Genomic DNA, 144,179 nt, shown 5'->3' with positions numbered 1-144,179 from the left:
TCTGTGGGTTGATCAGAGCTAGGACACCTGCAGGTGTCAAATTCTAGAGCCCTCAGCTTCCCATACTTTGTGGGAGCCTTTGGTAAGCAGGTATGCCTAAGGAAAAAGAGAGGCTCTAGGGTTAGCAATTTGAAAGGACTTAATTATAGCATTAAAAAAAAATCAGGGAGAGTGGAATGTTGAAAGCAGAAATGTCAAACTGTAAGTTGATTATTTATATTGCCCAGGCCTGGGACTTCCTTTGTCTCTGCCATGGTGGAAACTTCCAAAAGTGACTCCGTTTCATCTTATGTATGTTTTAGTGAAAGTGATAGATTTCCAGTTTCTCAAATTCTACTTTCCCCCTAAAGTACACAAGAATTAATGGGTAACTAATGAACACAGATTCTATGGTGTATCAAGCACAAATAGTCCTCAGTGATGAGAAGAAAATTAAATTCCATAAGAATTATGGTTTTCTAAAGTTTAAAGGGGATGTAATATGGAATGAGGAAAAAAGCTTTGGAAAAGCAATAATGTCCCTCTATAAAGGGCGTTGAAGCGAAAAAGGAAATGGCAGTGGGAAAGGAAGGACGGGGGTGGGAGCTGATGATTCAGCCTGAGGGGGCTGGGGTGAGTGCTGTGGGCAGGACTGCCTAAGTGTGAAGTGGGCGGGTGGTTATGACTAGCATTGAATGGGAGATAATTAAGAGCAAGTCGGTACCAGTAACTGCCAGGGAAAGGAAGGGAATATGTCCAGAAAAAGCAACTCTTTATTTCCATGCTGAATTAAAACACCTACCCATTTGGGGCTTGAGAATTTCACTCTGAAATGAAAAAATATTTGCTGTAAACAGAATGCAGATGATTGTGAAATTTTCCATGCTTTCTTCTAATGGTGTGGGGAAAAACAGATTTAAAATGGAAAACTGTGCAGGACGTGCTTTCTTAGAAAGAAATACACATTTTAAAATATCAGTTATTCTATAAAGGAAAAATTATTGCTGTTAAAAGTCATGCGCAAGTTATCAAGTTTCAATTTGGGATCAGCTACAGGTACAAATATCTGGATCATTTGTGAGAGAAAGAACTGAAAATGCACAGCTTCCATCGTCCTTTAAATAGCTTTCTGGATTGAAGAGCATTATAATTAAACTGCATCAAGTGTCACTGCAGAGAAGCATGTAAATTATGGGTCTGAGTGTGGGCAAGAAATGTTATTTGATTGCTTGACAATTAAAACCAGAAGATGTTCACATATGCATAACCCAGATTTGTTGTAATTATATCAGATGCAGAAGAAGTGGGAGGAATAGGTGTAGCTTTGAATTTAATAATCACTTGTTTATCTCTCTTTCAAATAAAAAAACTGTTTAAAAATACTGTAGGAATGCATATTCACAGAGTGGTTTTGTGTAAGAAAAGATATATTAGCAAGCAATCAGTCCTTTCAGTGTATGTCCCAGAAATAGGTTCTGAAAAAAAATGGCCATGAATATCCTACAAAGACTCTCAAAATGTAGAAACTAGTTCATTTAACTGTCTGTCAAGTACTTTGCTTCAAACATCATGTCAGAAACGATGTTCACAAGGGCTCTGAAATCTACTTGTTTCAGTATTTTGCAATTCATTTTACCCAGGTCTCAGCTCTCCTGAAACTCCCCTTTCTCTCAAGATGAGAAAGGAGTAGGTAGGAGATGCTCTCGGAATACTGCTCAGACAATTGAGAACTTTTCTTGCCTCTTAAAGAGGCCCAGAGGATGCCTCTTGGAAAGAAGCTGAGAATGTAATACCATATCAGCACCTCTACAAAGCATTTGATACCCTCTTAGATAGTACATACAAGAACAAACATAAACACTTGACTAGGAAACACACAAGCCTAAAAACTGTCAGGTTGAAAATGAAGACAGCACATTTTTTTACAATCCTTCCCCATGTGAAAACTAGGATCATAAATTACATGCAATGATACGTGTATTATCTATGTAAATAAAATGATCCCATCTTCTGCAGCCCTCTTGGTTGACCTTTCCCTTACCATTTAACTAAAAACTAATAGTAGTAGTAATCTACTTAATAGATTTACTTAGAATAATACATCTTGCTTAATGAGAAAAGTCCAGCATTTTCCTCCAATCCCCAGATTTCTGGAGGTTTTCCTTCCCTTGGGCATGTTTCATTCTAGATTCCTACTCCTGGCTTTGTGTAGCAGTTAACTTTCTTTTTTTTTTCCATGGATCAGTGTGTAAAATATAGAATATATTTCAGAAAACTTAAGTGGTTTAAGAATGGGTTTGAGTGACTTTTCTAAAGAGGGAGATTTCTAGACAAATTTACACAAAGTACATCATCCCATAAAGAGGACCTCTAGATGCCAGTTGTAGAAAGACACTTTTCATCGCAGCTAAGGGGAAGATATTTCTATGGGTCAGAAATATCTAAGGGTGTTGGGATGCAATAAATCTCTCATTTCTGGGGGTGTTCTTAGCCACATGAATTTGAGATCTCCCAGAAGCAGCCCCTGAGATGAAGATTCACATACAAGTAGATTATCTGGCAGCTGATTTCAGGAAAGGCTGCAGGAAATGGGGGAAGCGAGATAAGGAAAGGATCCCAGAAGTACAGGATACATAGTCAAAAGAGAGTCCACTGTGGTAACAGGGACCCTAATCCCACTTGAGGATTCTGGGGGCCGGTGTAAAATACAGTCCTCTCCCTGTGGGTGGAGGGAGCTGGAATATTTATACACAAATTTCCATCAGTTGAGGAAAACTGCTCTAGGAGGGCCATTTTAATCCCCTGACACTTCCTGCCTCCCCAGTGAGAGTGCACTAAAGCAGGAGCTGAGTGTTCAAGAAATCCTACAGCAAAGAAACGCTATGCTGCTGGCAGTTAGAAGCCAGTTTGGTACCCATTGAACTGGTGAGAGTGGAAAGACATGGGCCAGGGTCTCAGGAGCACCTGTTATACTAGTGTAGCTGAGCCTTTATTATAAAGATCCTAAGATGTTTGTTTTACTTATTTCCTATCCCCCTTTTCCTTTTCTTCCTCCATGAATGCTTGCTTGTACACAGTCACTTTGGTAGAGGGTAGTCACTAGTAATTGATTAACTTCCTACGCTAACCCCAGGGCTGCCCATGAGATTGATGAGTTTGTTTTTCTTTGGTTTTTTTGAGACGGCTTTTCTCTGTTGCCCAGGCTGGAGTGCAGTGGAGCAATCACAGCTCACTGCAGACTCAACCTCCCAGGCCCAAGTGATCCTCCAACCTCAGCCTTCTGAGTAGCTGGGACCACAGACATGCACCACCATGTCTGGCTAATTTTTGTATTTTTCGTAGAGATGGGGGGGTCTCATCATGTTGCCCAGGCTGGTCTTGAACTCCCAGACTCAAGTGATTCTCCTGCGTTGGCCTCCTATAGTGCTGGGACTACAGGTGTGAGCCACTGCGCCCAGCCTGTTTTTCTTTTAAAGAAAAATGATTCTTAGGTTATGCAGACCTCCTTGATGGTGTCCTTGGCCCAATCAAATGCAGACAACTTTGATCATCAGAGATCCCACCTCCCACATACCAACCTTATTCATAAAATACCTCAGTTATGTTCAAGGCAGGTCAGATTTGAGAGACTGCCTCTCCTGCCCTCTCACTTTGGCTAAATCGAGTAAACCTTTCTCTCCGCTCCTAAATGCTGATGTGTCAATGTTAGGCTTACTGTACATCAGGTACACAAACCTAGATTCTAGGGTTCACTAACACTAGCTCAAAACCTGGGAGGACTAACATAGAGATTTTGGTATGATGACTCAAGGATTGAATCAACCCCAAATATATTTGTTTATTGATTTTTCACAGCATTTGTCTTTCAGTTGAGTTTGAATGACCATAGGCACTGTCACACTGTCTCCAGTTTGCCCCTGGTCCCATCACTTTCCACTGGCCAGCTTTTCGCATTTATCTAGTGTGTCTGCACTGGAGTTTGCCACCACCAGGGAAATTCAAATCTAAGATGTTGAGCAGGTCTGGATAGTCTTGAAGGCCATTGTCAACTGTGAAATTCTATGACGTGATAACTAAATCATCACTAAAACCCCTTTCAGCAATAAAATACTACGATTTAATTATATACTGTCTTTGTAATATGTTTGCAAGTTCCTTAAGGACAACAGTATAGGCCTATAAATACGCTTGATTGATTAAAATGAAATTATGTATTTCTAAATGTTAATAAGTAGAACAATATTAATTTACACATTTACTGCAACTTCTATTATCATTTGTACTGTACAAGTGTAGCTTGAGCCAACACATCAGAATAGATTACAAAGAGAAACTGCTTGGCATTTCACAGGTTTGATTTAGGGTCTATAGTCATACTTCAGTGAATTTGTTAAGACAAGCATCAACATTGGTGCTCACCCATTTTGCCTTTGATTTGAAGGGAAGATGACCTTGGCAGAGAACATTTATACTGAAGCTTTTAAAAACTGGCCTTGCATTATGCAAAGTGCAAGAAGCCAGACACAAAAGGCAATCTACCATATGATTCCACTTATGTGACATTCTGGAAAAGGCGGTACTGGAGAGACAGAAATCCTGTCAGTGGTTTACAGATGGTGGGGAGAGGAGTTGACTACAAAAGGGCACAAGGCAGCTTTCTGGGGTGGTGGGAATATTCTATGCCTTCCTTGTGGTGGTGGTTACGTGACTGTATGCATATGTCAAATCTTATCAAACTGTAGACTGAAAAGGGGTAAATTTGCTGTGTGTATGTGTGTGTGTATATATGTGTATACATATGTGTGTATATATATATGTGTATATATATATGTATATATAAAACCTCAGTAAATCTGACTTTTTTTTTAAGTTTTTTTTAAGACGAAGTCTCTCTCCATCTCCCAGCCTGGAGTGCAGTGGTGCAATCTCAGCTCACTGCAAACTCCACCTCCCAGGTTCAAGCGATTCTCCTGCCTCAGCCTCCCAAGTAGCTGAGATTACAGGCATGCATCACCACGCCCAGCTAATTTTTGTATTTTTAGTAGAGACGGGGTTTCACCATGTTGGCCAGGCTGGCCTCAAACTCTTGACCTCAGGTGATCCACCTGCCTCAGCCTCCCAAAGTGCTGGGATTACAGGTGTGAGCCACTGTCCCTGGCCTATGACATTAAAAAAAAAATGAAAACAAAACAAAGCAAAATAAAAATGCTCAGCCCTTGGGCAAGCTTCTTAACTGCTGCCACAGGGAAGTTTCCCCCGGCATCCTGGGAAAATCAGGTGAGGTTTAGACGCCCTCTGAGATAAGAATGACATCTGGTTCTTCCTGCCTCTCAGTTCCTTCTTTTTAGCCATTATAAACCCTCCCTGCTCCTCAAATATGATTAAACAAGTCAATTGGGTAAAATATGATTCATTTTGTTGTTGCTCTCACCTTCCTTCAATAATATCTGCCTTAGTCTTTTTACCTCCAGTATTTTTCCCTAGGCCCTATTTCAGAATTCACATTTTATTATTTCAACATATTTGTTCCTTTACTTGTTCAAAGAAGATTTACAGTGGCTTTCTATAATTTCCAAGCAAATTCCTAGGCTGTAAGAACGATAATCTGATAAGAGAGATGGCATAGTTTCACCAAGCCTGCAGGCTTCCAAGATTCTACTTCAAAACCTGCAGGGCTTGTCTTCCCTGTCAAATCCATTTCTCTTTTCTTGAATTGCCTGTGCACAGCACATTCCTGAAGGACCTTGACCTAGATTCTCCCACCGTAGTTGGTAAGCCACTTTCTGGAAGCAGTCACATCTGAGGCAGCTGCCAAGGGCATGATCTGGGGGAGCAAGGCAGCACGACAGGGTGGCATGTGCCTTTTGCAATGTCCTTAGTTGACAAGAGAGAGCGCTAAGGCTGCTCCATTCCCCCAGGGTGGGGAGGAGGGGCGGGGGGGGGGGGAGCTGGGGTGGAGGAGGGGAAGCATCGCTGCAGCATGATTATAAAAACCTGGGGCAGGGACGAAGTTCTTTACGTCTCCGTCTCCCTGTAGCATCTGGCAGGTACTCCTACCTCACACCAGGTGCTTGATGGTTGTTCGTTGATTATTCATTGGCCTCTACTCTTCTCTGTGCCTAGAAACCCCTTCCTCTGCTTCTTCCAAATAACTCATACTCCTCCCTCATAATTCTGCTCCATACCCTAAACCTCCCAATTCAGCCCTTCCCTCCCTACCACCCCGAATGTCTGTGCTAGGTATCTGTGCTTTGAGCTTCCCTAAGACCTTCTGTTTATAACTGGCATAGCCTAACCACTCTATATTTTAGTTGTATCTTGATTTCTCTGCCTTTTCCCTCTCCCATGCTCCGTGCTACAGGAGGCTATGAGCCTATAGAAAGCAGTAATTTTTTTTCTTTTTGGGAGATTTTTCCCCCTATCTGGAACATCATGTATTCTTTACAAATGTTTGCCAATGAATAAATAAGAATTTTCTCATGCTGCTTTTGGAAGTCTGCTTTATCCGTTGGAAATTATTTTAACTGCAAGTAAAAGAAACGTTTGCTAACTTCATATTGGCTCATACAGGCAGACATTTCTTTTCCTGGCCTAAAAAAAAAAAAAGGTTTTGTCAAACTCTACTGTTCACCTAGGCCAATGACTTCACAGATGAGAATCAGGGAGGTTGCATGATGACTTGCACCTTAGTTTTAAAGGTGCAAGAGGTCAGGGCAGTGGCTTTATGATTCACTTGGCCTTTACTTTATGTTTATAAGATAGTTTTTTAAGCACCTGACTTTTGAGATTAGGTAGAAAGGAGTTGTATTAGTTGCATTGGTTCTCTATTGCTGCGTAGCAGACTGCCATAAAATATAGCAGTGTAAAACAACATGAATTTACTATCTCACAGTTCTATGAGTCAGGAGTCTGGTCACTGCTTGCCTGAGTTCTCTGCTTAAGAAATCACCAGGCTGCAATCATGGTGTCAGCAGAAGCTGCATGTCATGTGAGGCTCAGGGTCCTCTTTCTTTTTCTTTTTCTTTTCTTATTTTTTTTTTTTTTTTTTTGAGATGGAATCTTGCTCTGTCACCCAGGCTGGAGTGCAGTGGCACGATCTTGGCTCACTGAAAGCTCTGCCTCCTGGGTTCATGCCATTCTCCTGCCTCAGCCTCCCAAGTAGCAGGGACTACAGGCGCCCACCACCATGCCCGGCTAATTTTTTGTATTTTTACTAGAGATGGGGTTTCACTGTGTTAGCCAGATGGTCTTGATCTCCTGACCTCATGATCCGCCCACCTCGGCCTCCCAAAGTGCTGGGATTACAGGCCTGAGCCACCGCACCCAGCCTTCAGGGTATTCTTTCAAGCTCACTGATGGTTGGTAGAATTCAGTTCCTAGGGCTAAGACCCTGAGCTCCTAGAGGCTGCTTCAAGGCAATTGGAAAGATAGCCGCTTGCTTTCTTCCTGGAGGCCAATAGAAAATCATCTCTCTTTTGAAAGGCTCACCAGATTCTGTTAGGCCCACCCAGGATAATTTCCTTTTTGATTGACTCAAAGTCAACTGATTAGTAACCTAAGGATGGCGGTGATATCCCATGGTTCTGCCATGCTCAAGGGAAGGGGACTATACAGGACACACATATCCGGGGCCCATCTTAGAATTCTGCCAATACAGGAGTGATGACAGCTTCCCAGAAATCTCCTTTATAGAGTTCTGCTTATATCTCATTGGCCACAATGAGATACATGAGATTACATGGTCGCCACTAGCTGCAAAGAAGGATAGTAAAGTAAATATTCAGCTTTCCCAACTTTTGTAGTGAAGCTGAGGACAGGAGAGGAGCTGGGAATGGGTGTTAAATTAGTCTATCAACAGAGTTTGCCACACCGTCAAATCCTTGAGACACCTTAATTATAGAATGGTAGATCTGAAAGAGGATGTGAAGTTCATTTAATACAACTTTTCTATTTTCTAGATAACGAAGCTGAAAAGAGCTCATGTGAAGTTCTTGAAATCACATTATTGGCGCTAAGCAAAATCTAGTAACACTAGAATATTCAGCTTCTCTGGTAGTTTAGTTTATCAAACCTCCAAGAGAAAAGGTATAAAAAGGTGTAACACAAATAGTAAGCTAATGAACAAATAATTTCCCTTGAAGTTGATCATGGATCTGTTCTTTTTTTAATCATATAAAATTGGTTTTTGCATTCTAATCCTAATTAATGGGGCCATGAGCTTGAACAAGAGGGACAACTGGTAAAGCATAGGTGCAGAAGACAAGTCTGCATGAGTTCTGAGAAAGAAGTCACAACTCCCAGCTCAGGAAACCAGGCAAAATATCAAAGCAGGCCCGGAATTTGAGATAGGCATTAAAGGACAGATCAGATGTGACACAGGAAGATCAGTGGAGGATATTCCAAGTAGATGGAAAAATAGAAACAGAAGTAGATGTATTAAACTACAAAATGCATAAGAGCAGAGATCAACTCCATTCAACCAGGCTGGTTCCAGAGAAATCTCTTAAGGGGCTGCTTTATCAGTCTAGGACAGAGGTAATGCTGGCTTGCTCTAGGAGGGTGACCGTGGAAATGAAAATGATGACAGTGAAGGTGGAAAGAAAGTTGTATGTGTTGATTGGACAGGACTTTCCACTGAGTCTGTAAGTACTAGTCTTACTCATCTCATACTCCCAGGCCCATGTCCAGTGCCCACACATATTAGATACTCAGTAAATGCTTTGAGTAGAATTTATGGGTGATTTGGTACAGAACACAAAAGAATAGATCAAGGACTCTGAGTTGGAGGTCAAGAGTGAGGACAGAACTGAATAGAGGGTGTGGAGTTCAGTTTTAGACATGTTGAGCTCCAGGTAGCCTCCTGGATTCCAGGGATGATGTCTAGAAGACAATAAGGGAAAGACACCCAAGAAACAGATAAGTATGGAAATGTATATTTGCAGTCTGCAGCTGTGCAGGCAGAAAGAAAAGGCAGTGGAGAGCTTTAGGGAATGCATACATTTAAGAGGGAGGAAGAAAATGAGTAGATGTGGAATTGACTGCAGAAAATGGGCTGTGCGTCCAAGAAAACAAGGGATAGGAGTGTCTAGAAACTGGTGACCAGCAGTTTCTGAGCACGTGGGCTCAGGAGAGAATGGGGGAAAACAGATTGCAAGAATTTTAGGAGTGAGTTGAGAGGGAGAGCCGACAGTTGCTATCAAGTTCTTTTAAAAGTTTAAGGATGGCTGGGCGCGGTGGCTCACGCCTGTAATTCCAGCAATTTGGAAGGCTGAGGCGGGTGGATCACAAGGTCAGGAGATCAAGACCATCCTGGCTAACAGGGTGAAATCCTGTCTCTAGCAAAAATACAAAAAATTAGCCAGGCGTGGTGGCGGGCACCTGTAGTCCCAGCTACTCGGGAGGCTGAGGCAGGAGAATGGCGTGAACCTGGGAGGCGGAGCTTGCAGTGAGAGGAGAAAGCGCCATTGCACTCCAGCCTGGGTGACAGAGCGAGACTCCATCTCAAAAAAAAAAAAAAAGAAAAAGAAAAAGAAAAAAAAAGTTTAAGGATAAGAGAAAAATCAGCAGTGACAGAATCAAGGGAAGGTGGTTTGGAGTATTTGCTTTACAGGATGAGGGTGACTTAGAGAGTATCTGTCCGGAAGAATTGGTCGGAAGAAAAGGGGAGAGTGAATATAAAAAAGGGAATCCTGCTGAGGGGTGAGGTGACAGGGTCTGAGGGTGCTGGAGGGTGGAGGAGGCACTCATTGTCCTCTGAAGTAAGAGGAGGAAAAGGGGAGAGAGAAGGAGAGGGAGGCTTTCTGCCTTGTGCTTTCTGTCACTAACTGGCTCTGGGGAACCTTGGGTCATCATGTAACCTTCCTGAATCTCATCTGTAAAGTCATTGGCTTAAGTGAACACTAGAGTTGGACAAACTATTATCTTGCCTCAGACATTTTACTCGAGACTCCCCTCGCTTGCTGTCCTCGTCCAATCAGTTACCTGTAATGGTGATTATAGCAATAATAGCAGAACCATTTATTGCATGTCTCAAAATATCCAATTGGGATGAACCCCCAAAAGCTACATGGTGAAGAAATTGTTCAAATGTACCTTGAAGGATAGTGTGCATGCATGGTGTGTGTGTGCATGTGTATGTGTAAAATGTCTTAGTTCAGTTGATCTAAAATCTTATAGGAATGCTTATAATGGTTTTTCTATTCTTTCTTCTATTTCTTTCCTGAGTTCAATCAACTTTTATTTTATTTCTTCTTCTTTTTTTTAATGTCTATTTCTGTACCTTGTTTCTGAATGTGTGATTTGAAGTGTTTTTCCATGTTCCCAAGTGCTTGTTTGAGGACGTTGAATTCAGTTCAGTGTTGTATTAAGAGTCTTCTTCCACTTCGCCATTATTTGGGGGAGAAATTTTTCTCAGTTGAATTGCTTGGGTTCTTTTTATTCTGGTGATTTTGCTTAGATGAAGACTTTGATCCGCCTTTCTGTGGACAGGGCTGGCAGGGTTGGGGTGGTTGCAAAATTCCTAGGTCAAGAGCGCCCTCTTCTGTCAGTGTGGCAAAGTATAATTTCTTTTTCTTTTTAAAAATTGAACTTATAATTATTTATTATTATTATTATTTGGAAGGGGAATGATGGGAGAAGGGGTTTATATTTTTGGTATAAAATATAAAGATATAAGATATTTTTATAGTGTAATTTTGATATAAAATATATAATATACCTAATGCTAAATGACGAGTTAATGGGTGCAGGAAATCAACATGGCATATGGATACATATGTAACAAACCTGCACATTGTGCACATGTACCCTAAAACCCTAAAGTATAATAAAAAAAAAAGAGAAAAAAAAAAACAACTGTATGTATTAAAAAAAAAATAAATCATTTAAAAAAAAAAAAAAAAAACATTGCTGAAAGAAATTAAAGAAGACCTAAATGAATGGAAAAGCATCCCACATTCCTGGGTAGGCCAATTTAACACTGTTAAGACGCCAATAATACCAAAGCAATCTGGAAAAGCTGATACATATGGAATTACGAGGAATCCTAGATAGGCAAAACAATCTTGAAAATAAATAACAAAGTCAGGGGCTCACACTTCCTGATTTCAAAAGTTACTATAAAGCTACAGTAATCAAAACAGTGTGGTACTGGTATAAAGATGGACACACATAGACCAATGGAGTAGAATTTAGGGTCCAAGTGTAAACCTATATTTCTATGGCCAAATGATTTTTGACTAGGGTGCCAAGTCCAGTCAATGGAAAAAGAGCAGTCTTTTCAGCAAATGGTGTTGGGACAGCTGAATTTTCACATGCAAAAGAATGAAGTTTGACCCCAACCTTACGTCGTATAAAAACATTAACTCAAAATGGATCAATGATCTACATATAAGAGCTGAAACCATGAAAGTCTTAGAAGACAACATAGGGGTAAATCTTCATTACTTTGGATTTGGATATAACCCTGAAAGTATGAGCAACAAAAGAAAAAATAGATAAGTTGGACATTATCAAAACTAAAATGTTTCTTGCATTAAAGGATGATATCAAGAAAGTAAAAAGACAACTTACAGAATTAGAGAAAATATTTATAAATAAAAATATCTGACAATGGATAAATATCCAGCATATATAAAGAACTTAATAACAAAAAGACAAGCCACCCAATTTTAAAATGGGCAAAGGATTTGAATAGACATTTCTCCAAAGAAAATATAAAAATAGCCAATAAGCACATAAAAACGTTCTACAACAATAATCCTTAGGGAAATGTGAATCCAAATCACAATGAGATACCTACTTGCACTTACTAGAGTGGCTATAATAAAATAAAAAAAAAATGAAAGAAGTATTGTGAGAATGTGGAGAAATTGGAATCCTCATACATTACTAATGGCAATGTAAAATGGTGCAACCACTGTTGAAACAGTCTTGTGGTTCCTTAAAAAGCTAAGCCTAGAATTACTCCCTCTCCCAGCAATTCCATTCTTAGGTATATACCCGAAAGAATTAAAAACAGGGATTGAACAGATACTTGAATGCCAATGTTCATAACAGCATTATTTACAACAGCCAAAAGATGAAAACAACCCAACTGTCTATGACCAGATGAATGAAAAAATCGAATGTGATATATATACAGTGGAATGTTATTCAGCCAAAGAAATGAAGTTATGTACATGCTACAACGTGAATGAACCTTGGAAATATTATGCTAAATGAAATAAACCAGAAACAAAAGAATAAATATTGCATTATTCCACTTATATGATATATCCAGAATGGGTGAATTCATACAGATAGAGAGTAGATTAGAGGTTATCAGGGACTTGGGGGAGAGAAGGAGAGGGAGTTATTGCTTAATGGTTTCAGAATTTCTGTTTGGATGTTGAAAAATGTGGGGAATGGTGATTGTTTGCCCAACACTGTGAATGTAATTAATGCTATTAAGTTGTACCCTTAAAATTTGTTAAAATAGCCATGCATGGTGGTTCATGCCTGTACTCCCAGCACTTGGGAAGCTGAGGCAGGAGGATCATTTTAGCCCAGGAGTTCAAGACCAGCCTGGGCAACATAGTAATACCTTGTCTCTAAAAAAAAAAAAAAAAAAAAAAAAAAAAAAAAAAAAAAATTAAAGAAAAGAAAAAATTGGTTAAAAGAACAAACTTCATGTTACACATATTTTGCCACAATAAAATTATTCAGAAAGAAAAAAAGAGTAATATTAATAAGTGGAGCGATTTGGAAGCATACAGTCAAACTTTGTAGGAAGCAATCAGCAGGGCCTTGAGACACACATCCAGGTGTACTCATATGCAGACTCACACACAAACACCGCCCAGGTCCCTAAAGCAGATACCCAGATCAACACACCTCTTGGCATGTTCATGCCTACACACATGCAATCTGCAGTGTGTATATACAGTGATGGAGTTAAAGCACCGTCAGGATTCAACTGTCCATACAGTAGAGGTGAACACACCTACATGTTCCATAATGTAACAGTATAGCCACACAGGTTAACTGAAGAATCTGCTCACCTATAGAAAAGCCTGTTCCAGATGCAGCAATGCCTGCATGCTCGAGGGACATCCCATAGATAGGCATCATGCACATCATGCTTCATGCTTATCTGTGGGATAACAGTGAAGAGTTCAAAAGCATGGAAATGGGTTCGCTGATTGGCAGGTGGGAGAATCAGGGTAGTGAGCCAAAAGATATGTGCTGGAGGCAGAATTGTATGAAAGGGCGGGATTGGAAGATGGCTGAGGGTTAGTGGGAACATGAGTGGGTGTATAAGAAAACATCAGACAGCTTCTTTTTCAAATAGATTCAAAACAAAATAAGTTTGAGTTGCTAAGTTTTACTCTTTTCTCTTGCCCACTACTGTTTGATCTCTGGTTATCAGAGAGCAAATTGTACACTCAGGTACCTCTATACTTGTGTTAGCCCCTCCCACTGGTCCCTACACGGTTGTAGGGTCGTTTTCAGGTGAGATCAGCAAGCTGCTTTCTCTCTCTGCTTTCTGCTGGTTGCAGCAAACCTGCCCCACACATCTGTTTTCAGCCATGGAAAAGCACCATGTCCTCTGGGCAGCCAGCCCCAGGCAGTGGTTGAGGATGAAAGTCCCAGAATAACCAAGGTCTTTTATCAGTGGTTGATGATGGAAGTGAGGAAGTGAGATGCTGGAAATGGTGAGTCGGGAGCAGAGGATGAACATTTAGAGCTGGCACTCAAGGGTAGTAGCCAAAGATGAGGAGACATAAAGTCCCACAGAGGAGAAGTAACATTGAGGACTGAGCTCAAGGCTATCCCCAGAAGACACCTTTAGTTGATCCCGGCATCCTTCACGGTAGCAAAGGCATCTTAGCAAGACAGTAGCTTATAGAAACATACAGCCAGAGACTACCAGGGAAATGAAGGAGGCAACGGGTCCACCAATAGTCTCTTTCCTAGACCTTTCGCCCCAACACTAGCACTTTATTTCCCCTCCCCTCAGGGACTAATTCTCTCTTATCCCCTGTTAAAATTCTGAGCGAGTCAGGTGTAGTCGCCAGCACCTATAGTCCCAGCTACTTGGGAGGCCGAGTTGGGAGGATTCCTTGAGTCCAGGGGTTTGAGGCCATCCTGGAAAACATAGAGGGCTCATCTTAAATAAATAAATAAATAAATAAATAAATAAATAAATCCTAAGTGATTATGAGAGTTAACATCTTATCTTCCTCTGTTGGAAAAGAAAATTCTCAACTTACTGCTAATCAATAAAATCAACAAGAGTTGCATATAATTATCAGCATTTCCTCTTTTTCATCCTGTTTGAAAAACCAAAAGGCAACCTAGGCAAGTATAGGGTGTTGAAATGTAGCAAACAAAATGACATTTTGGTATGTTGTGTTTTGTCTTAGTTTTATAACAATTTTCTGACGAGTATACTGATTTTACACAAGTTGATTTTTTAATAGAGAACCAAGATTGGCATTGGTTTTTTACTGTAGATAATGTCTTTCAAAAAGTACATATCTTTTGCCAGGAATGGTGGCATGCACACTTTAGTCCCAGCTACTCAAGGGGCTGAGGTAGGAGGATCACTTGAACCCAAGAGGTCGAGGCTGCAGTGAGCCATGATCGCCCTGCTGCCCTCCAGCCTGGGTGGCAGAGCAAGATCTTGTCTCTAAATAAATAGTACACTTCTTTGAATTAATTTGTGAATGAATGTAATTTTAACAGATGTGAACTTTGTAGCTGGGCGTGGTGGCACATGCCTGTAATCCCAGCACTCAGCACTTTGGGAGGCCGAGGTGGGCAGATCACAGGGTCAGGAGATCGAGACCATCCTGGCTAACACGGTGAAACCCGTCTCTACTAAAAATACAAAAAATTAGCCAGGTGTGGGGGCAGGCGCCTGTAGTCCCAGCTACTTGGGAGGCTGAGGCAGGAGAATGGCGTGAACCCAGGAGGCGGAGCTTTCAGTGAGCCAAGATCGTGCCATTGCACTCCAGCCTGGGTGACAGAGCGAGACTCTATCTCAAAAAAAAAAAAAGTATGTGTAGGTGACAGAGATGTGTGATTTTGCTGAGTGAAGTCTACAGTTCATAAAATCACTATTCTTAATACTGAAAGTGATTAAAATTTTGTGCCATCTTTCAGCTATTATAAATCCGTATCGTAAGTAATTTGAACTATAAAGAATGTCTATTCTTAGAGGAAATTATCATGTTCTAGCTCTTCACTTACTCTGAGTTTAACTGTGGTGGAAAAATTATTCTGTCTTTGAAAATAATTTAATTTTTGTAAGCATGCATGCATGGATAACTCCACAAAGAATAGTGAACTTAAAAGCTGAAACCTCTTCTTACAGTAATTTGACTTATTCTGGGAGAAATTAAGAGAAATATCATAAGTACATGCCCGTTTTTAGGTATAATACTACAGGCTCAAGACAAATATTCTTGACTTGGACCATCTGAGAAAGGATTCTGAGTGACTCTGCATGTGATTTGCATGTAACTCACATGCCTACACAAAATATCACAAGCCAGCTGCCTCTGCAGGTTTCCTACTCAGAGAAAAGAAAGCAGACCATTGTCAGAGTGAGGGAGGTGAGGAATGAACAGCAACTATGCATGGACCCGACAATCTGCTTAAGCCCGGTGCAGAGACAAGGGCCCAGTCAAGAATATGGCATGTAACCCACCCCCACACACCCCACACCCCACACCCCAATCTAGATTCCTCCAGGTGTTCAGGCAAGGTCCATCTGGAAGAGACGTTTGTTGCCCTTTACTCAAGCCAGTGTGGGTAAGCAGGTGGTATTTTGTTTTGTTTTTCCTTTGAGATGCCTATGAGTTAAAACTGTGTTTTTGTTTTAAATATTAAGGGTTTGGGTGTTTTGCTTTAAAATAAGAAAGATTTCTTTTTTAGACAACATCACCTGTTTATATGGAAAACACAAGTGAGCAAACAAGGAAAAAAAGGAAACTCACCCTGATTCAGAATGCCCAGAGAAAAATAATTCGGTAAAAAATCATGCACACACACACACACACACACGCACCACACACACACACACATATATATATGTATGTGTGTGTAAAATCATCCTTTGAAAAACCAGAATGGGAATATTCCAGACATAGAGATTGTGAACTTGTATTTTCTCTTAATATATAAGGAATATCATCCAATTTCACTAAATAGACATCTATGGAATCATTCATGGCCACATGATATTTATTAAAAGTAGCATTATTATTTTACTTCCAATTGTTGGACATTTATATCATGGAAGTGTTTCACCACTATAAGCAATGCTATGATAAATCCATACATCTGTTTCTATTACCTGCTTATTTCCCCAGGATAAAATTCTGGAAGTACAATTGGTGACTATAGTCCTTTAAAGGTTTTTGATTCATATACACAAATTTCCCTTCAGTAAGATTATGTCAGTTTATATGCCAACCAGCTAAATGTTATTATGTTCATCTTTGTATACTCTCGACAAAGCTGGATATTAACATTTTTAAAAGCTGGTTTTAAAAGAAAATGAAATAAACATGTGAGAAACAACAAGTATAAATGAAGGAAATAAGAACAATGTAATAGAAATAATGTTCTTTTCCTCAGACATATCTAACTGCAGTCAGATTCCTTAGTTCCTTTTCTGAGACTGTCACCAAACCTCTTCCTTTTCCTCCTGTGCACACAGACGACTACAGCTCCCAGGCTCCCTTGAGGTTAAGTGTGATCATGAATTCTGGCCAACAGAATTGTGGGTGGAAATGATATATGCTGCTTCCAAACCTGGCCCCTGATATTGTGTCTGTCTGCCTGATATAGAGGAACCAGCAGAGGACTCTAAAGGCCTGGGGGATGGCAGAGGAAGGAGGAGCCCGTGTCCCTGAATCGCCTCATGCAAGGCAGCTCACTGAATAGCCACACCGAACTATTACACGTGCAATTAATAAGTTCTATTGTCTTTTTTTGGTTTTTGATACAGTGCCTCACTCTGTCACCCAGGCTGGAGTGCAAGGGCGTGAACACAGTTTACTGCAACCTCTGTCTCCCAGGCTCAAGTGATACTCTTACCTCAGCCACTGCGCCCAGCTAATTTTTGTACTTTTTGTAGGGACGGGGTTTCACTATGTTGCCCAGGCTGGTCTCGAATTCCTGAGCTCTCCCAAAGAGCTGGTATTACAGGTGTGAGTCACCACACCTGGCTTAAATTCTATTGTCTTAAACCCCTGAGATTATAGACAAACTATAACATTCAGATAAACAAAAGAAAAATTACCCAGAATTCTAAAAACCAGAAACAACTAATTGTTACAGAAATTGGCCTGACAAATCCAGGCATGTTGCTATTTTCAGCCAACTCAAATTGGAATTAATGGTTAAAAAAAAAAAAAAAAAAAAGGAGGGCCTGGTAATAGGGAGCAGGTGCAGCTGCATGATGGCAGAACCTCCGTCATCCTGAGTCCTAGAGCGAGGGCCCCCCCATCCATGATGAATATGTAGCATGAGCAAGAAACAAACCTTTCTTGTGTTAAGCCGTTGTGGATTCAGATTAATTGGGTAACTGCAACATAAGTCTATCCTGCTCTGATGAGCACAAGGCTCTCACATTCTCTGTATCTTATTCATCCTCCATATTAAGAGCCCCAAACCTAGTGAAGGTTCACCGCTACCATTACTCATCCACACACTGGTTAAGTGGGATTTGACTTTCTGTGACAGGGAAGGAGAGATAAAGAATCAGGACTTTAGAATAGAGGAGAGAACTTCCTTCTTATGAGTGCAGGAGTGATCTTACTAACGCACAAGAAGCAGATGCAATTGTTTTGGATTTTTCCAAGTCTTAAGTAGCTCGTAAAATAAATTTATATTGCACTTACATTATGTGAAAACTAATAATAGTGCATGACTATAAAGGGTAGTAGCAACAAAGAGTGAGCCAGGTCTCTGGCCCACTAGGCAAGTACATTGCATCACCTTTTCTTCTCCAGTTAATAATGAAAAGTGATGTATGGCAAGGAGTGGAGAAGTTCACTTTCAAAGGAGGAATATGTAAGGAAGCCCTGACTCTCTTCTCCTTTTAGTGTCTAATGGCTTTAAGTGAATTTTCCTTACATGAGCAAATGATACTTTTCTATCATATCTGAATTTTTATACTGAGCATGCATTATTTTTATAATTAGAAAAAATAGTTCTGCTTTGGAAAAAATATCACTGTTGGTAGGTGAAGAATTAATAATTGCATCTTCCATTGACATCTGTGTAATAGCACTTAGCACAAACAGTGTCTATCAGCTTCTTTAACTGTTAATTCAAGGGTTGAGTTTTCTAAGGACAGATGCAGGGCCGGAATTCTAGAAACAAACACGGGGAGGAGGCACACCAGAGGGGCTCAAAACAGCATATTGAATGATCCCATCTGTGCATATTGATCCATCACCTCTTTCTTTCTGGGGTTATTTGCTTCAGTTTCAGGTGATATTTTGTGTAGCTTTTTAAACTCTCAACTTGCACATAAATTCAAACTTGCCATCATGGAATTGTCAAAAAAAACAATGAGGATCTGGGAATTTCTTGTTAAATGGAGTTTCTATGCATAGACTCCATGTCATCCACATTATTCTCCCAGGTAAAACCAGGCAAGTAGTTGCATAGGAAATTCCCGCTTTTTACATTTTTGTGTTGTCCAATTACTAGATGCTGGTAAGTGTATCAGAAATCATCTTGCTATCACTGTAGATAAAATTCTGCTTCTCCTATTACCCATTTTAGCTCTTTTTTCTTTGGCAAGTTATTTGCTGTCATTTCTTGGCTTATGAACAGCTGAAGGTCATTTTCTAGATGAGAAATACAGCCAATTTATCTCAATTTTCTCATTTAAAAAAATTCTGACTGCTAGGAATGTAAGATAGGGTTTCATTTGTGATAATTACCAAATTTCAAATAAGTGGTAAATGAAAATTGCCTGGTATTGTATACGGAGGGGTAATTTAAATTCTTTGCAGGAAGCAATTGGTATTTCAGATAAGTCTGTAGACATTGTTTATCTAAAACTATTTTAAAGGGCTCCATAAAGCTCTATGCCTTTAAATTAATTTTACTATTATAGTCATTTTACTAGCTAGGAACTGCAGCCATCTATCTCTGGCTGTCTCTTTCTGACACCCACAGATGTATACACCCACGCTGTCACCCATGCAAACCTACACTCTGACTCACGTTCAGAAGGATTGTCAAAAAATCCCCACTCCCTGTCTAACTAAAGTGTTCCTTTCAAACACATGCTACGTATTTGATCTATTTCCATATATCTGTGAATCAGCTGGTCTTGTCTGATCTACCTAGTAGACTAGAGCCTACATGTATGTTTTTTTCATACGGATTTGGTAAACCTGATACATATTCAAGAGTACTGAGAGTATAAAAGCCAGGGAGCATTTACTATAAATGAATCATTGGTTATCCAAATGCTGGCAATTACTTCTGATTTAAATATTATTCTAGAACTGGCAGCACATCCAGGTCTATCATCTCAATTAGCCTGGGGAGTGAGAAAAACTCCAATTCAACATCACATGCATCTACCTGGACCGCCATTGAATACTTTCACAAAGCGGGGAAGAAATGTTGGAAGTATTTTATTAAACGACAGCAGAACATCACTTCCTTTATCTATAACTCTTTTATCCAGTGACATATAATATCTAAAACATAGCTGAGATCCAGATAGAAAGAATAAGACAGAGACCTTCAAATAAATATGTGAAAGCTATATTCTTGGTACATTGCTCACAAGAGTGACCCTTTGGTATTCATCATACGCCCATTTAATTTTATTTTATGTTCACTTCTAACAAGTTAGTTTATGTGACTTACCAACCACTTAGCTAATTAGGAGCATTAAATTAAAACAAAAAAATTCTTGCCAGGCACTGAGGCTCATGCATACAGTCCCAGCTACTTGAGAAGCTGAGGTAGGAGGATTACTCAAACCCAGGAGTTTGAAGCTGCAGTGAGCTGTGCTCATATCACTGAACTACATACAGCCTGGGTGACAGAGCCAGACCCTGTCTCTAAAACAAAGTTTTTCTTAAGGGAGCCTGCTAAACACAGGCCAAATTCTGTCCATGTGGAATGACAGCTGACCATCTCATAGCAAAGCAAAGAGCAGAAAATTTATGAGAAACAAATAAAAAATTTGAGGAGAGTTAGTGTAGGAATAAACCATTCCATATACTCCAGGACTGTTTGAGGGTGCCATTGCTTTATGGCTTAGGGAGGAATTGACTTTTATAATGATGATGGTGAATCATCAAAATAAATCTCATTGTGGCTCTGTTTAGAAAGGCAACTTATACTTATATACATATATAAGTATAATTATATAATTATACTTACATACTTATAACATAGTTATATAAATACTTATATAAAAATGGTTTCAAGTAAACTTTTAAAATAGTAAAAGTAATACATATTAGTTAACTTAAAATGTATTCATACAGAAGAGCATAGGGAAGTTAAAGCTTCCACTCTTTGGCCCCACCCCCTTCTGCCATACTCCACAGAGATTCTTCCACTTTCTATGGTTATTTTATTTTATTATTTTATTTTATTTACATTGTTGTGCTTAATAGGCAAAGCTTCAGAAATCTGGGAAATCCAGTTATCCAGAGAACTTATTTTCTCATGATCTTGACTGAGGGAAGCAGGGTTGTATCTGTAACCATGGTCCACATAGACTCATCATATTTTTACAACAGAAATAGATGACACAAGCCCCAACTATGCAGATCCAAAATGACATTATCTCTCCTTGATGCTTGCATCTCTTACAGCCACCATCCTAAGTACTTTCCACTGGTTTCTTGTATACAAGATAAAATTCTGAAAGAGTACTCCTTCCTACTTCAATGATGAGTTCAATCATAGATACCTACATGGATCAATGTCCTTTTTAAAATATGCCAACAAACTCAAGATCCCCAGTAGAAGTCACAGAAAGCTTGGTTTAGCAGGTGGGCTTGCCCCTTGACCTAATTACCTCCTGAATTTCTGATGCCTTTTCAAATGTGGACCAGATAGAGAAACACTAGCCTTCCACCACCTCCATCATCACCTCCTATTTGAAGGCAGCTTCTAACAGGAGCTGACTTACCATAGGCCCCAGATCAGCCTGGGTAACGGACTCTGGGGTTTCAAATGAAAGCCTGAGAAGTCTAAGCAAGAACCTGGAATGTGCCAAAAGTATCTGTTAGAATTAAAGCAAACAGCCATTTACTTGGAGGACAAATTAAAGCAAACAGTATTTACTTGGAGGACAAAGAAAGTCATTTAAAAAAATAGGCAACATCCTGGTGCAGAATTTAAATGTATACTTATATTACTTGAAGTAAAGATTTCCTCATCAAGAAACAAATTTCCATTTTTAATCGCCCTTTTCTTGTGGCCTCTGTACAGATTGCAATTAAGAAGAATATCCACAGAAAACCTAAAATTGTCATAAGTAGCACATGTATTTTTCATGCATTCAAAATAGAGATAGTCCAGGTGCAGTGGCTTACACCTGTAATCCCAGCACTTTGGGAGGCTGATTCAGGAGGATTGCTTGAGGCCAGGAATTGGAGGCTGCAGTGAGCTCTGATCACACCACTGAACCCCAGCCTGGGCAACGGTGCAAGACCTTGTCTCCAAAAAAGGAAAGAAAAACAGGCCGGCTGTGGTGGCTCATGGCTGTAATCCTAGCACTTTGGGTGAGCGGATCACTTGAGGTCAGGAGTTTGAGACCAGCGAGGCCAGCATGGCAAAACCCCATCTCTACTAAAAATACAGAAGTTAGCCTGTTATGGTGGCACATGCCTGTAATCCCAGCTACTCGGGAGGCTGAGGCAGGAGAATCGCTTGAACCCAGGAGGCAGATGTTGCAGTGAGCCAAGATTGCACCACTGCACTCCAGCCTGGGCAACAGAGCAAGACCCCGTCTCAGGAAAAAAAAAAAAAAAAAGGAAAAATAGAGAGAGGCTGAAGTTATCAAAATAGAATGATATCTCAGAATAAGAAGTACTGTGAGTCAGGATCAGGCCTAATTATAGCCAATTATAGCAACCCCATTGCTAAAGAGTTTAGAGCCTGGGTCAGACTTCATTGTAGCAAAGCAATGTTTTATTGTAATGTTGTAATTAGGAATGTGTGGCAATATTTTAACCCCTCCTCCCAAGAGTTCCACAATGCTTTCTTAACATGTTTATAAATATTTGCTTTTGTGCCATTTTAGGGGAGCTTTCCACACAAACATTTGGCTTTTGATGAGTCATCCCCACTCTGGTTCATACCCATAAGCTTCCTGCTTTGTTATCAGTGAATATTGGGCTCAGTAACTGCCTTACTTTTATAATTGACTTGAATGAATATGGAAAGGGTGGTGGAGGTAGAAAGACATACTCAGGTAAATATAAAACACCCTGGTTTCCTTACAAGAGATTGACAAATATGGCCCAATACCCTATCATTTAAAGTAAATGCCAGAATTGTGATGGATTTGTGTTTGGCCTTAAAAAAAGAAAAAAAGAAAAAAACATTTGGATAATTCTACCTGATGTTACATTTTTCTTTTCTTTTCTTTTCTTTTTTTTTTTTTTTGAGATGGAGTCTCCCTCTGTCACCCAGGCTGGAGTGCAGTGACGTGACCTCAGCTCGCTGCAACCTCTGCATCCCAGATTCAAGCAATTCTCTCTCAAATTGCTCAGAAGCTGAGCAATTCTGCCTCAGCTTCCCGAATAGCTGGGATTAGAGGTGCGTGCCACCAAGGCCAGCTAATTTTTGTATTTTTAGTAGAGACGGGGTTTCACCATGTTGGCCAGGCTGGTCTTGAACTCCTGACTTCAGGTGATACGCCCGCCTCGGCCTCTCAAAGTGCTGGGATTACAGGCATGAGCCACTGTGCCCTGCCTGATGTTCCATTTTTCTAATCACCAAGTGTATTTATTAGCTAAGGGCATCCCAGAAATTAAATTACCAACATAAAATTTTACCTGTGCTGTTATAATTTAGCTATTAAATCCTAAAATTATCAACTGAAAGCTACTGGAAAAATAAATACTTCTCTTTCTTTTCTCCACATTGAAAGTAAAGAGAATGAGGATCCTTAGCTAAGGTTTTAATTAAATCTTTTCTGAGCCAGAATTGCAAAGCTTTTCTTTGTATAAATAAGGACTCAACAGTTATAAAGCATATGAACTAGCAATGAGTCTATCTTAGTCCATTTGGATTGCTATAAAGGAGTACCTGAGGCTGGGTAATTTATAAAGAAAAGATGTTTATTTGACACATGATTCTGCAGGATGTACAGGAAGCATGGCACCAGCATCTGCTTCTGGTGAAAACTTCAGGTGGCTTTGACTCCTGGTGGAAGAAGGGGAGCCTAGCATGTGCAGAGCTCACATGGCCAGAGAAGGAAGGGGGGTTTGAAGAGGTGCCAGGCTCTCTGAATAGAGCGAGAACTCACTCATTACCAAGAGAAGACACCAAGCCATTCATGAGGGATACACCCTCGTGACCCAAACCTTGCCCCCCCTTCCAACATTGGGGATCAAATTTCAATGTGATGTTTAGGGGTACAAACATCCAAACCACAGCACAGAAATACAGAGTTCTGTATTTCTATTCCCAAAGGGCAAAATTTGGGAGGTGAATGGGTCTATATGTGTGTTGGGGGGAAGACGTTAATATGAAGAAAAGAAACTAAATGCTTTACATAATAATGAGAATTACAGATTAAAAAATCTGTAATCTTTCCCTAAAAATGGAAAGAAGTACCATGCAAATTATGAGATAAGTAGACTATATGACTTATTTATTTTTATTAGATTAGAGCAAGAATTGCAAACTCAAGGTCCTGACACCTTGAGTTGCACTCTATGGACCCAGTCATACTTCATTTGCATATTATATATTAAATGCTTCGGCATGATCTTTGCTCCCCCTTACACCCTCAAAACACTCTTTTTCCATTTCTCTTAAAATATATGTTCCTTTTTGTCTATATTTTATTTTTCCAACTTTGAAAAGGACTTAGACATAAAAATGGTATCACTTTCTTCTTAACTGTAAGAAAAATGGTCTCACCCATACATTGATGAATGGCAGCTGTCATTCAGCCTCAGTGTGAAGGAGACAATAATGAGTGGTGAGGACTGTAATAAAATGGAAAGCACATCCCCATCCAAAAACGAGCATTCACTTCCAGGAACTAGTAAAAATGGTAATAGCCAGATCTTTCTATTTTTTCACAAGAAGGCTGAAAGTATTTAAATATTTTATGACCAATTCAAATGCTTTAAAAATAAGCAATTTGATTCTAGGAGGCCAAACTAGTTGCTATCTATGATTTAAACTATAATGTCTTTCAGAATTAATGTATGACCTTGGCAGGTGTGTGTGTGTGTGTGTGTGTGTGTGATCCCAAAACACCAATAATTACCAGTGAAAAATGTGGGAGATTAAATATGTGTACTTTAATCCACATTGGGGGAAGAGAGAGATATAAAAGGTGCTGAGAACCTTGAAGTGGTTCCCCTCCTGATCTGCCTTCTACCTCTTCAACACACGTGCTGTGCACCATGAAAGACTTGAAGTGCTATGGCAATCTGTGATCCTTTGTGGAAACCTTTCCCTAATTTGCCCTAGAATGAATGTTTCACACTTGGATTCACATTTGCTGAGAGAGGCAGAAAAATCTTAGGGACAATTAGAACAATAATAACAACATTCATATTATTATTCAATGACAGCAACATTCATATTCACTCTTTCATTCAGCAAATATTTATTGCACACCTGCTATGTGCTAGAACTGTAAAATGGCAATGATGTGTTAGGTAATTTGTAATCATGGGGAAAAAATCAGTTAGGCAAAGACAAAACTGCCTTCCCTTATAGAGATTATATTCATTGAGGAGACAAATAATAAATAAAATGAATAGAGTAACATAGGTTAGATAGTGACAAGTGCTATGGAGAAAAATAAAGTAGGAAAGGGTCATTTCTCTGGTTTCCTGATGTGTAATTGGAATAGATATCCTTGGTAGCTGGCAGAATCTCTGCAGTGATTCCTTGTACTGTGGGGTAAAAGCTATGTTAGTAGGGGAGACCAAGAGTAATATCTGAAACAAAATTCGCTTTCTCACTAAGATAGTAAATAAGAAAGTGATATTGCATCCTGGGAAACATGGCAGAGATTAGTGTTTCTCTTTAAGACCTAAAGGATGCAGAGTGATGGCCCTCACTCATCCTCATTTAATTCACCTGTCACGCCTTTGCAAAAATTGGTCTGATCCTGGGGGATAATAAACTCAACCAAATAGTTGCCCCAATTGCTTTTGTTATGCGAGATATATCTTTGCTATTATAAACTGATTAACCTGGCCTCAGGTACCTTGCATTGATTGGCAAATGTATTCATTTCTATTCCTGTAAAGAAAGAGAAACAAAAGCACAGGAATGACACAGACTTTTATAGCATTGAGCAGGGCTAATTCTCGTGCCCTCTGTCATAATATAACCTAAAGGGACTTGGACTGTCTGGATACTCTGCAGATCAACACCATAATCCACTATACTGATGATATCATGTGTGACGGTTTTCAAATATGCACACAAATTTCCGATTCTTCTTTCTTCAAGAGGTGGAGCTTAATTCCCCTTCAATTGAGGGTGGGTTGGGCATAGTGACTTGCTTCTAATTAATAAAATATTGCAGAAGTGATGATGTGACTTTTCTAAGACACTGCAACTTCCTTTCCTTGCTCTCTCTTGAATCACATGCTCTGAAGGAAATCAGGTACTGTGTGATGAGGACATTCAAGCAATCCTAGGGAGAGATTCACGTAGAAAAGAACTAAGGCCTCCTGCCAAAAGCCATTTGAGTCAGCCCTCTTGGAAGTAAACCCTCTAGCCCTAGTAAAGCCTTCAGATGACTGCAGCCCTGGGCAGCATCTTGACTGCAAACTCATGAGAGACCCTGAGCCAGAATCACCCAGCTAAGCCACTCTTAAATTCCTGTCCTATACTGTGAGATAATAAATGTTTACTGTTCTCAGCTGAAAGGAGACAGAGTGGGAGTCATGTCACCATCTCTGGCTGGACACGGAGGAATTACAGTGACTGACCTTCAAGAAAACCCCTTAGTGCTCCTTCAGTACCAGTAAATGAGGGTTATCCTACAACTATGATTATAGAGCAATAGAGCAGGCTTATTCACGAGACACTTCTGAGGAGTCATAAATTAAAGCTTGCATGCAAAAGCCCAAGATATGCCGTTAACAACACTGGAAACAGACCTCGGTTTTCTCACTTTATTATCTGTTCTCCTCTTCTTTGTTTTTTTTTATTTTGTTTTTTTTTTCCATCATTGAATGATGGTGAAGTTAACAATGGAAAAGAGGGAGAGAAGAAGAGAAGAAAGGAAGTTGAATATATGAAGGACCAAAGAGAATATTACCTTCCTCCTTCTCGGGTGTGCTTCGACACAAAACCTAACATCCAGATAAACCAAGGTGTCATTTGGATCTCTAATGGAGATTGCCAAGAGTTCTCTGTAAGACAGATTCCTATTAAAGTCTCAGAACATGTTCTGTGCAAGATCATCTCTGGAGAGCATATATGTTGGGCAACCCTTCTCCCTCTGCCTTCCCTAAATTTGGTCTGGAACACTGTTTTGGGGTCCACACATATCCTTCAACCCAACACAATCTCAACACAAGAAGAGATCAGGGTAAATGGGGATCAGGAAGGAATATGTATCCTTCTTTCAGTCATGAATGAACTTAGATATTAGGGGGAAAATTTATGAGTGTTATTTCTCCATGGCTTCCCCTGATGTGGCCTAAGTGGGTGAGGAGGCATTTCTCCCAGCCCTTATCACCCAAGTCTTTCTATTCTGGCCCCTCAGATAGAGACTTGGTACTACATCACTTTTGTTTTGGCTGCCCTGCCTGACCCACCTCTCCTCGTTCTAACAGAAAATAGCTGCTGCCCCCACTCCTGTGCCAAAATCTGCTCCAAGGGATCCTATCCTAGTCAGAAGGCTGTACTCTGAATGCTAATATTAGCTACAACACCAAGGCTTTCCACTACACAAACTGGATCCTCAAAGTCATCCACACCAAATGAACTCTCTATTCTTTCTCCCAGTAGCCTGAGAACTGGGTTTACCAGCCTTGGCCCTTCCTTTCCTTCTAGCCTCAAAACAGGATGGGAACAGAGTCTTTGGCTGTGAGAATGGGCTCAATAACAAAATAAAAATGACAGAAGAGTCAGTGACTTCGATGACAGAGCGATAGAAATTACCAATATGAACAACGGAGAGAAAAGAGATTTTTTAAAAATGAACAAATCCCCACTGACCTGTGAGACAATAACTGTGTTAGGTTTTCTAAACTTACAAGTGTTTTTATTTATATATGGTAACAACTATGCATTATTTGTGTCAGAGTTATTTTTTGTATGTATTTAAGGTATACAACATGATGTCTCAATATACTTATATGTAGTGAAATGGTTACTACAGTCACCACAGTTATTGTCTCATAGGTTATTGTCTTCAGAAGGAGAGTAAAAAGAATGCTGGGTAGAAGAAATACTTGAAGAAATAATGGCCCAACCCTCTCAAATTTGGTGAAAGACATAAACTTACAGATTCAAGAAACTGAGTGTTCCCCAAACAGAAAAAACTTTAAAGAATCCACACACAAACACATCATAATCAAACTTCTGAAAACTAACAACAAAGAAAAACTTTTAAAATCAGCAAGAGAGAAACCACACCTTATCAACTGATGAAAAATGACTCAAGTGACAGCAGATTTATAATCAGAAACATGAAGGACAGAAGGAAGAGGCAAAACATTTTGAAAGTCCTAAAAGGAAAGAACTGTCAACCTAGAATTCTACATCCAGTAAAAATATCCTTCAAGAATAAATATGAAGGAAAGCTAAGAATGAATATATCTTCCATTTCTTTGCTAAATTTTTCTACTTTTTCATTTGATGTAAGAGTGTTTATAAGTGTTCATAAGTGCTTATGGAGCATTTTTATGATAGTTGGTTTACAATCCTTGTCTGAGAGTAGCTATGTGAGATGACGTATATAGTAAATGGTGACTGTAGTAACCATTTCACTACATATAAGTATGTCAAAACATCATGTTGTACACTGTAAATATATAAAAAAATAGCTCTGACACAAAAAATGCATAGTTGTTACCATGTATAAATAAAAATACTTGTAAGTTTAGAAAATAAAATCACTCTCTGATAATTATCTAAATAATAAAGTCCATCTGTGTCATCTTGGTGTTGGCATCTATTGATCATTTTTCATTTGACTTGAAGTTTTCCTGATATGGTGAGTCATTTTTTACTGTATCCTGGAATTCTTGGTATTATAAGACTCTAGCTCCTATTTGGATCTCGTATTTTATAAAGTAGTTAACTCTGTCTGTTCAGAATGCACATCCTAGCTGACTTTTGTGGGCTGTGATTCAAATGTTATTTTAGTTTATAAAGCTTCTTCTACAGTGCCGTTCTGTAGGGGTTTATAGTAGACAAAATAATTCCTCTCAGCCTAAAGTTGTATACATCTTAATCCCTAGAATCTAAGAATCTGTTACCTTACTGGTGAAAGGGACTTTGCACATGTGATTAAGATAAGGATCTTCATATGGGAAGGGTATTCAGGTGGGCCCAATGAGATCACAAGTGTCATTATAAGAGAAAGGTAAGACAGTCAATAGAAGAGGTGAGATGTGATTACAGAAGTAGCAGTTGGAATGATGTACTTTGAAGATGGAGGAAGGGGCCATGGGCCAAGGAGTATAGGCAGACTCTGAAAGCTGGAACAGGCAAGAAAATGGATCATCCCCTCAAGACTCCAGAAAAAATGCAGCTCTGTGTGCACCTTGATTTTAGTCCCATAAGACCCATTTTGAACTTTGGATCTCCAGAACTGTAAAATAGTACATTTTTGTTCTTTTAAGCCACTAACTTTTTGGTAATTTGTTACAATAGCAACAGGAAATTAACAGAGGAGTGAAAGCCAGAGGCCCATGAACCAACTCTACTACAATAGTACTAGTGGAATGAGAGAGGGGCATGGCTTTTTTTCATAGTGTTTCTCTCAAGAACAGGCAAATTACCTTCCAAATTCCCTCACATTGTTGGCAGAATTCATTTCCTTTCAGCTATCAGACTGAAATCCCCATTATCTTGCTAGCTGTCAGCTGGGGACCACTCTGCTCTTAGAGGCCACTTTCAGGCCCTTGCCAAATGGACCCTTCTATCTTAGCTCAAGAAAACCTTCTTCATGTCTAATCTCTCTCATTTTGAATCTCCCAACTTCCTCTTCTGCAAGTAGCCAGAGAAAACAGATTTTAAAGGGCTCATGTGATTAGACCAGGACCACCTGGATAATCTTCCTATCTTAAGGTCAACTATACCATATAGTGTAACCTAATCACAGGAATAAACTCCATCAAATACACGGTTCCAGGTCGAAGCATGTACATCAGTGATGGGAAATCTTAGGAGACACCTTAGACTTTTGCCTACCAAATATAGTTAAAAGATTTCTGTCTTGTTGGGCTGTACCTTTCCCAGTATTCTGGCTAGAAAGAGAGGGATTTAAGGGGGACGGGGAAGGGCTTTTTTTGTCTGTGTCCATTGTTGTTTCCAGGTTGCAGGCATCTCTTGCACACAGGCCTGGATATCTAGGAGGTGAGAAAAAACCAAGAAATTCACTGTCAGGTCTCCAGTTCTGGTGTGATATATATATATATATATACACACACAATATGTACATATATATATAACATATATATAATTTAGGGACTCTTCAAGTCCCTAGTTCCCTGGTGTGAAATAATAATAAATATATAAATAATAATAATAATTATATATATATATATATATACACACACACATATATATATATACTCTCTGCCCCTGGTTTCTGATACTGAATTTTTTTTTTTTTTTTTTTTTTTGAGGCACAGTCTCACTCTGTTGCCCAGGCTGGAGTGCAGTGGCATGATCTCGGCTCACTGCAAACTCCACTTCCCAGGTTCATGCCATTCTCCTGCCTCAACCTCCCAAGTAGTTGGGACTACAGAGGCCCGCCACCATGCCCGGCTAATTTTTTTGTATTTTTAGTAGAGACGGGGTTTCAGCATGTTAGCCAGGATGGTCTCAATCTCCTGACCTCGTGATCTGCCCACCTCAGCCTCCCAAAGTGCTGGGATTACAGGCGTGAGCCACCGCGCCTGGCCTGGTTTTCTGTTCTTGAGTTAGCTTGCTGAGAATGATGGTTTCCAGCTTCATCCATGTCCCTGCAAAGGACATGAACCCATCCTTTTTTATGGTTGCATAGTATTCCATGGTGTATATGTGCCACATTTTCTTTATCCAGTCTATCATTGATGGGCATTTGGGTTGGTTCCAAGTCTTTGCTATTGTAAATAGTGCTGCAATAAACATACGTGTGCATGTGTCCTTATAGAATGATTTATAGTCCTTTGGGTATATACCCAGTAACAGGATTGCTGGGTCAAATTGCATTTCTGATTCTAGATCCTTGAGGAATCACCACACTGTCTTCCACAATGGTTGAACTAATTTACACTCCCACCAACAGTGTAAAAGCATTCCTATTTCTCCATATCCTCTTCAGCATCTGCTGTTTCCTGACTTTTTAATGATCACCATTCTAACTGGCATGAGATGGCATCTCATTGTGGTTTTGATTTGCATTTCTCTAATGATCAGTAATGATGAGCTTTTTTTCATATGTTTGTTGGCTGCATAAATGTCTTCTTTTGGGAAGTGTCTGTTCATATCCTTTGCCCACTTTTTGATGGGGTAGTTTCTATCTCTTTTTCTTTCTTTTTTTTTTTTTTTTTTTTTTGAGACAGAGTCTTGCTCTATTGGCAGGCTGGAGTGCAGTGGCACGATCTCAGCTCACTGCAACCTCCGCCTCCCAGATTCAAGCAATTCTCCTGCCTCAGCCTCCCGAGTAGCTGGGACTACAGGTGCGTGCCACCACGCCCGGCTAATTTTTGTATTTTCAGTAGAGACAGGGTTTCACTATGTTGGCCAGGATGGTCTCGATCTCTTGACCTTGTGATCCACCTGCCTTGGCCTCCCAAAGCTGGGATTACAGGGGTGAGCCACCGCGCCCGGCCTGTTTGTATTTTTTTTTCTTGTAAATTTGTTTAAGTCCCTTGTAGATTCTGGATATTAGCCCTTAGTCAGATGGATAGATTGCCAAGATTTTCTCCCACTCTATAGATTGCCTGTTCACTCTGATGATAGTTTCTTTTGCTCTGCAGAACCTCTTTAGTTTAATTAGATCCCATTTGTCAATTTTGCCTTTTGTTGCCATTGCTTTTGGTGTTTTAGTCATGAAGTCTTTTCCCATGCCTATGTCCTGAATGGTATTACCTAGGTTTTCTTCTAGAGTTTTTATGGTTTTACGTCTTGCGTTTAAGTCTTTAATCCATCTTGAGTTAATTTTTGTATAGGATATAAGGAAGGGGCCCAGTTTCAGTTTTCTGCATATGGCTAGCCAGTTTTCCCAACACCATTTATTAAGCAGGGAATCATTTACCCATTGCTTATTTTCATCAGATTTGTCAAAGATCAGATTGTTGTAGATGTGTGGCATTATTTCTGAGGCCTCTGTTCTGTTCCATTGGTCTATATATCTGTTTTGGTACCAGTACCATGCTGTTTTGGTTACTGTAGCCTTATAATATAGTTTGAAATCAGGTAGTGTGATGCCTCCAGCTTTGTTCTTTTTGCTTAGGAGTGTCTTGGCTAACAGACTCTTTTTTGGTTCCATATGAAATTTAAAGCATTTTTTTCTAATTCTGTGAAGAAAGTCAATGGTAGCTTGATAGGGATAGCATTGAATCTATAAATTACTTTGGGCAGTATGGCCATTTTCATGAATTTGATTCTTCCTATCCATGAGCATGGAATGTTTTTCCATTTGTTTGTGTCCTCTCTTATTTCCTTGAGCAGTGGTTTGTAGTTCTCCTTGAAGAGGCCCTTCACATTCCTTGTAAGTTTTATTCCTAGGTATTTTACCCTCTTTGTAGCAATTGTGAATGGGAGTTCACTCATGATTTCGCTCTTTGTTTGTCTATTATTAGTGTATAGGAATGCTTGTGATTTTTGCACATTGATTTTGTATCCTGAGACTTTGCTGAAGTTGCTTATCAGCTTAAGGAGATAAGCTGAGATGATGGAGTTTTCTAAGTATACAATCATGTCATCTGCAAACAGAGACAATTTGACTTCCTCTCTTCCTATTTGAATACCTTTCTTTCTCTTGCCTGATTGCCCTGGCCAGAACTTCCAATACTATGTTGAACAGGAGTGGTGAGAAAGGGCATCCTTGTGTTAAGCCAGTTTTCAAAGGGAATGCTTCCAGCTTTTGTCCATTCAGTACGATATTGGCTGTGGGTTTGTCATAAATAGCTCTTATTATTTTGAGATATGTTCCATCTATACCTAGTTTATTGAGAGTTTTTAGCATGAAGGAGTGTTGAATTTTATCAAAGGCCTTTTCTGCCTCTATTGAGATAATCATTTGGTTTTTGTCATTGGTTCTCTTTATGTGATGAATTACGTTTATTGATTTGAGTATATTGAACCAAACTTGCATCCCAGGGATGAAGCTGACTTGATCGTGGTGGATAAGCTTTTTGATGTGCTGCTGAATTCGGTTTGCCAGTATTTTATTGAGGATTTTCACATCGATGTTCATCAGGGATATTGGCCTGAAATTTTCTTTTTTTGTTGTCTTACACTGAATTTTTAAAACCCTTATAATTTCCTAAGCAACAGGGGTGCTAGAAGCATCTTTTGTTTTGTTGTTTGGTCTTTAACCCTGGTTCCTGATACAGAGCTCCTAAAACCCTTGGAATTTCTTGGTGATAGGAACACCTTTTGTTGTAATGAGGCAACTCGATGTTGCCAGAGAAGCCTCGCCATGGCTTGAAACTTCCCAGCCTCACTCTCATCCTCCAGGAGGGGAGGAACTGGAGATTAAGTTAATCCATTATGCCCTATATAATGAAGCCACCATAACAATCCCTGAATTATGGGGTTTAGAGAGATTCTGGGTTGGTGAGCACATCCACATGAGGGGAGGGTGGCACAGCCTAATTCCACAGGGACAGAAGCTCCTGCTCGTCTGTCCTTACCCTATGTACCTCTTCATCTGGCTGCTCACCTGTGTCCTTTGTAATATCCTTTATAATAAACTGGTAAACATAAACAAGTGTTTCACTGAGTTCTGTGAGCCATTTTACCAAATGATTGAACCCAAGCAGGCTGTTGCAAGAGCCTGATTTATAGCTGGTTGGTCAGAAGTACAGGTCACAACCTGGACTTGTAACTGATGTCTGAAGTGGGGGCAGTCTTGTGGGAACTGAGCCCTTACCCTGTGGGGTCTGCACTAACTCCAGGTAGTAGTGTCAGATTAAATTGAATTATAAGATACCCAGAGGTGTCAGAGAATTGGTTGGTGTAAGAAAAAAGCACTATGCATTTTGGTAACCAGAAGTATTGGGCGTATAGAGAAAAACAGTTCGTACTCAATACAACTTCTTTTATCCACCTTTCAGGATCCTCTGGTAAGTGAGTTATGTATTTTGTCAAGGGCAGTTGTTGATTTAACAGGAAAATTAAAATGGGATGCATTTACTCCATCTTATTTGGAGGTGGACCCTGCCCTATACTTTAAAATGAGGTATTAGAAAGATGAATGGAAAGTTTAAGGTTAAGAGGAAAGACCAGTGAACTAGAAGTCAGGAGACCTAGGTTCCAGTTCTGATTCTATAATTAACTAGTACAGTGGTTTTCATATTTGTATGCATGAGCCCCAAAAGTATGTGGTGTTAAATATTAGAACTTCTATTTGTAATTACTTTGGCTTATCTTTTTAAAATTTCAGTTTTGGTTGTATGTTTTATAATGCACACGTTTTAAAATTTTAGTTTTAGTGTATGTTTTATACATATTATAAAATATATAATGGAATATATTTTATAATAACATATATAATACCTCATATATATGTTAGTGCATACGTATACATTAATACATAAATATACATATATTGGTGATGCATGCTCAAAAATGTTTAGGAATTAGTGACAATATCAGATATCTAAAATTGAACTGCCCCAGATTTTCTGGGACTCTAACTGCCTTAAACGTGTCATGTCTGAATTGGGACAACTCCCTTCAACATAGAACAGATTGTAAGTATATTTATCAATTAAGATCCTTTTATATGTCTTTGGTCGAAAATATAATTCTTAGCTCAAATAAACCTTCCTATATTCTTTAGCACTTTTATATGAAGAAATGTTTGAATGAGAGTGAATCATTCCTGGAGAAGTAACATTGAGAATGAAATCAAATAAATAAAATTTAAGTTCATAGTTCTGACATCATAAAATTAGGTGGGCTGAGATTAAGGAAATAGGTGTTTTCTCGAATGCATGTAAGATCCACTAGTCATCCAGGCTCATTAATCTTCTTCTGTCTTTAGCCTTAACATGGAGAGGCTCATTTACATACAACACTTAAATATAATTCAGGGTCACTTCCATGTTGGTTTTTTACTGGCAATGATGCAGAGAAAATGAGGCAAAGTTGTCTCCAAGGTTCCAATGTCTCTGACCTTCACATGGCTGCATGTGACAGAGACCGCTAATTGATCCCCTACCTCCAGTCCCCTAATGTTTCTTTTTTTAGGGGACATTTCCAGTCTCCTTTCTTTTTGTTAGTGGAATTTTATCTGACATGTGACTGCCTTGTTAGAGGCATTCTTTGCAGCTTTTTGTAGCCGGTTGACCAAGTTTTCTCCAAGGGGATATAAATAGAAGAGAGTGTGTAACATCTGCATCACATTCTTAAGAGGAAGCTGCTTGCCCTGCATACCTTCCTGCTTCCTTTGGGCTGGAATGCAGTTGTGATGGTGGTCAGCAAGCTTCAATCATGCCCATGAGGAAAACAAGGAGAAGTTGGAATAAAAAGGAAGCTGTGTGATCGGCAGAAGCAGAGTGCCTTCCTAACAAGCGCTGTCCAGAAGCTCCAGACTGCTTCATGAAAGAGAAAGAAACACCTTGTTTAAGCCATTATTATATTTTGGAGTCTCTTTGTTGCAACAACTTACTTATAACCTAACTAATATATCTAAGACCTGTTTGTTCATCATGCATTAACTTCCTACTGTGTGTTAGATACTGTTCAGATACTGTTCTAAATTCTAGAGATTAAAAAAATAATAAATTAGGCATAGACATACTTCCTATTCTGAAGAACTCCCAACCTAAGAAAGGAAAATTTGACTGGAAGGGAAATGGGAAGATAATTGACATTTATTAAACACGTATGTGTTCACACACTGTCTTAGTCTGTTTGGACTGCTATAAGAAAATATCATAGACTGGGTGGCTTATAAATAACAGAAATTTGCTTCTCATAATTCTAGAGACTTGGAAGTCCAAGATCAAGGTGCTGGTAAATTTGGTGTTTCTGATGAGGGTTCGCTTTCTGGTTCACAGATGGCTATCATTTTACTGTCTCTTCACATGGCAGAAGGAACTAAGGAGTCTCTGGTGTCTCTTTATTTTTTATTTTTATTTTTTATTTTTTGTGATGAAGTGTTCTGTCACTCAGGCTGGAGGGCAGTGGTGCAATCTCAGCTCACTGCAACCTCCACCTCCCAGGTTCAAGCAATTCTTGTGCCTCAGCCTCCCAAATACCTGGGACCACAGGTGTGCACCACCACACATGGCTAATTTTTTGTATTTTCATTAGAGAAGGGGTTATATCATCTTGGCCAGGCTGGCCTTGAACTCCTTGCCTCCCACAGTGCTGGGATTGCAGTGTGAGCCACCTTGATTCCTGTGTCTCGGCCTCCCAAGTAGCTGGGACCACATGTGCGTGCCACCATGCCTGGCTAATTTTTGTATTTTTAGTAGAGATGAGGTTTCACCAGGTTGACCAGGCTGGTCTTGAACTCCTGACTTCAGGTGATTTGCCTGCCTTGGCCCCCCAAAGTGCTGGGATTACAGGCACGAGCCACTGCACCCAGTCCTCGTACTTCTTTTATAAGGGCACTAATCCCAATCATGAGAGCTCCACCCTCATAACCTAATCCCCTCTCAAAGTGCCCACTTCCCAATACCATCACTTTTGGTGTTAGGATTTCAACATATGAATTTTGAGGGGACAAACATTCAGACATTGCATTGGTTTATTAATGCTCACCAAAAACATTGCATGGTGAGTGGTATAATTGTCATTATAGAGCCACTTGATGATTCAGGGGCACATCTGCCTTGTAAATGGTAGATTTACTATGCATTTTTATCAGTGCCTTTAATCTAGGGCTACTGATTTTGACAGAGCCAGTAAAACCATCTCTCTATGGCCACAATTGAGATTCCTCCTACAGTAGGCATATGTGGTTTGTATTCCACAATCCCATCCATTTTCTGTCTCCACAACAGCTCTCAATATTCATACTAGTTTTACTCCTCACCCATTCTCCCCTGCTCTCAGTCCATATGATTAAGACTACACCTCTGTCGTCACTCAAAGGCAAAATATATTCCTTAAGCCAGTCAGTCCATCATATTCCCTTAGCCACTGCAATGAACTCAGTGGTAAGTACAAGACTAAGTCAGTAACTCTGAGATCCTGGGGAAGCTGACTTGCTTTTGCTCGTTGGTCTTGAACCTAAGAGGATGGAAGGACTGGAGCACGACCACATTGACCCTGATACTGAAAACATACAGAAGGTGGAATTATAAGATGGAGAGGAACCCAATTACTGTTGGATTGTTTAGCTTGAGTCCAGTTGTGCTTGAAACCTGGGCCCCACAATTAGGCTTTTCAGTTACTTGTGCCATGAAATTTTCTTTTCAGATAGTTTTGGTTGGGTTTTCTGCTACTTGTGACCAAAAGTATCCCATTCATCCCCTAGTGTCTTAGCTTGTGTCAGAGATGAGCTCCTTCTACTCATTCGTGGAGAAAGTATATATCGTTCTACTCTGTTTTTCATAAGTTTATTGCTTTTAAGAACCTCCAAGATTCTTGATAAACAACAATTTACCTTGTAAAACACAAGATGCTTTGTCAGCAACAGTAATACATAGTAAATTACTGCTGCTTCAGAGAGACTTTATAACACCTATGTTACTCAGTAACTTTGGATTTCCCACAATTCCTGGCTGGTATATTTTCAGTAGTAGCATTGACGATTTTTCATATTCACGTACATTAAAAATACAACTTTTGATCTAATTGTATCTTCCTAAGTCTAAATACAGTGCAGAATCAGAAAGACTTTAAGCTCCAAGGCAAAACTTTAGTGAGTTAAATTTAATCTTCCTGCAACATAAAAAAAAATTAAACTGTTATTTCTTCTTTGTAGGACTATTAGAGCTAATTCAACAGCATTGTCTTATATCCTTTTTAAAGAAATCGTTGATTTATTGTATTTGCTCAGAAACATTGTGATATTAAAAATGGATCAAATTAAACTCAGCATCATAATCTTCACTTTTAATCTCATGAATTTGGCCAGAAAGAAGTGGCTATATTTTCATTAATCCTACTGAAACTAGATTTTTATGAAATAAATTAATACTATTTATTTCACAGAAGGTTTTTTTCCATAGGTTTTGTGTAGTACACCCATTTATACATTATGCATCTGTGCTCCTGACTTTCATTTATCCTTCACTCTGTCTCCCCAACACGAAGGAGGTAGAACAAATGTGTCAGAGCTCTGTGAGGGGTATGAGAGGCTGAGAGTGGAGGTGTGAATGTGGGGGTGTGTGTTTAAGACAGCATCTGTTGGTGTGTGGGAGCAAAGGTTCAAAGAGCAAAGATGTGTGTTAGAATTCAGAGGCTGTTTAAAACTGCTGCTCAAATAGCTTTTTTTATGTCAATTTTCAATTAAAGCTCTGATTTTTCAGTTTTTGAGAGAGAGAGAGAGAGAGTACTATAATAGATATCAAATTAACATGAAGCAGAACTCTAATAGAATCCATGAAATTTTAGAAAAGGGCTACATAGACCTTGATGTAAGGTTTCATCTGTCACACTTAAAATGTAACCTGTAACATTTTACATCCATATTACCACTCTTTAATATGTTTATGTTCAAATGATTTATATTTTTCACATATTGGAACTAGAAACTGTCCTTAATACTATCACATACACATTTGCCCCAACATACCCCTATTCTTATAACAAATTTTTTTTCATCTGAATTTTGAATCTATAATTTTTGGAAAGACTAATTTTATAAACGCAACTGAATTTTTTTAAACTCTGTTTTTGTTTTATGAAAATACAAAATATTGAGGGCACCTGTGTAAGAATTAATATTCTTGGGTTCTACTTCTCGTCCTGGCACTAACCTGGCACAAAATCCTGGGCATATAATCTCAGTGATTTAAGACTCAGACTTCTCATGTAAATTGAGGTGGTTTTATCAGATAATCTCCAAGATCTTTTCAAGGTCCATGATTCCCTAAAATAGACATGATTTATAAATCACAAATATTACCGTTGTGATTAGTAGGAAGGAATATGATATACTTTTGAAGACTTACTCAGTTTTAGATTACTTATTTATCTAAATTAGATTACTTATTTAATTGTAATTCTAGATAACAGATTTACATTTTTAGTCAGGAATAAAATTGCTTGAAATTACCCATGAATCTTGTCCTTCTTTTGTCTGAATTTGGGACAGCCTTAGAATACAAAGGATCATAAATAATTATGAAGAAATAAGCTTTGTACAGGAAAGGACTTTGGTCATTGCTAAATCTCCAGTTCCCAGAGCAATGCTGGACATATGGGGAGACTTAAAACTTGGTAAATGAATAAACAAGAAAGTACCAGGGTACAGGGATTTATAAAACCCAATTGGAAAACAAAGAGTGAAGGCTTTGCAGGAGGGATGATAAATGAGCTGGATCTATAGGGGTGAACTAGAGTTTGCCAAGCAGAGAAGGAGGAAAAGACATCCCGAGCAGAGCAAAGTATACTGTGGCAGAGACTGCAAGTCATCTCCTAATAGCCATCCTTCTTCCTTCCCTAGGAACACAATTCCTGGCCCAGGAATGAAGACTATATTTTCTACCTCCTTTATAGCTAAGTGTAGTCACTAACTGACTAGGTTTCTGTCAATGGGGTTAAAGTAGAAGGTATCCCTTTGATGAAGTGCCCTTCATTAGAAGAGGGTAAGATCTTCATTTCCTCCTTCCTTTCCACTGGCTGAACTACAAATATGATGGTGTGCGGTGACTAGATAACATGTCCATTTAGCCAGGCTGAGCCACCTTTTCCAGAATTCTCTTCCTTGTATGTTTCCATTGAGAGAAGACCACAGGGAGATTCTTGTAGGAGAGGTAGAGGGCTTCAGCCATTTTGTAGCTCTCACACCTTGTCACTGATCTGCTGACTCACCTCAGTGCTGTGAAGCAGCAACTGCTCCATGTTCCCCTGGATTTTCCTTCAGCTTCTGAGTCCTGGGTCATGTGTGTTGTGTTTGGCTGTGACAGTGAGCCTTGGCTTCTGCAAGATACTCATGCTACCATGGTTAGAGGCATTAATAACTGGCACAGGTTTCAGTCTGTCCTCATGGGGCTATTAGTTCATTTTTGTGCTCATGTAACAGAATACTACAGACCAAGTAATTTATGATGAACAAAAATTATTGGCTCACAAATATGGAGGCTGGAAAGTCTAAGATCAAGGGGGGCTGGCATCTTGTGAATACCTCGTTGCTGCATCCTCCCATGGCAGAAGGGCAAAGCAGAGAGGCAAACTCACTCCTGTGAAAATGAACACACTCCTGTGGTAATGAACCCACTCCTGCAATAACAGCATTAGTCTATTCATGAGAGTTGAGCTTTTATGACCTAAACATCTCTTAAAAGCCCCACTTCCCAATACTGTCACAATGGCAATTAAATTTCACAATGGGTTGTGGAGAGAGCAAACATTCAAATTATAGCAGGCCTCAATCTCATGCTTATAGGTTCTTGTTCTTGATCTTCATCATCCCTTTCTGATTCTGCTTGCCTTGTGGACTTAAAGCTCCAGCATCAGATGTGAAGAAAAGAGACTCATAGATACTGTTTAACTAGCTCCTGCAATTAAGGACAATCGAAACCCTCCCCACCCCGTGTGTGTATGTGTGTGTGTGTAGTATTTCTTCTTCTCTGATTGAACCCTGTGCTGAAATGGAGTGCTGCCATAACAAATGCCTAAAAATGTAGAAGTGATTTTGGAACCAAGCAGTGGGTGGAAGCTAGAAGGATTTTGAGAAGAAATGTTACAGAAAAACCTAGATTTCCCTGAATAGACTGTTAGTAGAAATCTGGACTTTGAGGATGCTGTTGGTAAAGACTCAAAAGGAAATGAGGAACCCTGGAAGAATGGAGATCTTTGTTATGCAGTGGCAAAAATCTTAGCAACACTATTTTCTGCAGTTATGTGAAAAGCAGAGAATATGCTTAATGAACTTGATAATCTATCTAAGGAGATTTCCAAGCAACGTGTTGAAGGTGCAACCTAGTTCTATCTTGCTGCATATAGTAAGATTTGAAAGAAAAGAGAGAAGTTGAGAGAAAAAATGTTAAGTTGATGATTTTGAAAACTCTCAGCCTCTCCAGGCAGCAAAAGATGATAAAATTAAGACATGATTTTGAACAAAGTTTAAATCCAGGGCACTGCCAGGAGAGAAAATCTAAAGATGAAGCCAAGAGTATAATTGTAAATTCTTTTGTTAATATCTTCCAAGATAAAAAGTGGTTCTTTGGAAAACTATTCAGTCACATAATTGGCCCTTTTGAACAATTAAGAGTAGGTCTCACAGATCCTTTTGATCAAACACTAGGGCCTCAAAGAAATTTAAGAATGTGTCCCTCAGTAGTCTCTGCAGGAGCACAAGGTAGAGAAGAGATTTTGCAGGTGTGGCTTTTGTCTAATGGCATGAACTCCAGAGATTCACAAAAGATCTACGAAGTTTTCAAGAGTTTTTTTCTGCTAAGACACTGCCAGTTTGGAATGAAAGAGACAAAAATAGTACAAAATGATGAGGCCATTGGACCCCTATATTCTACTGGCAGGGAGCATGCTGAAAGACCACTCAGTTGCAAACACATTCTACCTTTCATGATAAATGAGAGATGTCTTTAGAGAATGGTTGCTCTTGGAAGTAGATCCTTTCCTAATTGAGGCTTCAGATGAGAATGTAGCACTGGAAGATTCTTTGATTTTAGCCCTATGTGAGACTTTTAGGCAAAGACACCCAGCTAAGTCATTTCAGGACCCCTGACCTACAGAAACTGTGAGATAATAAATGGATGCTGTCTTAAGTAGTTCAGTTTTTGTTCTACTTCAATAGATAACTAATACGTGGTTTGAGCAGCCCCCTTTGATCATTAGTTTAAGTAACAAATTGAGGATGGCAGAGTGACAAGACATAAACAATGTGGAGACCATGGAGTTATTTTTTGAACTTTACTTACATGAAAGGGAAACATATTTCTATCCTGTTTAAACCATTGTTATTTTGTGTTCCCTTTCATTTGAAGCTGATACTAACTGATAGATACATAAAATAACAAAAACACAGATGAGGAACAGATTTTTCATGAAGAGCCTGAATTAACTAAGTCACTGGCTTAAAGTTTATTTCAATTATAAAACACTTCCTACTAGAAGTAAAATGGGGAAAAGCACAGCAGCTCTGATTATGTATAATTTTAAATATTCCATTGTATGAATAACCAGTTTGTTTATCCATTCACCCATTGAAAGACATCTTGTTTGCTTCTAGCTTTTGGCAATAATGAATAAAGCTGCTATAAACATTTTTGTGCAAGTTTTTGTGAGGTCATACATTTTCTTTTCTTTTTTTTTTTTTGAAACGGAGTCTCTCTCTCTTGCCCAGGCTGGAGTGCAGTGGCACAATCTCTGCTCACTGCAAATACATTTTCAACTCATTTGGGTAAATAACTAGGAGCACAATTGCTGGATTGTATGGTAAGTTTATGTTTAGCTTTGTAGGAAACTGCCAAACTGTCATCCAACATGACTACCATTTTGCATTCCCACCAGCAATCTATGAGAATTCCAGTTTCTCTATATTTTCACCAGCAGTAGGTAATGCCAGTCTTTTATATTTTAGCCATTCTCATAGGTGTATCTCATCATGGTTTGAATTTGCATTTCTCTAATGGCTAATGATGTTGAAGATCTTTTTACCTAATTAGTTGCCATCCATATATCCTCTTTGATAAATAATTTTAATTGGGTTGATATTTTCTTATCCTTGAGTTTTTGTGTTTCTCGACATAAAGATCCTGTGCAGGTTTTGTTAGACTTATATCTAACGATTTCATTTTTTTTGGAGCTCTTTTGGATGATTTGTTTTCTTAAATTATGGTTGTCAATTGTCTGGTACTAGCATATTGAAGTGTGATTGGTTTTTGTGTATTGACCTTGTATTCTGCAACCTTGACCAATTTATTAGCTTTAGAAACTTTTTCTGTAGATTCATTGGAATTTTTTACATAAACAATCATGTTATATGTGAGCAGAAACAGTTTCATTTTTTCTAGTCCACTCTATATGCCATTTATTTGTTTCCTTATTGTACTTGCTATATTTCCTAAGGTGCTCAATAAAGGAATGTAGAAGAATGTTGGGAGAGAAGCATTCTCACCTATTTCTGATCTTAACAGGTAAGCATTCAGTCTTTCATTGTTCAGTATGATGTTAGATAGTTAGTTTTGTTTTGTAGATACCCTTTATTAGGTTGAAAAAGTTTCCCTCTATTCCTAGTTTTCTGAGACTTTTTATCAGGAATGGATGTTAATTTCATTCAAATGTTTTATCTGCTTAAACAGATATGATCATATGATCATATGGACTTCTTTGGACTGTTATAATGGTGGATTACATCGATAGATTTTCAAATATTGAGCCAGACTTGCATTTAGGATACATTGCCCTTGGTTGTGATGTATTAATCTTTTCATATATTGTTTAATTAAATTTTATAATATTTTGTTCAGAGATTTTGCATCTATGTTTATGAGGGATATTGATCTCATGGTTTTGCTCTCAGGGTAAGGATGGGCTAATAAAACGAATTAGAAAGTGTTCCCTCCTTGTCAGTGCTCTGGAAGAAATTGCATAGAATTGTTCTTAATTTCTTTAAATATATGCTTGAATCTATCAATCATACATTTGGTTGAAGTGAAGCCACTTTAACCTGGAGATTTCTTTTTTCAAAAAACTTTTAAGCTACAAATTTAATTGCTTTAATACGTATAGGACTATTCATATTGTCTATTTCATCTTGGGTGAGTTTTGGTAGCTTGGGAGTTTTGAGGAATTGATTCCTTTTCTCACAGTTGTCAATTTATGTGTATAGAGTTGTTCATAGGATTTTCTTTTTATCCTTTTAATGTCTATGGGGTCTATAATGATATCCCCTTCTTTATTCCTGGTATTAGTAATTTTTGTAATTTCCATCTTTTTCTTTCTGTCAATCTAGCTTGAAGTTTTTTGATTTTATTGACTTTTCCAAAGAACTAGCTTCTGGTTTCATTTAACTTCCTTTTTGTTTTTCTATTTTCTACTATATTTCATTGGTTTCTGCTGTTATTTTTAATATTGCCTTCTTTATCCTTGTTTTAGGTTATTTTACTCTTCTTTTTTAGTTTCTTAAAGTAGAACCTTCAGTTACTGATTTGAGACTTTACTTCATTTTAAAATAAACATTGAATACTATAAATTTCCCTCTAATCATTGCTTTAGTTGTATCCCACAAATTTTTGGTATGTTATGTTTTCATTTATGATCAGTTTGAAATATTTTCTCATTTTTCTTGAAACTGCCTTGTTGATCCTTGGGTTATTTAGAAGTGTGTTGTTTAGGGCCAGGCTCATGCCTGTAATCCCAGTACTTTGGGAGGCCAAGGCAGGTGGATCACGAGGTCAGGAGATCGAGACCATCCTGGCTAACATGGTGAAAACCCATCTCTACTAAAAATACAAAAAATTAGCCGGGCATGGTGGCACATGCCTGTAGTCCCAGCTACTTGAGAGGTTGAGGCAGGAGGATTGCTTAAACCTGGGAGGCGGAAGTTGCAGTGAGCCAAGATCATGCCACTGCACTCCAGTCTGGGTGACAGAGCAAGACTCTGTATCAAAAAAAAAAAAAAAAAAAGGATGTGGATATTTTCCTATTACTGATTTCATGCTATTATACTCAGATAACACACTTCGTATGATTTCAGTTCTTTTAAATTTGTTGAGGTTTGTTTCGTGACCTAGGTTGTAGTCTATTTTGGTGTTGTTTTGGATGCCCTTGAAGAGAATGTGTGATCTTCTGTTTTGGCATGGGTTATTTTCTATAAATGTTAATTTGATCCAGTGGGTTGATGATGTGATTCAATTCTTCTATATTCAGAGTCAGCAAACTAAAGCTTACCAGTAAAATCTGGCTTATAGCCTGTTTTTGTACTGCCCTTGGGCTAAGAAAAAGTTGTAAAAAATGGAGAATTTGTGACAGAATATATGTATGTGCCTGGGAAGCCTAATGTGTTCACTCTTTGACCCTTTACAGAAAAATACTTCCCAATCCTACTGTATATACTTGCTGATTTTCTGTCTATTAGTCCTATAGATTACTGAAAGTGATATGTTAACATCTGCAGCTATAATTGTGAATTTGGCCATTTCTCCTTTCAATTCTGTTAGTGTTTGCTTCATGTACAGTCATGCATCACTTAACAACAGGAATATGTTCTGAGAACTGTGTCTTTAAGGCAATTTTGTCATCATGTGAACATCCTAGAGTGTGCTTACACAAACCTAGATGGTATAGCCCACTACACACCTAGGCTATATGGTATAGCCTATTGCTCCTAGGTTACAAACATGTACAGTATGTTACTATACCGAATACTGTAGGCAATTGTAACAAAAACGTTAAGTCTTTTTGTATCTAAACAAATCTAAACATACAAAAGGTACATTAAAATATGGTATTATAGGCTGGGCACTTTGGCTTCTGCCTGTAATCCCAGCACTTTGGGAGGCCCAGATGGGCGGATCACCTGAGGTTGGGAGTTCGAGACCAGCCTGAGCAACATGGAGAAATCCTGTCTCTAGTAAAAATACAAAATTAGCCAGGCGTGGTGGCACATGCCTGTAATCCCAGCTACTTGGGAGGCTGAGGAAGGAGAATCGCTTGAACCCGGGATGCGGAGGTTGTGGTGAGCCGAGATTGCGCCATTGCACTCTAGCCTGGGCAACAATAGTGAAACTCCATCTCAAAAAAAAAAAAAAAAAGGTATTATAATCTTATGGGACCACTCCTTTCTATGGGGTTGCTTGTTGACAGAGACATTGTTATGCAGTGCATGACTGTACTTTGACCCTCAGTTGTTAGGTAAATACACATTTAGGGTTGTTACGACTTCTTGGTGACTTGACCCAATTATCATTATGACATGTCCTTCTTTAGCCTACTAATTTTCCTTGCACTGAAGTCGATTTTGGTATTAATACAGCCACTCCAGCTCTATTTTGATTTGTGTTTTTGTGGCATAGTTTTTCCATCCTTTTGGCTTTAATTGACTTATATTTCAATTAAGTATATCATAGATAGCATATAGTTAGGTCACGTTTTTGTTTTGTTTTTAATCTATTTTTATAATCTCCTCTTTTAATTGACATCTGTATTAATAGTTTTTCTCCATTTGTCTATGTTAAATGGACTGGTCCATTTTATAATAATTCCATTGCTGGATATGTCACCTAAAACTCAGTGTTCGCCATCCTCCTTCTGTGTTTTTTTTCATGTGTCATTATCTGTATGGGACCAGCCCCACAAATTTGCTTTTGCATTGATTCTTATCTCCGTGTTTGCCGGCATTGAAATTGATATTTAGTATTCATTTAATACATGCACCTAATTATACATATTTTCTGCTTCAATTTCCCAATAACAGACATGACATTATTTTGATAGTACAGTATTAGGTGATATGTCTTCAAAAATATCCAGTACTAATGGTTACTTAAAAAATAACTTACTATGAAAATCAAAATCTAACAAACCAAACCCACTTTATTTATTTTAACTCAATTTATAAAAAAGGGAATTAACAGTAGTTGCTGTAACAATTAAATGAAAACATTTGTCCAATATAGAACATTTTATATGCAAATAGTATTCACTGAAGTCCCAAACCACTCTATCCTGACTCCCATCCTGAATGTCCTTAATGAGTTCAGGAAGGGTCAGAACTGGGAGTCAAGAAACTTGGATTCCAGGCCTACAGACAGATCAGCACTGTAACTCTGGGTATTTCCCTCCTTCTCTCATCCCCAGTTTTCCCACCTGTAAAATAATGATGATTAGTGATAATCAGCCCCAGCCCAGGATCCATTATCTGACTTTGCAATATAGTTTAAAGTGTAATCCCAGAATAAAAAATTATAATGCTGCCTTTTGTAAACTGCTTCATAAACACACCCATATACAGTCATGCCCTGCATAATGACGTTTCAGTTAATGACAGATCACGTATATGACAATGGTCCCATAAGATTATGATGAAGCTGCCCTATTCAGTGTAGCATTTTTTATACTGTATTTTTGCTGTACCTTTTCTATATTTAGATATGTTTAGATATGCAAATATTTATCATTGTGTTACAATTGCCTACAGTATTCACTACAGTAACTTGCTGTACAGGTTTGTAGGGTAGGAACACAAACCCATACTGTATAGGCTAGGTGTGTAATAGACTATTTCATCTAGGTTTGTGTAAGTGCACTCTGATGTTTGCACAGCAACAAAATTGCCTAAAGATGCATTTCTGAGAACGTATTCCCATTGTTAAGCAATGCATGACTGTATTAACATTTTAGTGGCAAAAAAGCCAAGTCATTTGTTTTATTGATGTTTTTCAATTCAGTGAATTGGATAATGTAAGTCCTAAGACTTTACAGTTCTCCATGAGACCTAAATAATTATTTTCCAGTTGGAAGGGGTGAAACTGAAACCTATAAACACATTTATATTTCTTTAATTGGCACTTAAGGTTTTCTCACCTCTGGACTCTCTCTCAATGATGCCTTTGAATTATAACATTGTATGGCTCTATCCGCAACTTTGACTTGAGACTAGGTCATCTTTCCTTATGGTCTCATGCTCCAGGAGCTATTTCTTGCCCCACCTAAATAGTCCCTTTATGCTTAAATACCTTTCTGCACCTCTTCAATTTACTCAAGGTGTCAGAATGCACCTGGGCAATCTGGCTCACATGATGGCTGGGTCACGTTATCATAGCTGAACTAACCCAGCAAGGTACCTTAGCCAATAGTCTATTTCAAGGATAAGTAGGTCCACCGGCAATAAGGAGACCCCCTCAGTCCTGTTCCTTTCACTACCCAGCACACTTAAGTACATATGCTGTGGAAAATGCAAAAAAAAAAAATACCCTTAACTTGTCAGTCCATCCTGCAAATTACCAAGTTAACATTGGCCTTCTGTGATTTGTAATAACTTTAAAGAAGCCTTTGGTCATATAGGTATATAATAAAAATATTATATACTTTCTGGGGTAATCACTTTGTGATTCTCCCCATGTATACACATTAAATAAATCTGTGTGCCTTTTCTCTGATTAAAAAAAGTATTGGCTTTCTGAAGTGGTTTCAGATAGAGGATTAGGACTTATATAAATACAGAGGAGTTATATCATATGCACGCTAAATTTAGCTACACATGAGACAGGAAAAGAGAGAGAGAAAGAACAATTTGCACAGTGACAACAATTCCTCTCTGCACTTTTCTCCATATGCTTAGGCACCAGAGTGACCATGATGTAAGAAATGATTTGAGCTATGCTTCAGAGTGTCTCTGTTTTCACAAGTTGTTGTAATGTGGGCAAAGCTCAAGTGTAAGCTAAACTAAGTGTGATCCCAGATACATCTTTCTTGTTTAATATGTCTCCAATACACAACAACTTCATGAGGTTCCCAACTGGCAATGATCAATGATCCATTCCAAACCTGGATGATAAACAGACTGTAGACTATATGTTATGGCCATTTTAGGGAATTTTAAAGATAATTAAAGATAATTCAGACTATTGTGCAAGTTTCCACTTAATCTATTACTATTAGAAATTACCCCCAGTATATATGGGCAAATGACACAGATAACATTTACAACACAATGATCCAAATGAAAATATAATTTGGTGTCTAATTGAGGCAGGAAAATGCCATTTGACATTCCTAAATATGCTTAATACGTTTTTAAGGTTAGACTTTTTTCATGTCTGTTTTCCACTGCTCCTTGAATCATGTTTGTTCTCTTCCCCAGAGAATGATTTCTTTCTTCTCCATTAACGTATCTTGAGATTGTCATTCTTCCCAGTTAGTCCAAAACCTCACTTTAACAGGTAGTATATAAGACCTTTGAAGGTGTGATCCGCACCTGATTCATTTTGTGTGCCCAAAACGGAACCCGACAACCTATCAGTTACACAACACGTGTTTGTTCATTGTTTAGTATAAGAATGGTGGCAATGGCTATCAATATGAACCTGACACAATCTCATCAAAACAGCTACCTCATGAATAAGGAATCACCATATTGTTATCTTAGACATTGTGTCAGTGAGGAATTGTGTTTGACTGCAAATAATAGAAACCTGAAACAAAGGCTTAAACAAATTAGGAGTTTTTCTGACACATTAAAGAGTCTGGAGGAAGGTAGTTCAGGCTGGGTGATTTAAGATGTTGCCTGAGACCCACAGCCATTCTACTTTTCACCCTGCTTTCACACCATCCTTACAATGAGACCTTCGTTTTTACCCCTTGAGATGATTCCCAAGGCTCTAGCTATCCAGTTTGCACATATTTCAGGAAACGGAGGACCTGAAAATTGCACCTACCAGTTGAACACCAAAATGTTGGTAGTGATTGTCTTTAGGAGGTAGGACAATAGGAAATTTAAATTTTATTTTCTTTCTGGGCTGTTCTGTATTTTCCAGTGTTCAAATGATAAATATTACTTTTGTTTTGAGTAAGCAAATGCCTTGAATTATTTTTTTTTTTTCCTGTGGGGTCTCGCTCTGTCACCCAGTCTGGAGTGCAGTGCTCCGATCTCAGCTCACTGCAACCTCCCCACTTCCTGGGTTCAAATGATTCTCCCTGCCCCAGCTTCGTGAGTAGCTGAGACTACAGGCATGCACCACCACGCCTGACTAATTTTTGTATTTTTTTTCAGTACAGACGGGGCTTCACCACGTTGTTGGCCAGAGTGGTCTCAAACTTTTAAGCTCAGGTGATCCCCTCACCTCGGCCTCCCAAAGTGTTGGGATTACAGGTGTGAGCCACCGTGCCCAGCCTAAATGCCTTGAATTTTATTTAAAAATGGATACATATGTAACAAACCTGCACATTGTGCACATGTACCCTAAAACCTAAAGTATAATAATAAAAAAAAAATTGTTAGTTCTGTTTCAATAAGGGAGCAGTCTAAGATAAAACCTAGCTATCTTTTTTGTAGCAAACCAACATGAAGTGCCTGAGTATTTTTTCCTAAGACTGCATTTGTTTGGTTGTCACCAATCTATTGCAAGGCATTTTTATTTATGATTTGTCAAACAGGGTTCTAAGTCTATAAATAAAATAGAAGAGTCACGTTATGATAATCACTACTGGTTGCTCTCCTGACTTTCAAACTTGGTGTTCTTCAAGTGGTCTCAAAATTTGTACAATTAATGAGCTACTGGTATACTGTGAGCGGGTATCAAATGCTTTATGAATTTAATTCTTCCCATTGAAGAAAATTGAGCATATTCATTATCTATTGCTGGATAACAAATTAGCCTAAAACTTGGCAACTTAAAACAGTAAGCTTTATCTCACAACTTCTGTGTCGGGAACCTGGGTACAGCTTTGCTAAGATTCTTTGACTAGGGTTTCCTACAAGGTTGTAATCAAGGTGTCAACTGGGCTGCAGTCATTCCAGGTTCCACTGGAGAAGGATTCAGTTCCTCCCAAGCTTTTGGCCTAAGGATTGCAATTCTTCTCTGGCTGTTGGCTGGAAACCTCTCTCAGTGTCTTACCATGAAGGCCTCACCATAGGGTAATTCATAACATGACAACTGGCTTCAATCAGTGAACCAGTGAGAGACCAAGAAAGGGCAAGCAAGTTAGAAGCTAGAGTCCTTTTGTTGCCTAATCTTGACTGTGACCTCCCATCACTGTGTGCCGTATTCCATTCATTAGAACCAAACCACTAGGATCAACCCACACACAGGAGCACGGATACCAGGAGATGAGGATCACTGGGAGTCACCTTAGAGCTGCCGACCACACTGATCAAAGGATAGTTTTTCAGAATTCTTACTCAAAGTTGCAATACAAAGTTCTGCTAGAGAGATATAGAAATCTGTTCAGAATTTCTGTCAAGGCACATCTCTGGATAATGAGAATGAATATAGGCTTTTACAAATCAGTGAAAGGAGGTTTTGGGGGGAATTTTTTGTTTGTTTCTTGTTTGCTTTTTGGCCTCAAACTACAGCCTCAAACTTCTGGGCCCAAGTGATCCTCCTGCCTCAGCCTCCTGAGTAGCTAGAGCTATAGGCACACACCACCACACCTGGCAAGTTTTTTCCTTTTTTTTTAGAAATAGGATCTTGCTAGTTGCTCAGGCTGATTTCCAACTCCTGGCCTCAAGTGATTCTCCTGCTCCGGCCTCCCAAAGTGCTAGGATTACAAGCATGGGCCAGTGTGCCTGGCCTGTGAAAGGAGTTTTAAGCAGAACTAGACTCAAATAAATTTTTGAAACCCACAGTAGGCAAAATTATATTGTTCTTGCTGGTTTTGAGGGTAGAGCTCCCCAAATTTATAAAGTAATTTATAAAGAAAAGAGGTTTCATTGGCTCACAGTTCCTCAGGCTGTACAGGAAGGGTGGCTGGTGAGGCCTCAGGAAACTTACAATCATGGCGGAAGGTAAACGGGAAGCAGACATGTCTTCACATGGCCAGAGCAGGAGGAAGAGAGAGAGGGGGGATGTGTGACATACTTTTAAACAACCAGATCTTGTGATAACTCACTCACTATTTGTGTGCCACAAATGGATGTTATTGTATTGTGAGATACAGATGCCTTAGTGGAATGAGGTGTGATAGTGTGCCCCAAGATACTTGCAGATGGCAAGCAGAGCAAGATCCTTTACCCCTACTCTGCCATGTTGCAAGGATTGCAGTCAAGAAGGTGCTTTACTACCTGGCACCTCCGTCAGCAGGCCACTTAGAGCACACCAACAGGGACTCAACATGAAGAGCGAGTCTGTGTTCTGTTGGGGGAGTTTGTGCTCTGGGTGCCCAAAGGGTAGAGACAGTGGGATTGGGGAGCCTCAGCGAGGACTGCTGACTGTTGTAGCTTCTGACCCAGCATTAGCCCTTAACCTCTACTTTCACATTTATTCAATCTGTTCATCTATTTGTAGCCAATGGGTCCTTTTAGGAACACCTAAGCTAGCTGCAGGGTAACTATGCTGACAATGTGTATATGACACAAGCACATTAACTGGATTTGAAAATTTTCACAGAATTTAAAAATCATATTCATCACAAGAAATGTAAACATTATGTTTGTCAAAGAAGAAAAGAACGGCTGTTCATCTTTAAATACAATTTAAATGGCAGTAAATTTTTAAAGAGTTATTTTTAAAAGATTTTACTTTTTCTACCACCACTTGTAAACCATCTCTCACCCATAGTGACTATCAAGAATTTGAGGAGCCCTTCATGGAAGAACACGTAAGAATGACACATAGCCATTTCAAGCACAAATCACAACATAAAAAGGTTTATGGGAGCAAGCTGAAATTTATCATTAAAATTTCAAAATATTTTATTTAGAAATTTCAGACAAATTTTGTATCAAATGTCTTCCTCTCTGTATTACGTTCATTCATCATAGTTATAAATAAAATGCAGTTGATGGTGCTATAGTTTAAATGATGGTGTCCTCTCCAAAATTCATGTTGAAACTTAATCCTTGATGTAACAGTATTAAGAAGTGGGGTCTTCAATATGGGATTAAGTCATGAGGGCTCCATTCTCATGAATGGGATTAGCACTTTTTGAAAAGGGCTTGAGGTTGAAAGGAGCACCCTCTTTCCCTTTGGTCCCTTCTACCATGTGAGAATGTAGCATTCCTCTGCTTTGCAGGATGCAGCAAGAAGATGCCCTCTTGGAAGCACAGACAAGGCCCTCACCAGACACTGAACCTGCCGACACATTGATCTCCAAAATTGTGAGAAATAAATTTCTGTTCTTTATAAATTACCCAGTCTCTGATATTTTGTTATAGCAGCACAAATAGACTAAGACATATGGTTTTACCAAGCCCTACTTTCCTCCCAGCTTATCCCAATTAAAATACATGCTATGACCTAAAAACAAGTTTAGGAAGCTTTGCTTTAGAGCAAATGTCTGACTGTGTTGATTATGTATCTATTGTTTCTCAGCTTTATACTTAACCATTTATAATTTTCTCTATATTGCTTAGGACTGGAAGTCTGCAGATTCCCTTTCTTAGACTCCTTGACAGTGGCTTCCTGTTCATATCTATCAAATCTACCAATGGCAGGCAGGCATTGGAAAAGATCAGAAAGTTGGAAAAAGGGAAAAACTTTCTATTTCTAAATTCAACCAGAGCTACTGTAGCAGCAGAGGGGTTAGTGTAACTGCAGACTCTGGCAGCCCAGGCAGCAGCACAGTCGCTTATCGTGATTACAGCCTGAGCCATGGAAGGACAATTTTGACGGTTCCAGTCCCTGAAGTGCAGCATCCATAACTCCCCAGTACCAAGAGTAGGCTCATGAATGCCAGCCTAGGAACATCAGGAGCTTTCTATGTGTATCACCCTTTCTTCCTTTTGCTCCTTCAGCTCTTCCAACACCTTTGTAAACAATTCCCTGTATTAAATCCTTTGTGTTTGAAATACCTACCATGGTTTCAGATTTCCTGACTCAATATAGAATAATATATTGACTTTTATGTGAGGAGGAATTATTTTTCTATTCTCAAAGACCCTAACATCCCCTAGGAAAGGAGATGTGTAGATTGGGTTCAACCAGTCTAGGTCCATGGGGAGTGTATCAGTCCATTCTTGCATTGCTATAAAGAAATACCTGAGACTGGGTAATTTATAAAGAAAAGAGGTTTCATTGGCTCGCAGTTCCTCAAGCTGTACACGAAGCAAGGCTGGTGAGGCCTCAGGAAACTTACAGTCATGGGGAAGGCAAATGGGAAGCAGATATGTCTTCACATGGCCAGAGCAGAAGGAAGAGAGAGAGGGGGGATGTGTGACATACTTTTAAACAACCAGATCTTGTGATAACTCACTCACTATCAGAAAAACAGCACAAAAAGGGAAATCTGGCCCCATGATCCAATCACCTCCCACCAGGCCCCCCTTCCAACACTGGGGATTACGATTTGACATAAGATTTGGGCAGGGACACAGACCCAAACCATATCAGGGAGCATGTGAAGAGAAGCCACTTTCAGGTGGTCCTCTCTTTCCTGAGAAGCCCAGTAAATTATAAAGAGAAGGCACTGAAGATCAAGTGGATGAAGAAAAAACCACAGTAGCAGCAAATGTCTTACAGATCTACTCAGCAGGGCTTTAAATGCCACTGGCAAGTCCTGATTGACTGAATGAGAACTCCTGCTTCAAAATTTACCTTAGTGTCAGAAAAAAATATTCCTTTATTGTCGATCTCTTTTAGTTGCATTTTCGGCTTTTAGTTACCATCTATACTTCCCTTTGGTATCTCCTTATCTGGTATTATTAGCAGCTTCACATCCCATTGAAAAATTATTATCTCTGGGCCGGGCGCAGTGGCTCACTCCTGTAATCCCAGCACTTTGGGAGGCCAAGGTGGGTGGATCACGAGGTCAGGAGATCGAGACCATCCTGGCTAACACAGTGAAACCCCGTCTCTACTAAAAATACAAAAAAATTAGCCAGGCGAGGTGGCAGGCGCCTGTAGTCCCAGCTACTCGGGAGGCTGAGGCAGGAGAATGGTGTGAACCCTGGGGGACGGAGCCTGCAGTGAGCCGAGATTGCACCGCTGCACTCCAGCCTGGGCGACAGCGAGACTCTGTCTCAAAAAAAAAAAAAAAAAAAAAAAAAGAAAAGAAAAATTATTATCTCTGAACAGCATACTCAATCCATTTATCCAGACACCTAGCCTAAATTACAAAGATCAAATATTACTATTTCCCTAGAACTAGAGGAAAACTCATAAATCCTTGTGTGTCCCTTTTCTTAGCTCATGGGCTATTGAATAAGAGAGGTGCTTTCTGCATCCCTTATTTGACCTAAGATAAACAGAAAAAAAGATTAAAGTGCTCACTATACATTTACTCTAGACAGACATAAAAATAGCTCCTTTTTTAGACACTCCTTCTGTATTAACTGACTAATTGCATTCCAAGATAGCTGTACCATTTCCAGGAAAGTCAACTATTGGATAAAATATCCTACAATTTATATTAAATTCTTCAAGTAGTGGCAGAAAAGGCAAATACACCTAAATTAATTACCTGTACAACTTGATGTACATTTGTTTATGTGCACCAAGTTGTTCTGTATGAGAACACCGCAAACCAGCAGCCTTCCTTGCACCCCCATGGATTGCATCTGCTACATAATCAACTGGAGTGATTGTTAAGAGTTTGACAGGCTTTTCTCCACTTCCTCTCTGCTTCTACCTCCCCGGGAACCGTATGAAAATGGAACAGTGTGCGAGGCAAACACTTATGCCTGGAGAACCCAGGTAGGCATAGACAATACCAGCACCACTGGAGAGAAGATTGCAATTTTATGCCCTTTCTCTCTCTCACTTATCTTGACTTTCATTGAAATAAGTGAAATTTCCCCCCGAAAAGGGTGTATTTTACTTTAAACCTCAAACTGTCCATTCTTAACAGTGGGCTACTGGTTGGGTTTGAAATATGCTACTCAGAGCCAAAATGTGAACTGTAGCCCATCTGAACCTCCATTTGTGTGGGGTGTGTGAAATGGCAATTGATGCCCAGCTTGCCTTTCGGGGTCATATGGTATCTATCTGTTTTTAATGACTTTCAATGTAGTGGTTTCCAGTAATACTTGCTTGATAAGCTGTGCTGCAGAAGTGGATATTGATATGAATCATAAATATAATTACATGAAAGTCGGTGGGGGAAGGGTTCCAGAGTAATATCCAACAATTTATTGCACAACAGCAATTTTCCATCTTTCTGGGCTATCTTTCCTTAATACTTCAACTCAAAGATTTCATTAAATCCAAAGTTGTGCACATGTTCTTTTGCAGTACGCCTTCTTTCTGTGCTTCATCCTATGTCATATTTTCAAGTTTATGCTTGACATTAATAGGCATTTGACCATATTTCCCAAAAAGATTTCTATAGTTATTTTTATACCACCCTCCTTTATATATTTCTCGTACCCTCGTTTTTCTGCTTGATTTGTTCAAGAGTCTGTTGTGACAGCAGAAGTGAGCTGAGAGCTTCACATTTTTAAAGGTCATTTCCACTTAAAGTTCTCCATTATCAAGCTGGATCTGTCATTACTAGGGGAGAAATCTTTTGCCTCAACCTGCCTACAGCCTAGAACAGACTTTGAAAAGTCTTTCTAATCACGGAGCATATCAGAGGGTGTGATTTAAACACATAACCACCCAACGACAGCAACAACAACAATCAAAGTCTTTAGGGACTGTCTGAATATCCCAACTTCTTTAATAAAAATAAGACTCAGATTCCTTTTGGACAATCTCTGGCTATGAATGGAGCAGTTAAAACACAAGGACCTTGCTCGGTTTGTGAAATTCACCTTTCCCTTGAAAAGGATGACCTCTTTTTGCACTCTGGCCACAAAGACGTTAATATTTCCTAGTTTTGCTCATAGCACAACTGAGAAAAGTCTTTTGCTTTGAGACAGGAAGGTCACAAAGGGGGAAAACTGGATACAGAGTCTTCAAAGTCAGAAGCAGAGTTCTCCACAAAACAGTGCACACACCTCAGTATAAGGGGATTCACTGAGGTGTGGGATGAAAATATTAGAATTTTCTATTTCTATTTTTTATCTCATCCTTTGAAAATTACCATGCATGTATGTGTTCTATAGTGTACCTAAAATGCTAGTATAATGTACATGTATATAATATGTAAATAAATACACATAAAGTTGGAGACTCATGTTCAATTTTTTTAGGGGAACATAACCCAGAATGTTTGAAGACCACTGATCCAGAGTACACAGCTTATAAACTACAGCTGGTTCCCTATCCTATAGGAAGAAAAACTCTTGCCCAAGAATTTCCTCTAGCTCTTGTTTAGCCAAATCTATTGCTCCAGCTGAATGGAGAAAGGAGGGGAAACCTTGTTATTATTTTTAGAGACACATATTCAAAGGGCATAGGAGACACAGTAACCTACTTTTACTGTGGAAGAGTGGAGGTGAAGACTCGAATTCTTCCAGAGATGGAGTGGGAAGGTTTTACAGAAAAGGTTTCTCAAAAGAAGTGTGGCATGGAAAGCACTGATAAACTCTTGATAAGAGAAGATGGGTAAGGGACATTTTGAAAAGAAAGAAATAGCATAAATAAAGGAAAAAGGAGGCAAAAATACAGGGCTTGTTTGGTGAATAGTGTGAGGTTCCATATGGCTAAAAGGTATAGTACAATGGGTAGAAGGGAAAAGACTGGCACAGTGGCTGAGGCCAGTTTATGGAGCCCTTGAATGCCTTGCTAACTTTAACATTATTTAGAAAGCAATGGGGAAAAAAACTGAAGTTTTTGGATTTGTTTTGGTTTTAAAGCTAGAAACTCACTTTTTCCAAGGTTTACACTAGAAAGATTAATTTGGCAGCATTGTGTACCAGTGTAACTGGGAGAAGAACAATTGGGGCACTGATGCAATTGTCTAGATGGAAAACACAGTGGCCTAAATTATGGCAATGAGATGGTGAGAATGGAGAGCATGCATTCAGAAGACATCATAGAGACACATTTGGAAGGATTTCTCAATTGGATGGGAAGGTTTTGAGTCTAAGATTCTAAGGTTGGGGGACTGGAAGAATGGTGGCACTATTAATTAAAATTGAGTTGTAAGAAAGACAAAGTGTTGGGTAAGAGGTGAGGAGGGGAGTGACTTAGGTCAGGTTTTCTGAGATGATGGAGATTTGCATGCAGGCAGTTCGTTGGGGAGTTAGATGATTCTGTAGTAGGACTCAGAGGACTCAGCATATAGTTGTACTCATAGCTATAATTTATTATAGCAAAAGGGTTTTGAGAGAAACAGCAAAGAAATCAAGAGGAAATCAAGCACAAGCTTCCAAGAGTTCTTTCCCAGTGGAGTCACCCAGGACACGTGTGGCAACACGTATGAAATGCTGTCTACCAGGGAAGCTCAGCCGAGACTCTGTGCCCAGGGTATTTATTCAGGGCTGCCCCTGTAAGTATCCTTGGCCTAGCATGTAACAAAATTCCAGACTCATATAAGAAAAGCAGGTGTTTGCCATAAACCACATTGTTTTAACAAACAGTTTAGGCAAGGTGAGCTGCTTTTATCAATTCTGGGAATGGTATGAACGCTATTGAAATCCAAGTTCCTAGATGCCAGCCAAGGGCCAAACTTGTAAGCTTCTGTTTCAAAGAATGGCAGTCCTGAGCGGATGTGCTAACTCTTAGCATGGGCATGCTCCTAGGAACAGTACCTACGTGGAAGAAAGGGAAATAGGACAGGGCCAAGAGAAATTTGCCAAGCACAAAGGAATCTGCTCTGCTGCCAAGTAAAGGTAACATCCTATCCTATTTGCAAGTAATTGTGCATACAATGATATTTTGTTTGACACCTTGGTTTTCACATCTCTTTTAAAAATATTAGGTCTTATGATCGCCTGGAAACTCCAACAGTCTGTGTTAAAATTCTTTTTTAAAGATTTATATTAGATTTATTGTTTTAGATACATAATCTCACTCTCACCCAGGCTGAAGTGGTACAATCATAGCTCACTGCAGCCTCAAGCTCCTGCACTCAAGCCATCCTCCTGCCTCAGCCTCCCACATAACTGGGACTACAGACATGCACCATGACACTCAGCTACGTTTTTAAAATTTTTTCTAGAGATGGAGTCTCGCTATGTTGCCCAGGCTGGTCTCAAATTTGTGGCCTCACGTGAGCCTCCTGCCTTGGCCTCCCAAAGTGCTGAGATTACAGGCATGAGCCACTGCACCCGGCCTAGAATTCTTATAATTGAGAAAATTTAGATTTAGAGGTTACAGGATGAACACAGGGACCCTCTGCCAGTAAGCAGCAGATCCAGGGCTGAGTTCTGGCATCTAATCTCCAGCGTTCTTCCCACTCCCCTACAAATGTCTCTCTGAGTCACTGTCAAATCCCTCTCCTAGAAGACAGAATCAGGGCTCTGGGTGTGCTTCAGAGAAACTGGAAATTCTATTTTTTTTTTAATTTAAGAAATTAATTTTTTTAAAAAAATTCTATGTTATTCTATTTGTGACTGAAGTGCCAGAATCACTAGCAAACAAGAGACTAACAGACATAAACTTAATGAACAAGGAGATTATGAAGGTCTGCAAAGAGCAATTCCTGCTTTGGGAATTCAAGTATTCTGCTGTATGAGAGAGATTCTGTTGATTTTGGAAATACCGTGAATCATTTCCTGAAAGAGCAAAATAATGGAGGCTTTTTATTCCAAGTTTCCAAGAAATGTTGTCTAAAGGCAGAAGACTCTTGGGTATACCAGGCTATGTGTGTAGAGGCCGTTGTTGTGTCCTGGTCAGGATTGGACCCTTCCTCTTAAACACCGGACAACTATTGGAGAAGCATCTATGCCCTGGCAGGTGCTGCCTCCTGAGTGGTTGTGCAGTTAAGGGAGAAGGCTTATTTCTCTTTGTGCATTTTAGTAGGTTACATGGGTCGGGAATGCTTACTTTGATGATCAATGAGCAATATCAGAGCCTGGAGACCCAATTTTTAAAACTGCAGTAAGGGTCTTTTCATCAGGGAATTTCCAGTGAAGTCAGCACTTCTGCTGTCTTTCTCATCGAGAAGCCCACAAGAAACTCAAAAGTTCGAGATTCGTGTTTGTATCTGTGAGATTAGTACAGTAGATGCTTGTCAGCACCGGTAAAGCCAGAAAGCAGTCAGTATTTCCATTCTAAACCTCTCATGTTCCCCCTCAGTCTGTTAGCCCTTTGTAATTCAACCATAAAAATTCACCACAAGTTGAAACTAGCGGCTGATTTTTTTTTTCTAAGGCTGGGAACATTTTTCTCAAATGATAGAGTTGACAGCAGTGGACCATCCACAGGCAGCAGGAGGGAAAGAGCGTGGCAGTGAGACGTAGGACACAACGCAGGATTCCAGCTCCAAGACTGAAATTAGGTTGGCATTGTGTCTCTTAGAACTATCTTTCTGAGTTTTACCCAGAAGATATAAAAAATTATGGAGATTCTGTAGAACCCAGAACAATTTTTTTTTCCCAGAACTCCTGGAGCTGCGTAGAAGCAGGTAACAATTGACAAAGACAGTCTTGAAGTGAGTTATCAAAGACAATCTCCAGTCTGTCATGTTGCCTTTGCTGATGATCAAAATTTGCCTTTTCAGTTTGAGTCAAATTATCTATTTGGTATTTCTATGCTATCTTCTTGTTAGGGGAGAAGACAAAAGGTTCAGCTCTACTGATTACATTTGGCCATAGCCCATTTTAAGCAAGTGTCTTAGACAATGTGGGATCCTTATTTCTTTTTGAACAAAAGAACAGTGGGCTGAATCATAGGGTTAATGTGGCAAAAGGTCATGACCTCTACAGTGGAAGTTGTTCAAAAGTAGAACCTAAGTGCTCAGATGTGCTCTAACATGACTATGTTCAGATGTGCATTTTTATATTGCTGCTCATCTGCGTCTCACTCTGAGAGGGAAGAAACCTCAAACTGCTTTTTCTATTCTCTCCCTCAATAGGAATCATCAACACAGAAGACTTCTGTGACCAAATGAATGGGGGTTTTTTCCCCCATACACTGAGTTAGCAATCAATCCCACAGCAGACACCATCCTCCATTTCAATTCTGACACTCTCTACCTGGAAATAACGTCAGATCTCACAGGTGGAGAGCTCAGTCCCCAAGACTGTCTCCCACTCAGAAACGAGTCACAAGTCTGGGCCTCCGAAACTTCTGATGACCAACTTCAAGCTGGGGTTCCCACAACCCCCTCTTTGGGTTTGATTAATTTGCTAGAGCTGCTCACAGAAATCAGGGAAACACTGATGTTTACTGATATATTATAAAGGATATTACAAATAACAAAAATGAAGAGATGCATAGGGTGAGGCATAGGGGAAGGGGCACAGAACTCCCATGTCCTCCCTGGACGGCCACCCTCGGGGAACCTCCATGTGTTCAGCTTTCAGGAAGCCCCCTGAACTTTGTTCCCACGGGCCTTTCATGGAGACTTCATTTGGAGAGGCATGATTGACAACCCTGTGGAAACGTAATTGGACAAAAGGGGTATGATCCAATACTAATAGGCTGAGAAGGGAAACTCAGCAACGCCTCTCTGTTCAGATTCTTCTTGGCCTCTCTGTGCAGCATTTCTTCCTCCAGGGTATGGGGTAGACCCCATCCGAAATGGGGATCTTGTGACCCACAATCAGACAAAGTAGGTCACATAATTTCTTTATGGCCAGCTCCAAGACAGGAAGGAGGGAAAAGACTCCTGCCTTGGGGAGAGAAAAAAACAGGTGAAAGGAGTGCAGGAAAGGCCGGGTGCAGAGGCTCACACCTGTAATCCCAGCACTTTGGGAAGCTGAGGCAGGTGGATCACGAGGTCAGGAGTTCGAGACCAGCCTGACCAACATGGTGAAACCCCGTCTCTACTAAAAATACAATGTCAGAGACAGAGGTTCTATTTTCTGAAGCCGGAATCTGAGGCCAGAAGTACCCAGCATTGTAATGAGGGCTATGGGAGTTAGAAGCCAGGAACTGTGGGCAAAAACCAATATATATGGATACTAATACACACACACACACACACACACACCACACATATAATAATATCACACTCAAGCACCAGGAAGATGTCTAAAGAGAGGACGCATGGGACTGGTGCAAGTGTGTCAAGATTTCTACAAACACTGAAGATGTCTTTGGTGGCTGATAAGGCAGGCTTTCAGAGGCTTCTGACTAAGCTGCTTACCTATATCCTCGAAGCTAAGTGGATCTTTGTTTCTTACAAGTGATACATCTCTGAGCTTGATCAGTTGCATGCAAACCAGTGAACTGGTCCACGGGGTATCAGAATCACAAATAAATACTCTGTCCACACATCACAAAGCTGAAAAGCTTAATTGGCACTATCATAAAAATCACAGGCTTTGATTGTAACACCCTGGCGGTGTATTTGTGAAAAGCTGAGTAAAATGGCAACTTTTAATTAGGCAACCTGTTTTTGTATGACACCAAAGCATTTTACAAACCCATTCATTTCAAGAAAAGCCAGGTAATTAATAGAATTATAGATTCTTAGGGTTGAAAGGAAACTATATAGCCTCAAAATGTTGGGACATTCCTCTAATTCCAATGACCCTTAGCACTTGTTCATTTCAGCCAGCATTGCCAGCCATCACTCCATGGATCCTCTCATCTGGAAGTGCTCCACTTCAGAAATCTTAGATTCCAATATCCACTCTCAGAAAACAACCTCCAGACATTTCTGCCGTCCACACAGTTGCTTCTTCTCCCTCTGGCACACGGCCACCTGTGCTATCTGCAGCCTCACCGGCACTCCCTGGCCTTGCCCTCTGCACTTCATCCTGACAGGCATGGAGTCTCCCCCTGTTACCCCAGAGCTATGTGGTGTCTTGATTAGGTGACTTTGCCCATGTTGTCATTCAACTTCATATTTATTGAGCTATCTCTGTGAGAATCACTTGGCTGGCCCTTTTGTCTGGAGTGTCAGCCTCCTCTCGTCTGCCCACAGGAGGCTTCCTCCTTCTTTTAACTCCTGCACATCTTTAAGACTCAGCCTTGGAGACACGTCTTTTAAAAAGCCTTGAATGGGCCTGGGAAGTGGCTCATGCCTGTAATCCCAGCACCTTGAGAGGCCAAAGTGGGAGGATCACTTGAGGCCAGGAGTTCAAGACCAGCCTGGACAACATGGTGAAAGCCCATCTCTACTAAAAACACAAAAATTAGCTGGGTATGATGGCACACACCTGTAATCCCAGCTACTCAGGAGCCTGAGGCACGAGAATCGCTTGAACATGGGGAGGCTGCAGTGAGCCAAGATTGAACACCACTGCTCTTCAGCCTGGGCAACAGAGCAAGACTCTGTCTCAAGAAAAAAAAAAAAAAAAGACACCTTCTCTGACCACTCCCTCTATTCTTCCCTTTCCCATCACACTAAGTCATATGCGCCCAAAACAATTTGTGCACATCTCCATCAGTGAGTGGTTTTCCGTGATGGTCATCCTCCCCGACTAGGCTGGTGTATTCTAGTGTGCTCACCTTTGGGGGTCTCTACTACTGATTATTTGCAAGACCTAAGGCAATTTACTTCACTTTGTAAGCTTCTGTTTCCTCAACTACAAAACCAGGTTATTAACAGAAATTGTATGTAAGGAACCTAGCACAATGCTTGATATACAGTAAGTGCAAAGTTACGTTAAATGTTTAATAAATTAATGTCATAGGAACACGATTAGAAAACTCCTTAAATGAAAAATATTTATCCTTTAAGCACTTGTAGTGACAAGGAGCTTGTCCCCTTGTTGGATAATTCTAATTATAGTGTAACTGAAGCCATCGTGGTTTGACTCACACTAGTTTTATTGACATAAATGAGTGCCCTCTGCCCCTACTCCCAGTGTCCCTTGTTCTGCTAAAGAATCTTGAGACTCTCTCAGGGTGCTCTGTCATGTGTGTTCAGAAACTGGTCCCTCTGGGGCAAAGCTATTCTCAGCTGGTGCCTGTGGCTGCCACCACTGCTGTGGCCTGAGGACAGAAGTCATAACCCTCCTCTGCTTTGCCCCAGGGCTGGTTGTGGACCTTTCCCCTTAATTCCTCTCAGGACATCAGAAGTCAAAATATTTGAGACACTGATCAGATCACAATAAAGGTTCAGGGACAACGGAAAGCAAACAGAAAACAGAGAATAAGTCAGTGCCAGGCACAGGTCCTTCCCCTCCAGGAGGAAGTGCCTTGGGGACTCGACAGTAACCTTTCCTGGGAAATCCAGTCAGACCGACTCTAGTCCCAGCATTCTGATTTCCTGCCCCATGACTGACCTCTTCTGAGGACAGCCGGCAGTGAGCAGTTCCAGTCCCTTCAGGGGAAACCCCACCCGCATAATCTTAGGGTGATTCATCGCCAGTGCATTTCCCCAAAGCCCCATCATTCAGTCTTGCCTGTTGCCACTCTGTTGATCACGAAAATCGTGGCTACCACATCTAGTTTACTAAACAATCCGTGTTCGCAGGAAGTACAGGCATGAAATAATTTATTTTTCTACAATCACTTACCTTCAGTTCTGCCACGTTCATGATCTCTCTGCTGAGTTCCCTCACAATATCTTGGTTAGATCTCTAGGGTTCCGGCCGGGCGCGGTGGCTCACGCCTGTAATCCCAGCACTTTGGGAGGCCGAGGCAGGTGGATCACGAGGTCAGGAGATCGAGACCATCCTGGGTAACACAGTGAAACCCTGTCTCTACTAAAAATACAAAAAATTAGCAGGGCGAGGTGGCGGGCGCCTGTAGTCCCAGCTACTCGGGAGGCTGAGGCAGGAGAATGGCGTGAACCCCGGGGGGCGGAGCCTGCAGTGAGCCGAGATTGCGCCACTGCACTCCAGCCTGGGCGACAGCGAGACTCCGTCTCAAAAAAAAAAAAAAAAAAAAAAAAAAAAAAATCTCTAGGGTTCCAGTCACTTTCAAAGATGAAAAGCCGGACTCAGTATAGTCTGTGAACGCTGAAAGTCTGAGACAGGGCTCGGTTAATTTAGAAAGTTTATTTTGCCAAGGTTGAGGATGCACCCGTGACACAGCCTCAGAAAGTCCTGAAGACATGCGCCCAATGTGGGCGGGGCACAGCTTGGTTTTATACATTTTAGGGAGACACGAGACATCAATCAATATATGTAAGAAGTACATTGGTTCCATCTGGAAAGGCGGCACCACCTGAAGTAAAGGCAGGAAGACTCGAAGCGGGGAGGGAGCTTCCAGGTCACAGATAGCTGATACCCAAATGGTTACATTCTTTTGGATTTCTGATTAGCCTTTGCAAAGGAGGCAAGTCAGATATGAATCTCTCTCAGTGAGCAGAGGGGAGACAGCGAATAGAATGCGAGACACGTTTGCCCTAAGCAGCTTCCAGCTTGAGTTTTCCTTAGTGATTTTGGAAGCCCAAGATATTTTCCTTTCGCAAGTCCACTTTAAAGCTTCCATCTGGGTCAAATGCAATGACCAATGTCCACTCTGCCAGCCCTGGCCAGCCCCCACCAGAGGGACTCAGGGTGTGGAGGGGCACACCTGCTCCCGCAGCATCCTCCTCTATTCTGTGCAGTCCTCCCATCTGTGCGGACCAGTGAGGAGGAACAGGAGGGACAGACAAGTGTTTCTCACCTGCCTGGCCAGGGCTGGCAGCTGGTGGCAGACATCCAAATACTGGCTTCCTCATTGATGCTTATGTGAATTTTCCAGAAGCCCCACAGATGCCTCCCACTTCACAATCTCTACCATCTGCTCCTACGCTTCGTGATTCATCCCGCTGGTTTTTATTGTTGTTGTTACCAGGGTCCACTTTCCTGGCAGCCAGTTCTCTTGGGTGGGATATGGGTGAGACAGGCTCAAGGCTGGCTGCCTTCTATGCGTCCATTTGATCTGCGAAATCACGTCTCCATCACCAAATGCTAAATGGTAGGCATGGGAGCTGCAGCACTCTACCCTTTCTCTCTTCCTCCTTCCAATTCTCTTTTCTCCTTATCACATTGGACAGAGGTGGGCCAGGCCATCTACGTATAAGCAGACATCAAACCGGTGAGTGAGGAGGGAGCAGGAAAAGCACCTCCTCACTCTGCAGCTCCCCAAGGAAGCAGATGACTTACCAACAGTCTCTCCTCTTGCCCTGATCTGTTTATACGGACTGGAAGCAGGTGGTAGAGATGAAGATTAGGGAAGCAGAGAAAGTTCAGCCACTTCTTAACAAGCCCTAAAAGGGATTCCTGATCCCCATTCATTTACTTTTTTTAATTGTTTGCTCCTTGACACTTCTTTGCCTCAGCTTTGGATTCCAGTTGTCAATTCCAGAGCAACAAGAAAAATGCCTACCAGTGTTGTGTTGTCACTATCAAACCCTAGACATTGTAGTAGGGCCTTTATATACAGAATCTCTATGTGAGCCTCAAAACCTTATATTATTATCCTAATTTTGTTGGTTAGGAAATAGCAACTCAGATAATTCAAGTACATTTCTCAATCACACGGTTAATAGTGGTAGGCCCAGGACTTAGACCCAGTGTATTAGACTGTAAAGACCTTCCACCCGTCTCAACTGTCTCTTGTGGTTGAGCTGAATTCTGCACCCTTGGAACTTTAAACATGCCAGTCCTAATTCTGTCTCTAGAGTAACACTAAAGAAGTCTAATGCGTTCTACCTGCCAAGAGTTTTGGATGTTGTTTGCTCTAGAATCTGGCATGTGGCTGGCATTATTAGGAGATTAGGTCATTCTGGCTTTCCATTCAAATATTGGAAGACAGTTACTGTCCCTATGGTTTCTTTTCCCCAGTTAAGCACCCCTATCTCCTTCACCTGATTTTCTCATGCTTCCAGACCCTAACAATATTTTACAAACACCTTTAAAGACAGAGAGCCCTTGCCTTTCCATAGCTCTTGCTATTTCCTCATGTTTCCTTTTCCCTTCTCCCTGTCCTACCTTCAGCTCTTATTTTCTTCCTACCCTCTCTATTCAGCTCAGACTTGGTGGCAAAGACCTTGAATGAAATCCTCCTTTCAGGCCTCCAAGCTTTCAGATGGAGCCCAAGATGGAGGTCAGTGGACTACTATTTGGAGGTGAGCATGGAGGGCTTCTCAAATGTTTTCACCATTATTCATTTCTGATCCTACTTTTCCAGAATGAGTTTGTTGAGCCTACTCATTAACTGGGAATACCACCATACTGGCTCTTCCTTCTCTAGGCCAGTGGCCCACAATCTTTTTTTTTAAAATAAAATGCCTGGGCTCGCCCCCAAAAGATAATAATTTAATTTGTCTAGGATAGCCCCAGGCAGATACAGGTTTGTGAGGCTCCCCAGGTGAATCTAAGATGCAGCCAGCTGTATCTGAGATACAGCTTTAAATGAAATTCAGCTTGTCTCATCCCACCACACACTCATGATGGGGGTTTATTCTGAAAGCTTGTGTAGTCTCACCTAATTTCCACAGTGGACCTCAAGCATATTCTACTTCAGCCCCCTCTTGAAATGCCTCCTAGTCTCTGCGTGGAGAGAGATTCTAGTTCTCCGTTAATTTTCAGGGCAGTAGTACTCACTTACTCTGAGACCATGAAATAATCAAGTTCTTCCTAACTCCAGCCACCAGCTGTGTTCACTCTCTCAGAGTCTCTTTGGCCATCATTTTAGGCAGCCTTCCCCCTGGCCTCTGCCTTTCTGGAAGGGTCTCCCTGAATGTCCTCATTAGTTATAAAACAAACAGGTTGGCTGGGCTTAGTAGCACAGCCTGTAATCCCTGTAATCCCTGTAATCCCAGCACTTTGGGAGGCCGAGGTGGGTGGATCACCTGAGGTCAGGAGTTTGAGACCAGCCTGGCCAATATGGTGAAAACCGTCTCTACTAAAAATACAAAAATTAGCTGGGCATGGTGGCAGGCGCCTGTAATCCCAGCTTCTTGGGAGGGTGAGGCACAAGAATTGCTTGAAGCCAGGAGGCGGAGGTTGTAGTGAGCCGAGATCACATCAGCCTAGGCAACAGAGTGAGATTCCGTATATATATATAAAAGTCTAAAACCCAAGAAGGCCAATTCTCAGTGTCCACACCTACATACTTCCTTCCCACAATCATGCTAGACAGTACTAATCAATCAGGCACTGGATTGTTCTGAGCCAAGTCATGGCTTTGGCATCCTACTCAACCCAGTGCTCCAGGCAGGCACTATTAGCCAATTAGAAGAGGCCTTGAAAATGAAACTTTAAACACTCAGGGAAAATGACTGTAATAATATCCAAGAAGGGAATATGAAAAGTGTCCTCCTTGGTAACTCAGATCCTATTTTTACACCATTCTTATAAAGGGGCCCTCGAAACAGAGAGATACGGGGACAACGTGATCTGTGATACCTCATGTTTGAATGTGATGTGACTGCTGACTGTTTCTTGTCTTCTATTGTGGGCTCACCCAGTTCATTCACTAAACACACAATAACTGCCCTACATTTTACTTGATTAAAAATTTTAGCTTCTTGAGAAAAGTGTGGTTCATTGAATGGCTAGAGAAATGAGCAGGTCTCATCTAAACTGGATTATAAATTCCTTGAGGGTGTATCTTTCCAAGCACACTTTTTGTCATTTTCTGTAATTTTGAAATGAGTAGTACTAAATTTAAAGCCAAGAAATGTACATGAAAATGCCTATTCTGCCATAGTGCAATAATTGTACTCTCTGGACAGCTCACATTACCCAAAAATTTATTATAAACATAATTGTTTCCATGGGTGATGCGGTTAGGATCTGGAGGGTCTCTAACACAATTCTAACACCTTCATTGTTATTATAGACAAAACACAAAATTGGTATAAGGAAGAGATAAAGAAAAGAAATCAGAGTTAAATGAGCAGCCAGCCACACAGCAAAGCAGTGATGTATTCCCAGACTGTGCTGGCCACAGCTTTTTTATTTTTCTTATTTTGGTGTAGTTCTTGATTGTAACTGTTATGATCAAAGATACCTGTGTTATGCAAAACATGCTCCCTAATTAGCCAATTGTCTTTCAAGCAATTCATGTTAAGAAAACTTGTTTTGAGGAGGAATTGTCTGTACTTAATACCAATAAATAGAAGTGTGGTTCACCTCATTCTAATCTTTTAAGAAGATGCAGCCCATCCTCCCAAGCCCTTCAGAGCCTCTGATTTTGACTATTCATCCTATTTTGGTTCCCCATCTTGAGCCTCAGTCTCCCCTCAAGCCCCTGGTTAGGCATCCTGATTTCAGACTTAGCACCTCAGAAGCATCTCCAGGAAACAGTCTCAGGTACTCCACGTAGCCTCAAGCATCCTAACCAGGGATGAGAAGAGATCTGTCCCTGAACACTTGCCACAGCCCCCGAAATCTGCCAGCCTTTGCCCGATTCTCACCTTTTAGGGGAGGGATACTGTGTAGGTGTGACCTGTAAAGAACGCTCACCAGCATTCTCAATTCTTTTCAGACTAATCTGCGAATTACTCATTGATCTGAATGATTAGAACAAGACAGGTTCTTGTCCCTCTAGGAGGTTTGATCCAATCTAGTTTAGAAGAGAAGATTTGCACTAGACTAGAATTTCTTCCCATTTGGTGATTCCATAACCTATTCTTATCAGTGCTTGCAACTAGAGAACCAAGTTATTTTGGGTGAGGATTTGTGGTTTACAGCTCAATTCCTTTAGTGTGAACAGCAAGGCTATTTATAGTTATCTCATTTTATTGCTTTAATTTATGTATCTGAAAGAGTCTACTCTAATTGTGGGTGATTATCAGAAGGGAAATGTGCTCTCATGCACCTCAGGGGATTTGTTTGTGGGCCTATGGTTTTAAAGAGCCCATTTATTCCCTAGTGGGTAGAAAATCAATTTTATGGATCTTCAAACATATATAATAACCATCATAAATAGAAAAGTTAAATATTAAAGTGGTATTAGCACATTATATATTTGCTTTACTGATTTTTCCTTTTGGTCTGTAAACAGCTACCTACGTTTCTACTATGTACTTCCAAGGGTATTTCTAGTGTAATACAAAACAGAGAGATTTTGCCCCTCTCTGTGGATTGCTGGGAGTAGTTGAGATCAGTTAATGGCACTGATGTGGAGACACAAGGCCTCAAGCAACAAAGAAGACTCTCCAACGCATAAGAAAAGTAGGGTTGAATTTCTACTTGCTGCAGGTGGCCTTATGGAAATTTGACATGTCTAAGCAAAGCTCAGCAGCCCTGTCAAGAAGCATTTGATATGTACACCTTTCCAATCTGGTCTTCTCACTGATACTAGAGTTGTATTTCTCAACCAAAATTTAGGTGAGAATATTATTCTGCTCAAAAACTGGAATGCATTTTTGTCCTTAAATTCCTAGCATGATTCTTTACCCATACCGTTTCCCCAACAGTGCCATATTCTCCAACACTCTAGGCCTTTCTTATGTAATTTCATCTGACCCTAATGTCATTGTCCCCAATCAAAACCCTACTCACACTGAAGGATATTAAATGGCATCACATTCAAGAAAACTTTTCTGATCAAAGTCAACCCTCTGCAATCAAAATCAACTCTCCTCCATCCTCATTTGCAACCTCTTAGTTATTTCATTTTGTGCATCATGACTAGTTGCTGACATACTTACCTTGCTTGTTAGCTTGCATACTTCTGAAATTCAGATTATCTCATTTCTTTGTGTATGTACCATAGGGTTCACAGGTATCTTCTGCATATAAGTTGTGAAGGAAAAGTTAAGTAATTGCTATCTGAGCACAATACTGAGAGGTGGGATGAACTAGAATATCCGTCTCATTGTTCTAACCCTATAAAAGGGAAACTTGGAATTTAAAGCTGATCGAAGCCTGAGCCACCCCTCTCGGACAGCTGGTGTGGTAACCTATTGAAGAAACAAATTCAATTGGGTGCAGTGGCTCATGCCTATAATCCCAGCACATTGGGCGGCCAAGGCGGGAGGATTGCTTGAACCCAGGAGTTCAAGACCAGCCTAGGCAACATAGAGAGAGACTGTTTCTAAAAAAATAAAATTAAATTCAATTAAGTAGCTGGTTTTTGTAGCTCACACCTGTAGTCCCAGCTAGTTCGGAGGCAAAGCCGGTGGGATTGCTTGAGCCCAGGAGCTTGAGGCTGCAGGGAGCTGTCATCATGCCACTGCATTCCAGCCTCAGCAACAGAGCAAGACCCTATCTCTAAGAAGAAATAAAAATAAAAAATAAAGAAGTGCTTTTGACACAACAAACAGTGAGTTCCATTTTTCTCAAAAGGGTAAGAGAAAAGCCAAGCTAACAGAAGAAATAACCGTTTTTAGATGTGAGTTTAGACGGTGTTCTCTTAGGCAAAAACGTGAGAACTTGTTACGTAACCAGTGAGGAAATCAATTGTAGCTCTCACGGTGGGGAGACTGAACAGCCACTTTCACCCTCATTCAGGGGCCTGGAGCCCATCCCTCCCCTCCAGAGCTGACTGAATAAATAGCAGCGCCCCAGAGAACAATTTTTCAAAGCCTGAGGACCTCAAGCTTTCAAGACTCAAAAAAGGTTTCTCTGGACAAAGCTTCCTCTTCCTTATGTGGAAGGAATTTCCCTAGTTACAGGATGGGGCCCTTAGTGGCAGTGCAGAGAGATGGAGGGAAGAAAGCATGGAAGGATGGATCTCCAAAAGGCATTTTCCATTTAAAGCCCAGGTCAGGAAGGACCTCTCCTCAGGTGGAACAAAGGAATGTGGATAAAGCCACAGCCAGCACTTCTCACACTGCCTTGCAGAGAGATCCTGAGATCTGACCCTCCCTTGGGAAAAAGCAACAAAAACACAAGAGTTCCCACAGTCACTGAGGCTCCATTTCGTTTGGCCAAGTGGAGACTGACAGGCCAAAAGGTTGGGCAGAGACAGAACTGGAGGAAACTTTGCCCCCAAGTGGGTTACCAGAAGGGTCCTACCTGGTAATGGCAGTAATGAGGAGACTCACGGCCCACAGAAGCAGGGAACATGAGGAGCCACAGAGATGGCCACGCTGGAGTCCTTGATTGTGCCATATGTCAGCAGGGAACAGCCTGAACAATTTAACAGGAGGGGCCTTGTCATTCTCTGGTGAGGAGGACTAGGGATTCCGATTTAGGGTACCACAGTTAGACCATTTGCTGAAATAAATCATTTGTGTAATGAGAGAAAGTGAAAAATATCTATGAGGAGGCCATACTGAAGACAGCACTGCAGACCGTCTGATCCCCCTTTCCAGCCGGCTAGTGCCAGAGCGTTGTCCCTCTGCTGTGTTAAGTTTGTCAGGGGATGTCACAGTCTGCACTGTATGAAGCTGGATGCCAAAGGCACCTTTTTAGAAGCTCAATTTAAAGCCAAGCAGGTGCCCAAAATCACTCTCAATCTGAAGGGGCCAGGCAATAAGAAATCTAGGGATGAGACAGCTGGGTGTGGTGGCTTACACTTGTAATCCCAGCACTTTGGGAGGCCCAGGTGGGTGAATCACCTGAGGTCAGGAGTTCAAGACCAGTCTGGCCAAGATGGTGAAACCCTGTCTCTACTAAAAATACAAAACTTAGCCGGGCACGGTGGCGGGCACCTGTAATCCCAGCTACTCAGGAGGCTGAGGCAGGAGAATCTCTTGCACCCGGGAGGTGGAGGTTGCAGTGAGCCGAGATCACGCCACTGCACTCTAGCCTGGGCGACAGAGCAAGACTCTGTCTCAAAAAGAAAAGAAAAGAGAAAAGAAAAGAGAAGAAATCTAGGGATGAGGCAGCACAGGACAGAAGGTTTAAAGTACTGGATGCAGGATGCTCTGAGCCAAAGCATATACTTTGTTTTTCCGGTGAGCCAGGGGCTCTGGAATCTGGATAGAGAGAAAACTCAGTGGAACTGACTTAGCCTGAAAAAAATGCCGGCCTAGGGAATTTGGATTGTGTTCTATTAGCAGTAGAGAGTTGTTGACATTGCTTGTTGTATTGTGTTTTGTTTTTCGTTGGCAGAGAAAAGTAGTGTTGAGAGAAAATTTTCTAGAAACAATATACAGAATGGAGTGGAAAATAGAAAAAAAGAGAGGTTGAAAATGCATGAGATGAAAAGGACTGAACTAAGGAATGACGATGGGACTAGAAAGAAATAGGAGTGTGTGTGTGTGTGTGTGTGCGTGCGTGTGAAAATACAAATGAAGAATTAGCAGGCCTTCATATCTGACTAAACATGAAGAGAAAGATAAGTTTCAAAGATGACTCAGGGTTCAAGTCTGAGTGAAGACAAAAATCTTGGCACCATTTAGGAGTAAGAGTAGTTGGTGTTTCTATCGTCTCCTCCTTCAAGTTTACCCTAAACATATGTTGGTGGGAACAGCTCATTTTATGAAAGTTGATAAGCTTACAATTTTTGAATCAGACCACTGAAGCAGGAGAAAGGAAAGAATGAAACTTTTTCTTTATTACAAAATTCTTCCAACTAGATAGGGAAGATAATGTAAGTGGAGCTCAACCAAGATATACCATCCATTCAAGCCAATATTACTTAAATACTGTTTCATATGTTCAGAGGGAAAAATGAATTTTTTTTAACAAAAGTTGTATACTTTTTTTGTTCAAAAGAGTTGGTTTATTATTTGAACTGTAGCATAAGATTTTCACATTTCAGTTTTTCCATCACTCATGTCAATAATATCAATCACATTTTGTTTGGCTGAATCAATTGGCATTTACTTCATTTAGAAAAGAACGTTTCCAATTTCAATCAGCTTTCAGTTACACAGTCATAAAAGTAATTATTTGACCCAACAGATATCCAACACACTGCTTTATTTGATTTTTCCATATCATAATCAGGAAATAAAACCTATTTTGTATAGGAAACTTGTTATTTAGACAGGATCTTGCTCTGTCACCCAAGCTGGAGTACAGTGGCACAATCATGGCTCACTGCAGCATTTAACTCCTGGGCTCAAGTGATCCTCCCAAATAACTGAGGCTACAGGCACCTGCCACCACACCCAGCTGATTTTGATTTTGATTTTGTAGAGACAGGATTTTGTCATGATGCCAAGGCTGGTCTTGAACTCTTGGACTCAATCAGTTTTTCCACCTCAGCCTCCCAAAGCACTGGGATTGCAGGTATGGGCCACCATGTCTGGCCTGTAAAGGAAACTTTTGGAGAAACAGGAAAAAAACGCATTCATTTAGTGCTTTACTCCTGCAGCCCAATGTCAAAACTAAAAAGAAAAAAAAAAAGGCAAAAATTATCTAATTTTTCTATAGATTTTTTCCCTCCCTCCCATTAGTCTTTTTTTTTTTTTTCTTTAGTAGGAAACTTCTTGGGAGTTCTATTACAGGTTTAAATTTTAGACTGAAACAAATTACTTGTTTTGTGTATATGGCACAGTGTCCTAATTGTAGCTGACTGAGACATCAGAAGACTATCAGCTGATCTCACATGATACAGTTTGGCTCTCTGCCCCCACCCAAACCTCATGTTGTAGCTCCCATAATTCCCAGGTGTTGTGGGAGGGACTCAGTGGGAGAGTAACTGAATCATGGGGATGGGTCTTTCCCATGCTGTTCTCTGATAGTGAGTAAGTTTCATGAGATTGATGGCTTTAAAAACGGGAGTTTCCCTGCACGAGCTCTCTCTCTTTGCCTGCCGCCATCCATGTAAGACATGACTTGCTTCTCCTTGCCTTCTGCTATGATTGTGAGGACTCCCCAGCCATGTGGAACTGTAAGCCCATAAAACTTATTTCTTTTGTAAATTGCTCAGTCTTGGGAATGTCTTTATTAGCAGCATGAAAATGGACTAACATATCATGATTGAGACCCAACTGACATGCATGTGTATGTTGAAAGATACTCCTCAGAGATTTTTGTTTGGTATTTCTTCTCAAGAGCACAAAGGAGCAGGACAGCTAACATTTTTCCCATTATGCAAGGAATTCATTAACAAGCACAATATTCTCAATTTGTTATGGTGTGTCCATATGAATTCTTAAAGACTGGGGTCCCAACAGAGTAGAGAAGGTATTTACCTTTTAAACCAGCTCTGAGTTTAAAATAATTTCTTTTGTGGGAAATCCTCAAAAATTAAAGTTAGTTGGTATGTTTCAGAGAACTTTGTTAGGAAATCACATGAAAATGTGGCCAACACACTACCTGTGAGGCCACTGGTCACCAGCTGAGCTGAAGGTGGAGCTTTTTCTTCTGTTCTGTAGTTTTACAGGATAAAACCAGTGTCTTCTCTCTGTCCCTAAGAAACTACAGTTGTAACTCAGCAAATCTTTTAGTCCCTGATATTAGGAAATCCATAAAATGCAGAGATCTAGAAAGTTTCTTCAGAAAACAGTGTTCTGGTGAATTAGTTTGCTAAGACTGCTGAAACCAAGTACCACAGATTGGGTGACTTAAACAGAAACTTATTTTCTCACAGTTTATAGAGACCAGAAGTCTGAGATCAAGGCATCAGCAATGTTGGTTATTTCTGAGAGCTGTGAGGGAAAGGTCTGTTCCAGGTCTCTTTCCCTGGCTTGTAGATGGTCTTCTTGTGTCTTCACATCGCCTTCTCTCTGTATGTATCTATGTCCAAATTGCCTCGTCTTCTAAGGATATCAGTCATATTGGATTAAGGCCCATCCTAATGACCTCATTTTGAATTGATCACCTCCTTAAAGACTATCTCCAAATATAGTCACATTCTGAGGTCCTTAGAGTTAGGACTTCAATATATGGCTTTGAAGAGGGACACAATTGAGCCCATAACATCGGACACAAAGTTTTGTGGATCTTAAAGATCTACTCACTTTTAGTCCCTGTTTGAGTTACTGCAGGACCTTGTCCTATAGGGCAAAATGAGTCCTAAATGTGTCCCCTCACCACAACAGCACTGCCCAACATGCACCCTAGCCTTTCTTCTACTTTTACTTCAGCTTCGCTTCGTCCCATCAGCTCCTCACAAGGCTGCTGGGAGAAGAAGGCTTGCTGTGGCCACCAGCCTCCAAGACCTCCAGACCTCCAGAGTCCTTGTCCAGGGTGCAGGGCCCATGCTCATGGTTGCTGGTCCTGGGGGTGTCACAGCCATGCTCCCAACCACACCTGTCGCCTGAGCTCCTGAATCAACTTGACCTGTCCTCAAGCCTCACAAAGTTCTCTGAATAACTCATGCAGCCCCAGGCTCCAACCCCACACTGCACAGAGGACCCCAAACCTGCCTAGACTTGGAGAAAAGACTCCATTCCTCCATTCTGCCCTGTCTAACCTCTCCTCCCTCTACCACAGCCTGTCCATCCTACAAAACACCCTCTTTCCTCTCAAGTTCAAGATAGAGACTTTAATCCTGACCAGTAGAGACAAGCAACTTCCGGTATGTGAATCTATGTCAGGGTGGGGGTGGGAGACAGTATGGGTGGGTGGGGGCGTGCTGTGTGGTGAGGAGGTGTGCAGCATGTTTGCAGGTATAAAAGGTAATTTTAGAAGAGAATTTGATTTTTCAACATGAAATCTGAATGATCAGCCTGAGCCATGTAGGGGAGGGAGGCTCCCCCTTAAGTTTCCTTTTTGTCTGGGCTTGAGAATTAAATTCACACAAGACAGAACAACTGGAGAAAAGCGTACAAATGAACGTAACAGATGTTTTACATGGCATGAGAGCCTTGTAATGAAATGAAGACCCAAAGAAGAAATTAGAGTCAAGAGAACTGTCTGGGTTCCTGACGCTTCTTAAATTCCCAGTTTTAGTCTAAATAGAGCTGTCCTTTGTCCCCATATCCTTAAACATCATTCTATTCTTAAAATAAATTTATAATTTTTCTTAAGCTAACTCAAGTTTATACTTTTAGCAACCAGAACAGTGCTAATTAATACAGTTTCATGGTTGCAAAGCTAAGCTACATTTTCCCAACTAACTTTAACAATTGTTATAGAGATTAACACTAACAGTTATATGGTCCTATAACTTTTGTTATAAAAGTTGGTATTATTTATTGCCCCTCTAGTTAACATTTCCCTGATGAAGATTTCAGAATGTGGTTGCAATTAGTCTTAAATGTTGGTATCCATCTGGAAAGAGATATGACCAAGATAGACTCTCTCTGCCCCTCTTGTTAAATGGTAGTTGCTATGCTATGGGTGTCTTCCCCAGGTAAAGACTTCCTCTCTTTGTGTGTTGGGACCATGGGAGCAAGCATCAGAGGTCCGTGCTTAGCTGGCCACCGCGATGCTCCTGATGCCATTGACTCTCTCGCTTTGATTAGAGGTCTGCCACATGCTAGGGAGGAAAGTAATTTCCTTCTCTATTATTTTCACTCTGCCCTGATGCTTTCTTTTTAGGGAACCAATGCAAGCCTCCTCCTTGGGAATTTTGCTCCCATGGCTCCTACTAATCGCTAGCAGGCAGTGATGCAGCCAAATTTCTCCCAGCTCACTGAAATGTATTCCTGCCTTAAACTGCAGCAGTCAAATTCTACCTGCAGAGAATTTGGAATTGGGCTTCAGAGACTCTGGTCAGTCTTGATTGGGGTCTGGATAGAAAGTTATTGTCAGGCTGGGCTGGGCAGCCATGAGGGTCTTGCAGCAGACATTACTGGTCTGAGAGAGACAAAGCAAGTGTGCAAAGGGAAGGGAGAATGAGGAACCACTCTGCCTCTCAGAGGTATGCAGAGGATGACCTTTTTTTCTGAATTCCCCAGCTTCTTGGACTCCAGTTCCTCCTGAGGCTGGGCTGTACTTCCTGCCCTGGGGTTCCTTAAGATGTCCTTATATTCTTCTCAAAAACTTCCCTGTGCTTAAGCTCATTTGAATGGGCTCTATGCCAGTCAATCACAGAGTCTTGCCAATAGCTCACTATAGGGGTCAGTCATTATATAATTGATAAAGTATGTGACTGTCACTCATTTATGTGATTCTCAAAACAGGTAACATTAAAGAGAGAAAAAGAACACAATTTAAGTTAATTTCTTCCCTTTCCATGTATCTCTTCAGAGTAGAGAATGGCATCTGGATGTATTGACTTTCCTTTTTAATAAGAACAGAGACTTTAGAATTCATTTTACAAAGTTGTATTATATGGCCAGGCACAGAGGCTCACGCCTGTAATCTCACCACTTTGGGAGGCCAAGGCGGGTGGATCATTTGAGGTCAGGAGTTCAAGACAAGCTTGGCCAACAGGGTAAAACCCTGTCTGTACTAAAAATACAAAAATTAGCCAGGTGGTGGTGGCGTGCACCTGTAATTCCAGCTACTAGGGAGGCTGAGGCAGGAGAATCGCTTGAGCTTAGGAGGCTGAGGTTGCCGTGAGCTGAGATCATGCCGCTTCACTCCAGCCTGGGCAACAGAGTGAGAAAAAAACAGCATTGTATATTAGTTGTAGGCATAAATGTGAGAACCAAAAAATTATCAATGCTTAATATATGGGATGACAGATTCAGCAGTCTTGATTTTAAATAATACTGAGGCCATCAGATCCTTTCCCTCACAAATATCAGCTATTTGTGGAGTGACCCTGTGCTTAGTACTGTTTCAGAAAGCTCCTGACAACTGGAGGAGTTGGGTTGAACTTTAATGAAGAAAAAGCTAACTGAAAATTGAATGTCATCTTTGTCCAAAGTAGATACAGACAGTTTGGCTGTAGCTTTCCTAGACGATTAAAGCTAGAAGAGATCAAATAGGGCCTCTTAAGCTTGATTTTATTATGTTTTGGGTGAGGCTGTGGACCCACTGAAATTTATGCAAAAGTTGAGGTTAAGTGCATGCACTGTTATAAGGAAAGGAGTAATGTGCTTCATCAGCTAACCAACAGGGCACGTGACACAAGAGTTAACAAGCAGTTAAAGCCCAATCCCTTTTTAACAGAAAACTGAGGCACGGCAAAAATGTGATTTGATAAGTCACACATAAATACAATGGCCAAGCTAAAGACCGAAATCCACACATCCGAAACATTATCCAGGGTTCTTCTGCCGCATGACAGTGCCTCCTGAGTGCTCAAATAAAAGCCTCTTTAACGTGGGATTGTAATGAGCAGGCAAAGCATGCTCTTCAACGGCAAGACAAAGGTTGCTGACTCCAAGAATTTGTTTTCCTCTGTAAATGTTAGCAATAACTTAAATGTTTATAAGATTCATCTCATGGATTCTTGGGGATATGCATGGAATCAGGTGAGAAAGTACCCCCTAAAAATCTGCACCCCCTAAAAAGGCGTTGACAATTTTATAGCATCTTTATGTCTTGTGTATGCCACAATCTCACCACAATCTCAGGATTTGGAGGGCATCTTTTGTGATTCACGTCTTACAAATGAGAAAACTGAAGCTCAAAAAGCTTGAATGACTTGCTTACAGGTCTCATCATCTGAAGATAAAACTAGTTGTAAAATGAAGGGTTTTTGACTCCCCGTCCTTTGATCTGTAGCACATGGCTTTGAACTTCCAAAGTGCTCTTCTCTGGATAAGAAAAATGCAGCTATAGATATGGGGATATAAAATGATTTGATGGCAGTCAAATAAACAGTGGATGAGCCAGGACTCAAACTCCTGTTTCCTAAATTATCTCTAACCACTAATAGTAAAAAGTTTGTGTTTATATTGTTGTTGTTTGTTAAGTAATAAAAATCTCACCTAGCAGAGAAGAAGGGTGCCGCAGGGAAACGAGACCTGAACTAGGGAAACAGGGACCTGGGGTCTCTGGCTGTGTCACTTGTTCACTGTGTGAGACCTTTGACAAGTCACTTAACAGCTAGGCCTGGATTTGCTTTGGGAAATGGGACAGGTGACCTCAACATTCTACACTCTTTCAATAGGACAGGCTTTTTTGATTCTTCTGTGTGTGTATCATAGCCCACGTGATAATGTGGCAGAATTCGCATTCTGGTGCCCTATCTGCAGTCAAACAAACAAAATGGACAAACTGTGAGATGTTTTTGAGAGAATGAAGTGAATTTTGAAAGCCATTTTTATTAAGCTAAAAGTAGCAAACTATGAAGGATGGGAACAATTAGTCTAATTTCTTTAACTCAGGAGTCTTTATGAGTTAATTACCTTGCAACTTAGTTCAAGAGTAGTGTATCATAGGCTACTAAAATTTTAAAATATGATAGCTCTTTACTTCCAATTCCAATTTGAGTTTTAGTGGATATTTTCTTCCCCAAATATGTGGTTGAGCACATATTGTTTTCTAGGATTTGTCATGTATAAATTCACTCTCTTTGATGGGAGAAGCTAGAAGCAGATGTAGTTTACTTTCATGGAATTAATGTCATCAAAATTCATCATTTCTGTGAGATCAGGAAGAATATGTTTAGGTTGAACTACTGCTATTAAAGTGTTCTGATCATAAGTCAAAGCTGCTCTTAACGGGAGAAAAACAAATATATTTTAGAGGCTTAAACATATTTCAAGTCCTTTTTTAAAAAATCATTGGTGAATTGTTACTGTTGCCTTCTAAAACTTCTCTTCATGCCCTGATTTTCACTACATATTTTTGAAGCCATAACAACTACAGATAAGCAGTGATAAGATAAGCAAAGTGTTTTAAACCAAAGAAACACGGGCTAGTATATAAAGCCAGATGTCAATGAGGGTGCCCTGGTATCATGGGTCAAGAGTCATTACTATATTGCAGTTAAAAAGTCATTTTACTGACATTTATAGAAAAACAAAGAAAATAAAAAAGTGTTTTCTTTTACACTAATTTGCCGTGCTGTAAAGTTTAGGTGTTGCTGCCTGATCAGTTGTTCTATGGGATTCTTCTTTGACCTTTTTAGGTACAGACAGTGCAAATGTCGTGTGCCTAGTGAGCTTAGATGTATCAAACAGCTGTAAGAAAATCTCTCCAACCTTCTCTGAATAAAGGAGGAATGTGGTGTTTATTGAAGAATAGGCAACCCTTACATTTGAATAAAAGATGCCATATAGTGAGTCCATTACTCATTTTCATATTCTTCCTGTTTACTTCTGTCAGTATGCTGTGTTTTACTTTAGTAAATTAAACTATGGCACCAATTATTCTTCCCAATTACCCTGTTTGGTAGCACTCTCTTAACGTTCTTAAAGTTAACTGTAGCCTCTTTAATAATCCACTTCCACAGCCTGTTTTCACCCTGCTTGACTCTTACCTAGTTTGACATTCCCAATACCCTCTGTTCTGTGGCTTCCTGCCTGTTCTTCTAGGATGTTTCTCTCTCTCCGTTGTCCTCCCATTTCTCTGACTGCTCTTTCTTGGTAGCCTTGGTGGGTTTTGTTGTTGTTCCACCTACCCCATATAGTTAATATTTCCCAGAAATCTAGCCTTACCCATCTTCTCTTTTATTTTCCTGTTGTCTCATTCACTCCCATGGCTTCAGCTGCCAATTAGGAGACTCCAATGACTATCAAATCTAAGATCCCGGTCTTGACCTGAATTCCAGGCTTTCCTGATCTCCAGACTTTTGTCTCCAAGTAAATCCTAAATAGCTCCACTGAAATAAACGGAAGGCGTCTCAAACTCCACAGGTCCCAAATAGAATTCATTGTCTCCCTCACTGTGGAAGGCAGTCTCCCGGGTGGCCCCCAGTGGTACTGATTTCCTGGTATGCATTCATGTCCTGGAGTGGAAGCAGAGAATGAGTCTGGGTAGTGGGCAGTTTATAATGCTTTATTACCTTCTTTGTATTTGTTCAGGATAATGCTTGTCTGTTTTAGATTACAACTGTTTCAGGCTGAAAAATCATATTTTAATTTGTTCTTATGGTCACCTTGTCCTTAGATGTGCCTAAAAAGGTTAATGAGGATAATTTTTTGTTGTGTTTAGGAAACTCTTGAGTTTTTAAAAACATTTTCTCCACCTTAAAAAAAGACAGTTGGGAGCCATTGTGCCTAATGGCCAGGCACAATGGCTCCCAACTGTAATCCCAGCACTTTGGGAGGCCAAGGTGGGAGGATTGCTTGAGCCCAGGAGTTCAAGGCCAGCCTGGGCAACATAGTGAGACTCCATCTCTAAAAAAAATTCAAAAAATTATCCAGACATGGTGTCATGAGCACCTGCAGTCCCAGCTATTGGGGTTGGGGTCACAATGAGCCATGGTTACACCACTGCACTCTTCAGCCTGGGTGACAAGTGAGACCCTGTCTCAAACAAAACAAAACAAAAACAAAAACAAAAAAAACCCCTCAATTTAAGAAACAGGTAAAATATAATATTTATATTTAATTTTGAATTTCTCTCAAGTCATCAGTATCTATGCTGCTGTGCTGCTGCTTCCTCAGTCCCTGCACAACTGTCTTATTAGGGCCCTCACACTAGCCCACATCAAGGAGCTGGAGAAAACCTATATTTTTAAAATGCACAATCTGATTTTTCCTTCTCATTACAGACAGAAACCAGAGCAAAAATAATACTTATCACCCGCAAACTGATTTCTTCTCTAGGTATCAATGAGTTCCTAAATCTCTTGGTGCAGTTTCTCCTCTCATAAGATGAGGATAATAGTGCCAAATTTGTTGGTTTGTGAAATGGATTAATTAGGTCACAACTAATGATAAAGATAGCCTTGCAACCTTTAAATAAAGGTGTTATTTCTAGAATTTTCCACTTAGTGCAAGAAAGGAGAATAGTCTAGAGTTCACAATTGTAAAATTGACTTGTCTCCTTTGTAATTAATAAATAATTTGTGAGTGAAATTTGGAGATGCAAATTAAGTTAAACCATGGTTTGAAACCTAGCTAATTTGTTTGTTTCCTTCATTTAATCCCTCCTTCCTCCTTGCCCTCTAAATAACACATACAAAAGACACCTCAACCCTTAATCATGGGGTTCTTTAAGGTTTCTTTAGGCCAGGCACGGTGGCTCACGCCTGTAATCCCAGCACTTTGGGAGGCTGAGGCAGGTGGATCACCTGAGGTCAGGAGTTTGACCAGCCTGGCCAACATGGTGAAACCTTGTCTCCACTGAAAATACAAAAATTAGCCAGGCGTGGTGGCATGCACCTGTAATCCCAGCAACTTAAGAGGCTGAGGCAGGAGCACTGGTTGAACCAAGGAGGCAGAGTTTGCAGTGAGCCAAGATCGCACCATCGCACTCCAGCCTGGGCAAGAGTGAGACTCTGTCTCAAAAAAAAGGTTATCAGTATGTCTATAACTAACTTTGCTCTTGGTGGAGCTCTCTAGGAAAATGACTTTGAATTCTCAAAATTCCTCTACTCCAGCTTGGATCTTGTACACTCTCTTTGGTCTGTTATTTCTTGCTGCCTGCAGGACAGCCCTACTCACATATACCAATGACCCCAAAACTGAACGGTCTGACACAAAGTATTATTGAGCACCAAACTCCCTTTCTTTCCTTTCTTTCCTAAATTCTTTTTTGGAAAGTGATGCTACTATTCTTTTTGCTAGGGTCACAACCATTAATTCTTTTTCTCCAATTGGTCGATATGTTCCTTTCTCATGAGCTGGACAATTAACCTGTCATCAAATCCTGCCACTTCATCATCAACAATTTCTGTCTTCCTTTATTAGACGTGAGTGTCCCTAAAGGGCAGTTCCTAACACTGTGCCTGGGCATTTTTAAGCAGGTGGCCTAACAAATGCTTGCTAAATGAATGAATGATTGCATGATTGCATATCCTTCACTCTTGTTCCCCTTGGTCTTTATTGTCACTGCTCAAGTTTGACCACCTGAAGGGTGAACAACTGCAACAGCTTCCTAGTCACTGCCTCCACATAACATAGCCAGAATCAAGCCCTTTGGGGGCATCTTGGAACAGCTTATAAACCTTAAAATATTAGCTGAGCATGGTAGCGCACCCCTGCAGTCCCAGCTATTCAGGAGGCTGAGGTGAGAGGATTGCTTGGGCCCAGGAGGCAGAGGTTACAGCGAGCCAAGATTGCAACACTGCACTCGAGGCTGGGCAAGAGAACAATACCCTGTCTCAAAAAACAAAAACAAACAAAACAACTTCTAATTGCTTCCCAGATTGAATGAGAACTTTGTATGAGTTTCAAAGGATTTCATTTAGTAGGCATTCTTTTCTAGATGTTTTATATCTAATTAAACTTTTATTTGAATTTTCTGCTTTAGTCCGTTACATTTTCCAGTGGTATTGGAATGTGGCTTTTCTGCTTCCCAACCTGGGCCTTTCAGACATGCTAATCCCAAAGCTGTGCAATGCCCTTTCACTTCTCCGCTTGAGTAGCTGCCTTCAGAATGGCTTGATGTTTACTTTCTTTGGGAAGCCTCTGCTGCAGTCTAGACACCACTAACAACCAGCTGATCAGTACTCACATATGGCCTAGTTCTTTCCACATGTGTGTATTCAAGCTTTATCTATAAAGTATTTACCATGTAAAATGTCTACACATAGTACAGGCCACTCAGTTCAAAGGATATTTGACAGGATCAGGTGCTCATGGACAAGTGACCAGCCCAAGATCCTACTACTAGTTGTGGAATAACTATTATCTCTTGAGACGTCTGTTTTCTCATCTGCAAAATGGGGCTGATAAGTACCTCCTGGAGTTGCAGAGGATTACATGTAAAGCAGTTGGCCCAATGTGGATTTGTTATATGGCACTACCTGCCAGATTAAGAATATAAGCCTGAGTTTTAAATCTTTTGCTTTGCAAGGCAGAACTAGATCCTGTCTTTTAAATAAGGAATCATACAAAAAGTGACTTCCCTTATAAGCCGGCTGTCACATACCTGTGACATGAAATGGAAAAGTCTTGAGAAATGGAATCCTCTCTTCTCACTTTTAAATATTAAAATATATTAAAATCGTTCTTCTCTTTGAATAAATTACATAACCTCTAATTAATTTCCCCTTTAATGTTAATTTTTAAAGTGGAAATTGCCTTTTATTATCCTAAGAATTGGAATCAAGTACCTGGCTGTACCTGCGATGTCCCTATCTCACTATACAAATTTTTCTGTTGCCTTCTCACCAATAAAAATCAGAAAGATGTGGTCCAATTTGAAAGTTAGCCAATATATGCAAAAGAAACACACAAAAGTCAATGTATGAGCATTTTCTGATGATGGAGACATTGGTTGAATTCAAAAAGAAAATGAATGACCTAGTTCATTTTAACTGCTGATGAAAAACATGCTTACATTATGTTGTCAGGGATCTGGGGGTGGAAAATACATATTTTTTTGGGGAAAAATAATGAAAACCATGAGACTCTGAAGAGCCTACAGTGTAAGAACATGCTACCAAAAAAATCACTTTGTCTTTTGGGAAGGATAATAGCAGGGTATGGTGGGTGCTAGACCACAGATGTTTGGTTTAACAGTTCACAGTCGAAGACGATAGGTAGTCTCAGAAAATTATAAAATGTCTCTGCTGAAACAGTTACCAGTAAGATTCCACCTACGTATGCACTACTTAACTAGCTTCCTACATACTGCAGCCTAAGTGACCTACCAATATAGGATGTCTGTGACAGTTACGAGAGAATGGCCATGCTTGCTTGGGATTATGTGTGGGTGTTGAACATGGCACTTTAAACAAATTTATGAGGTGCAAGCTTTTAATGCAAAGATGACTCATAAGGTTTCAGAATGTGTACATATGAAGCACATTCTAATTTATACCATCACTAGTGCTCACCCACAGCAAAACTAGGCTAGGTTGATTACCAAATTGTTTGGACTGACAGGAAATTCACAAAATTTGTCACTCTTAGTGAGAAAAATTATTGGGTTCATGATTTTAACGTGTGGCACTACCATCTTGAACCAATGTGATGTACTTAATCTACATTTTGCAACATTATGTTTTGATGGCAACATTCAACTATCACTACTTCTCAGAGACTGTGAAGAAGCTGATTCTTTTAATAAGTTAGAATGGAAAACTTAAATAGAACTGTATAATAAAGCAAACATTTCAATAGAAACTTCTAAAACTTAAAACTGTATTTAGGTAGGTTTCTCGATTTACATAAATGTAGCATAATGCTCTGTGCAGAGGAAATTTTTTAAACATTTTACTGAAAGTTATTCTTTATTAAGATATTTAATAACTAAATTGACTAAACTGCACTAAATATAAAGTCAACAAAAATTAGGAGAGGTAATTTCCCACTTTAGTGTCTTAACTTGATTGTGGTATCAGTATACAATGTACTGGTATAAAAAACCATCATATTGTATACTTCAATATTTTTGTCAAATATTTTAAAATTAAAAGAATAAAATGGAAAAATAATGGTAACTAAGGATTTCATATGGATGTTGAAATAAGAACTAAGATTACTATTTTATGAGTCTGATGTTCCTTGAGGGTTTTACCCCAATTGCTGAAAAAAAACCAAAACTTATTAAAAATTCCTTTAAGATGAAGTGGTAGAAGCCAGACCTTTAACATTATTGGAGCAATACTTTGAAAGTAAATCACTTAGCAGTCAGAATAACAATTTGGAAATTGTGACCAAATAGTCAAACACAGCTGGGAGACCTAGAATTCAACAGGACATCGTTTTAACACTTAAGAATTGTGTGACCTAACAGATGGGAAGACTGTAAAAGAGTAAGGCTTAATTAACCAACTTTGTAAACACAACCAGTTCACAGTTCCCTTAAAAGTGATTAAGATTTGCTAAACTTAGAAAGTAAAGATTTGTAAGCTGAACTTAACCTTAAGCACAATACCTTTTTGCATTATAACTCTAATAAAGTTGATTATGAACTTAAAAAATAAATTTCTGATTAGGCTTTTCTGCACAAAAAATAAAAAACACCTTTGAGGTGATCACAAAAAAAAAAATGTCATAGGTCAGCAGAAACATGCCAAAGATTTTTTTTTTTTTTTTTTTTTTTGAGACAGAGTCTTGCACTGTTGCCCAGGCTGGAGTGCAGTGGCACGATCTCGGCTCACTCCAAGCTCCGCCTCCCGACTTCACGCCATTCTCCTGCCTCACCCTCCCGAGTAGTTGGGACTACAGGTGCCCGCCACCATGCCCGGCTAATTTTTTTGTATTTTTTTTTTTTTAGTAGAGACAGGGTTTCACCATGTTAGCCAGGATGGTCTTGATCTCCTGACCTCGTGATCTGCCCGCCTCAGCCTCCCAAAGATGTTTTAAAGGTTTAACTGTTGCATACTCAGAAAGTAAGAAAAATCCTAGCTCCAGCATTTTGCTTTTGATCACTTCTACATGAAATAAAAAATTGTCTTACAGGATCACTATGGACATAGTTAACAGTAAGATTTATGATATTAAATTGTATTTACAATAAAAATGTCAGGCATTGGATCATTCTTTTATTAACTTTGGAGGCCTACTTACAAATTTCATTTATGAGGACACCCACAGATAAGAAGCTTGCATTCCCTGAAACACCACCCATGCACAGCTGGACCATACGGTGGCTTTTAGTAAAAGAGCAACTATCGTATTTGGTCATTCAAGCTGTTACAAACATACAAGGTTTGTTCAATTCTAACTTCAGCTACTTACTAATTGAATTCATTTCCTAAAAGAGGCAGACCTTCTGGCTTCATCAGGTTGGTTAATACCTTGGTTTTCTTTTGAAGACTCGATGTAGTATATTAAGTCACAAGCAAAATGGGCATTGTGTTAATACTTGGCCATTGTGTTAATACTTAACCATTTGAGACCCAAGTGGACAGACCATAAGTTAGGAAATCCCCTGCATATTTAGCTTTTAAGTCTTAAATAGTGTCAACTATAGTTGTAAAGGTACACTAGGTGCTAGTAGTCTCATAATTACCAAATCCTAAAGCTTTTACCCAAGTGGGTTCACTAAATAAGGACAGATGAAAAACACCTTTCCCCGCTGCCTTTTGACAGATTTAGTGGATCGTCAAAGGAATGATTACCCAGGCAAGCAGATCTAACTGCCATGCAGTTTCAAAATAAAATCGCAGTAATTTAACAACAAAAAAAAAAACAAAAAAAAGCAGCCTCAAAGTGAAATGTACTGCCACTATGGCTTTTTATCAAATTCTACCTCTGAATGTTTTCAGTCCTGGCCGATCTCTTCTGAATCTCACTCACTAAGTGTGCTTTCTCTCACCTGTAAAGTGCATGCTACCATAATGTCTGCCTAATACACAATGCACTTAAATGTCAGCTCCTCATCTCAATATGTAAGGCACTGAAATTTTTATGTGAGTGGTATTAGTTCCTATCCAACTAGGTTTTGGGCAAGGATCATATATTTCGTTTGTGACCTTTACCTCTTCCCTGGCACCTAGCACAGTGCTTGGCACACTGATGATCTTCATTAATCTACAGAACTCATCAATACTTGTTGAAAGGCTCTTCCTGGTTCTTTACTACAAGTTAGCTCAATTTCATACAATTAACTCATAACACTGAACCCAAATCACATTAATATTATACATATATGTATTATAGATGTTAAATCCTAATGTTCCTTTTATTAATAGTTAGAAATGGTGGAGTTTTAAAAATGTCTTCATAAACTTCTACATAAATGAGAATATAAATTGACCTCTCTCTGCCAGACCAGAGTCTACTGAGAATCTGTTTACCAAATGATTTTTCAGAAATGACGGTAGCTGACAATATTTAGTCCCAACTGAAGACGTTAAGTTCTTGTCCTCTAATACTGAAACCCAGCTTAAATAAGCAGATAAGCGAGGCAGAGTGGGTTAATATTAGTCACTGGAAAACTGCTATGTAGAAAATGCTATAAACATAAATGTGTGAGGCACAGAAAATCTTTATTGCCACAGGAAGCAAGTGCATTCGTCCCACCTCACCAACAGCTTGAAGAGTCACAAAAACGTGGACATCGCACAATAAAGTGTAAGAGACTCAGGGAGAAATGGTCCCTTGGACTATATTGGCTGTAATACTGAGGTAACCAATTGACCTTGTTCAGTGAAAATACCTCTAACAAAATGAAAAAATCAACTAGTTATAACTTCCAATTCACATATACAATTCAAATAAAAATATATATTATTTGCTTTAATGTATAGCAAGTTTAATACATTAGTGTTTACAAAATAAAAACTGTATTCTACTGAAATTTTTCTTGTGCTTCCACCTTATCACTAAGCTTGAAAGACTAGAAACATAAGATAGTTAAGGAAACTTATTATGAATTTAAAGATGCAATTTGTGGGTCCACAACGAATGGATAAATATTGGAAGTTGGAAGATTACTGCATCTTTTAAAATTGTGGCTTATGAAAATCTACAAACTTGACTGTAAGACACAATTTAAAAAAAAATGTTTCAAAATAGATTAGAATACAGGAAACGTTTCATGAAACTACTGAGATACTAACCAGTGCTATGGCTAATATTAAAAACTGAACAGTCTATTGAAATCGTACTCATACTATTTCTACACACAGTGAACAATACAACCACAATAATCAACCTCAAGCTAGCAACAAAGTTGCAAGGTCCATAAGAAGCTTCTTCAGTGAGCAGAACACTATGGTACAATTAAAACATTTAGGAAGGGGAAAAAAGCCTTTTAACAGTATAAAAGTTGTTTACTGGTGTTTCCTACTGTAAAGTACTTCTACAAATTAAAATGAAGAAGCAATTTATATACGTGACAGTGATCTGAGACTACAGTGCAGACATTTCATCTAACATTTGGCTGACAAATTTTAGTGTAACAGATTATGACTTAATATTTTTTACAGTTATGATCTAGAGCAGAACTAAAAACAAACACATACTCTCTTACACTCGAGTCAATACACTCTTCTCAGTAATATCTGGGTTTAGATGCATTTGTAGGAAGTAGGTAAAGCTGTCAGTTATCTTCTCTTAAACCAACAGAAAAAAACGTATATTGGCAGATGTATTTTTTTTACCATTATGAATTCCAATGTGAAATTCTCATAAGTATGCAAGTACATTATTAACATGTAAGCACACTCCCATATATATGCACATGGTCCATTAATTAAATTTGGGGAACTAAAAACATACTGTCAAGTTAAAATAAATTTTAAGAAAAAACTGCATTCATAAATCTCAAAGGTGTAGAAAAATGAAATCGTAAAATAAATACTGAATATAGCTGTCACCTAAACTTCCATAGAAATATGCCTACAGATGTGGATGCAGTGATTGTCCACACTTGTGATGGCTGGGTGGGAAGACATTCCCTAGTGAAAGCATCTAGTCTGACTTCTCTACATAGAGAAGACTTTCTGGATATAAAATAGTACTTAATCTGTTACAGCCTTTGTTAACAGTCGCCATCTTTATAACATGTAGGGTTAACTTACTATGTCTTAATCTATTTAACACATTCTGAAATATCAATGTTTAAGTCAAAGCTTTTATACATGGGTCCACTTATTTCAAGTTCTCTGTCCAAGCAATAGCTTCCTATCTTTGAAACATCTTAAGTAGCTATTAATACAATCTAGGTCAACTAGTTTAAGATATATATTCTACTCTATTGCTCATCTTTTTAACTTTCCTCCACTCAAGTATTTATTGTGTAAACGTGCATTGATAACCAGATGTTATATGAGTGAATGCTAAAAATTTCCTGTTAAACAAAATCAGTTTTATCAAATATTAAATCCACAATATTTTCCTTGGCTTAAACTGAGTATTTGCTTTCTAGTTTTCCATAATCATTGCAATCTTGCCAATAACTACATCACTTAAGCTTTCTTTTTCACAACTGCAGGCAAAGATTCTAAACTCTGACATATATTTACGTTTAACACACAAAGTAGACAACAAAATTTCAAGTAAAATAAACTGTATCCACATCTATTAGACCAAACAGGTCTCAACATCTAGATTTTACTTCTATAAATTACACAAATACATTGTACATTCTTAAATAATGAATGCTTACAATATTGATTTGTAAGCCTTTCCATATAAAATGACTTAACACAGGAATGTGAATGAATCAATATTTCTGTTATAGATTGCAACACTCTTGATTTTCTCTTTTGTGGCTGTTGTTTTATCTTCCTGGTTTCCGCAGACTACCGTACCAGTCCTTTTGCTTTGGCTATGAAATCTGTTTGAGCTGAATGAGGCAACACTGGTTATTAAGGCTTATTTCTATGATGGAGTATTATCCTTAAATCTGATGCCATTTCCAGAGAACGGTGAGAGAAATCACAGCTATCTTGAATCTTCAGGCTCTGTTTTGATGACTTTCTTTTCTAAGGTAAAAGCTGAATGAGGGTAGTCTTTCAAAATCCCAAGGCTCTCTACATAAAAATGGAAACAAAGTGAGTTGATATTTTAAATCAATGGACTACAAAAATCAAACAAGGTTTTAAAACAAACCCCCAAACTCCATACCAAATACTATCAACTATTCATGATTCTGTAATTCCATATAAAATTTTTGTTCATAGAGCTGTTAAGAGCTTGGATTCTGGATTTAAATTTCAACTCTGCCAATTACTAGCTGTATACATCTCTGGGCAAGTTATACACCTCTCTAAGCCTTAGTGTCTTCATTTATAAAATGGGAATAGTATCTACATAAAGTGGCATGAAAGTTAAATAATGAAATGCACATAAAACATTTAGCATACAGAATATATTAATTTTTATTTAATGCTTGATCCAACATGATAAATATATAAAAGGAAGCTGATTATTCATATATAACTGTTACTGGTTAAAATATTTACCATCAATGAAGGAATCAGACTGAAAAATATCTTCATAACCTGGGAACTATTTTTTAAAGTTCTTCCGACAATGACATATTAAGGTGGGAGAAATAGGGATAAAATAATGAACACCTTTTCATAAGAAATCATTCCATGGAGTTCTATGTGTACAGTTATTTCAACTATACACAAACACTACAGAATAACAATTAAATGTAACCTTTATGTAAAGTACAAATACTGGGAGATATGTACACACACATATACATGCAAACGTCCATATCACATACACTCACACCTTGGATTCTAGAAAGTAATCAATACTAATAGCTTATCTGAAATTAAATAGCTCAATTTATGAATCCTCTTTATCTAAACAGAAGGGGATTTTAAGTTCCGCGAAAGAGTAATAAAAAAAAGTAGCTACTATTTATTGAATTCCTGCTGGCTGGAATACATAGTGTACAAAGCAGGTACACTATCTTGTTTAATCCTCATAACTACCCTACGAGGTAGAAATTACTTCTCTTTTACAGATGAAGCAACTGAAGGACGGGTACTTAAGCAACTCAGTCAGGGTCACTCAGTCAAGTATCGGTGCTAAGATCTGGACCAAGGCTTGCACTATATGAAACCTGTATTATTTCTATTCAGTTAAAAATAAAGAAAAAGACGGCCGGGCATGGTGGCTCACACCTGTAATCCCAACACTTTGTGGGGCCGAGGCGGGCGGATCAGGAGGTCAGGAGATTGAGACCACGGTGAAACTCCGTCTCTACTAAAAATACAAAAAATTAGCCGGGCGCAGTGGCAGGCGCTTGTAGTCCCAGCTACTCGGGAGGCTGAGGCAGGAAAATGGCGTAAACCCGGGAGGAGGAGCCTCAAGTGAGCCGAGATTGCGCCACTGCACTCCAGGCTGGGCGAGAGAGCGAGACTCCATCTCAAAAAACGAAAAGAAAGAAAGAAAGAAAAGAAAAGAAAGAAAGGAAAGAAGGGAAAGAAGAAAGAAAGAGAGAGAAAGAGAAAGAAAGAGAAAAAGAAAAAGAAAGAAAGAAAGAAAGAAAAGAGAAAGAAAGAAGAAAGAAAGAAAGAAAGAAAGAAAGAAAGAAAGAAAGAGAAAGAGAGAGAGAAGAGAGAGAAAGAAAGAAAGGAAGGAAGAAAGAGAAAGGCAGGCTTTTTCAGGCATTTCTTCATTCGGTTCTACATAAAAACCTAGATCAATTATATCTCTATGAAATATATCTCCATGAAATATGTAAATATGCCCCATGATGAGACACATGATCAATGTAATTGGAGTATTCCTGTTATATAGAGTCTTCTAAGGAATATAAATTGGTAAGAAGTCGTTTTTTGTTCGTTTTCAAAAAAACTTTAAAGAATAGATCACTTTTTTTGTGTTATGGAAAACATAAGACCAGGATGTCATCTTTTTAGGATAATTTCAATTTCTCAACCTCCCTTTGACATTATTAAAATGGCTACAATCACGTATGCAATAGCACGCTTTAAAGTCACAGCACCAGAACATTATTTAGAACTTGTCTTTTTAGCATCTGCTACCAAGAGTATGATCTAAAATTGAAAGACATAAATGCTCTTGATAACACTTTTTTTCTAGTAAATACATAATTCATCCTATCTAGATAACAGATGTAAAGTCAGGTTTAATCCTAATGCTTGTAAAACTACATTTCCCGCTGACTTACAATGCAAATTTGGAGCTGTTTATTTGGCTTTAGCTACCTCATCTATAAAATCAGTGACTTTGATTAAGTGACTCCTAAAGTTACTTTAACTCAAAGACTTGAATGATAACAGATTCTTTCAAATTGTGCTGGTCTCTAATGCTTTAACTAGGTCTAACTCACTTTACTTGGATAAAAATATGTAAATATCTAACTATGATAAGGAGCTGCTCATCCTTTTATGGAATTCAGTTTACTTTTGAAATATGGGTATCAACTCCAAAATACATCTGCATGAAAAGTCTAGATTTTGATACACAAGGTTTTCTCGTGTCAAAGCAAACATGTAGTCCATCAATTTCATATTATGTTATTGCCAAAAAAGGTAGTAACACAACTCAAACCAGCTACTATTAAACTTTCATATAAACATCACCATTCATATAATGGCTAATCAAAGTAATCTCAACTTTCATGAGTTTTCCCTGTCATTGTTCGGAATATGAAGTTTGCAAAAAGACTAGTGAGAGCAGCCAGCGTTATGGCAATCTATCACTTCCAAGGGGAGAAAAACTGACAATTGAGCATCCCTTATCCAAAATGCCTGGGACAAGGAAGTGCTATGGATTTTGAGTTTTTTCAGATTTTGGACTATTTGCATTATACTAAAGGTTCAGCATACCAAATCTGAAATGTTCTAATGCGGGTTTCCTTTGAGTGTCATTCTGACACTCAAAAAATTTTGGATCCTGGAGCATTTCGAATTTTCCAGTTAGGGATACTCAACCTGTAGGAACACTGTCAGTAATGACATTTTTTTTTTTTTTTGGTAGGGGAGGGAATAGGAGAACAGAATTTAAAGATGCTTTTATTCAAGTATTACCCTCTCATCATATAGCACATTCTCACCTGATGAGTGGGACTTTGCCTCACTGGGGTAAAGTCTGCTCAGCTCCCCATCCACCACAAAATGATGGGGTTGTCTGTTCTGTAAATTAGGCATTCGGAGATTCAAAGGTCTTTCTCCTAATGAAAAGAAAAAAGAAATATGCATAATATTAAAAACACACAATGACCTTTCTTAAAAATAAATTTTCAAAAATTGCCTGAACACTCCTTAGGAAAAAAGTGAGGAAAGTCAACAAGCACTGAAGAATTTAAATAAGACTTGGAAAAAACATTTTAAATAATAATTTAAGAGGAAAATGGCAAGTCATTTCATGCCAGTCCCAAGGTTTACAATTCTGCCAGGATATTTTTAAGAGCTAAACAAAAGACTGAGAATTTCCGTGAGCCTTCCAGTTTTGGCATATAATACATCTCCTCTATAAGGCATTTTCTTACTAGTGCAACCATTTTACCAAGGCATGTCATTAATCATATAATAACAAGTACTAGAAAGACAGAGAAGGCTTCAAGCCAATTAAAGATTTAAAAAAAAAAAAAACGACAGCAAAATCCATGAAAAAACAGATTTAGCACAAATATGGGAAAAAATTATACACCCAATCATGTTGTCATGTACTGAAATCCATCACATTAGCAAATTGCCACCCCACACTGAATTATCCTGGTGTCACAAATTAGAGTCACCAAATCTTTAATAATTGCCTTTGCTTCTTAACTGTTAAGGATAATTGGAGAAGTTAAACAAGACCTCAACTCAAAGGTTCCCATAATATTTTTAAAAGGAAGAACTTTCTTCTCTTCCAGTACTCTGATCTGTTGACACATGTAATACTTCAGTCCATGGCTGGAGAATCCTTGTTAAGAGGGTATTCTTACCTAGAAATCCTTTTTTTTTTTTTTTTCCAATAATAACCACTCTCTAGAAAAGTATAACAATAATATATAAAAAGGAGGCACTACAAAATTATTTTTTTCTTCAAACACTTATTACTATTTGAAACTAGAGGATATATTTATATACTTATAACCTGTACATCTCCCTCCATACTACAGTGTAAGCTCCAGGTAAACAGGGATTTGTTCCCTGCTGCATCTTCAGTGCCTAGGAGAGTGCCTGGCACATAGGAAATGCTAAAAAATAAAATGCCTGTTGATTGGGTGAATAACAATGACTTGGGATTTTCCTTATGTGAGGATGTGAAAAGAATGAAGTACTTTTTAGAATGGTAAAAACACTCACGAATCACATGGTTTTCTAAACCTGAGCTGTACTCTGTCATAACACTTTAGATGCAGTTACCATATTCTCTTAAGAACCAAATGTTGTAAATTTCACAAACTTGTTTTTGAAGTCTAAAAAAATATGAAGTTTTGGTCATTTAAAAAGGATAAACATCTCTCCCGGAATCTGCTTCTTTGGGGAAAATAATCTGTACTGTTGACATCTCACACTCCCACCAACCCCTACAAAATAATACATGTCAATCTCAGGTGCCAACTGCTTAAAGATTAAAAAATTTACAAATTAAAATTTGCAGGGTAAATTATCTCCTTTTTAGAAACATGAATTTAAAAATTCTTGATAATAATTTTGATGAGATAATTTTGATAAGAGAACCTGTAAAATAATCTCTACAAAATATCATAATCTAAAAATCAGCCACTGTCTTCTGTTTCTCTTTGAAGTGCACATAGTGGCCCTAAAGGCGTAGGATATTCCAAATATGTACCTTGTCCATCTGAGTTATCAGAAGTCAAGCCGTTAGGACTGTGCTCTTCTGAGCTCTGCCTGTAAAGCCCTGCAGACAACCTCCTCTCGGCATGCTGCAGTCTCTCATAGCCAGCTTGGTTGCAAAGGAACTCCATCTGCTTTGCCATCACCTTTTCAGGCTGCTAGTAAGTAAAGTAAAAATCAAATCAGTAACTGAAACATTCTAGATTTTTTAATGGTTTAAAGATGCCAATTTCAGACTCCAGCAAATATATTTAGTATTCATTAAAATTAGTTCACACTTCATGTGGTATACAAATTCCATAAATATGCATAGATGTCTATATCATCATGTTAAAACATAAAAGGCTGGATATTGTACAAAAGATAAAAGCTTTCTTCTCAATTCTTTCAAGAGAATTCCATGTCAGCTCAAAAGCAACATAACCTTAGCTTTGTTTTCCAAGGTACTAAGTCCTTTAAAGGATTTTTTAAAACAGAAATCTAAAAGCAACAGCAACATCTGCTATAAACTACTTCTAACACTTGGGGCGAAATCTTGGCATTTTTATTTTAGGATCTGGCAGTATACAGACTCTGATATGATGACAATATGTTTGGGGGAGAAAAGGTGTAAAACGGCTGTCTAGAAGAACAAGACAAACACACTTCCCACTAAAATTAAACAATGTAAATTATGCAGAAAAACATCAGTGCCAATAAGCATCTTCACCTTCATCATGAAATGAAACTGCAGTATTTCACAACCAATCATAAAAAGGCATATTTTAAATATACGATTAGTCAACTGACATATAAATTTATCTCTGCATGTGTTTTATGAGTTCCTTTTCAATGCACTGCTCTAAATTACTTATATGTGATATTCAGAGCAGTGTATTTGTGATATTTTGCCAAGGAGATAATAGTCAAAATGCACAGATATGAATCACTACCATGCTATATAAGAGAGTAGAACAAGAAAGCTGCTATATAAAATTGGTTACAAAAAGCCCTGATTCACAATGTAAAAATCAATAGGTAAAATATATTAATTCACAGAATAAACATGATAAACACTTACATTATTTTTCTGAGTGCATATAAACCAAATCAAAAGTAACTACAACTTCATTTCATTTGAACTTGTTACTAAACTGACAAAATTTAAATAAGCATATCTGAGGTAAAAAATGTATTTTTCATCCTAACATGAAAAAAACAAAACTTAGCAGTACTAAATTTGATCAAAAGCAACTTATTACAAGGAAGCTGTTCAACAGGAATAAAAGCTTACAGTGCTTTCTAAAAGATGATGTTTGCAGAAAGCATTTTAAAATTTTAATTTCAGTATACAGACAAAATTAAATAACTTAATGGCCAAAGCACCTGAAACCACATATTCATTTAATAGGTTTTCAATAAATATGAATTTAAAAGATTTAACAATAATTATAATTTTGACTATTAATATTTTATTGAGAACTAGTATTATTTTATCTCAGAGTTGTATTACACACGGCCATGGTCAACATGGCTGGTTTTCCTGATTATCAAACTGTTTAAGTTTTCTTGAATAGAGAATCTGTCTCACTTCCTACAAAACTACAAGAATAAATAAGTAGCACCATATCAGATTCCATTCATAAACTGAATCAAACCAAGTTGTTATTGCTCTCATGCTCTCATGTTGATACAGCTGTGGCTCAGATGATGTTTTAAAAAACAAACGGAAATAAAAAGTCAGGCCTCAGATACTTAAAACTGAAGCTAGTTGAAGTAGTCATTTATTTTTTAACCTTCAGATACTATTATGAAATAATAACTGGGAGTTTATGTTACCTGTGAACTAAGAGCTGCAAGTTCTTCACTCTTAGCTCTAGCCTGCTGGAAGAGCGTTTGCACAGAATCCTGGAAATCTGGAAACCCATCCTGTGGGTCAAATAAGAAGGCCTTTATATTTAGAGTTTGTAAATAATAAAATATTATCAAAAACTTGAAAATAAAGCAAACTCTTAATCTCACTACCTGAATAATCATGATTAAGATTTTAATGGTTATAAAATCTTTCACTGGTTATAAAATATTTCATTTCAGCCTTTTATGAAACATACATTATTTTCTACAGCTGTAACCTCAGTAGAAACATAAATAAGATGAAAAATGTCATCATCCCTATTGTTTTACACTGGAAAGAAGGCTTTATAATCATTGATAATAATGGTTATATAACATTTCACCTAGGCTGGGTGTAGTGGCTCACGCCTGTAATCCCAGCACTTTGGGAGGCCAAGGTGTGCGGATCACCTGAGGTCAGGAGTTCGAGACCAGTCTGTCCAATATGGTAAAACCCTATCTCTACTAAAAAAAAAAAAAATTAGCTGGGAATGGTGGCACATGCCAGAAATCCCAGCTACTACAGAGGCTGGACAGTTACTTGGGAGGCTGAGGCATGAGAATCGCTTCAACCCAGGAGGCGGAGGTTGCAGTGAGCTGAGACTGCACCACTGCGCTCCAGCCTGGGTGACAAAGGGTGACAAAGTGAGATTCCATCTCAAAAAAACAAAAAAAATACATAAAAAACATTTAACCTAGTGGGGGGTTTGACTAGCCACTATCCTCACACTGGACATTTTTTATTCTTTTCCTAATTTTTGGTTTTATGAAAAACACTGCAAAAATATTTTCATGGAGATAGCATTTTCGATAGCTTAGATTATCTACTACAAAAGATTCCCAGAAGCAGAATTACTGCAGAGATGATATTTTTGTGCCTTATGTACTTTCGCTAAACCTATAGGGGCCTTTACTAGTTTATCATACCACAAGCAATATATGACAATTTCCTTGTCAGCACTAAGAATTCTTGTTTTCTTAATTTATGCCAATTTATCTATACTTTTGATACTCAAAAATCATTTATTTTTTATATGCCTGTTTTATATGCTATAGTTGTACATATTTTTATTTTGCGATTTCAACTGCTGCTATAAAGTTTAGAGAAATTCTGCTTCAGAAATTTGGTTCAGTACTCAAATCTACCCTCTAATTTTTCTAAAAGTTTGATTTGTTTTTTAAATTTAACCCTCTGACCTATCTGAAATTAATTTTGTTACATGAAATGTGGCTAACGATCCAAACTAAATGTTCTTTAAAGTGCTAACCAATAATCTCAACCTGAATTGCTCAAGGATTCCTTCATGTTGGCTTGTGATTTCTCCTTTATCATATCCTATGACAGGAAATGGAGCTTTGGAATTCGAAAGGCCTGTCACCACTCACTAGCTATGTGACCACCGGATGAGTAACTTAACCTTTCTGAACTTTGGTTTCCTCATAGGAAAATTGAGGATAGGAGAACCTATCTATTAGGACTGTTATGAGGACCAAATGAGATAAAGCAAGCGAGATAATGCCTTCAGCATGTAATAACTACTAAATAGGTATATCAATACATACTAAATTCCTATAATAAATAGGGCCTATCTGGGGGCACTGGACAATACTTCAACTTAAATTACTTCCATTTTATACTTGGTATTCCACTTACTTTTTTCAAGGTTTTCTTTTTTTGACCGTTTATTGCTCATGATCATTATAACTACAAAATATCATGACAGCACGGTTTTAGTAACTTTAGTGAAACCTCCTAAAGGACTCCTCACAGAAATTAGCATTAACAATTAAACTCCAAAACATTATTTCTCCCCTTCTTTGATAAGCTATATATTTGCAGCAGAGGGCAAGTCCTTAAAAACCAAAGTTCTTACAATACACAGCAGAAAAAGATGTAATAATGTAATAATAACAAAATATTTTACCTTATTTGAGATATAAGATAGTGGTTCAAAAATTTTCCCCCATCAGGGTCTTTTCAATAAATTTCTCCACTGCAGATTTCTTTCAAATATTTTATCTATCAAAATACACTCCCCAAATAATAACTAATTTGCTATTTTTAAAATTCAAAGACATGATATAGAGCCAAGAGCTAATAAACTTAACGTCTTAAGATGGTCCTATGTAGCTTTATCATGGGCCAGTATGTTATTAGCACTTTTGAAGTGCTGAAAATAGCCACTCTTCTAGGTTTCTATGTTGGCTCACAGATGTGTATGGAACATAATCATAAAATAAGCTAAAATGAACTTCATATAAGTGTATACAGTCCAAGCTAAATCCAAAGTTCACTTTTTCTTAGCCATTCCAGTTTTCTTATAAATAAGTTTTCTTATTTATTTAGGACTGAAAAATCCAACTTTCTCTTTAGCAAACCCCCACCCCACTGGAACTGCTTAAGTTCTCAAGTTCAGTGAGGTAAGTTAGAACAACTTCAATATGAGTGGTTATCATTTTCCAGGAGTCTACAATATACCAGTCCCTATGTTCTATATTTTATGTTCATTATTTCATTTAATCTTCATCACAGACAAGACTGGGTTTCCTTTTCTTTTTTACAGCTACAACACTAGCTTCTAAGCCTATGCTCAGTCCATAAATTCAAAGTTACTACCTTTATGAAACTCACAAGAACACAGGCATTTCTATAAACAGAAATTATAGCTCTGTTTTTCATAAGCTGAATGGGCTTTAACAGTATGACTTGCACTGAGTTCAAAACCGAACTCTACTACTTATTTGCTGTGATACTGGGTAGATTATTTCATCTCTCTGTGTCTATTTTCTCATCTATAAAATAGGGATAACAATAGTACTTAACTTACAGAATCATTTTAAGGAAGCAGAAAATTCATGAAAAATACTTAACACAGTGCCTGGCCCATAGGAATTACTTGATAAATGTTTGTTACTGATATCTGTTAAGTTCATCCAAAAAGCCACCAGATTTAATCAGGGTAAAGCATGATACTGGGGAAAAAAGAGCAATTTTATGGACAATTACAAAGTATTGACAGAGAAGGAAGAACTCAACATTTAATCTAAAATCAACCAGAGAATATTGAGCACATTCTTGGGGAACTATCTCAGTGAAAAGAACACTGGAAATCTAGAAACCTGTGTTTATACATTCAACAAAAATGTCGCATCCACCCAGCTGATTCATACACTGTACTCAATATGGGAATGCAACGGCAAACAAGATGGCCATGCCTCAGGCGCTCCTGACAACACAGTCCAGGGAGGGAAATGGACGGAGACCGACAGCACAGCAGAGGGCGCTGTGGCAGAGCAGGCGTCCCAGAGGCCAGGGTGTCTAGGCTGAGAGTTCTAAAAGAAAGCAGCTGGTACAGACGCCGAGAGGCAAAAAAGAACAGGGCACACTCTGGGAAGCCGGAAAATATTCAATATACACTGAAAAAGAGGGAGTGGTGAGGGAAGGTGGAAACACAGGGCCAGATTCTGTAAGCCCTTGTAAACTATGTTAAGAATTTTAGATTTTATCTTAAATACAAAGAGAAGCCATTGAAAGTCTCAGGGAAGAGACTGATCGGATTTGCATTTCACAAAGCCCATCACATGTGAATGTGATGGGGAGAATGTACGCGGAGGAGGGGAGTTCAGGGTGGTGACAGGGACACTGGTTAGAGGGCTGCTGGTGAATGCCCAGCCCTGGACAGTGGCAGGTGCCGCAGAAATAAGGCAACTGAGAGTTTGTGGTTATGACATTCTCTAGAATAAGGAACTCAAGATCACGAGGTCTGGGAGGGGCCAGAAGGCTGATGAATTCGGTTGGGCTCATTTGCTAGTGAGACCTCCGTGTGTAGATAAGCCAGGTAAGCAGGGACAGTGAGTTTGGAGCTTGGGGTAAAATCAAGGCTGGAGACCCAGATTAGAGGGTTACCAGTTCATCAGCAGAATCCAAGTGGAGTGCACCAATCAGAATCCCCATGAGCCCCAATGCCTCAATACTGTTTCTGGAAGAACTTGGAGGAGAAAGGTGTGATCTAGTCATTTCACATTAGGAACCAGCTGTGTAATCTCATGCAAAAAACTAAACCTCATTATTTCCAGTGATCCAAATTTTTAAATTAGGATTACACCACCTGTGTAACTGCGTACTGGAAGTTTGTGGGGATTAAATAAAGTAACGCAAATAAGTGAACCTTGGAAAAGTACACATTGCCATACAAATACATGGTGGCACTAAAGTCAGGATTATTCAACCATGAGAATACTGAAAAAGCTGGATGGGGTAACCTCAAACTCTACATGTGAAAGTTGCTAGAAAAGGGACACTATTCCACCATTAATAAAGATAAATAAAAGCCTAAAATAAGTAATAAATAACAATATCCAAAGTAATCAGTGATCTCTCTGCAACTGAGTACATTAGTCATTATTTACTCCTACAGTCTTGACAGTTCACTGTGGATGGAAAAACTACAAAATCGAGTAGCAATCACTGCATGTCACATAAAGTAGATTTAAGGTCCCCAAAATATATGACTTAGAAATAAAAGTAAGAACATTCCCAAGAAACTGCTCTCTTTCACATTAGGTGTGGTGCACAATTTCGTTATATGTCTCGTGAGCTTGTTTCCCAGGCACCAGCTAGGTGCACCATACTATGAGCGATCTATCTCCATGTCATATTTTTGGCTGATGCCATTAATCACAGTGTTTCCTTGCTGACGAGACTCTGGGTCTGATCACTGAGAAAATAAAAGCTATAGGACAGAGGCTGGTGCATGACCTAATTACTCTCATCCCATTGGTCTCCATCCCAACGCCTCCTCATCCTTTCTGCCGAACACTAGCAAGCTGCTTTAAAGCCACTGCTTAGCTGTCTCTAGATGACTTGTTACAGCAGATGTTCTCAACCCCACACGTGCATTTTCCTTTTTCCTAATCACACTTTCTGTATGAATAGCATATTGTAATGCTTCTGTTTTTCTGATCCAGAGGGGAAGAGTCTACGTCAAATTAGACCAGCTTTCTTTTCAACAAGCTTAGTAGCAGCGTAGGTGGATATTCTGAACCTCTTTCCTCCCCCTTCCTTGCTCTCCCACCCCCACCTTGCTGGAACTGCTAGCAGATGTTTCCTTTAGGTCTTTCTTCTTCAAGCCCCAATTCTCTGACTTCCTGGGCTCTATTAACAAACCTCATTTCTTTCATCCACTTATCTCTGAATGCTTTGCACCTCTGACTCCCACAGGGTCAAGAATGCTGTCATTTCCCATCTCTGCCCAGTCTCCAGCAATTTCAGCGAATGAAGAAAACTCAAATGAGAAATAGCACTCAGTCCAGTTAGTCAGCTGCCATCACCAGGTCTGAGACTGTAGCTTTATATATCCTTCCTCCCTTCTAAGATGTTACTTATAACATTGGAGTTAACAACAAATTTGTTCATGGAACTGAATGTGTTCTTAATGAAAAAGAAAGGTTACCAATTGAATTCACTTTTAACTAACATTTAAAAAAATTTAGGAGAAGACAAGAGAGCCAGGGACTTTGGCTCTTGATTTTTCATCTCCTTGAATGAGCTGTCAAGCCACCTTAAATATGTTCTTTCATAGGTAGGACATAAGGAAATCAAACTGATTTTTCTGATTTACTGTTTATCTTCCCAATGCAAGGTTTTTACTCATTGTAAACAATCAGCATATCAAATGAAAATTTCTTATATTTAAATATTTTGTAATTTACATTGTTAAATTTTCTACTCAAAACTTGTAAATGTTTACTAGATAAAATTTCTTGGATTAGAAAATAATAACTACCACTATCCACCCTTTTCAAAGACTACCAGTCCTGTACACATTTCGCCCTTCACACGGTACTAGGAGGAAAGGGATAATCCCAATAGTGTTTTTTTCACAGGTAAGATGCTTTGTGAATAATCATTAGCACCTAGGAAGGTGGTACTGCTTTGACATTCAGGAATCAGACACAGATAGGAAGCCCTGGCTCTGCTACTGGATAGCAGTTTGGCAACACAGGCGAAGATACTGAGCCTGTCTGGGTCTCTCCTTGGCTGTAAAATGGAAATCATAAAGCCTCCACATAGGTTAGACGAGAATGTTTGTGATAATGAATTCCAAATGTCTAGTAGGGACTGACACAAAATAAAAGCAATACAAAGTAGCGATTTTTACAATTGCCCCAGAATGAGAAGATTTAATTAGAAGATCTAATTTAAAAGATAAGAATAAACAAAATCTATTTTCATTTCAGCTGAAAGTGGACTCACAGAGGGCTGTTTTCCAGTGAACATGTTATTCATTCCGTCTAAGCAGAAGGATTCCCAACCTCACTTACTAACTAGCTGAAGAAACGTTTCCCTAGAGATTTCATTCAAAATAGTAGTTCCCTAAGGCACACCTAAGTTAACAGGCGATCTTTTTCTCCATGTCCATCTCATATATTCTAGGAATTAAAGTTCAAAATCTGTTTTTTAATGTTTAACATACCCTGTAAGGAGGGACACTATTTAAGGACAACAGATTATCTTGATTACTTCTATGCAATGTGTATACTGCTATTTTTTTTTTTTAAATCAAATAAGTAACTAACTATCCTTTAAGGGAGAACAACCTACCACATAAATAAGAGCTTTCCAGGTAGAAAAATCAGACAAGTGAATGAATTAAAACTTCATTCCACCCAAGCCTTCATGTATACATCAGGAAAACACAGTATTTAGCAACGAAAGATCTTACTGAGCTTGAACAAAGCACTACTTGTATTAGTGTACCCTAATGCATTAATAATGACAAGCAAGAAAATGTTTCTCTTTCCTTTACATGTCAAATTATTTTGATGTCATTTTATCTGTTCAACATTACATTTATTTTTGTTCACTGTAAAAATTATGTTTTTAAGATGGAAAAAGCCAGCAATCTGGCACGTATGCTTATCGTTATAAAGGATTTTAGAACGCTTAAAGATTTGAAAAAAGAGAAAAATTTGTCTCATTAGTTTGGGCCTTGTAATTAAAAATCTGTTACACTTTAAAATGGGCTAAGCTTAAGTTTATTTGTACGTTACTTAAAAACTTTTTTTGCTTTGAGACAAGGTTGTGCTCTGTTGCCTGGGCTGGAGTGCAGTGGTGCAGTGATTCTCCCACCTCAGCCTCCTGATTAGCTGGGACTACAGGCACATGCCATCATGCTTGGCTAATTTTTTAAGGATGGGGTTTTGCCATGTTGCCCAGGCTGGTCTCAAACTCCTGGACTCAAGCAATCTACCTGCCTCAGCCTCCCAAAGTGCTGGGATTACAGTCATAAGCCACCACGCCCAGCCTTGTATATTACTTTCTTTAAATAGAAAATAACAAGCTGAGAATCACAAGAGACTCAAATGAAATAAGAGAAGAAGTATGTTAAAAGAATTCTAAATTCTTTCTAGTTTTATTTATGAGGTCCTTTGTGTCAATCACATTCCCTAGACAAACTTACTATTCTCTAAACATGCTTAGTATTTTCTTACCTCTGTCTTTGCCCATGCTAGTCTATCTTTATAATGCCACCCCAATCCCCTCCCCACATCGCTACCTTTTGAAATTTTACCCTTCTTTAAAAAACCCAGCTCAAATTACACCTTCCCAATAGTCTCCCCTGATCTCTTCTCATACCAGAAATTCTCCCTCTCCCCAGAAGCCGTATAGAAGGTAGACATGAAGCACCAGTACTTGGTGAAAAGTTTTAAGGGAGTGGTAACTTTATACAGCCAGTACTATCTACCTCATAACAGCTTCCGGAAATAGTTCTGGTATCTCAAATTTGACTTATAGTACAGCACAGACAAGGATTCATACCAATACTATATATTTTGCAAAGGATTACACCATCTACATGTGTAGATATACATACACACAAGACACACACACGTTCAAGAGATACTGACGACCTGCAATACACAAGTGCTTTTTAAGAAAGAGAAACAGAACAAAATTAAAAACAAACCAACAACAAAAAAGTGAGCCACTGTCCTAAATTCAAAGGTATGGTTACTGTTTGTTTCTGGGAAGCAAAATCAAGAGTCTAGTGTCTATAAAAGCATTTAAAGAAGGCTGGGGCCGATTGTCGCTTGTCTTATTTAGGAAGGGTTAGAAGAGTTATTCACAGGAAAAAGAAATACTGATTATCTTAATTTTGAATCCAGAGCTGTTCAAGTGGCTTTGTGAACTCCAGTAAACCAATAAACTAACCATATAGAACTATAATTCAAGTATCTCTAGTGGAGTATATCTAAAGGAACAGAAAGGTCACATCTAATGTTACAGCCCAACACTTTGTGCTTCTAATAAGAAACTGAAAGCACTGTAATGAAATACAAGGCCTCTGAGAGGGTCAGAAAGACTTACCAATAAAGCTCATCAAGAAACAACTGCAGCTCAAACCGTCCATGAGATTCATGATCACAAATTTCTTTATTGAATAGTGACCTCTAAAGCTAGACAAGTGTGGCTTAAATGTGAGCAGCCTGAATCATGATCACACTTAGGGCCAATGGTGAAAAACAGATAGAGATGTATTTCTAGCCTAGCAACTGACTAATTTTTTGGTCCCTGGGTAGTTTCTGTGCTTTCTTTCCTCTCAACCCTCCAATGGCACATGCTTTCTTAGCAGTTTCTATGTTCACCTGCCTTTCCCTTTCAGTGGCAGTGAGTCACTAACAGCCAAATCCACAAGGACCCTCTGTTACCTGTTATCTGGCGGAGCAAGAGATAAAACATCTCACTAGTTATATCATCATTCAATGTAGCCTTTTAGATAATGTCAACATTTTCTGGGTTAACCATCTTAAACATTATTCCAGAGCTAACAGTAAGGTAGGTTACAAAAGTAAGTACTTTTTTTGGGGTAGAGACAGGGTCTCCCCATGTTGCCCAGGCTGGTCTCGACCTCATGAGCTTAAGCAATCCTTCTGTCTTGCCTCCCAAAGTGTTGGGATTATAGGTGTGAGCCACCATACCCAGCCCACATTTCTTTTTTTAATGTGGCTTTTTGTTTTTGACAAAATACTTCTCTTCCTTGAGAACCACTGCTTTAGGATAAAGTGTTTATAAGTCAAAGATGCTTATCTGCAGCCATTCATTATTTCATTCTATAGATTTTATTAAGTGCCTATTAGGTGCAAGGCAGTTAGAAACTCTAAGTATACAGCAGCAGATTCACAGATAAGAGACCTATTCTCATCTAATGGGGCAGACTGATAATAAATCTAAAACAAGTATCTAACAGTTTCAAATACTGGCGAATGCTATGAAAACAAACCAGGAGAATAAGCCTGAGTGTGATTTTGGGGAGAGGGTGCCCCTTTAGAAAGGGAGGCAGGGAAGTCAGGGGAAACTCGGCTGTGACTTGAAGCCATCTAAAGAAACAGAAGTCTAGGTAGGGGAAAAACAGTGAGTGTTCAGGCATAAATGAGTTTGGCATGTTCAGGAACAGAAAGTCAGTCAGTGCGGCTGGAACACAGTAAGAATGGAGAGTGTGGCAGCAGACAAGGTAGGAGATGCAAGCTGCAGTCAGATCATATGGGGTCTTAGATCCTTTAAAAAAAAAAGGTTAGATTTTATTCCGGGTACAGTAGAGAAAGCCACTGAAAGGATTTAAGCAAGAAAGGGATTTATGTTTTTATAAGATAACTCTGGCTTTGGTATGAATAAAGGATTACTGCCATATAAATAGATACTCTGTAGATATAACTGATGATAGAAATTTAGGGTGGTCAAGCATAGGTTATTTGCTTTAACTTGAAATTAAGTAATAGGATGGCTAAGAGAACACTGACCTCCATCCCCTGCCTAAAAGAAAAAGAAAGGAAGGAGCCACCTGACCAGATTTCCACTCTGCTGGAAACTAGACTTTTTAAAAAGTATTTGTAAGAAACAATAGTTCTGAAACCATTCTATAGTTCTGAGAGTCCTAAGTATGTTTTTCTTAACTCCCACCTTACCACTTGCGAATCTAAAATCAAAAGAGCAGCCTCAACCGTGACACTCTAAAAGAGGCTTTAGTTACAGTAAAGTCTCTGTAATTTATAGCTACTAAATTATCATTTCTCTTAGATAGTTAATATAAAGAAATGAAAAGTTAGCTCCTCTGTATTTGATGACTAATGATGTAAATACAATTACAAAAGGAATGGTTTAACCAGTAAAGTTTTAAATCTGTAAGAAACACCAATTGCAAATCAACCTTTGATAAACTGACTGGACTAATCACCATAGTTTTCTTTTAAGAATTTCCTTGGACTAGGCATGGTGGTTCACACCTGTAATCCCAGAACTTCGGGAGGCCAAGGAGGGAGGATCACTTGAGCCCAGGAGTTTGAGTGCAAGACCAGCCTGGGCAACATAGCGAGACCACATCTCTACAAGAAAAAAAGTTTAAAAAAATTTTCCTTGGTCTGCTAATTCAAATTGCTGTAAATACTGTATTTCAAGGTAACAAAATTCTATATTTTTAAAAGATTTACTGAAAGCCATTTTTCACTAGTTTATGGGACCATCTTTTTGGTCTGAACTAGTTAAGATTTTGCTTGATCTTAAAATAAAAGCAAACATTATCAGCATAAGAAAATGTAACATATGACCATACCTCCACTTTAATTCTCTTTGGGGATAATTCATCTCTTTCTCCACATTTTGACCTAAGGGAAAGGGGAGAGGAAAAAAAAAAAAACTTGAGAAAGTAACTGATTTTATTCCAAAGGCATCTCAGCCTATAACCTTCCACCAAAATATATACCCGAAACTCCAACACCAGAAATGACATATTCATAATGAACATTAAAATAATGAAGAAAAGATCTTTCATCATTTCCAAGTTAACACTAGGGAACGTGTAGATACAATTACACATTTTAAAAGGCCACTACACCTAAGAACTCCCCACCTCTGGCTTCGATATCAAAGCCACTCAATAATTTTTTTTTTTAAAGATGGGGTCTCGCTATGTTCAAGCCAGACTAGTCACAAACTCCTAGGCTCAAGTGATCCTTGTTACGTAACGTGGGCACAGTAAGATGGCGCCGGTTCCGGGTTCTTTACCCACGGTTCCTGGTTTTCCACCCCGCGAGCCCACCAAGAGAAGGCCAATCAGGGAAGAACACCTCCTGCCTTTCACTCAAACCCCACCCCTAAGCCAATCACCGATGCCATGTAGCCCCACTGAGTATAAAAACCCAGCACCTATGCAGCTCGCCCCTTCTTCCTTCCTTCTCCTCCTCCGTGTGGTGTCGCCTTGGTGCCTCCAATAAAATCTCTTGACTGCGACCAGCATGTCTTTGGTTTGAGCCCGATCGGGTCCGACTCTTTCAATCCTCCCACCTTGGCCTCCCAAATTGCTGGGATTACAGGCGTGAGCCACTGTGCCCAGCCTAGCACTTAATAAATATTTAATGATCATCACATAATGAAAAAAAAAAATCAAGGAGGATATCCCTTTATGGTTCAGTAAGAATAATTTAGGATAAAATGACTAAAATGACCACTTAAGATGTATGTTTATGGCTACATGAGATTAAAATGCATTTTGTCTATCTACAGAAACAACAGATGTATTTACCCTGACCCAGCAATTTATCTGCTGGGAAAACCTATCCCAGAGGTAACTACATATATATAAAATGATGCTCCATCAATGGTAAGACACATAATTATTTCATGTACCACTAGGAAATTAATTAAACTATGACAAGCCATCAACTACAAGTTATACTTCAATATAAAAGATGTTAAAATGTGAAAAAGTACATCTCAGAATCAACAAAACATATTATGTATGATGTTATTTATTACGGTTTTACAATAAGAGACTAGATACAACCCCAGTAGCCATCAATAGGGGCTAAATGAATCACGGCACATCCACACAATTCAATTCCATGCAGCCGTAAAAAAAAATGAGGGCACCTTAGGAGTCCAAGGTGGCTTCTAAATTATGTAAAAGTGTTAATATATTTTAAAGTACATTTAACTCTAATAGGAAAGGTGAGGCTAGGCCTGGTGGCTCATGCCTGTAATCCCAGCACTTTGGGAGGCCAAGGTGGGCGGATCACAAGGTCAAGAGATCGAGACCATCCTGGCCAACATGGTGAAACCTCATCTCTACTGAAAATACAAAAATTAGCTGGGCATGGTGGCGCACGCCTGTAGTCCCAGCTACCTGGGAGGCTGAGGCAAGAGAATCGATGGAACCCACGAGGTGGAGGTTGCAGTGAGCCGAGATAGAGCTACTGCACTCCAGCCTGGCGACAGAGCAAGACTCTGTCTCAAACAAAAAAAAAAAAAAGGAAAGGTGAAGGTAAATACTAGAGGAAATGGCTAAAAATTGGTGAAGGCAGTTGCCTCTGGAACGTGGAACTGAGAAGCGGGAAGGCAGAGCACAGGAACCATTGAGTTTCGTTGTAAGCCTTCCATATTATACAACTTCTTTTTTTTTTTTTTGAGACAGAGTCTCGCTCTGTCGCCCAGGCTGGAGTGCAGTGGCGCAATCTCGGCTCACTGCAAGCTCCGCCTCCCGGGTTCACACCATTCTCCTGCCTCAGCCTCTACGAGTAGCTGGGACTACAGGCACCCGCCATCATGCCCGGCTAATTTTTTTGTATTTTTAGTAGAGACGGGGTTTCACCGTGGTCTCGATCTCCTGACCTCGTGATCCGCCCGCCTCGGCCTCCCAAAGTGCTGGGATTACAAGCGTGAGCCACCGCACCCGGCCCAAAACTTCTTGAACTGTGGACATGTATCACTTTGATTAAAGAAAATTATTTAAATAAAGTACTCAGAAAACAGTGTATAATACAATGAAGAAAATTAAAAATCAGTGAATCAGCCCTTGATTATCCAACTCCAAAAAAAAAAACCTTATAAATAATCCCATAGAATGTTGGTGTATATTCTTACCCTGTTCATTTAGTCTACATGATTTTACTTGTCAGTTATAAATACGCAGGTACTGACGTAGGGCAGAAAATGAAACTGCTGTTGAGTTAGGAAAAATAATGGTAATGATGGCAAATGCCTATAGTGCTGGTTTTCAAACTTAGGATGCACAAGAATGCTCTGGGATGCTTGTGAAAGTTCAGATTCCAGGGTTCCATTCCCAAAGAATGTGATTTTTTACGGCTGGAGAGGGTGCTCAGAATGTGAATTTTCAACAAAAACTTAGAGTTACTCTAATGCAGTGTTCATCTACATCCAGAGAAGCAGTGGCAGGCACAACACAATGTGGGTTGGAAATCAGGGTCCGTGTGGAATCAAGTGAACAAAATCAAATGGTCCTATCCTGTAGACAATGCTTATGGCTCAAGTAAGGATAAGGTGAAGAAAAATATGCTGTGTTTACATTAAATTTTGAAACTACCATTGCTTTTTAACATCACGTTTTATTTCAAACTTGTGTTCCATAACCCATTTGCTAGTAATATAAGTATCTTTCAATTTTCCCTTAGATACTAGTCAATAGAGTCGTTTTACATATTCAGCTAATCTCATCAGATTGCAAACACCTTGCAAAAAGGACCATTCTATTTCCTCGGAGTTCAACAAGTTCATGCAGTTAGCGGGTGTACAAACACGTCTATAAATGCTGTCTGACTAAATCCCCTCATCACACTCAAAACCAAAGTGTGTGTGTGAGAAGAATGTCTAAAATCACTACCAGAACAATGCTATAGTAATTAGAGAATGATGCCTTTCAAAAGAGAACGGAGAGAATTAAACAACGAAAGTCACCTTAGCAATGTTTTCAAAAGTCACTGCATTGTTTAGTTTCATAGAACAATAATCATACTTCTACTTTTTCAGAAATGCTTATATTCTATCAATAGATGATGTTTCGAACTCTACTTCTCTCCAGCAATGCAAAAATACTGACAATTAGTTAAATACTTACTTGGTGGTTCTGTAAGTATATTTATAGGTGACTTCTCGAGAAATCTGTCGAGCCAAGGCAAAAAGCTCATCTCTTCTTGTCAGCAGGGCATTATCCTTCACACAGAGTTGAGCAGCCGCTTCATTAACAGTGAGCTGGATATCCAAAACAGAGTTTCAAAATTAACAACATTTTAATTTCATCAAAATGCAAAAGGTTTCACTTAAAATATAAGAATGTTACACCATTATATAATGAAATCATTATTCATAAAAATCAGAATGGTATTTATTCCTAATTATTCCTAATGCCGAATTTCCGAAGAAAATCAACTCATCTGCCATCTCACAGAGCCCAAATTAATCATAATAGTCATCTTGATTTTATTTATTTATATGCTTTTTTTGGTTAGATAGGAGACTTTATAGACAACAAGGAAAATAAAAAGTAAAAAATATTCTGCAACTCGCTTATTAAAAAAACCAAAATATTAGAATACAGGATTTGCTGACACCATTTCTCTAACCAAAAATGAATGTAGATGATCTGACAGATTTTTTATGAACTGACATGAAAATTCTTAAAAAGGAATCAAGACCATATGATTTTAAACATTTATCAAATCAGTTAGTAAAAAATAGAGTTATCACATACTAGGGTTATATTGGAAAATCAAGGTGTTGGACTAATCTCTAAGATCCATCTAATTCTACCACCTTTTCATAATTCAATAATTATTAAATATTGCCAATATAGAGTTGCTAGTTGACCAAACACTTTGTACTAAAATTTTGTTACCTTAAACACAAAATCTGTAATTGTTTAACAAACTAGAAAGTTTTTCACATAATTTTGTCAATAGATAATAGGAAATTGTCAAGAGGTATATCAGACTTTTTTAATATGCAAAAGATGTACTTAACCAAGGTATGATGATTAGCAAAAAGAAAATGGGACGTGATGGCAGACAGACCTGAAAAGAGTCCTGCTCCATCATTTACCAGCTGTGATTCTGGACATGCAAAACTTTTGAGAGGCTTGGTATTTGGTGTTCTGAGAGGCAAAATGGGATAATATCACTATCCCAAAAGGCTCTAACAAGATGTAGATGAGGAGACACACCTGGCATAGGGTTGTGGTTAGTGTTAGTTCTTGTTTTCTTTTCATAAGAAATCAGGTACGGCAGTACCCCCTTACCCACAGTTTTGCTGTCTGAGGTTTCAGTTACCTGTGGTCAACTGGGACCCAAAAATATTAAATGAAAAATTATACAAATAAACAATTCATAAGTTTTAAGCTGTGTGCCATCTCACTCTGTCTCATCCGAGTGATGAATCATCCCTTTGTCCAGTGTATCTACACTGTCTATACTCCTGGCCGTCAGTCACTTGGTGGCCATCTCAGTTATCAGATGGACTCTTCTGATATCTCAGTGCTCATGTTCCAGTTACCCTTATTTGACTCAACAATGGCCCCAAAGTGCAAGAGCAGTAATGCTGGCATATTGTTCTAATTGTCCTACTTTATTATTATTAATAGTTGTTGTTGTTAATCTCTTGCTGTGCCTAATTTATAAGTTAAACTTTATCATAAGTATGCATATATAGGGACGAACAGTATATATAAGGTTTGGTACCATTTGCAGTTTCAGGCATCCAACTGGGGGTCTTGGAATGTGTCCCAGATAAGAGGGGACTACAGTAGTCACCCTTTCTCCCTACCCAGGCATCTGCATCCAGGTAAATTATTTAGAATAATTTTTCTTACTTAAAATTTTTGAAAACAAAAATAAATAGCATGCAATCATTCCATCCAGAATGACAATATTCTAATATACATTATTCCAATATTTCAGTGTACATATAAACATTAAGTATATATGTACACACAAATTTGTAATTTACTTTTTTCAGTTACGTATGCTATATTTTTTATTTCTACCAATGTATTAAGGCAGAGACATGGCTTGTTTACATTAGCATCTGGCATGGGCTGGAAGTTCAATATATATCTGTTGACTGATGAATGAATTGAAAAATCCTTTATCACTTTTACTACCCACACATACAATATTCCATTGTAGAAAACAACCATATATTATTTAAACTACCTTTGCTCTGGACATCAAACTACCTCCAGTTTTCCATGGACTATTTAAAAAAAAGCTGCATAAGAGGTTCTTAAATGTGCACCTTTGCACACACATCCAATTATTTCTTTGCAATAAATTCCTACAAATAGACCTGTTAGGTCACAGGGTATACTAAATTTTAAGAAATTTATACATCCACCTAACTACCCTCAGAAAAGTTGCTCTAAATCATAATGCTGTCAATAATTATATGATGAGTCCATTTCCTACAATCTTGACCAACACCAGTTATTATCTTTTTAAAACTTTACCAATTTTATATTTCTAAAACAGCATTTGGTTATAATTTGCATCTCTTTGACTATGAAACTAAAGCTTTTTCTTATATCTTTGACTCATTACAATGTTTCATTTTCTTAGAACTTCAGGAATTCTTCATTAACAGCATTAACTCTTTATCACATGTATTGGGATTTTTTTTTTTTAAGTTTGTCATTAGCCATACAGTTTCTATGCCTTGGGTGACAGGCACAGAAAAACTCTTCCTACTCTAATAATATATAAATGTTCCATAATTTAGTCTAATCATTTTACTTTTCCCACCTAAGTATTTAAACGATCTAGAATGTGTTATGGTACATGGTATGATATAGATATTTAACATCCTCCTCCCCGAATTTATAACTGTAATTTATATTGATTTGTTCTGAGACAATTAATTTGGCCACTGATAGCAAGTTATAATAATAAACCCAAGTCTCCTATTTTAAACCCATAGCTAAATATGAAAGCATAATTGAAGGAAGAATTTATTTTCAGCCTTCTCCACTCCTCCTAAAGAGTCATCAATAGATAAATTCCTCCCCTAAGTGCCTTTGAAAGGCACAATGTTATTGGAGTTAAAAGTGAAATGTATACTTTAAATAATGATTTTTAAAATAAATCAACTTCACTTTCAGCATGGCAGTAGCTAAATGACCTTGAAGAGGATTCTCAAATAGCTTTTTATGTAGCAATTTATTTTTCATATTAATAATCTAAATTACTAAGGAAACCTCTGATTTTCAGTAAGATGTTTTAATTGACAACATTTCAGAGGTACTAGCTTACGCACAAACACAGAAAATAACTTTTCAACATAAACTGAAAACAATATTCTAGTATTCCTTCTATTACCTTTCCAGAAACCAAGAAAAATAAACATAATGCATTCACTGTCACTGAATTCAGGCTCCCACAAACCAAAAAAGTAGATTAAACTCCAGGCCCTCAGGGAACCTGGTAAAAAACTGAGGCTGGAGAAATAACTCTAGCTCACTCCCGAGTTGTAATAAAAAGCCGATTCATGAAGCCTCTCCCTTAAAAACATGTGTTCTGTCAGTGTTACCTAGATTTCATGCTCCCTAGTTGCTAATAATGAACAAATCAATAACTCTCCCTTAAAAACATGTGTTCTGTCAGTGTTACCTAGATTTCATGCTCCCTAGTTGCTAATAATGAACAAATCAATAACTATTATGATATAATTACAAAAGAAAAATGAAAATATTCCCAAGCAGTTCGTCACTTGCAGCAGCACTGTCAGCTTTTTCTGAATGCCAATACTCTAATTTTGTTAAAAGGATAAAGTAACAAGATATTCTCCCTTACTGGTTTACTTATTTCCTCCATTTCCTCTTTCTGTGGCCCAAAATACCAAAATTCCACCATATCTTTATGTGAAAGTTTCTTAAAGTTTGCTTCCTTTTTTTTTTTTTTTTTTTGAGATAGAGTCTCACTCTGTCTCCCAGGCTGGAATGCAGTGGCACGACCTCAGCCTCCCAGGTTCAAGCGATTCTCCTGTCTCAGCCTTCCAAGTTGCTGGGACTACAGGCATGTGCCACTATGCCCAGCTATTTTTTTTGTATTTTTAGTACAGATGGGGTTTCATCATGTTGGCCAGGCTGGTCTCGAACTCCTGACCTCAAGCAATCCACCCACCTTGGCCTCCCAAAGTGCTGGGATTACAGGCGTGAGCCACCATTCCTGGCTTCTTAAAGTTGGCTTTCTATCTTTTATAACTGGACTTAAAAACTGGACTTACTACAGTTATCTTTATCCTTAAGAATAGTAGTTTACTGATTCCTAAAAAAACTTTCTTTACAGGTTGTTAAAATTATAATCTCCAAAAATTAAATGATTGTGACTTTAAGTACTGTTGGCACAAAAACACTGTGAACAACTGTGTGATAGGGAGGCTCAAAAGGCAATCAGGACTTTCATTTCCAGCACTGGGAGGGCTAGGTACCATTACTGGCCCCTCTCAGAAAAAAAAACTAAAAATGTTAAATAAAATAGGGAAGGGATCATCTTTTAAATGCTCAGTGAGCTGATGAGCATAAGGACATTGAGGCCAAAATGAATGAGTACAGTACCTCAAAGAAGTTAAGGACAGTTGCTAAACTTGATGAACTTGAGTTTCAATCTTCATGGCCTCATGGGGTTGAGAATGGGAAGGAAAAAAGAGGCAAAGCCCACAGCCCATCAGAATTGAAGAGTCTAAGATGCCTCCTCCATAAAGCTAAAACCTCAGCACACACACCCAATGTAAGGCTGAATTAGAAATACATCTGTACCCCCAGGAGAATGCAAAGAAAATTATCTGTCTTGAACCCTAGTAATGACTGAGAGAGAATAGAAGATACTCTCTTGAGATTTCATAACCCCCAATCAACCATAATTCACACTAAGTGGGCTGAGAATTTATTTCCACAGGGTCTTAGATTTGTAATGTCCCCAGATGCCCAGTAAAAAGAAAAAGCAAATAACCTCTAGGGAATTCACTTTCTTCCCGGGACTCTAAATGTTCTCACAGTTAAAGTTCCAAGAAATATGAATTCACATAAATCATAAAACATTAAAAGAAACAAGACAACAAAACTGAAAACTAGTAGAAACAACAGACAGCAAAATCAGACCCTCAAAGACTTCATTTGAAGAAACAAAGGGATTTGAAAACACGACTAAAAAGCAATACAGTAAAAATAACCAAGAAACTTGAGAATCAGGAGAGGAGGATTGGACAGAAACAAGATTTAAAAAGTACACAATAAATAACAGAATAACCACTAACTGTTTTTTTGTTTTTTTTTTGAGACGGGAGTCTCACTCTGTCGCCCAGGCTGGAGTGCAGTGGTATGATCTTGGCTCACTGCAAGCTCCACTTCCCAGGTTCACGCCATTCTCCTGCCTCAGCATCCCGAGTAGCTGGGACTACAGGTGCCCGCCACCACACCCGGCTAATTTACACAAAGGTATCTTTAATTACTAAGGGAAAACCACTAACATTATAGAATTTAATACCCCAAATAAATAGTAATTGAAAATGAGGGCAAAACAAAGATATTTTCTAGTAGGTAGGGAAGGACAGAGTTTGCCACCAGTAGGCCTTCATTAAGAAAATCCTAAATGAGCTTTAGATAGAAGGAAGCTAATCCCAGATGATAAATCTGTACAGAAAGAATATCAGGGCTAGAGGGGAGATACAAATAAAATAATGGAAAAAATCCAAAATATTAGTCATATAATAAATGTACATGGACCAAATGTTCCAGTTTCAACTGATCAGTATTTATAAAAGATATATATAAAACATGGATTCAGAAAGGCTGAAAATAAAAGGATGATATAAAGATATAATAAGGAATAGACCAGGTGTGGTGGCTCACGCCTGTAATCCCAACACTTGGGGAGGCTGCAGCAGATAGATCGTTTGAGCCCAGGAGTTTGAGACCAGCCTGGGCAATGTGAAAACCCCGTCCCTACAAAAAAAAAAAAAGAAAGAAGAAAGAGGAAGGAAGGAAGGAAGGAAGAAAAGAAAGGAAAAGAAAAGACAAGACAAGAAAAAAGAAAAGAAATAAATTAGCTAGGTGTGGTGGTGCATGCCTGTGGTCCCAGCTACCCAGGAAGCTGAGTGGGAGAATCACCTAAGCCTGGGAGGTCAAGGATACAGTGAGCTGTGATCTCACCACTGCACTCCAGCTTGGGTGACAAAGTGAACCCTGTCTCCAGAAAAAAAAAAAAAAAAAAGATATAAAGATGTAATAGGCAATGACTAACAAAAAGAGAGCTCATGTATTTATATCAACATTAAATAAAATAGCTTTTTAAAGCAAAATGCATTATTAAAGGTTAATAAGATTACTGCATAATACAAAGAGAAACAGACAACACTACAATCACAGTAAAATTTTAGTATACAACATTTTTTTACTGATAGAGCAAGCAGACAAAATAATAGTTAAGAATATAAGATTTGAATGTAACAGAGTTAATAATCTTGTTAGAACAGACACATACAGAACACTCTACTAACAACTGCTTAAGATATCGTTTCCAAACGTAAAAAACACAGACCACAAACTGAATCATAACTAAACTCTCAACAAATTTTAAAGGGTTGGCATCACACAAACCATGTTCTCTTGCCCTCAATGTAATTAAGTCAGAAATCATTAGGAAAAATAAAGAAAAAAAATTACTCATATTTGGAAATAAAGAAACACTTTTAAATAACTCATGGTCAGAAATCATAAAAATAATTAAAATTGAAAAATAATAAAATAACCTCATAACAAAACTTTGAGAATAACACTGAATCAATACATGTGAAAATTATACTTTAATTGTTCATATTAGAAAAAGAATGACTAAAAATTAATGAACTAAGCACCCAAATTAAGTTAGATAAGAACAATAAAATAACTAAGAAAGGAGACAAATATATACACGTGTACAGCACAAGCAAGAATAGCAACTAAGCCCAGAGTGGCTTCTTCAAAAAGATCAGAGGTTGGCAAGCTTTTTCTGTAAAAGGCCAGAGTAAACATTTTAGGCTTTACAGGCCAGCCTGTGTCACAACTACTTAACTCACCATTGTAGCTCAAAATCAGCCACAAACAGTACATAAATAAATAGGCCCAGCTGTGTGCCAATAAAAGTTTATTTATAAAAACAGGAGTTGAGTGACACTTGGCACACAGACCCTAGTTTGCAGATCTCTGAAAAAGAATAAAATTGGCAAACCTTTGGCAAGGTTGATCAGGGGCTAAGGAGAGATAAGTGTAAAATCAATATTAGGTCAACATTAGGTCTTAAAAAACTATAAATAACTTTATGCCACTAAGTTTGAAAACTCAGATGAAATGGGTATTCTTAGAAAAATGTAACTTACCAAAATTGACTCAAGAAATAGACTACCATAATTCATTTTTAAAAATCATCAGAAGGAAAAGTCCAGCATTTCAAGTGTTAGATGCTGAAATCTATGAATTCTGAGATTGACAGTTCAGAATAAAACAAGCTAACTTAATGTGTCCACGTTTATGCGGTTCTCAGATTCAGCATTCCTCCTCTCTCAAAGGTGAAATTGCTGGCCTCCTCTGAAACACTCAGCCTTGACTTCTCAGCACTACAATGGAAACTGACCTAAGCTTGGCATCACTGTTTATTCTATAGGCCTGGGTCCTTATCTTGGTAACCTGCTCAGCACCCCAATTCCTGCAGAATTTCTTCTGCTCAGCCTAGAGCTACCTGCTGACTACATTCTCCTCTTCTGCTTCCTATCTTTCTAGAGCTCTTTGACTGGAAGCTGCTATCTGCTGACAAATATTCTGTAATGCCAAATTATCTACCTGCTTACATTTCTGAGTATTACAAGTTTCTACATTCTCTATTGCCTTGCTGTTCCCAAGTTTTAGTTGCTCTCTCCTCATCCATTCACTGATTTAAGATTGGGGGCACACTGCTTGCCTAGTTTATCACCTACTATCTGTTAACGCCCCTTATGATAGATGCAACATTGCCTGCTGGCTTTTTTCTGATATCGCCTCTGGGTTTGTCCCTTGGCACCTGCCGAACGCCAGCAAGGTATGTGGTTCTAAGCTTCAGCCCTCACTCTCTTCACAATCTGACACCTATAAAACAGACTGTACTCAGCCAGGCTGTAGGACTATTGCTGATTCTTTAGCTTAAAAAAAAAAAAGAGGGGCTTAACAGTAAGTCATTCCATAATTCTTTATGGTGTATATTTGGAAACAAATTATGTTATTATAAATATATAAACAAATATTTTCTTCTTCTTCCAAGAAAAAGAATCTTATGTACTTGAACAGTTGAAAAAAACTTACAGGTATAGATAGCTTCCTGAATTTCATCCACTAGTGACCTACATACAGCTCTATGTCTTGAAAGATTAAAAGAACAGTATCCACACAATTTATATGAAGAAAACCCTCAGAACAGTGAGATTAAGCCAACAATGAATTAAGAGTAAATCACGTATTCCTTATGTGGAAATTGAGTACAAACTAGCAACATTCTTTAATCTCAGGAACTTAGAAGAACTAAAAAAACTTCTACTAATTTTAAATAATCAGGAGAAAAAATACAAAATTCTCATAATACCTAAAATATATACCTAATAGTACCTTCTTTCAATTCCCCCAGGATTCTCTAATTTCTTCCAAGATCTTGGATAGTTACTAGTTTTAAGAAAGCTTCCTGATTCACAAGCATTTATCCTAAACTATATTATTGGACCAGATTCACATACTGGAGTACAAGTAACAAGTAGGCCTAAGTTAAGTTTCAAAAACACAAGCCACAACTTCCAAAGCCCCCACCCCCACATTTCAGCCTACTGGCATTCATTTTGAGTATTTCTTTATTTTGGGAAACCCATGGTCTCATTACTTAAATACCATATGTACCTACTTATCTAAAGAGGCAAAGAGCCCCTTACCAAAAGCTAAGTGTAAAATAATTCTTTTTAGATTTTTTAAAAGTAGGGTATGATTTTTTTTTAAGTCAGGTTAACTAGGTTTGTTAATCTTTTAGAAACACTTTTACTCTGATAAAAATACACGTATTTCGACTCAACTTTGTGTTTCATCTGCTATGTTTTAAAAATTATAAGAAAACTAGATTAAAGCATGAAACTAAAATTGCCAACACATTTTGCCTTTTGTTTTTCTACTAATGACAGCCATATAGCCCTTTTAGTGGATTCCTCTACTGGTTCAAAGGATACTCCCAAAATAGATCAAGTCACAGACTGGCTATGACTTAAGTAATTCTGCTAACCAATTATCTGATCTCAAGCTCCAACATTCATGTCTAAAATCATTTATTTAAAAAGATCAGGCTAGGTACAGTGGCTCATACCTGTAATCCCAGCACTTTGGGAGGACAAGGCATTTGTATCACTTGAGCCCAGGAGTTTGAGACCAGCCTGGGAAACAATGGAGAGACTCCCATCTCTATGAAAAACTTAAAAAATTAACTGGGTGTGGTGGCACACACCTGTTGTCCAAGCTACTCAAGAGGCTGAGCAGGGAGGACTGCTTGAGCCCTGGAGGTCCAGGCTGCACCCGCTGCACTCCAGCCTGCGTGACAGAGTGAGATCCCCATCTCAAAAAAAAAAAAAAATTAGCTATGAAATAGTCTTTTTAACTTCTGAAAATGCATTTATTTTCCAAGCACTTATTGCGTACATTTGACTCTGGGGATATAAAGATGAAGGAGACATTATCTCTGCCTTGAAGAAACCCAGAGTACACTGTGAAGCACAGACCAGTATAAAAATAAGTACAATAAGAAGTTAAAGTTACTGTGACAGAAGTATATGTAGGGATAAAAATGGAAAGGAAAGGTCATTCTACTTGAAGGAAAAGATTACAGAAAACACAAGCTTATTCTTGGCTGAGTTTTAAAGATATGTGTTGACCAGATAGACAAGAAGAAAAGGAGTAAATGCCAAAGTTTATACACACGCATAAAGTAGAATATGTTATATGGACAAAATGTTATATCTATACACACATATATACACACATGAACTTAAGCAGACTATGTCTAGAGTACTATAAAGATAAAATAAAAATGTTTAATGCCAAACATCACACCAAAACAATGTTCAAAGCGAGAATTCTTCCAACATTCATCTAACTGTTTTCTATGCTAGCTGAGAATTGCTTTAAGTTCTTGCTATTTTTATAAAATTTTTTTCTTTAAAAAAAGCCTACAAAAATGTTTTTTAAAAGTTATACTTAAAACCTAGTTTTATTTCTTAATTAAAAAACAAACTGCCTTACAAATGCAAAGACTTTATGCTTTCACTGCTTAAATTCTGACATTTTTCTAAAAGTCACCTCGTACTGTAGTTCCAAAGCTCAAACATGTTCAAGTTCAATACAAATATACCCCGAACACAATAAATATGGTCTATTTTCACAAAAGAGCTACATGTTGCTAACACCTCAATGTTTTTAATACTGCTTTCAGGTAGTGTGTCACATTTGCAGCAAACTATTATGAAATTTATCTCTAACAACTAGCAACATGCCACATACACACACAGAAAGAACAACGCGGGCTTTGTACCTCATGAAGCGTGAGATGTTTCCCATCCTTCCTCTTTGAGTCAAATCTGCCATATATTGCACTGTATTTCCGAATTTCCTCCTCTTTGTGTGGATCATCATCGTTCATCTCAAAGATGTGACCAATCATTTTGGCCAACTTCTTGTTGGTTTTTAGCAGCTCTTTCACTTCGTTCAAGTCACTTTTTGGCAATGTGGGGGCCATCCGCTCCACACACTCGGCCACAGAGAGCGCAGCAGCAGCATCCAGTGCCTCGCTGCTCTCCTTTGGGGACGCGGGGGACCCCAGGTCTGCTGGGGATAGGCTGTGCTCACTCTCAGTGGCATGGTGGCCTTGCCAGAGTCTGGACTCACCAACACTCTGCAGTGCTAGGCTCCCGACCACATCTGACTTCCCCTGTCCCAAGCTCTGCACACAGGTGGTGGCAGCACATTTGGGGATTTTTAAATGAGGTTCCCGGGCATTGCTACTCCTTTCATAACTACTGCAGGATATTCCCAGCCATGTTGGTGATCCCTCTGGTAATTTATAGATGGGTATGCTACTGACAGGAAGGGAAGTCAGTGGCTGATTGAAAAGCCCAGGGTTTGTGACCCAGTCTCTCAAAGCCTTCTGCAGCCTTCTAACATGAAGGGGCTTGCTAGCCATGCCCACGAGTGCCATGATTTCCAAAAACTCCTCTTCTCCTGCTTCACAGAGTTGCTGGACATCATCACCACCTTGTTGGATAAAGGCATCAAAATAAGAAAGCAGATTGGCTTTTTGTAATATTCTATACAGCTGCAACTCCCCCAGGGTCCTGGGTAAGGCCGCAGCCATTACTCTGGATGGGTTTAACCTGCCAAAAAAAAAAAAAAAAAAAGTAAAAACTCATCATACTTGCTTCAAACTCCTTACACCAAATAGGTTAGACTACAGGTTTTAAGAACAAAAACAAGAAGCATCTGCATCATGACTGCCTGTGAAGGCAGCATTCTCTCTACATACTTTATCTCATTCTGAACTCCTAAAAACCTTATAAGTCAGTAACTAAACTGACCTATCTTCCCGAAAGAGAATAAATGGTAAGCAGGAATCTGGAGGTTCAAACTAAGGCTCAAATCAAGGGTTCCATGTCCCATATTTTTGGCTATATACTTTGCTAGTGCCAAGGTATGGACACAGGTGGAGTGAAAGATAATCAAATTTAGCAGGAGGTAAGAAGCAGAGTATGCTACCATTTGCTGAATACTTACTTTGTGCCAGGCAATACAATAAACACTTTACATTACATATGTCTAATTCTCACAATGGCCCTGTGACACAGGTACAGTTATTCCCATTTTATAGAGAAAAAATGAGCAAGATGAGTCTGGCAGGCAGAGGAAGACAGATTTCAGTATGAATTGGAGGTGAGAAATAGAAGGTGTTAATTTAGGAATCAAGAAAGAAGAGGTAGAGAAAAATCAAACAAGTAACTGACAAGACTTGGTGATCACTTAGATCTAAGTGAGGAAGGAAGTTACCCTTTACTGACATTTATTGATGAAGAAAAGTTACCGTTTATTGACACTCTGTGGTTTAAGGAAAGAGTTACAGGTGACTGTGAGATTACATCTGAGAGTTCAGAATTCTAACAGGCAATGGGGACACAGAAAAATGAGGATGATGGGATTCCCTTTCAAACACATGGCACTCGCACATGGCACAGGGTAGAATGCTTACGTAGAATGGCCCTGCATGCAAAATAATAGACTAGAATCTAACTATGTATCAGGGAGAGGGCTGTAGGATAAAATAAGGAGGGTGGGTGATCCCTCCAAAGCAGCAGCAGAAAGCCTAAGACAGAGCCAAGGAAGAAACATACTTTTAAAGCCCAAGCAAGACAAAGAAGTCTGTTTTTAAAGCGACAGAACAAGACTCAGCGAAATACTTCTTGACCTCTTAGCAGCCTTTAAAAGTTGTTCACAGTTGCCTGGAGACCTCCCACATACAAAGAGGAGTTGGCCAAGTACTTCCATTTAAGAGAAACAAATAAACTTGTTGTAATCAAATGCACCCTTAGGATTAAAAGTACCCTGTAGCCCTCTATGGAGAAAATAACAGAAGGCTAAAAGAGTGTATGCATCAGAGAAAAACGGAAGACCCGCTGGGCGTGGTGGCTCACGCCTGTAATCCCAGCACTTTGGGAGGCTGAGGCGGGCGGATCACGAGGTCAGGAGATTGAGACCATCCTGGCTAACACAGTGAAACCCCGTCTCTAAAATACAAAAAATTAGCCGGGTGAGGTGGCGGGCGCCTGTAGTCCCAGCTACTCAGGAGGCTGAGGCAGGAGAATGGTGTGAACCCGGGGAGATGGAGCTTGCAGTGAGCCGAGATCGCGCCACTGCACTCCAGTCTGGGCGACAGCGAGACTCCGTCTCAAAAAAAAAAAAAAAAAAAAAAAAAAAAATGGAAGACCCACTCTCAACTCTGACAGTATGAAGCAATAGTTAACTGGGACGTCCCTGAAAGCCAAGAAGTCACTGAACTTGGGACTTGTTTTATGCCACCAATCAGAATGCTACACAAAATTCTAGTCTCAGCCACTCCAAGCCAGGAGAATGGGTGTCCCTACCACTCTAAGCACTGACTACCGGAAGCCCCATCTCCTGGAACCTCTGTGTCATCCACAATCTGTTTTGACTCCTACAGATTTTATGTCTCTTTCTTTGCAAGGGCTAGTATGGGCATAACCAGGTTACCCGATGACTTCCCAAAAGACAACAAAGGCTGAATTAGGGCCCAGTAGCTTCTACTAAAACCCAGGAAATCACTTGGGGTGCTTTTGAAAAATACAGTTTCCCAGGTGCCTGAGATGCATCTCAGGAGACTCCCATGATTAGGCAAATATGACAAACTGCACAAGTTCCTACTTAATAAATCCTCCGGGCACCACAAACTCCTACAGGGACTGTGATGACCCAGGTAATTCTTTAGGTCAACCTTCACATTCATGCCACCTCAGTCCTCTGGATAAAAACATTCCTGCATCTTCTAAATCATCTAAAGAAGGCTCTGCGTGTCCTCCCACTCCAGGGAGAGTCTATCATCCACCTGGGCACTAACTCACAAAAACAGAGCTCTCAGGAGTTACAGACCCAAGTTTAGGGCTATATTAAACTACACTATACCAAATAGAAGGGCTGTTATAAAGTGTCGGAGGTGGAAGAAAGGACATTTACTTTCCTATCATACACCTCATGCAATTCCTCCATGGGCTTTCAATGCAAGAATACAAAAAGAAAAGTACATGTATAATGTATATATACATACACATGATCAAAATAGACTGTGGAAGACACAGAAGTTCCAAGACATGAGACTTCCCAGTAGTACACACACTATCTTTTTTTTTTATAAGAGGACTGTAACTTTGCAAGGTTTACAGGGTGATCGATTAACTCAGCGTATGTACTCCTCACATTATGGAATAGAGGAGAGATTATATGAGGAAATCTGGAAAAATACTTTTTAATCTTTTTATGAGCAATAAGAAAAAATATATGTTAGGCAAATAAAAAAGAGAAACTTAAGAACTAAAAGACCCAAGCTTATATTTTATTCTTCTGAGATAAGGCAATGATTTCAGAAAATAATTTTCAAGTTTTATCCTTTCTCATCTTTACCCATTTAAAAAAAATGAAACCCCCTAGTTCTTAAGAGAAAGCCCTCTGTATGGGTAAGAAAGTAGTTATGAATATAGTGTCTCCATAAAGACTGATAGGACCAAGTGTACATTTCCAAAGCCAAGATAACAGATGCAAGATAACTAAGTAACCGATTCGGTCCCTGGAGGCTTTCTAGAGGCCCACACTTACTACTGGAAAAGGAGTTTTCCTCCTAAGCTTTTGCTTTAAGAGAATGTTTCAGTTTCCTTCCAAAGCCTGCTGTGATAATTTAAACACCCACCCCTTTATACATTAACTTGATGTGATTTAAAAGAAAACTTTTACAAGATTTTCTGTTTTCATAAAATCTAAAACCATTAATGATTCAACATGAAGGTCAAATAAGTCAAAAGAAAGCTTCTAACCTGCAACTCTCCGATCTGAAGTAAATATAAAATGGGTCCTTAACACGTTATATACAGGTAGCTTATAGTATTGTAAATCTATTCAGCTGAAAACTACTGTTACCTGGGCTTTTCAAGATATCCTGGAATGACCACTCTGAGTCTGACTTTTCAATGAATTCCACAGTTAAGAGAAACCAGTTAACTGCATTCAAAAGCTAACTCGGAGGCCTCGCTGCCAATGTACAGTAACTTCCACTTCCACCAGCTTAAATGTTCCTCCCCCTGCTCAGTCCAATAAAAAGAATCCCAATGATGTTAGGGGAAGAGGAATTAAACAATGCATTAATTTAAGACCATTTGTTGTTGTTTTTCACTGATCTTTTAAATGGCAATCATTTGCTCCAAAACTTTTTTAAAAACTCACTTTGGCTCCTTACAGGGTAGCATCAGTCACCCGCCAGATTCCAACTGTGCTAAGTGAAGTAGGGAGCTAGTCTGGCCCACAAAACTACCGGTCAACTCCTGTTTCACTATGGAAAACAAAATTTCCCTGACAGTCTCCAAGCTGGGATGTGAGGATTTTTTGATAGGACAGAGGGCTTTAATTGTCACTAGAGAAAAGAAGAACCATTCCTTTGAATCTGACTCAGGCCAGCTTGTTTTCTGGGCTCACCATTCTATCAAAACTCTGGGCCTCTCTCTCATTAATCGCTCTGCTGCATGGTATCACTCACTGAGATGCTCTTCACCTTACTTTGGTAACGCTATATTATTTGTTTTTCCTTCTTTCTCTTATTATATTCTAAGAATTCTCCAAATTTTTATATTACATCTCTTTTCTACTGTGTGTCCATAATTTTCTTTTGATGATCTCACCCATTCCCAGGCTTTAATTATCACTATAGGCAGATGACCTCCAAATCTGTATTTGTAGCTTGGACCAGGGCCATGGAGTCACTCCAAGTGTTCTCAAATCCAAACACACACAAAGCACTGACTGCTGAGTGAAAAAGATGCCTCTCACACACATCTACTTTGCAAATGAAGGTAAATAGACACTTCTGTTATTTAGTAAAACTCACTTAACAGTGTAGTTGAATTTTTGTTTTGTCTTTATATGTATTCTCAAAAAACAAATACTAAAAGTAGTCATGAATATTTGCAAGTTTTTATTTAAAAAGCTATCCTCACACCTGAAAAGTTCAGAACCATCAGCCCAAATTGTTCTTCTAAACTTAATTTGGCATTCCACCTGGGCATTGTCAAAACCTCAAATGTGATGTGTCCAAAAGCAAGTACATTCTCTCATTTTCTTCCCTTCTTCCAGATTCCCAAGTCTACTCTTTCCAACTCTCTTAGTTCTTTCAGTTGCACCATTAGTCTTTCAGTTTCCCAGATTTAAGTAAGTTTGGATTCCATTTTTGCTTTTTCTTCTTTCTTCCTCAAATCTACATGTCCTTAGGCTACACCGCCACTTCTTTCGCTGCCTCAAAAGCACCAAATTCTAGTGTTTATTGCTTCTTGCCCCAATTTTGAAAAAAGCTCCTTCACCTTCAATAGATCCCACACTGCAATGCCAAGTTTACAAATTTGCGAACTTCTCCGCCAGTGCATAAAGAAATCCAAACTACTCATATAGGCAAGACCCAGACCCAAGCCTATCTTTACAGCCTTCTCTCTGTTCCTTAACATGCCCATATACTTGTGCCAAGCAGATACACTAGGCATTCCTCAAATATGCCTTCCACTTCCCTGCCCCTGTGCCAGGCATCCTCTCTCCCTCCAACCTCCACAGCCTTTCCCAAAATGTCTTTCCCACTACCCCTGGCTGCAGCTGTTATCTCCCTTCTTTGAACCCCGCAACACTTTGTCTCTTTCTCTTATATTTTGAACTTATTCAAATAACACCAAGAACTAAACCAGTTCTGGGGAATAGAGGAAAGACAGTCCTTCATGGAGAGTCAGTTAAGAGCAAGGAGAAAGACAAGAAGCAGAGACTTAAACAATGTGGTAAATGCTGTGCAGCTGTGAAGGAGTCATGGCACAAGGAAGGCAACCTGCCTGGCTCTGCAGAACAAGTCACTGTTAGGTTATAAGCAGCCCGAGGGTAGGAATTAGGTTTCATTACTCTTTTATCCCCCTTTATTCCTAGCAAAGTTTCTATGATGAATAACATCTCTGGAAAGGTTGCTGTGCAATGAAACCCAATGTCTGAGTCAGAATCTGATCAGCAACCTTTCATATTCCAAAGGGGAGGCCTTCTGTGTAAACCAGTATCTCAATGAATTGCCAATCCAATAACAGGGCATCCTGTTACTTTACCTACAATCCTTTTCATTCTCTCATCCTTAATACTTCTTCTTTCTTAAAAAGCTATACGGTGCACTCCTGTAACATGGCTATTCTCCCAAGAAAGCAAAAGATGCTCTCCCAATACAAGAACTACAAGTGGTTAGTGTTATACATCATGCATCGAGTCCAGCCCCAACACCTGCCTTTTAAGAATTCAAGTTCAGTCATGAGATCCTAGGTCTTTTTCTTCTCTGTTCCTATAAATTAAACACGGTGTAAGTTATCAAGTATCTATCTCATTAATGATCCATATACTCAAAGGGATTTATAATCACTATTCTTGCATCTTCTCCCCTCCATGCTATGGGAATCATTATTAGATACACATACACAAACATATATAGCAATACACATATGCACACACTTCCAGGAATGGGAAGAAACCAAAGGCAAAATCCTAGTAAGGCCTGACTTACTTATGCATAAGACTAGAAATTCCTTCCCCCAACACAGCCTGCAATTTTAACTTTAAAATTATCTGAGTTAATAGCAACCTCTTACAGACTTACAAAAAATGTGAAAAACCTTCGGAAGAGTTAAGAGCTCATGAGTCATTTACAGATTAAGGTAAATTAGTTCCACCAGATTGTTTTCCTCTTAACATCTAGACAAGATCTGATGCACGTTGATGAAAGATTGAGATGGGAAATGGGGACAATGACAATAGGAAATCTGAGGACAGAAAGACTACACTTAGAGCCTCTGAAGTATTCCAAGTTCAGGAGAGTATGGCTCGAAGGTACAGAGGCCTGAGAGAAGGGTGAAATGGGTACACGAGAGGCTGAAACTGAAAAGGTTTATAACAACCAAGAATTTGACTTAGGGAAGGATGAGCCTCTATGTCAGGGGTGTACAATCTTTTGGCTTCCCTGAGCCACATTGGAAGAATTGTCCTGGGCCACACAAAAAATACACTAACGATAGCTGATGAGCTTTAAAAAAAAATCGCAAAAATAATCTCATAATGTTTTAAGAAAGTTTACGCATTTGTGTTGGGCCGCATTCAAAGCCCTCCTGGGCTGCATGCAACCACAGGCCTCGGGTTGGACAAGCTTGCCCTATGCAATTAATTATTTTCACTTTTATTGTCATCCTAGATCCCAGAACTCAAACTAAAATGATTAAATGTAGTTCAGCTACACTTTATGGGTTACTTAAGATTGCAGGGTTGGCCTAGGTACTAACTCTCATGTATGTGTTTCAAGTTCCCAATGATTTACCTAGGCACACATACTAGTAAGCATTCAGTGGTGTATCATATAAGTCAAGATGCTTTTGGATCTTAGCTATGAATTAAATATATACCTTCTAATGAATTGACGGTAATTTGGGAAACTTAAAATGTTGTTTCACTGATTCATTTCTAAATTCTGAATGGAATGAATGAAGCTGGAAAAAAATTTGAGACACCTTAAAATTTTAATAAAAATATTCAGTGTGAGGTTACATTTACTTGCCAAAATTAGAAAAAACTAAGCCAGATTTATTTTGCTAAATGATAACTATGTATTCATTTAACTATAGTAACAATAAGCACATACTAGCATTTCATATAATGGCTGGAAATTCTTAACCAACCAACCATCAAGTCATTCAATAAACATTAAGTACCCACTGAGCCCAGAGTATGCAGGCAATATTTATAAGTTTTTTCACCTTTTCAGAAGTTTCTCTGTAAAAATCATTAAATTAATATACCATGCAAATTAATGGGTCACCCCCTAAATACAATGTATTGAGAAATGACAAACTCTTTGAAAGCTTAATGGTATGTTTTAGCTGTGTGAATTCTCACAAGATTAGGATTACTATTTTTTCCAAGCATCAACTTCTCAAATTTCCCATTTGTTCCATTATTAAGGAGTATACGCCACTGTTGTATGAGTTATTGAACATGTCAGATCGGAAAGGGAATTTGCATTAAATATAATAACTGTACCATTCTTCATCCTACTGTTGAAAAGGATAAAAGAAGCAGGTAAGATAAAAAATAAATCCAAAGCAAAGGGGCTAGCAACCTTCTATTATGCTCAAGTGGGTATTATTGATGCTATAATATGTTTAGCAAATTCCACAATGAAATATGCATAGACGGGTTGATTATACATTAACATGATCTTAAACTGTTCAAAACATATTATAAAATGGTCACTTCCATCCAGAACACAGCTTTGTATTTAAAGGTAAATTTTACAAAGATTTCATTTCCAAAAATGTACATAAACAGCACTCACAAAAAACAGCTCCAGGCTTGTTATAATGGAATAAATGAGTCCTAAGTCTTAGGCCAATTAAACCTGACATAACTTCGGAGGCTAAGGTGGGATAATCCCTTGGCCCCAGGAGTTTGAGGCCAACCTGGGCAACATAGCGAGACCCCATGTCTATATTTTCTTTAGAAACTGACATACTTCTGTTTTCATCCAACCTGAACTTTAAATATTTAAAGTTCATTAACAAACTCATCAAAGATGTCCCCCACTTTATAATTTCTTCTTTCAAAGAAGCATCCACAGTGCAAACCCCCAAAATCTTTAATAAACCAATAGGTTCTTAGCTATACCGTAATGAAAATACCTAATGCTTTCACTGTTTCTCTAACAAGGAGAATAAACATCTATTAACTTTCTCATACGACAGTGGATGTTATTTGCCACTTACAAAAAAGAGATTACTCAATTGAATTAATAATTTTGAAATAAGATGAGATAAAGTATTTCTTAGATAGACCAAGTTATTTACTAGACATATAAGCTTACTAAATGTCCTAGTAACAACCATAGTAATCCTAAGAATTTCTGTCATTTGAATTACATCCATAATTAGCAGGCAGAATAAAATAAAAATCTACAGTGCCTCAATGTTTTCATTATTACATTATTATTGATACCTTCACAAGTAACAAGAGACCATCAGAGCCAGGAAAAAAACATTTTTAATATCGAAATGGCATATTAACTTTAGTGCAAAATGGTAAAAATAATAAAATTGAAACAAGAAAGCTTCTTCCAGAAGTTCCTTGAAATTTTCTTTCAAGACCTAATGTTCCAATATCTAATACCCAAATCAGGGATAAAAAAAGGCTGACCTAGACAGTCATCTACAAAGTCTCAAGAAAACCCTTATTAGCATGTTAATACCGATGACAAAATATAATCTTTTAAACTTAAAGATAATATTATATGTCTTAAATGACACAAATATGGAGGAGAAAAAGCCTTTCATCTAAGAGCCACTTTTACTGGCACTCAGATTAGATCAGAAGCAGCTCTTTCAGGTCTTCAGGAAAAGCTCAATCTCCACCCAAAACAGAAAAAGCAAATCCTATGCATCCTCTCTTCTCATACTTCTTATAACCCACACACAAATTATGAAATATCATAATTCAGTATGTTGTTCAGGGAAAAATTTTCAAACAAGTGAAAACCTAGGAAGGTAAGTCATTGCGTGAACACTTTAACAACAGCTAAGCATTTCCTACGTGACTAATCTATTTTAAATTCGGTTCCTCTGTTCCTATGCAATCTCATATTATCTATTAAAACTGCCAAAATATTTTTAAACAAGATCTGAGAATTCCTCTTTCAGCTTCTGATCTTTGCACTCTTTGAGTTGGCAGACACGTCACTGGCAAACCAACTGGTAGTGACAAGTTACTCCAAATCGACTCTTTCAGATGAAATTTTAAATTAACAGCCATCCCAAAATTTTCCGTGCCTCCGGAATCTCAGGGAGCGAGGGGTAAGTACATGCAAGTCTACGATTCCTCCCGATCACTTGCTGCAAAACTTGGTCTGCAGAATCTACAAATGCATATTCCATCTCAACTATCCCTTTCCCCGAGATCCTGCAACATTCAGGCTTAACAGAAGTGTCATTTCCTATCTCAAGCTTTGGAAACTCTGAGCTTGCAGACCACAAAGATTTGACAGTATTTTCAGTGTTTCTCCATGATAAGGTCACACACACACCTCTGCATCCAAGGCTTGTATGTCCCACATGTGTTTGCAAATTCCTCATCGGCCTTAGAGACACAAAGAGTTTCTGGCTTCCCTGCACCTCAGTGCCAAGTTTCTGTAAGCCACTTCCATGCAAAACTCTCCTTCCGCTTTTAAAAAGAAAACTACATTCGGAAAGGGAAGATACCCAAGAAGAAAATCGAGACGGTAAGTACAGCACTTTTATAAAGCAAACAAAAAGACTGCCCTGACGAAGGTGGCTGCAAAACTCTGGGGCCGGCGCGCACAACCCACATCGCACACCCCCACAGCGCCCCGCGGTTCCTCAGAGCGCCGCGTGACGCCCCCAGCCCCGTTAGCAGAACGGACTCGGCACCCCGACCTTTCTCGGAGGGAAAATGCACGAGTCAGGGCCGCGCTCTTCGCTCCCCGCGCTCCTGGCACACCGAATGTCTCCTGGAATCGCCCACACGAGCCCGGGGCCGCCCTCTCCTTCCGGCGGCGGCGGCGGCACGGAACCCGCTCCCCCGGACACCGCCCCCAAAGTGCCCGCGCGGCCCCGCGACTCAGCCGCCCCAAGTTCGCCCGCGGCCGCTCCGCCGCGAAAGTGTCCCGCACTTGGCGGACCGGGAGTGGCGACCGTCCGCTCCGGTACGTACTCAGCCAGCGGCTGCAGCGGTCTTGGCGCGCTCTCCCCGAGGACTGCTCAGCCCCAACTCCGAAGCAACGGCCCCCGGCTCTCCCTCCTCTGGCGGCTGCGGGAGCCGGGACGCCCCCGCTCCCATCGAGGGGGGAAGGGAAGGTGGTGGGCGCGCTCTCTCTGCTCCCCCCCAGCTCGGGCCCGCCGCTTCTTCCCGCCCACCCGCCCCGACGGCGCTCGCTTGGCCGCGGCGGCGGCGGCGGCGGCTCCTCCGGGCTGAGGCGCGCGGGCGGCGGCGGCGGCAGCGGCAGCGCCTCCCCCGCCGCGCCCTGCCCTCCCCTCCCCTGCCTTCCCCGCGCGCCCTGCACCCTCCTCCCCCTCCCCCGCCCGCCTCCGCCGCCTCCACTCCCCCACCCCGCGCTGTCACATTGGGAGATTCCGCTCTTGCTACATTCGCCGCTCCGGCTCCCGCCCACGCGCGGCCGAGTGACGCAGATCCCGGCGTGGGCCGCCGCCGGGCGGGGGCGGGGGCGGCCGTTGGGGGCGGCCGTTGGGCCCGGGGCTCGGCCCCTTCCTACCGCCCCCTCCGCGGAATCCGGAGGACGGCCCATTCACACGGCAGCTGGGAGGAACCAAGTGGGCGCCGGGAGTGGGCGGCTCCCGCGAGTCCCGCTCCGGGCGCGGGGAGGGGACGACCAGGAGGGAGACGGGTGGGGGACGCCGCCCCGGGCCTGCTCTCCAGCTGCGGAGTGAACTGGGAAGGTTTGCAATTAAAAAAAAGAATTATGTGTGAGGTTCCCGATATAGTATTTCAAAGAGCACACCCGCCAAATCCAACATCCTCTAGGAGGCTGACTTGAAAAAAAAAAAAAAAAAAAAAAAACAGCGCGCCGGGCTCCCCTCGCCCCCGCAGGCTCGAGGCAGAGGCGGGGAGGCAGATGATCCAGGTGCGCCGCTGCCCGGGGGGCGAGGCGTCCGGCGGGAAGGCGGCAGCGACCGCACGGAGGAAGGGGCGGCAGGTGCGCGGCGCTGGAAGAACCGGCGGCTGGGGGAGCATCTCTGCCTCGCCCATCTTGCCCCCTCCCCACCTCCGCTCTGGCGTTGGGACGGGAGGAGGAGGGAGGAATGGAACCAGGGAGTCCGAAGTACAGCTTTGACAACTGTCGCACTGGCCGGGTAATTTAATTCCAACCTTTTTAACCTCCTGAAAATCTGCCTTTTATTTTACTGTTTAATGTTTTCTGTGTCCATGGTGTAGAAAAACTACGGCTCTAGTATAGTGCTGGTGTGTGTTAAATTAGAGTTCCCAAGGCACAACATAGAATTTTTTGGTTTGCATAAACTTTGCTAACCAAAGTATTAAAGCACCTTCAAAAATGTACTTAGGTTGGCCAGGGCTCACGCCTGTAATCCCAGCACTTTGGGAGGCCGAGGCGGGCGGATCACCTGAGGTCAGGAGTTGGACACCAGCCTGGCTAATGTGAAATCCCGTCTCTACAAAAAATACAAAATTTGCCGGGCGTGGTGGCGCATGCCTGACATCCCACCTACTTGGGAGGCTGAGGCAGGAGAATAGCTTGAACCCGGCAGGCGGAGGTTGCAGTGAGCCAAGATCGTGCCATTGCACTCCAGCTTGGGCAACAAGAGCGAAACTCTGTCTCAAAAAAAAAAAAAAAAAATGTACTTAAGCTATTGCCAAAAAAATTTTGGAAGTCTGTTTTTTAAATCTGTATTTCAGTTCTTCGCAAAAATGGAAAAATTAAATAATTTTAGCATTGTGTTCTTGAAGATTAGAGAGCATTCATTAACATAAAACTACTGCAAAGACAGGTAGAATCCCATTTTAACATACACATAAAAATCGAGTTTTATAGGAGGCCATTCCCACACCCTGGCTGGCCTCCCAGAGTGTGCCTACTTCGCTGATGGGGATACAAGGCATTCTTTGAGATGGGAAATTCTTCAAACCACATCTTTATGTTGCAGCAATGGATAGGATGATGATGACATTGAAAGAAAAAGACTTTAATGAAGTACAGAACCTTTTTTTTTTCTTTTTGCGAATTCATGTTATAGAAATGAGTAATGCCACAATGGAATACATATAATTAAAGTTAGATCTTTTTCTTCAGTATTAGTGACAGGTTTTGTCTGGAGTAGTTAAGTTGATATTTCAAATGAATAAGTCTGCTTAATTCCTGAAATTCTTCAACTGCAGAAATCACTGCTGGAAGTTTCTCTTAGTCTTCCTAATTGTCACGGTTTTTGCAGCCGTGGATCCTGTTCTACTAAAGAGAAAGTTAGATGGTTGTGTTAAAGACGATTTAGGCAATTTCTTGGCTGGTGGGGAAGGTAATGTTCAGGCAGCGAAATCTGTAAAATTCTCTTCTAATTCCTATGTGGAATCTTGATGTTTTGCAAACACTCTTGGTTCTGAACAGCTAGAAAAAAAGAACTTTTTTCCATAAAGATGTATAGTCACTGATTCATGAGTCACGAAATTAGTGGTCTTACCTGAACTATTGAGGCTTAAAGTGGAATTGTTTCCAGAGTTGGAAGAAACAACATTAAATCCTCTTCCCAAGCTTGTCTGTGTCTGGCTGAACATGATGCTGAAAAGGAAATGTGTCAGGACAGATACTTTTTCTTCTGAGTTGTATCTGGTTTCTACAGTTAAACAGTGGAATCTATCCTTGTTTGTTTTCTGGGCACATTTAGATAGTATATTCTTCCCACATTAAGAATGGCATTTTTGGCCCACTTTACTTTGCCTTAAATGCCCTATGGTGCTGGGGGAAGTGGTGGGAGGAAGGAAAATGAAGGAAAGATAAAATTTTAAGCTTTTAAGCATCCAATTCTGTATGTCTGTATGACAACACTGTAGTCAATATGGTAGCGCAAAAAGAACTGATTTTCGCCTGTATCTGAGACAAGTCAGACGATGCATTTTTTTTTTCCACCTTACCAGGTTTTGTCACTCACGCCATTCCTAATACCTCCTCCCGACTCCAGCACACACACAGTCTTCTCCCACTCCCACACCCTGAGGATTTGTTAGAGGAAAGCAAAGAGATGCACATTCCATCCTGGAAGATAACAATTATGGTGTCTGATTATCCTCTGAAGGCCCTCTGGAAGAAATCAAACAGTTTCAAGGCTTTAGAGTGTTCTTGGAGGCATCCCAGACAGGTGTAAGAATGTGGCAACACAAATAGTTCCCATTCAGACCACTTTGGTTATCTTTTGTTAAACGTCCATGCAATAGTTTTGGTTTCTCCTGGTGTGATTTTATTATAAATACCTGTATATTGAAATTATTCATTTTTTCAGTACAGCTTGTTGAGCACCAAGAATGTGCCAGGTTTAGGGTTGGATGCTTGGAACACAAAGACAAGTAAGTCATGGATGGTTCCCTGCCCCCAGGGCCTTGCTGTAAAACAGTGAAAATAAGGAGAACAGAAGGAAGTCTAAAAGACAAAGGAAAATGTTTTGTCTCTGTTTATAGTTTTTAATTGTCTTTTCATGGACTCGAAAAGATGAATATAAAAACTACTAAGGAATGAGACTGTATTATTTTTGTAATACTTCATCAAATGCAAATAGTAAAATAAAAATGATTTTCTTATAAATGGAAAATCACATTTCATGTTACATTTCAATAAGAGCCTAAAGGACACGAATGTAATTTCCAAGAGGGCAGAATTTTTTATTAACTGCTGTATATTCAGTGGCTAGAACATTGGCTGACGCATACTAGTCACTTAATAAATATTTGCTGAATAAATGAAATGGAAAATATGAACTAACAGAGTTTTGTATTTTGTAGATGTTATTAGTATGAATTGTATTTCCTAATAGAAGTGTCTAAAATATGTGATGCCTACTTCTGATTAAATATATAACATTTTCAATAAAATATTAAGAGTTAGAATATGTTTTGAAGCAGTGTGTAAATTGTGAAGTAATTTTAGAATGTTCTTAAAGTAATTCATATTAGATTTTCAGGCACAAAATTTGTTTTTAAATAAATTACAAAGGGTTAATAAATACACCAGATTCTGATTTTTTTTTTTTTTTTTTGAGACGGAGTCTTGCTCTGTCGCCCAGGCTGGAGTGCAGTGGCGCAATCTCGGCTCACTGCAAGCTCCGCCTCCCGGGTTCACGCCATTCTCCTGCCTCAGCCTCTCCGAGTAGCTGGGACTACAGGCGCCCGCCACCACACCCGGCTAATTTTTTGTATTGTTAGTAGAGACGGGGTTTCACCGTGGTCTCGATCTCCTGACCTTGTGATCCGCCCGCCGCGGCCTCCCAAAGTGCTGGGATTACAAGCGTGAGCCACCGCGCCTGGCCCAGATTCTGAATTTTTAATACCATTTGGAAAGTGGTCTGAGAAATATATCAAATTCTGTTTTTTATCTATTATTCGTGTGTTTATTCTTAACTCTATCTCTTGCAAATATCATCCCAGGCTTATTCCTTATCTATAAAAGTAAGGGCAAGACAGAGCTACTTCTGATGTCTTAAATAAATATCACTTGTATGGTTTTAAATTTTGAAAACACTTTTTTAAAAATTTCAAAGCCTTCTTTCAGGTTGTTGACTTCGTTTTTGTTTTTACCTGTTAGTAGATTTGGGAGAAGCTTATTTTACAGGCCTGTTCATAATTTTAATCTGTATTGTAGAGTGTGTCCCGGTATACAGCCAAATTACCAGGTGTACTTCCCCTCTCAGAAAACCAGATTTCCTCTCTCAAGTTTTTTTTTTTTTTAACTTTTAGGTTCTGGGGCACATGTGGTTTGTTACATAGGTAAACTTGTGTCACTGGGGTTCATTGTACAGATTAATTCATAACCCAGGTATTAAGCCCACTGCCCAATAGTTGTCTTTTGTGCCTCCTCTCCCTCCTCCCACCCCTCACCCTCAAGTAGACCCCAGTGTCTGTTGTTTCCTTCTTCGTGTCCATGAGTTCTTATCATTTAGCTCCCACTTGTAAGTGAGAGCATGAGGTATTTGATTTTCTGTTCCTGTGTTAGTTTGCTAAGGATAACAGCCTCCAGCTCCATCCCTGTTCCCACAAAAGACATGAACCTGTTCTTTTTTATGGCTGCTCTCAGGTTTAAAAATTAGAGAAAAAGAATTTTTTTTTCTGCTTCTGAATGGAAGTTGTAATTCATGGAAAATAGAATATAATGTATGCCACTGACAGTGTACAGTCAGTATATATGACACATCTTTGAACACAAGACCAGTCAATGGTAAATGAATACTGCTCCTTCACATTGTCTTCCGATGGCTCTGTCAAAGCACGGAAGCATGCTGAGATGATTCGAGGTGGAAGATGCACGTTGGCATTAAATAGCAGTAAACCACATACTGAACAAGCTATTCCCTTTTCAATTCTTTCAGTCCTTCCAAGGAGGAAATTTAAATTGGTGCCAGTATGTCTGTAATCCCTCTAATACTTGCTGAATTCTGTTTTTTTACAACGAGGAAACAGGCTTCAGCTCAGAGCCTTAGCAGGCCTCAGTATATAGCTAGAATTTAATAGCACTGTTTTCCTTGTATTTGATTTTATGGTTATCTTCTGTTGAGGCAAATGAGATTCATTATGCATTTAGAATAATGATCTCAAAATACCTTTTAAATAGATTTCCTTGAGCAAAAACCCTTAATTTTAAAATGAGAACTATTAAGTAAACTCTTTTTTTTGTTGTTTTTGTTTTTGAGACAGGGTCTCACTCTGTCACCCAGGCTGGAGTACAGTGGCACAATCATGGCTTTCACTGCAGCCTCAACCCCCCAGGCTCCAGTGATCTTCCCACCTCAGTCTACTAAGGAGCTGAAACTATAGGCGTGCCACCACGCCCAGCTAATTTTTCTATTTTTTATAGAAATGGGATTTCACCATGTTAGCCAGACTGGTCTCGAACTCCTAGGCTGAAGCTCACCTCCCAAGGATAAATGCTATTTTAGTGGTGCAAGAAAATAATAACTAACATGTATCGAGTACCTAATAAGTGCTGTAGCACTTTATCAGTATTAATTCATCTGATTCTCGCAACAGCGCTATAAAGTATGCACTGTTATTCACTTCATTCTCTGGTAGAACTGAGGAAACTGAAATATGGGGTACTAAAATTACCTGTTTAGGTAACATGGGAGAGCCAGGCTTTGAGGCCAAGATCTCTGTCCCACAGCCCATGTCTGGACCATTAAACAGATAGCTCTAAGCAGCCAAGTCAGTGCTGGAGGTTTCAGAAACACTGACACAAGTGTTTCTCCCATCTTTAAAGGTCCAGTTTAACTTCCTTGAAGATCACCGTGAGCTCCACCTCCCTCAGTAGCTTCTGCTTTCCCTAACTCCCATTCCACTTCTCTTTGGTACCACATGGAAGGCTTATAGTTATTTATGCATCTTTAGTTACTTAATTATGTTCATCCTAAGTATACAGTAAGCCCCCTTGGAAAGAGCAACTGTGTGTTATACTTCTCTTGAATTCAGTAAATATATGTTTAAAAGGAGTTTTAAGAAATTGTTATTCTGCTTCAATGATTAGTGCATTATTTTAGCATTTGCAAAAATAGGGGATTCTTTTGACAAAAAAAAAAAAAAAACCCCAAACCATTTCCATTCTGAAACAAAAAAATAGTTTTCAGTGAAAAAAAAAATGTAGGAAGTTGTAGTGATTTTGACATTTGAATGAGAATTTCACTGAAAGAACATTAATTTATTACTTTCGGAAAGATTTCTTACTTTAAAATGCTTCAGTAATTCCAAACAAAAGAATAGATTTAAAATGTTCTTAGAGGAGAGGAAGAATAACATTATGGCTTATGACCTACAAGATCTAAGATACAATATAATTCTCGCCTATTATTGCCTCAGAACAATTCTATACTTAACAAATTTTCCACTCTGTGTGGTGGTAGCCCTACAATTAACTGAGTCATGTACAATATTCATATTACCAGAAATATAATTAAAATTTCCTTTATTTTGCGACATGAAATTCAAAGCTTTGGAATTGTATTGTAGACTAAATAAACTTTTAAATGCGTGGAAATTTGAATATTTTTAAATATATAGAGATTATAAACAAGTTTCTTAAAGACAATAGGAATATATAATAACTCATAATTTCAAGAGCCACGACTTTAAAAATAGCTGCTCTTCTGAAAAATAAGCAAACCTTTATCCATTGTATTTTATTACAAGATACTATAGAATTTTAAGCTATAAAGGATTATAAAGTTTACCTAGTTCATCCTCTTTTGTATGTTCAAAATATATTCAAATACCTTGCAGAAATTCATCATACAACTAGTTTAGTTTCCAATTGTTTATTTCTTTATAAGTTGGTTATTTTGAACTTATAATGCAATCTCTGTTGTAAGAAAAAACAAACAACAACAACAAAAACCCCGAGATGGTTAGATTCCCAGGATGGGCTACTAGTGCTTATAAAACACAAGTGAAAATACAAGTATTATAAGCTTTGGGGGGATTAGGTGGGATCCTAGAAATCATCTAATCCAATTGACTTCTACAGATAAGCAAATTTATACTACACATTACTTATAGAAAAAGCAGAAAAATATAATATTAGGCAGTAAGTACAACCAAACATTTAATTGACTGAATAGTAATTGTGGTTAAAATTTGTGTTTAAGACAGAAGAAACGTAAACGGAAACTTTTGAAAAGACTTTCTTAAGAGAATTTCGGGAAATTTTTTAAGGATTAGAGCCTTGTTTTTCTTTCTCTTCTATCCCCTATCTTTGGCAACAGTGGTTAAAACTCCGCAACTCTCTCTTCCCACTCCTTCCCCCTTTTTTTTTTTTTTCCCAGCATCCACTGTGCAGGACTTGTATAGTTAACTGATCTGTAACACTGTGTTAGGTCTCAGCCACACTGACTACTGTCCGCTCATTCATGGCCATTAATAATTGTCTATTAACAACACAAGCCAGGGTGGAGAGTATGTTAAAGTGCTCTGCTCCCCATCTCTGGAATGTATTCAAACCGTCTTCCACTGCACACTGCATTCTTGGCCGCCTTGTTCCTCACAGTCCCAGCTTTGGCTTTACCCTTCTCCACCCTATTTGCTGAGATGAATGTCAAGTCTGTGCCCACTCTCCCAGCTCAGTCTCTGGGCTTCTCTCTTCCTCTAGGTCTACACTGCAGCCAAAGGACCCAGCAGCTGGAGTACCCCTGTGAAGCACTCCTCATGAGGGTGGATGGAGGATTTTGTTTGTTTCCTTGACAAAGGTGTGTGACTTGTCAGCCAAGATGTTGGCTTTTTCATGAAAGGAGCAAGGAAATAGGAAGAGAGCATGTTAAGGAAGAGAGCCCTTCTTGAAGCAAATGGGCAAGAATTGGAAGGAAGTGGGGAAGGAGGATGGAGACTACAGAAGATGTGCCTGTACTTATGAGAAGTGACTAAAGTAGACATAGCTATTTTGGGAGAAGTGAAAAGCCAAAGAAAAAGTACCAAGTAAAGGGCTCCCCTGAAAAAAAAATGGAAAGAAAAGGCAGAGGGGGCAAAGAAGAGATCATCCTCACATAAACTCCTCTAAACCAGCCTCTTGACGTGGGACAGATGGGAGTGTTGGGATGGAGTAGTTGGGACAGATCTGCATGGAGAAGGGGCAGAGAAACAGCAGCCAGTCTTCTCTCTTTGCTTGGATTGCAAGAGGTAAGTGTCAGGGAAAGGAAAGAAAAGCAGAATGGGTTCAAAAACTGCCCCCAGCACACCAAATACTTTACCATGCTGATTCAGAGAGCATCCTGAGTTGCAGTATCACCCATCTAGCTACAAAAAAAAAAAAAAAAAAAAATTGCATGTGTTAATATTGATGAGTTGGCGAATTGTCACAACAAATTGCTCAACACTACCTTCTAGGAGCAGATACTTTGAAAGGACAATGCATATATCCTACAATGAGAGAATTTTAAACTACTGAAATACAGATAAATCAAACGTAGTTCTGTTTGCATATAACTGCAAAGTTACATCTTTACAGTTTGAATTATATTGTTGTGTACCTGGACTTATACATCATAACTCAGCTTACCCAGGACTGGCAATAATATGTGGTAGTCAAAAACTTTAAAGTTTTCTGTCTATTATTGTAGTTTTTCATTCCTTACTATAACAATTTCTCATAGTGGCAGAGTAAGGGTTTTTTCCAACTCTAAATTATATTCCTTAAATAAACTGTTCCAAATAATCACAGTGTTGCAGAGGTTAGGGGCTCATCATTGCTGGTAAAAAAAAAAAAAAATAACCTTTAGATCAGCAGTTTGGCAAGTCGAACCAAGAGTTTCAACATGTCCATATGATTTCAGCCAACAAATTCACTTCTAAGATATTATGCTAAGTTTATACATTTTTATTCAACATTATTTGTGAAATGGAAAAAAAATCAAAAATAATGTATTAGTTAAATAAGTTATATCTATATGTTGGAATATATTCAATTAATATTTAATAATATTGGGAAATGCTCATAATGTTATGGGTAAAAATAGAACAGAGCAAAACAAACCTGTAATCTCTCTACCTAAATAAACATGGAAGGAAATTTACTAAATGTTAGCAGTAATTATCTCTGGGTGATGGTATTATAGATAACTTTTATTTTCTTCTTTATGCTTTTTTTCAATTTTTAAAAATTTTGGCCAGGCACAGTGGCTCACGCCTGTAATCCCAGCACTTTGGGAGGCCGAGGTGGGCGGATCACAAGGTCAGGAGATGGAGACCATCGTGGCTAACACAGTGAAGCCACGTCTCTACTAAAAATACAAAAAGTTAGCCGGGCATGGTGGCATGCGCCTGTAGTTCCAGCTACTCAGGAGACTGAAGCAGGAGAATCACTTGAACCCGGGAGGCGGAGGTTGCAGTGAGCTGAGATCATGCCACTGCACTCCAGCCTGGGTGACAGAGTGAGACTCTGTCAAAAAAACAAAAACAAAAACAAAACTCAACAATAAACATGCATTACTTTGAAAATCAGAAAAAAAATAAATGTTATTTAACAAAGATCCTGCTTCAAAAGCAGCTTACAAATAAAACTGAAAACCAAATTGTATGTATTTATCCACTTGTTTGCAGAGGGCAACAAAAACCAGGAGGTCAACAAAAACTGTGAGCTAAAAACTATGTGTCAAGCACTTAATGTCATCTGTCCAAAAATTGTTTTTATCCACTTGTTTGCAGAGGGCAACAAAAACCAGGAGGCCAGCAAAATCTGGGAGCTAAAAAGTATGTGTCAAGCACTTAGTATGTCATCTGTCCTGTATAACTCCATGTCTTGAGGGTCTACCATCTGACACATGGTAGACCCTCAAGACATAGATACCCCACCACACCAAATACTTTCACCATGCTGATTCAGATGCCATCCTGAGTTGCCTTATCACCCAACTAGCTACAAAAAAAATTGAACTTGTTAATATTGATTTTATATATATTTATAGATATAGAGCTGGCTTCAACTGCTTTAATCTGATGTCACAAATAAGTCTCTTTTTTCCTGATAAATCATTCAAGCATGTATCGCTTTATATCTTCTTAAGGATCCTCCTGTTCCAGGGACCTATGCAGTCCCAGAGCTTTTGTAGTTCAAAATGTGACATTCACTGGGCTTTCACACCCAATGACAGAACTAGCATCTGGGCCACATCTGATGCCCTGTTTGTTTGTTCCACTCCCTGTTTAGCTGCAGAAAACTGGCCCACCAGGTGCCGAACTGGTCTAGTGCTGCTTGAGACCCATCTGCTGCTATGGTTCCTTAGGGGAGGATAGCAGAGCCCACTTTCTCTGAGACTGCAGTTCTTTCTTCATTTTGCAGATGCAAGCATCTCCCAAGTGTGGGCTCTAGACCTGCCTTGATCATCTCCACTCAAAGCTGCCCTCACCCCTTCCCCAGGTATCAAACCACCGGTGATGGCTCTCTTTCAGACCCATACAGTAGAAGGGGCCTAAACTTATTAACTACTTTTTGATTTTAAATTCTGCTTTACAATATCTTTTCCAGCATCAGTAGATTTCAAGTGATGCTCATTCCTGTCCTTCCACCCTCTAAGTTTGCCCAACAGTCAAGGTTCGTTTTCGTCAGGACTATTGACATTGCTATGAAGTTTCCTGTGGCATGCTGCCCAGATGCTTCTGTCCAGATCCTCTGAGTACCAAGCAGTGACACAAGGCCCCTCTGTGTGGCTTATTGTCGCCTTCCACTCCCACTCACATACTGTGGATGGATAGGAGTTTTGATGCTAAGGTCAAAAATACGCAGGTTACTTATTTAAAAGGTGGCATTTTGCAAGCAGAATGGATACTCGGAGAAGAAGATGGACAATGTGAGGACAATCGGAGGCAGGAAAAGGTGTAAGGAATTTGGAACAGTCCAGGCTCCCCATGCATGCAGCACAGTGGTCTGACAACTGGGAGTCCTCTCTGAGAAAGAAGGGAAGGCTTAGTGCTGCCGGGAGCACTCTGATTGCTCCTTGCTCTGTAGGCTCTGGCAGCCCTTCAGACAACATCACTAGCTCCCCCGCTCCCGCTCCTTCAGTGTTTCATCCCTCTTTCTTCACTTACTTTCACCTCCCTCTTGGGCACCCAGTGTGTTACTGATGTCTGCATTTGTTTCCTGAGAAGGAAGAACGTGATCTGATCCAAATATACCCAGAGGTATTAAGGTTGCAGTGTGCTACTTTTCCAAAGATGTTTATACCTGGAGACTATTTGCTTGTTCAACAATTAAGCACTGACTGAGGGATACACACTAAGCCTATATGCACAAGAAAAT

At 39.3% G+C, this 144,179-nt stretch overlaps 1 protein-coding gene and 1 long non-coding RNA gene across 5 annotated transcripts; one reads left to right on the top strand and one right to left on the bottom strand.

The window, feature by feature from the left end:
• Positions 1-87,856: 87,856 nt before the first annotated feature.
• On the bottom strand, positions 87,857-132,685 carry NAB1 (NGFI-A binding protein 1). 4 transcript variants are annotated; one of them, XM_003253861.3, is made up of 8 exons: positions 132,389-132,685; positions 121,383-122,220; positions 110,891-111,024; positions 107,594-107,645; positions 96,930-97,019; positions 95,107-95,269; positions 93,377-93,493; positions 87,857-90,365 (listed from the first exon to the last, which is right to left on the bottom strand). In XM_003253861.3, exons 2-8 carry the CDS (start codon positions 122,199-122,201, stop codon positions 90,277-90,279), a joined length of 1,464 nt encoding a protein of 487 aa, XP_003253909.1. In that variant the 5' UTR covers positions 122,202-122,220; positions 132,389-132,685; the 3' UTR covers positions 87,857-90,276. The 4 variants fall into 4 exon arrangements, with proteins under 4 accessions (XP_003253909.1, XP_030659942.1, XP_030659943.1 ...); XM_030804082.1 differs by having other exon boundaries at positions 95,107-95,266; positions 132,389-132,657; XM_030804083.1 differs by lacking the exon at positions 132,389-132,685 and having other exon boundaries at positions 95,107-95,266; positions 121,383-123,551.
• A 126-nt stretch (positions 132,686-132,811) lies between these two features.
• LOC115832513 lies at positions 132,812-141,184 on the top strand. Its single transcript, XR_004028031.1, has 3 exons — positions 132,812-133,545; positions 135,338-135,560; positions 140,541-141,184. It is a non-coding gene; the product is annotated as an uncharacterized LOC115832513 (long non-coding RNA).
• The last annotated feature ends 2,995 nt before the right edge of the window (positions 141,185-144,179 follow it).

The sequence above is a fragment of the Nomascus leucogenys genome, chromosome 22a (assembly GCF_006542625.1).
Source record: "Nomascus leucogenys isolate Asia chromosome 22a, Asia_NLE_v1, whole genome shotgun sequence".
Taxonomy (NCBI): Eukaryota; Metazoa; Chordata; class Mammalia; order Primates; family Hylobatidae; genus Nomascus; species Nomascus leucogenys.
This window is presented reverse-complemented; position numbering and strand designations above follow the sequence as displayed.

Bases quoted from the DNA above. Each gene is read 5' to 3' on its own strand.
- NAB1 (XM_003253861.3), bottom strand. From the start codon at position 122,201: ATGGCTGCGGCCTTACCCAGGACCCTGGGGGAGTTGCAGCTGTATAGA. The intron at 107,646-110,890 runs GTAAGTATTTAA...CCTTTCCCTTAG, and splicing joins TATACTTACAGAACCACCAA to GTCAAAATGTGGAGAAAGAG. The intron at 97,020-107,593 runs GTATGGTCATAT...TTTGACCCACAG, and splicing joins CAAAGAGAATTAAAGTGGAG to GATGGGTTTCCAGATTTCCA.